This window comes from Artibeus jamaicensis, unplaced genomic scaffold (genome assembly GCF_021234435.1).
Source record: "Artibeus jamaicensis isolate MK-2021 breed Jamaican fruit bat unplaced genomic scaffold, CSHL_Jam_final scaffold_847, whole genome shotgun sequence".
Taxonomy (NCBI): Eukaryota; Metazoa; Chordata; class Mammalia; order Chiroptera; family Phyllostomidae; genus Artibeus; species Artibeus jamaicensis.
The window spans coordinates 18,448,990-18,593,168 of NW_026522057.1; the positions used below are offsets into that span (position 1 = coordinate 18,448,990).

Here is a 144,179-nt window from a genome sequence, read left to right on the forward strand (position 1 = left end):
AGACTGACTCCCCTTATAATCCCAAGACACCTTCCAGCAGTTCCAAAGACAAACATCACCTCATCTGTGCTCAGTGGAGTATCAGAACCATCTGTGTCCCAAAGTTCCTAAAACTCCCGAGGTTCGCTCTGGTGTGACAGGTCTGGGTCACATGCCCAACCCTAAAACTATCACTGAGCCAGGGTGTTGCAGTGTATTTACTGATTGAGCTCCACTCCTGCCTAACACCAGAGGTAGAGTAAGTCCCTGGAATTATATGGCTCCCCAAACCAAAGTCAAGGTTATCTGGGAGGGCAGGGGGTACCGAGAAAGCACCCGCATAGGCCCACTGCACTAGGCAGTCACATACATGGGAGTTAATTGATTAATTATAATTGCAGCTTCCATTTTGAAACGCATTAAGCATTTCACATGCACGAGTTAATGTGATTTAACAAACCATCACAAAACCCAGGGAAGAGGCCTCTTAACCCTGTTCCAAGGGGTAAGTGAAGTGACAAAGAATCAAAACTGTTATGAGTCAGAGGCAGGATGAGAACCCAAAATCTACCTGGTTCCAAAATCCATTCTCCTAACCTCTACCTTACCCTGCCTCTCAACCGTGCGCAAGGCGCTGCTGGCAACACCAGGAGAGAGAGCCCATTGATTCAACAGGGCTTAAATGAGCACCTACTATGTGCTAGGCATCCTATCACACTGAGTATTCAGAGGTCATTAAGGTATAATTTCTACCTTCTGTGGGGCTCGTGGCCCAGAAAGAAGACAGGCATAAACCCATAATGACAATCCAAGGGGAAGTACTATTTATTCCTGTACAGGGGGCACTTCACATGCATTATATCACTGAATTCTTAAACATGCTCCGGGAAAAATGGTCTTATCTCTTCTGACTGAGTTAGCAGACAGACAGTGAGGGTGTCACTCCAGGCCATCAGCTAGCTGTTTGGGCAACTCCACCCGGTCTCACTTCCTGGGAGTCGTGAAGGTCAGAAGAGCAAGAAGACAGCCATGAAAGGTCTGGTCCGCTAAGAATTCAAAGGCCTGGAGGAGGGCAGGTGCACTGTGGGTGGCGTGGGTCGAGAGGCCCCCTGGAGAAGAGTGGGTGTTGCTGAGCCATGGAGAGTAAGGGTGTGAATTCAAGGCGTCTGCCGGCTCCGGTGCCAGCCACTTCCCCCACGGGCTCTGAGGATTTGCTTGACTCTTTCAGTATTACTCAAAATCCCAGGTTAGCATAAGAGAATTTTAATAGCTACAATTTAGAGGCGCCTTCTCGGTGCCAAAGTTTCATCACCCTGCAAGTCAGAAATCGTAGACATTTTATAAGCAAGGTAACCGAGTCTTAGAGACAGAGTTCAGAGGTCATGGAGCCAGGATTCAACCTCTAGGCCAGACTCCAGAGACCTTGCTTGTCCCCAGACACTGAACTTCCCCAGGATACACACACAGCTTTACCTGTCCTGGCTGTCAGGGGTAGAAGAGGCTGGTGTCCTTCCCGAGTCGCTCTCCCTGAGGCTGCTCTCTAACCAGCCCTCTGACCTGGGCTCCTGGCTGTGGACTTTCTGGGGCCCGCACCCAAACTATGGGTGTTTCCTCAGCAGGAAGCTGGGTTTCCAAAGCCTCTCTCAATCTGCCACTCACTTCTCAAAGCCCTAATGGAGGAGATAAAAGCAGAAAGAGAACCATGGGAAAGCTCTGACTGGTGTGGCTCAGTTAAGCATCGTCCCACAAAGTGCAAGGTCATAGGTTGGATTCTCAGTCAGAGTACACACCTGGAGCTCAAGTTCAGTGCCTGATCAGACCACATAAGAGAGACAACCAGCCAATGTTTCTCTCTCGCATTGATGTCTCTCTTCCTCTCTTTCTCCCTCTCTTCCCCTCTCTCTATAAATAAATAATAAATAACCAGAGAGGAAATGGGCGTGGGTTTCAAAGACACATGAACCTGAGTTTGAATCCAGGCTTGGCCACTCGCATGCTAGGTGATCTCGGTCGGGCAAGTCCTGTCTCTGAGCCTCAGTTTCCAGAGCTGTTAAATGAGAGCCACTGATCCCCACAAGGTGGGTTGCAGTTCGCCAGGAACCAAAACGCCATCCTTCAAGTGTTTATTTCTTCCCACCCCTCCCCCATCCAATCAGGTCCCAAATCATTCATTTTATCTCCCAAATATATTTCAAATGTATCCATCTCTCTCTGTCTGCTATGTCACCTCCCTCATCCAAACCACCATCAGCTCCTGCCTGGACCACTGCTGCAGCCAGCTCACAGACCTCCTGGTCCCTCCTAGTCCCTCCGATCCATTCTCCGCAGCGCAGCCAGAAAGAACATATACTATAGAACATTTACCCAATGCTGCCCCCTCTACCCCCGGTCACAGGTCTCCAATGGCCTCCTTGGCTCTCAGGAAAACTCCCAAACTCCTTTCTGTTACCTCCACAGAGAGGCTCACGTGGGCTGACCCTGGCACCCTATCTACCAATCTCTCGCCCTCTGCCTGGGGCTCCCCACACCCAACCTCATGGCTACTCTGCTCCCTCTGCCATCAACACCCTTTCCCACCCTAGGCCTGTTAACTCCTGCTTATGCCTCGCATCTCTATTCAATGGCCGCTTCTTCAGGGAAGCCTGTCTTGATTTCTCAGACTAGATCAGATTCCTCCACTAACTGACCTCGCCTTGCATTTCTCTGTAGTGCCAGTCACGGTGACAACTACATAAGGGTTGGTGGAACTGGTCCTTGGATATCCGTCTTCTCAGTCATGAACACATTGATTTTACCTTTTCTTCGGGAGAACAGCCACCCCTGCCCCAACACACACACCTAATGGACTCAGAGGTGGGGACATCTGGGTGTTGAGAGAGCAGGAGAAGAGCTGTAGGGACATCGGCTGGGGCAGGCAGGCACCCTCAGTGTCCCCTGGGGGTTAGAATGAAGCCCTCAGACAGAGAACGTGAAACCAAGAGACAGAGCGAGGGCAGCGGAGGCTGAGAATGCGCCTCCACCTGGAGTCAGCAGCACCTGAGCATCTTCCCCACTGTGTGATGCGCTCCTGCCATGTTCTGCTTTGTTTTGCTTTGCTTAAGCTGGTTCGCCTCGCAAACTACCCGTGAGAGGCCAGTACCACCTTTCTGGACTGAGACTCCCCAGAGATGGCCATGAGTTTGTCTTCATTGGTGTGGCACCCCCAGACCCTGCGCAGAGCCTGCTCAGGGACCTCCTGCTAGAGAAACAGATGAATGGCCAGCGGACAGCCCAGTGTGGGATAACAAAGGAGTCCTGAGTCTTAAGAAACATGACCCTCCCTCTCTCTCCTCACACAGGAGCTGCCAACCTGACCAGAGCAGAAGCTTCCCTGATGTCCCAACTCCAGGACCCCTCCCTGGAGGGGGACAATCCCGGCTGCCCAGCTGGGACCGGCCTCTGTAGCAGCAGGCTCCTCTTGGGCCCTCCAGCTTGTACCCCCAACCTCACACTCAGAGCCTGAGGTCTCTTCCTTCACTTCCTGGAATATTCCAGAGCTGACCCATCACCCCAGGTAGATACCCAAGTAGCCAAGGCAACTGTTTACTCTCTACCCTTAGAAACCATCTCCGGTTTGTGGCAGTGGGCACCCAAAACCGCTGTCCCCTGCCACAGCCTGGCCAAATAAGCAAAGGTGTTTCCTGCTAGGGGTTGGCATTGCCCAGGCTGGGTTTCCTACCCCTCCACGCCATCACCCCCACACACTCTGCTCCCTGTCCACCCCAGCTCCCCACAGGCCCCAGCATGCCACACACTCACCTTCCAGCCTGCCTGGGGGCCCAAGGGAGTGGGAATGAAAACTCACCTCCTTTTGCTCCCCTGGCCCCACTGCCCAGGGCTTCAGCAAACACCAGGCAGATGGTGGAGGTTGAGCCCTTGGGCTCTGGAGTCAGAGAGACCTGGGTCCACCTGTCTTTCTGCTCGCAGCTCTGTGACCTCAATACACTTCACCTCTCTGAGCCTCAGTTTCTCCCTGTGCAACATGAGGATAATAACTGTCCCCACCTCATGGGCGGTTATGACCACGGAAGCAGCATAGTACCTGGCACGTGATTCAACACGGGCTGACTTGAGGAGCTCTGGCCGAGGGCCGGGCTTTTGCAAGGGGACACTGAGGGCTTTCACTCCTTACCTGAGGGGGCAAGAGGGACTCGGCCTGTCCCCGAGGGAACGCTGGCCTGGCAGAGCTCAGCCTCACCCAGAGGAGAACCCGCCTTTGGGGACACCTTCTCTTAGTGACCCAGTTGGAAGGGAAACCCAGGGTTTGAGCTGACACTGCATTTGTGTAGCCAAAGCCCTGCATTAATCTGACCAGCGGTTATTTCGGGAGGCTCTGGGAGGTCCCCTGGTGGCTTTGGGGCCTGGAGAGCTCCCGAGTTGTCCCTCAACACTGACTCCCTGGTGGCCCCAGGCCTTTTGTGTGACTAAAAAGTGCCCTTGACCTCTTCAGGACATACTCTGGAGTATGAACACCCTGGAGTATGACTTTGGAGTCATACCCGACCCTGTCCCCCGGCCCCCCCCCCTCCAGAGCCAGGCCTTCCCGCACGCAGGCACCCACCCGACTCCCACGCAGGCACCCACCCGACTCCCACGCAGGCACCCACCCGACCCCCAGAGTGCTGCTGCTTCCTCTCAACGCGTCCCCCGCCTGTGAGCACGGGTCTTGAAGTAGGGGGTTGAGGGTGTCCTACCAGCTGTGTGGCCCCGGATGAGTCGCCTCACCTCTCTGAGTGTCATAGGATGGGGAAAACATGACCTAACCCCCTGGACACTCTGAGGATTAAGCATGGAAACTTAAGAAAATTCTGGACATGCCAGCAGGCCCTAAATAAATGATGAACATACGTGGCAAGGAAATGACACATTTACATTCTTCTTCCCACCCCTTCCCGTGCTTGCTTTCTACGGAGAGTGCAGGCTGGAAACTGGGGGAGAGGCAAGGAGAGGTCCCGAGAGGCCCTGGGAATGTGGGAACAAGACAAAGCTTTGCAGCCCCCAGCAAGAGGGGGTCTGAAGGCTCCAGCCACAGCCTGTCCCCTTCCCTTCCCACCCTGGGCACAGCGTGTGGGTACCCCAGCCCACACGTCCAAACCCGGTCCACACCGGCCCGGCAGTGCTCACACCTGCCGTGCAGCCACCCTCGGGAGAATGGCCCAGAAGAGCCTCACACACACCCCAGACTCGGGCTCAGGCCCCTGGGGCAGGTGCTCCAGCATCTGCAGGGCGGTCCACGAGGGGGTGTGTTATGGGCTGTGGGTGGGCACATCTCCCAGCCTCTCACCCTATGAGATGGAGTGCAGGCAAAATGGGGCCAGAGCAGGGTCCAGGGTCAAGGTCAGGGCCTAAGTGCAGTTAGGAAATGACTGAACCCATGCTCTGGGGTCAGTGAGAACAGATGTTAAACACAGAATTCTAAGAAAGTAGAACCTGTGATACAAATGCCTGCGTGGGGACACTCTGGCTTCACTTTCAGGTACCGTCAACTGAGGCCCCTAAGGCCCCTCCTGCTGCATGGCCCCCACCCAAGCCCTTCAAGGAAGGGTGTTCAGAGAGCCGCACCCATAGCTAAGCCGGAAGCTGCGGGCCCTGCTGAGGCCCAGCGTCCTGGGCTGTTTCCCCAGAGTTGCTTCCCCGCGTTTCCCACTGTTTCCTGACCTGCTGAGGTTCCTGCCCACCCCACCTCCACTGGGGGAGGGGCCAAATCAGCATAGTTAATAAACACCTGGGGCTCTGACTACCTTGAAGTTTGAGTACCACTGCTGGAGGGAACACACCCGACTTGGCCATTGATTCAGCAAGCTTTTGTTGAGCACCTACTACATGCCTGACACTGTTCTAGGCACTGAGGATACATCTGTGAACAGATACATCCCCTGACCTGAGAGCGGACATCCTAGCAGGAGAGAAAGTAGACAAATCTATGACAACATAGCTCAGACAGTGGTAAATACTGCTAAGAGAATGAAACAGAGAAAGAGTAGTCAAGGAAGGCCTCTTGGAGGAGGTGACCTGTAAGCTGAGACCCAAAGGCTTCAAAGGCAGGTCCGTCTGCATCCACACCCTTACCACCGCGGCACCGCCTCTCTTCATCCAGTCAGTCTCCTGATTCTGTGGAACCCGGAAAAGTGAAAGTGATGGTGGAAAGAAGGTCCTGCTCACTCCCTCTGGAGAAAAACCTTTCCAAACTAAGCGTGGAGGGAAGTGGTGATATAATGCCCACCACATATAAATAGGTCCGGCCGCTCTAGAGTCGCCCTGGAAACCTGCGGTCAATTTGGACTTTGCTTAAGGCCGAGTTCCCTGCCACCGGGAGCCCAAAACGGCTGAACAAACTTCGAGCTTCACATGGGGCCAGCCCTCGATGAGTTCAAGGCCGGAGCATTTCTCCAAAGTCAAAACCGCAACAGGAAGGCACAGAAAGAGTCTTCTGAGGAGGCCCAGTCTGGTGTGAGGGTTCTGGTCAGCCTTCCCAAAGGCCGGCATGGAGTGGGAAAAATGGAAGCCAGGAATGTCCCCTGTCTCCAAAATCTCCACCCTGCCCAGGGACCACCATGCCTGAAACTCCACTGTGAGAGTTGGGGGGTTGGGTTATGCACTGCTCAGAGGGCTCACTCCCGGCAGGAATGACCCTGACATGGGCAGTGAGGAGGAGGGACGCTGTGTGGTTTAGCTGTGCTGACTCCGTCCCAAATGTTCCTTGAGAATTCAGATCATCTGCTCCCACTTCCCATGGAACCAGCCAGTGTCTTGTTGAGAAACAGGATCAGCCTAGTGGTTATTCAGAGGAAGTGGCCCCGGGCAGGGAATCTGGAACCCGGGTCTTGGTTCAGGCTCTGCCACTGGGCAAGTCTCTCTTCCTGTCCCTGGGCCTTTTTTTTACAGGGGGACTGTGGCCTTAACCAAGTGCAGGTGCCCTGGGGCTGATTTTCTCTCTGACCAGAGGGAGGGAGATGGGCCCCAGAATGAAAGTGGTGGCCACGGCGGGGGGGGGGGGGGGGGGGCAGGGAAGGGCCCTGGGAGGAAAAACGAGGTGTTGGGAAGTGACCTACTGACTCCTCAGTGCCGCTGCCACCTGCGCCCACTGGTCCACTTCCCACCACCTTCCTTTGGCCCTCAGACCCCCAGGAAGCTTGACCCATTTGCCCCAGAGCAGACCTGAGCCCACACTCCAGCAGAGTGTCGGCCAAAGCCAGACCCCGGGGCAAGGCAAGTCTCCTGTGGGACTGAGGAGAGACTTTGCCAAAGCTGCTCACACAGGACCTTGGCTGGAGAGAGTGAGCAGCACAGAGGCCTGAGCGCTGTCTGTGCAAGAAGGCGCTCTGGCATCGGGGCAGACAGGGACCTGGGCTGGACCCTGGGCTGATTCGCTGTCTGACTTTTGACCAGATCCTTGGCCTCTCTGAGCCTCAGTGGCACCATCTGCGGCATGGAGCTAACAGTCCCTCTGAGAACCCATGTGAGGCTCCCAAGAAATCATGGACCTACTCTGCCCACCTTAGGGCCTGGTACACAGTAGGAGTTTTAGAAGAGAATACTTCCCTTCTTCTAGTAAATGTGCACTGAGTTGTGCTCTCGATCCCGGTCCCAGCATTTACCCAGGGTCTCAGCTTCCCCCACAGGACGAAGTGGACTTAACTCAGCTCAAAACTACGACCGCCACATCACCCCACTCTGCCACCGAATCTCTGCCCGTCTGTTACTGAGCGAGGTCCTGTCCCGTGCACGGCACTACCACCATCAGTAGTAACTACAATCTACTGCACACCTAACTACGTGCATGGTACGTTACACACTTTTACTATCCTATCACTCTCACAACCAGCCTACAAGCTGAGGAAACCCCCATTTTACAGATGTGAAAACTGAGGCTCAGGGACCTCACAAAGGTGAAAAGAAATTCAAGCCCAGGATTCACCACCAGGCCACCCCGACTCCCAAGACTGAGGGAAGCACCTGCTCTCATAGCACTTCAGCGCCCGCTGCCGGGGAGACCCTCGAGGAGACGGCAGAGGCTTGTTAAGGGGCTCCCCTAACCAACCAACATTTGACAATTTCACTCAAACTCAATTGTCCTACCTTAAGGCCCGGCCTCCCCTTTTAAAAATAAGATCTGGGCTTCACGGTCAACCTACAGCTGCTCTGAACTCTGGAAGGGCCGAGAGTGGGGTTGGGATGCTAGGGGCACATTTCTGGGGTGATCGCATCTGCCAAGCCCAAAACGGACAGATGAGGCCTGCCAAGGGCAAGGGTCCCCAGATAGGTGAACTTGGGGCCATTTGGGGAAATCAAGGTCTTGGGACCACTGCTGGCAAATCTCCATGATGCTCCGGCTCTGTCTTTAAAGCCCAGTTGCGCCTCCAGGCCGGGACTCGGCTGACACGTTTCAGGGCCAGCTGTGGTGGCTGGGGCTCAGTGGTGGCTGGGGCTCCATGGGCCTCTGGCCCCCTGACACCCTGGCTGGGGCTGGGGCTGGTCAGGAAAGAGGGAGGGTTGGGAGGGCGCCATGGACAGAGAGGATTCGGGCAGGCAGGGAGGAGGGTGTGTCTTTGCCAAAGAGGCATCCTGGCACGACAGAGGAGGTTGGTCTTCATGGTCGGGGTGACCTGAGTTTGAATCCTTGGATGGACAGATGAATGGGCAGACAGATAGATGGGTAGATAGGTGGACAGATAGACGAACAGATGGAAGGATGAATGAATGGATGGATAAGTGTATAAAAAAATAAAAGAAGAAAGGAAGAATGATCAGTTAATCCCGAGGCTGTAGCCTCTTGCTGTCCCATCTGGCCACCACCACACCCCAAACCTATCGATCAGGATACTCAGGGTGACATCAGAGTAACGAACAGCCCCAAAGCCTCAGGGGCTCTAAACCTGAAAGGTTTGGTTCTCGTTCTCGTCCACACCACCTGCTTGTGAGTTGACAGGGGCTCTGCTCCATGGTGTCCTCACTCAGGACCCAAGCCACCCCCATCTTGCTGGTGGCAGGCTGCTGTCACATTTCATTGGCCGAAGACAGTCACATGGCCACTCCTAAGTTTAAGGAGTGGGGAGTGCATTTCCCGCCACGCATCTGGAACAGGGAGAACCTGGATATTTGTAAACAGCCCTAATGTTGCCACATGTCCTTCTCCAGCTATGAGGGAACACTGTCCCCTGACTCACTGGGATGGGGACTGGGTGGGAAGGTGAAACAGAGAATGAAAGGCCCTGGCCCATCTCCTCAGCCCAGGGACCCCAGGAGCCTAAGGGAACATGTTCGCTCTCTGTGCCGTGGGCGCAGACATCAGGGCCAGCCGTGAGCACAAGCCTCCCCGGGGCCGGGAGCATGAACCCCGTCCGGTCCTGTCTGACGAACCCTTGCTTCCAGCTCTGCCTTCACGGCCCTGAGGGCAGGCCACACTGGAAGAGAGATGCGGGCATGCAAGCTGAAATGTTCACTGGAGGCTATCATTTACAGAGGGAAACTGAGGCTCAGAGACTGAGGGTTCCTATGCCCCGAGCTGAGTCTGCAGAAACTCCGTACCGAGTCCTTTCCACTCATAAACTTCAGGCACCCCCTTCATGACGGGCAGTGGGGGGAAGGACACAGTGCCTTCCTTTCCCCTGGCCAGAGCTTGACTGCCAAGCTTGACATGCACACATGGGCCTCGGGGGCTGCTGGGGCTTTTGGGGCCTGTCCCACCAGGCCAGGGCCCCTTCCCCTAGGCAGGGAAGCACTGGGTTTGAAGTCTGGCAGGTTCCAGGCCCCGCCACATAGGCCCCAACTCAGTCCTTGGGCAAGTCACTTCACCTCACTGCACCTCAGTTTTCTAATCTAGAAAATGGGGGCAATGATCGCTGCCCCGCCTGATTCGCTGGGCTCTGGGAAGGTTGGGGCTGTTCCTTCCATCATGACACACAGACGTGGACAAGGAGGATGATTTCACCCCCTTCTCCCCAGCCCTCTCCATCAGCCCTGGCTCCCCAGACACCAGCACAAGCCCTGCCCAGAGAAGTGTGCAGGTGACGTTTTGATGAACTGAACTGACTGGCTCTTGGTTCATTTCAGCAGGAACCTGTCAGCCAGGAGCCAGCCCTGGGGATGTCTGGATGATAAAATCCCTTGGACAGGGAGGAGCCCAAATACATCCACTGAAGATGCAGAGGAACGGGAGGCCCCGGCTGTGCTGCGTGCTGGATGCCTGTCTGTGTTTCGCTCCTGCACAGACCAGAAGCCCACCTCCCGCAGGGGGTTGGAAGCTCCATGGACAAAGGGACCGACTGGCCAAATCTCTAACAACTGGCTCAGGACCCGGCACGTGGCTGATCTTCACTGACTATTCACCACCCAGATGAAGGATCTTCTGGAGCCCAGCTCTGTCCCTTCCAGCAGTTCCTTCTCTCTGAGCCTCAGGTTCTCTGGTCTGGAGATGGGATGGCTGGGAAAATTAACTGAGATCACAACGAACTCGGATAACTTCATTTGCAAAGTGCCTGGATGATCACGGGCCTGCTGTGGGCAGGGCTGTTACCATCCCTGTTAATCCTATTGCCAAACGCTATGGTAGTGCGGAGACTAAGCAAATCCTCAGGGACCGCTCCAGCATCCAGACTTTCCCCTATATTTTTGATGAGGAAATTGAGACGCAGAGAAATGACAGCACTCACCCAGCTCACACGGAACCTAAGACGTCAGACCACGGAAGAGAGCACTTCCCCAGTGTCCACTGCCTGAGTGCCTCCAGTGTCCGGCTGCTACACTGTGCCAGTAATACTTCCCATGCCCTGGTCGATCATCTCCATCACACAGGTGAGGAAACCGAGGCTCACAGAGGTAATGAGACTTGCCTGGGACCCACAGTCAGCTGGTAGTGAAGCAGCACCTCCCACCCCTGCTCAGGGCCTCAGCCTCAGACCTCAGTGCCCACTCCACCCCTGTCCTCCCGCCCGGGGGAGGGTGGGATCTGAGCAATGCCCTGGCCACCCCTGGCTGCTCCCGGAAGTGCCTCATGTCTGCACCTTGATCTCCACACCCACGATGCCAGGAAACCCCAGCAAGGCCAGCCGAGCCCCAGGGTATTTATAGCGGACATGCAGAAAAACTGCCACCCCCATCTGTTTACTCAACAACGCTCTCCTAGCTGGACACATTCAGCCCCGCCAGCCACAGACAGACCCTCACTGCCGCCTCATCTATTTTTTCCTCCCCACTTAATTTTGCATCATTCCAGCTTCCAAAATAAACTTCTCCAAACCAGCCGGACTCGTTCCGGCCCAGAATCGCTAACGGAGAGCCCCCTTTGGCCCCAGCCCCCACATCAGCCTATACGGCAGAGCCACCAAACCCAACCCGGCCCCTCGGCTGCCCTTGGCCTTGATTTAGAAGCAGCTGCTCCTGCCCCGGCGGGCTTCTGACACGCCAGTGCCGGGGTGTCTGCATCTGTGGGGGTGCCTCCCTGGCTGGAGGCCGAAAGCGCTGCCCCCCCAGCTGCCCCTGACACATACATGTACATGCATGTGCACACACACAAACACACACACACAAATGGCATCCCACAAGCCCAGTCTCCTTCTGGCTATTCCCGACATGTTAGGTTGCCTCCCCCTCTCTGCTCTTACCCTGGCCCCTGCCCTCTTCTTCTGGCTTCATCACAGGACCCACCCACTCCCCCATCTCTGCCCACCCACCACTGTGAACTTCTTCCCTTCTGTAGACATGCCATGCATCCCACCCGCAGGTCTTTGCACGTGCTAGGCACTTAGCCTAGAACACACACTTTGTCCCTCACCGTTAGCCAAGCAGACCTTACTAACCCTTCAGGCCTGAACTTAGACATCGCCTTCGCCAGGAAGTCTCCCCCGACTCGCCAAGAAGTTTTGTCCACCTTTTCCACCTCCAAGGCCACTCCCAAGGCAGAACGGGGTCCCCACAATTCTCCATGGATTCCCCTGTCCAGCCCTGGGCCCTGCACACACAGGCAAACCGGTTCTCTGGTCCCCATGAGAAAGCACTCCCTCACCACAGGATCTGAGAGAGCCCTTAGTTCACCTTCCTGGGGCGGAGACCGGGTCGCCTTAACCTCTCCTGCATCCCAGTTCCAACTGTGCATTTGCCCCTTGAGCTGCAGGTTTTTCAGGCTGACAATTCAAAAGACCATTGATTCTTTTCGAGCTTTTTGCAAGAAGTGAGAATAGGAAAGAAACTAATGTTTCTCAGGTATATCTGTTCCCTTTTTCTTAATAGATTTTATTTATTTATTTTTAGAGAGAGGGGAAATAAAAGAGAGAGGGAGAGAAACGTCAATGTGCAAGAGAAACATCAATCAGCTGCCTCCCACATACCCCCAACTTGGGAACCGGCCCACACATGTGCCCAGGCATGTGCCCTGGCTGGCAATCGAATCGGTGACCCTCCATTTCACAGGCCAGCACTCAATCCTCTGAGCCACACCAGGCAGAGATGTTCCCATTTTTTTTAAAAAAGATACTCCTGGGCCTATTTCTGGATGAAAAAACTGGGGTGAACTGCAAGTCACCTCTTCACCAAGCACCACGCATGTGCCAGGCACACCGTAGTGCCAGGGACACAGCGATGAGCAAAATGAGCGTGAGCCCTGCCCTCTTGGAGATCAGAATCCACAGGAAGACACACATTTCACAGACGGTTTTACAAATAACTACTTAGCAATCATTTAGAAGAGGCTGATGACAGTGCTTCAAAGAAAAAGTCCAGGGGGCTGAGGGAGAGCATGTAACCAGGAGCCCAAGGAAGCCTTCTGGAACACGACATGTAAGCTGATACCTGAACAAGAACTAGTCCAATAAAGGGCGGGTTGAGGGGCACTCCTGGCAGGTAAGCAGCACCTGCAAAGGTCTGGAAGGGAGATAGAAGGGAGATGGAATGAGAGAAGGGAAACAAATAGAGGGGAGAGAGTAGGGAGACGGGAGGAAGATGGAAAAGAGATGGAGGGACTAGAGGCAATTTTCTGAAAGCCACACAAGCCAGTGAAAGGCAATGCCTGGATCAGATCCCAAGGCGAGCTGACCACAGGGCCTTTGCTTGTGCCTATCCAAATAGGACACAGGTTGCTGCTGAAGGAAAACAACTCAGGGAGCTGTCTCCACTATTATCTCTTGTCCAGAAAGTTGGTTTTCAGATATAAGCATACAAACAAATTAACATCGCTCATTCTACTTGGGAATGTTTAAGAAAATTAAGTCTCCTACTAAAACATCTTAGCAATCTGCTTTTTTAAAGGTTGTAATAAAAACAAGTCAAGAAAATAAACACTCAGGAACTATTTAGCACCTTATGCAGTAACTCCTGGCTGTTGATTAAATTCCCTGTTACCATGAAGTTAACAGAATGCCTTTTCTAACTTACCTTGAATATTTCTTTTCAAGTCAGACTTTTTCTCTGAGACTCCAGGATTACAGGTGTCTGAGGCCTTGGAGGTAAGGTGATTTACCTTTGAGAAAAAGTCAAGTTCACAATGCCCACCCCCAAGACCCCTTCAGGCCAACGAGCTGCTTTAGAGCGCTGCCAGGTGCAGGGGACAGGTCTCACAGCACCTCCCCGCACCCGAAGAGTTTGTTGCCTAGGCTGGGACCTAAGAGCAGCCTCAACACAGGTTCAGACTCAAATGTCTGGCCCAAGGCATGGCGCTAAGGAAGCTGACGTGTTCCCCAGGTGCCTCTCTGCTTCCCGAAGGAATGAGCCACTCTCTGGATCTCTGGATCAAGCCACTTTCCAAAGCTCAAGCAGAATGCTCAGCCGCGAGAAGCGTTTTCACCACAGCTCCCTGTTTTGGGGAGGAAAAAGCAAGCTCCCGGCTGACTCAGGGAGGCCGGGTAGGGCCCAAAGGAGGAATCGGATTCCGGGATTTGATCCAGATGGGAAGACTAGGCAAGGACAGGAGTCCTGTTGGAGATGAGGACCAAGACATGACATTGGGTAGAGGACAAGACCACCGACCTGCCAGCCAGGGTGCACAGGGGGATTCCAGGACAGTGGGCAAAGGTGAACGTTCTCTTCCCTGACCCACAAGGACCCCCATCCTTCAGGGGCGTGGAGAAGGGATGCACAGTTCCTTCTGGGGCTGGGGGCGTGAGATCAGAACCATGTCTGGGTGAAATGACCACCACTCCAAGCACAGGATTTAGAGTCCTGAAAACACAGATACTCGTGCTTGCTTTTCTCCTCGGTGCTGGAAGAGACTTGAAAGACCGCACGTTAAGAAGTTCTAGGAAGAGAAAGTGAGCTGCACCTGAAGCAGGAAAGACTGCAGTTAGACCTGAGGCAGGAATACCTGACCATCCACCGGACGGCATCTGGGAATGAACTCCCACAGGCAGTTCCTCATCCCTGAAACCGGAATGCAGAAAGACCTGCCCGGACTGGTGAGGCCCAATCGGAAGGACCCAGCTTTCCGGGCTCTGAAGCCCCTCCTTCAGAGCAAGAGAACCCATGGTGCGTGTACTTGCACTGTCCATGAATGATAAAGTCAAAGCCACCATAAACTTTAAAATGCTTTTCAGTAACTGCATTTTATTCATCACAAATCATCCATAAGCACTGGAAAACCAATCGTACAACCCAGCTCCGCCTGTAAAGTCTTCTGGCTCCCTCCAAAACAACAACAGCAAAAAGTTGAGCTGAATCTATTCAACTTTAAAGACAGGAAATATGGGCAGAGAGGAACACCTCAGCTAGGAGCATGCACGGCCAATGCAGAATGGGGACCCTCTGCAGATCAGCCACCCCACTGTCTGCAATGACCAAGGGCAGGAAAATGCCACGGGTGAGAGTCAGAGGGGCACATCCTGGATTAAGAAAATTTAAGAGACCTAACGACCAAATGGCATGGCGGGACCTTGTTTGATCCCTGATTAGACAAGCAACCTGGGAACACATTCTTTCTAAACTGCCGGAGAAGTTCAACTCGAATGTTAGCATTCATTTCGTTAGAAGAGATAATAGCATGGTGATTATGTAAGAGCATTCTTGGGTCTTTTAGACGGTGGTGCGAATGTTTAACTACCACTTCTCTAGGGTGGGGTTTGGAGAGGAGCCCTGGTTGCATCTGCTGATTTCCGTGGTGTAAATACTCCCACTGTGGCTGATTTCAAGCTACCACTGTGGCATCACTGCAATCAGAATAAAAAAGAAATGAGCGCTACCAGCTCCTAGCAGCCAGAACCAGCTGGCTCCGCACCCCACTGGTTTCAGATATCTTCCCTAAAGTACATGCAGGTGACATGAGAAGCCAGAATGGTTTTGAAATAAACCCGTAAAGAAAAGAGAAACAAACAAACAAACAAAAAAGAGTAAATGAAGCAAATGGCCCAAAATACTGATAATTGCTGAGTCTGGGTGATGTATTCATGAGGGTTTATTACACTACAGTTTTCTTCTATTGTTACATTTGAACACTTTTACCATGAAAAATTTAACACTGTGATCCTCTTATATGTATGTAGGTGGGAGAGTTTTATTCCAAGAATTCTAGGTGTGCACACAGGTCCCCACCCTAACTCCACAGCACCCCACCCCCGGGGGTCTGCAGGAAAAGGATGGGAACTCCAGGCATTGACGTCACATGCCGAAATCCATCTATCAGCCCATCCACAGGCCAGAGCCAGGGTTGCTGCATGGACCCTGCGCTCGGCTCAGGGCAGAAGAGAGAAAAGTGACATGGGTCCTGATTAGAAGTGCCGGCTATGCCACCTGTGACCCTGTGAGCTTGGGCAACCCATCACAAATCTCTGAGCCTCTGTTTCTTCATTGGCGCAATAAGGTGTTGATGATTTACAATTGAGTACTGAATGCCACGTGCGGGCACAGCAGTTGATGCAGTCCCTGGCACACAGTAGGATGCTCAGGAAATATTGGCTTCCTTCTGCCCAGAGCCCCTGTCGGGGCGTGGGGACAGGAGTGAGCTGTTGAAATGTGTGGACGTCACGCCTCCTCCTCCTCCGAGAATGTGGATGCCCTGATGCCAAGTCTCCCCATTTTTTCAAGAGGAACTGGGGATCCAGCTTCTTATGTGAATCTTTCAATCTTGAAGTGTTGTCAACAAATTTATATACGGAAAAACATTGGGCGGGCCGAGCAAAATCCACTTGCAGACCACCGGAGTATAGCTCTGGTTAAACCCTAGAACAAGAGGAAGCACTCACATCCATTGAAGCTGGACCCTGCTCTGAGCAGGCTTTACACACATCACCACATCGATCCCTCACAGCATCTCTTATAATCCCCATTGCACAGATGAGGAAACTGAGGCTCAGAGAGGTGAAGGGATCTGGCAGGGCTGGGAACAAACAGATGTCTTTCTGAGAACTTGACATTCTACTTTATCCCTGCTCTAAATTCCCCAAAAGTTCTTGAGAGAGCAAACGCCAGGCCCAGAGAGTGCAGGGAGCTGCCCAGGACCCTCCAAACCACATGCCTGGCTGAGGTTGATTGGGTACTTACCCCGTCTTGGTCAGGGCCCCAAGAAGGTGTGGCCTTGTCTGGACAGGCAAGAAAATGTGTGAATACTCCCACGGGAGAGGAACTCTCTCCTTTTAGTTCTATGAACAAAACATATACAGGCTTAAGAATGTTCTAGACCCAAGCCCTCATTTGTTCACCTAAAAACTGGTGACACTGGACTACACAGCCCAGTCACCAGCGACCCAGATGCTCCACGACTCGGTACTCCCCAGATGGGGCTGGAGACACAGCCCCACGCTGCTGTGGACCCACCCACAGAGAGCTGGCGATAATTTAGACCCACTGCATACGATCCTGTCTGATTGAAAACTTGGCCCGGTTTCCCTTCCTTGATGAATTTTCCCCAAAGTTTTACGAATAAGAAAGGAGAACTCGCTTCAAATGCAAGCCACTCAGAAAGTTAAGGAATTGTTTCTTGCAACCAAGGATAGGAACTGACCGAGATATGTTCAGGTTCCATTATGGGTGAGGGGTACGGTTCTCAGTGCTCTGGGAACAGAAAGGGGTGCAGAAAGGAGGGTCCCCACCTCAGGCCTTGGGCACTCCCACGAGCCTAAAGAAGCCCCGTGACCTGCCCCTTCTGGACCCAGACACTAGTCCTTGCAGGTGGAAGACTCTCGTCCATTGAACAGTAGAGTGGGTGACTCACCACCCGGAACTCCTACATCCCCACCCTGGCTGTGCCACTGGCCGTGTGCCTGTGGGCAATCCATTTTATGGCTCTGTGCCTTGGTTTCTCCATCTGTAAAAGGGGGGACCTGGTCAATCTGTGCCTATGTTACAGGGTTGGTGATGGATCTTACAGCAGTTTGGAGCAGACACCGGTAACTGGGAACAGTGACAGAATCTGCCTCCCAGGCCGTGGCCAGGATTAAATGAGTTAACATCAGCAACGTGTCTGGAACAGTGGCTGGCACTTGGAAGCACTAGATACGCATTTGTCATTACGGTATGTGGTTGCCTATGAAAGAGCTTTCAATTGACAACTGAACTTTTTAATTAAGTTGCATTGATAGCCTCACAGTCGAACTGTTCTTGGAAGTTGGAAGAGCATTTCCTCAAAGAGACTTTCCCATTAAGACTTTCCACTGACTCAGACCGAAGGACTCCTCCTGGTCCTTATCACGATCAGGGCGGGCCTTTCTGGCCTCGGGCCCTCAGTTCCCTCCCTCCCTCCCCTGCTCAGCTCATTCCAGCTCCCAGGACTCACACCCACTGCTTCTTGCCTGTCTCCCAGCAGCCCCTAAAGAAGCCGAGCCAGGTAGCATTGTCTCCACCAGACGGACAGAGACGCCCGAGGTCCGGCAGCTCCCCAGAGGTCAGGGCCGTGCGCTGCGAGACAGAGGCTCCGGCCCCAACACCTGAGCCCCAGGCACGGGGCAGCGTGGGGGTCAAGGACGTGGCACGGGAGTGCTGGGTCCACCACTCACTTTCCTTGGGCGAGTCGCTCATGTCATTTTCTCCCCTGTAAATGGGAAAAAATAACAGTGCCTACTCCCGGGATTTGTTGCGAGGGGTGAACAAGTGACAGCGTGGAAACCAGTCAGAATGACCCCCAACCTAAGAGGGCTGAATGTTTTAGCAGAACAAAGCATCCTACTCTGCCTGGGGCAGTCCCTCTTCAGTTCCCGATCGCCCAGCAGGTCTTCCCGTTAAAGTCCCCAGTCACTCTTAGCAATGCCCTGGTTTGGAAGAAAATTACATGGCCGCCCTAAAATAATCGCCTGTTACCATTTAAATTATTGTTATTATTATTACTTTCTACCACACCACACTGAGATTCCAGGAAGCAAATACATTGGCTCAAAATAGTTCAATAACTCAGTGCCACCCTTCAGTGAGAGTGGCCCCTGCCCTGGGACCCCACACTCTGGTCCTCCTCCAGCTAAGCTCTCAGCACAAAGGACACCAAGAAGCCAAAGGGAGGTGCCCACCTGGAGCCCATGCCCCTTCCTACAGATTACACTCTGGGTGCCCAAGACCCCGGGATACCTTGCCCAGATGGCCAGGACCTGAACGGGTCTCTTCCACAGATCCGTCCCCACAAGGGCAGACCACACCCCTGAATACCCAGTCCCGAGCAGTCGTCTGAGAGGAGGGGTTGTGTACACCAGGCCAGCACGGGCAGGCTGAGATGTTCACATGTGTGCACACAGGCCACTTGCGGAGCAAGAAAGACAGAGGTGGGGCAGGAGGGGGCCTCCCCCCGCCCCCAACTGTGCTCCAGTTCAGGGTCCGAGGAGCCAGAATTCTACACTCGAAGCTGGCGTTCCAGGCTGTTATGAAAGTGTGCTTGTCAAGGGGGGAGAATAGAACATATTTTATTTCACATTTTGTTAGCTTGATTTATAACTTGCAAATATTTAGACATATGGTATGTGAGCCTCCATCTGTACTCTTGCGCGGCCCCACAAATCCCTGCCACCTTCTGCCGACTCTTAACACCAAATGTTTACCAAGCCCCTCCCCTGTGCTGAGCTCAGGCACCCGGTGGAGTGGAGGGCACCTTCCCGGCACCCAGACGCAACCGCCTCCACTGGCTCCAACCTTGGGCTCCTAAAACAGCCAACAGCGCCTGGGTAGGGGGGGGCATAGGCCAGTTCTATGGCTCTCTCCCTGTGCCCTAGGGAGGCAGGGCACCTCTATGCCCCTCTCCAGGCCTTAGTTTCTCCATTAGACAAGAGGTCCCGCCAGCTCAGAGTAGTTGTGGGCTGATCCGGGACCTGATGAATGGGTTACCTGGGGGTGGGCAAGTAACTCTCGCCAGTTAATCATGGTGTGGGACGGAGCACTCGACACCAACGAGGCACAGCCCATTCCATCTCATTCATGCCTTCCACAAACATAGCCAAGCACTGAGCTAGGGGCTCAATCTGCCAGATTCTGGAGAGTAAATAAAACAAGGGCCCCGAACGCCAAAATTCAACGCGAGACTTGGTGAGTGTGCTAAAAAGGACTTTCCTGAGTTCCTTCCATCTTCACCAGGTCTTCTGTCCGTTCCTTCGATGAGAACACGGAGGCAGAGAGAGGTAAGGGACTCAGTTACCCTGTTGCTTAGGTCTCGCCCAGATCTTAGGGCTAGCCAGAATCGAGGTTTCAGATTCCCACAGTCTCAGGCCACTGTCCCAAGCTGCCCAAAGCTCGGGAGGCCCGGTCCAGCTCCCGGAAGGCTGAGGGAGGTGAGCGCCAGGGAAGGGCTGGGCCAGAGGACGCGCTGGCCGGGAGGCAGGGAGGGGCCTGGCGGGGTGGAGGTGGGGGCGGGTTGGGGGTTCGGGCTGCTGTGAGGCAGCCCGAACTCCTGGGCGTGCAGCCCCTGGCGCCTGGAGCGCAAGTAACCATCGCGCTTGGGTCGGTCCGGGCCAGGGTCGCGCTCCACGGCACCGGCGGGAGCAAGGCGGGCCGCCAGGGCAGCCCTGCAGTGCCCGCAGCGGCGGGCTGGGGGAGCTGTGCCCGCCTGTCCCCAAGGCCCGGGCGGGGACCCGGCAGCTGGGTCGCCGCGCCTCTAGCCGGGCTGGACTAGGCGGCGCGCAGCCAGGCGTGCCTGGAGAGGGCTCCGGCCCCAAATCTTCCCGGGCGCCGGGCCGGGGAGGCCCGCAAGAAGCCCAGTCCCGTGGGCAAGGGCGGCAGCTACTACTGCCTCTCTGGCCCGCCCCCGGGGGGGTGTCCCGGGCCGCTGGGCCCGCCCAGGTAACCCCATCCTTGGCCCGCCCCCGGCCCGCCCCCCCGGCCGCCCGCCCGCCTCCACCGCCGCCGCCGCATCCCGGCTCTTGGGCGGCGCTGACAGTCTGGTCCGCGCCGGGCAGCGGGCGCAGAAGCGGGCAGGGCTGCCGGCAGGCACGGAGGCAGAGCCCCGCCGCGCGCGCCCCGGCCCGCGCCCGGCGCCGCGCCCCAGCTCACTAGTGGGGTGCCCACCTGCCGCCCCGACGGGAGGCCCCCCGTGGCCGCAGCCGCTGCCCAGGGCCGGGCGCCCGCGGCAGCACCATGAGTCCCCGCTCCTGCCTTCGTTCGCTGCGCCTCCTCGTCTTCGCCGTCTTTTCGGCCGCTGCGAGCAACTGGCTGTAAGTCGGGCTTGGACCTGGCTGAACCAGGCAGGGTCCGGGCGGGGCGGGGCGGGGCAGCGGGCACGGGGGCGCTCCGCAGGTGTCTCGGCCTCGGGACGCGAGGCTCGCTCGTGCTCTCCACTGCCCGGGCCTCCCTTTGGACACCCCTCCTGCCTGGTCCGGCTCACAGCCCAGAGGCAGCAGGGGTGGCGGCGGCGTCCGCACCCATAGGCGGTCTGGGGCGCCCGAGAGCGCAAGGGGGTGAGAGTGCGGAGTGGCTGCCCGGGTGGGGTGTCGGGCGCGGGGCCCAGCCCAGGCTGGGCTGACAGGTCAAGGAGGAAGCCCATTTTGGGGCAGGACTCCCGGCGATAGCAGCAGGTTAATCCTGAGACGTCCAGGAGCGAGCTCCCCGCGCCGAAGCTGCGCCGCGCTGCGGGCTGGGCTGGAGGCGTGCAGGGACCTGTTTCTGCTTGGGGGGCGGGAGCTAGGGATAGAAGGAGAACAGGGACCAGGACGCAGGGCCTCCGAGAGCCCTTGACTGGCGCTGGCCGGCCTTGGTTCTCCCTGGGGCAAGAAGGAACTCCGTCCAGCCGTTAAAGAGGACAACAGCCCCCCACCTCTCCGCGTCTCGCCTGAGGAGGAAGGGGTGGTGACTGCTGGTGACCTGTCTGTTTCTCTTTGAGGAGGGCCTGACTCAGGGGACTCCCTGTGAAGGGACAGAAGGTTGGCTGGGAAGTGTGGGGACATTCTAAAGGGGTGAGCTTGGGCCCCTGAGTCCACAGGGAAGCAAGAGGACCCTGAACTCCTCCAGCCCCCTCAGTAACTATTCCCCAGGCTCCGGGCTTAACCCTGCCCAAAGTGCTGCCCTCATCCTCTGTGGGCAGCCAGTGGGGAGCCAAGCTCCAATATTGATCTGAAAAGCATGAGGTGGGAAGGGGGTTAGCCCACAGTGTAGCTGGGGTTTCCATGGAGACAGCGGGAGAGGAAAAAATTCCCTCTGCATCAAGACCAAAGAACAAATATCTCCCATGAAATTGCCCCGAGTGTCCAATAGCTGTTGCTATGAGGTCATTGCGGCCAGTCGGGGCCCTGCAGGCGGGAAGGAGAGTGTTCTCTGGGGTCCGAGCCACCCAGGGCTTGTGGGACGAAGGTGATGCGGAATTCTCCCAGCTGTTGGGAGTGAGGACTCTGAGGCCGCCTGAAGTGGCTGCAGAGCTTTTGTTTTTCTTGGAGGTTTAATTTGATTAACACTTCAGGGGCAGTGGCACAGTGCACAGAAACCAGGGCATCCCGCCTCCTCCCACTGCCCGCCCAGCACTCCAGCCCCCTGAGCTGGGTTTGAATCGCAGGGCCGAGGAAGGGACCTGACTTGGACTTGAGGGAATCTGGGGTCCCTGGAGCTGACTCTTGAAAGCATGGGTTGAAAGCTGGGTCCCCACAGAGAATGTGAGCATCAGGAAGAGTGAGGGCTGGTCTGACCGCTCAGCAGAGGGCCCCAGAAGGGCTGACGGGGAAGTGGCAGTCCCAGGGTCTGACCCAGGCCTTCAGGGGAGAGGATGTCATCCAAGGTGGAACGGCCTTCAAGAGCATTTAGTGTTTGGCTCCATTTACAGATGAGGAAACTTAGGCCCCAGGAGGGGAAACTACTTGCCCAAACTCAGAGCCAAGAACTGAGCCCAGGTGCTTTGACTCCCAGGCAGTGACATGCTCCCCTCTCTGGAGCCATCCCAAAGTTGAGCCAGTGTGGTCCAGGTGGTGTGACATCCCAGCCCCAGCTTTGGGTCACGCAAACCATGGGGTATTCCAACAGCTCAGTTCTCATTCTGGCGCCACAGGGGGGTGGGGTGAGGGAAAAGCAAGGTTGGCAAACCTGTTCTCTGCAACGGAGATGGTTCAGGTTGCCACGGAGCAGTCTGTGGATGACCCTGCTCACTCCCGCTCTGCCCTGGGCCTCGGGCTTTGAGCCAAGGGTCTCTGCTCAGCCCACTGCAGAAGAGGCAGGGCCTCCCCAGGACCCTACCCAACCAGAGAGGCTGTGATGGAGCAGAGATCCGTGGGCACATCCAAGACTAGGTCATGTACCTCAAATCTATCACCTTCCATCCATCCCCAGACCAGGGACTGAGTCGGCCCTGCAGGAAATCTGTGTCACAGCCTGGACTTCAAGGAGCTCGGGGTCTAGGGAGACAGACGAGATAAGAGCAAACCCATGAATGGGTGGGGCAGCGCACATGCTGTCACTGACAGAGCAAACAGGGAAGTGTGAGCCAGAGCAGTCACAAAGGGGGGGCTTGGCCTGGAGGTCAGCATCATGACAATAAGGATAATAGTTATGACAGCTCCCACCACACTCACTACACCCAACACCATCTGAACCCTATTTCACAGAGGAGAAAATTGGGGATCACAGAGGTAATTGCACTAAGTCACCTACGGAGTAAATGGCAGAAGGATCTGATCCAAAATCTGCCTCTAGAAGGAAAAGCTTCAGGCAGGCAGGGATGGTGGCTAGCACTGGGTCTTTTCCAGTGTGAGCCACGCGGAAGGTCTGGTCCCAAGAGGGTGCCTGGCAGCAGCTCTCAGAGGGGCAAGGCCTGGCTGACCACGCCCCTGCTAGTACCTGGAGTCGGGCTGCAGTCCAGGGGCGGTTGGCTGGCTGGGTGCAAGCACCGGTGCTGTCTGTTGTCTCAGAAGAGCGGGCGGCCTGGCAGGGAGGCCAGGTGTCCCGCTGCCTGCAGCTGTTGGACAGGACGAAGCCGGGAGCTGGGAGGGCTCTGCAGCCTGAGGCCTGGGCAAGCCCAGAGAGGCTGGAAGCTGTTGATTAGACTTGTGTCTGGCAGGCGGGGTGAGTTGACAGCTTGTGGTAGCTCCCGCCACTGAGGGAGGGATGGATGGGTGGATGAAAACCGCCCGTCAGTGGACGGCCTGGGCTCCACCAGACTCGGGCTCAGAGATGTCGGTGACTGTTCCCCCAGGCGCTGGGGCTGTGCTGGGGGTCCGGGGATGGTGCTCCAGCCCCAGCTCTGCCCCGTACATGCCGTGACCTTTGGTGGGCCTCTTCCATCCTCTGGGTGGCAGTCCCTCAGCAGATGGCTCTGAACCCCAGATGAAGTCCTGGGGAGAGTCACAGAATGAACGAGCTAAGGGCTCATTGTTTGGGATTTCCTGGAGGAAGGCCATGCATGCTGGGTGGGGGTCCCAGTGCAGGCCGGTGAGGCGTGGGCAGGCAGCCCATGCGGCACTCAAAGACAGTCCAGCAGAGTGGCTAAGAACTGGGTGTCCGGGACGACACACAGCCACAGTTCCATCCCAGTCCTGCCACTGACCAGCTCAGTGACCTAGGACAGGTGACTCGACCTCTCTGAGCCTCAGGTGCCTCATCTGTAAAATGGCTTCACATTTGGGGGGTGGTGAGGCAAGAGAGAGACCATGCACGGCGCCTCTGAGCACAGAGCCAGGCACACCAAAGGAAATGGCAGCCATGGCTGCTGCTGGAAGCCGAGGGCTGCTGTCTGTGAGCCAGGGCAGCCGGGGCCCTGTCTACAGGGGCGCTGGAGAGAACAGGCTTTCGGACTGCTGCTCCCAAACCCCATTTACCCCAGACTGTTCTGTGCAGATCCCGTGACCTGACACAGCCCACACATGTAGAATTCCAGGCTGCCGCCACCCTGTTCTTCAACCCGTGTCTCTACAAGAGCCTCGCTGAGTGAGGGAGGCCCAGCCTGGCTCATAGGCAAAGCCCACTGACCTAAGGAGGGGTTGCTGGGAGGACCCTTTGATGCCACGGTGGGGGTCGGGGGAATCAGGTTCCTCCCTGGGTCTGGCTTCCCTGCATGTGCATCTCCCAGCCCAGTTCCCGGGCATCTGCTCACCCAGCGGGCCACGGAACTCCCTTGGCCTGGCACTCTGGGCACAGCTTGCTACCAGGTGTGTACGGAGCCAGCCCAGGTGTCAGTGCCAGCCCCATGAGCAAAATTGTAGCCTGCCTCCCCCAGGAAGTGTCCCCCTAGTCCCCCGCTAAAAAGGATTACCCCCCCCCAAGTGTGAAAGCCCAAGCTCTCGGAGCTCCTCTGATGGCTCTGGGCACAGAGCGCCATCACGAGCGAACCCGCATCCCTCCACAGCTCACACCAGGCTTGCTCGGATCGCCCTTCACTAGCTGGAGCCTGCCCGTGCACGGTAGGGTGTTCAGCAGCATCCCCGGCCTCTACCCACTCGATGCCAGTAGGAACCCCCGCAGATGACAACCAAAAATGTCTCGAGACATTGCCAAATGTCCCCGGTGCAAACCATCCCCGTTGAGAATCGGTGGTTTACACACACCGCCTTGTCAGAACCACATAACTTCCCCCCCACCCTCCTCAGAGGAAGGAGACTGCATTCTTTTCAGCCCCACTACAGAGACTCAGAGGTACAGTGACTTCCCCAAGCACATTCTGAACATCGGAAGCAGGACTGACTCCCCCATTTCCTGATCACCGGGTTTTCAGTCCCCTGCCCACAGGACTGTTCTGTATTATGCATGGCTGTCAGCCAGCACTGCGGCTTCTTCTCTTGCAAGGTCCTACACCGCTGGGGGCTGAGGCTGTGGAATGAGCTCTGCTCGGCACCCTGGGAGAGCCTGACATGTGCCCACCGTGCGGTCAGCGCTCGGTCAGTACCTGATGGATAAAGGAAGGGCCGGTCCCCTCCGGAGGGTTTTGAGTTGTGGTCAGCTGGCGCCCTATCTTCAGAGACCTTGAGTAGGAGGGAGTTCTGCTCCATTTCCCTGAGCCTCAGGTGATGCTAAGATGTGCCAAAGTGGGTGTCAGGAAGTGTCAGGAAGTGTGGCTGTCTGTCACTCAGCTGATCTGCTGCTCTGGCCTCGGCTCCCCAGCTGGGGCACACCCCTCGGAGCCAGGTTAAGCTCTGTCTACCCCTCACCCTCCACTGTGGGGCCCCGGACGGCTCTGCCCGAGGGGTTTGCTCAGGCGGCAGTCCCGACCCAGCTGTCTGCTGTGGCTTGACTTCCTTCCCCCAGCCCTGGATTAGCCAAGGAGCAACTCAGCAAGCATCTGCCAAGGCAGTGCTCCCCAAACCTGTTGAAACTCGCCCACCTCGGGCCCTGTGGGTACGTTTGGAAAGCTGAGCATCTGCACCAAGTCTCCGCTTCTTGTTCCTCCCTCTGGGAAGAAGGGCTTGGCCTGAGCCAACCTGGCACAGAGTTGGCCAGGGAACCACTAATGGGAGCGACAGCCGCACGCCATTGGCCCCGCAGTCACCCCCACTCCAAACAAGCGCCCCCGCCGGTTTGCTCAGCACACTCAGCTGGAAGGCCAAGCTGCAACCCCGCGGTTGCTGTCCAGATTTCCACAGGAGTTGCCAGGTTTTATCTCTGAGTCCTGAACTGCTTCTTCTGTGATCCAGCCAGACTCCGAGAAGGCTCGCTCCCTGCCGTGACCCCAGCAGCTCCTCTTCCCCATCGGAACCCCTCCCACTCCCCCGTGTCCTGGCAAACTTGAAACCAAACTTGAAGAGATCCCTGGCCAAGTCAGAACCCCCGCAGTGGAGGGGACCTGGTCTGAGAAGAGAAGGAGAGGGAGGTGGGTAGAAAGGGGGATCGATGCATCGATGCATCCGGGGAGGGAAGGAACCTCCCCACAGCTCACAGCTCAGCAGGGAACCCCGAGAGGCCCACTCGAAGCTGCAGGAAATCGCCAATGAGACTGCAGGGGCCTCTTTTCTGCTGTGACTCTGAATGGTCCTTTCGGACCCTGTTTCTCACCCCGCTCACACACAAGTCCTATTGTACAGGGTCGGGTCCCAGGAACTCTTCCCCGCGAGCTGGAGACCTCAGAGTTTTCCTCTCGAGTGAAGGATGCCCAGCCGTGCTGGCACCTTGGGCAGCGAGGACTGAATCGCGGCCGCCAGAGTGAGAGGGGCTCTTAACCCCCCCCTCCCAGGACGCTGAGCCCCCAAGCAGCAGGGAGGCCGGTGGGGTGCCTGCCGTGCCCCATTCAGTCACAGCAAACACTCATCTGTTAAGACCTGCTCAGTCAGGCTCTGTGCAGGGCGCTTGGGGTCCCAGAGCATCTTAGTGGTAGAGCTGGAACTCCATCCCAGGTCTCCTGTCTTCCCAGGACTGTCCCTGCAGTGGATGAGAGCAGACCGGCAGCCCCTCCCCCCTAGCCAGGCATTCTCTGCTCCAGGTGGTGAGCAAGTGGAGCAAGGAAAGAACCAACATTTTCCCATCTGCCCTGTTGGGGTGGGGGTATGGGTTTGGCCACAGGGTCTCCTAGGATTGGGCCTTTAGGAGGGATCCAACATGGCCAAGGAGCTCACTAGAAACCTGGAATCACCAGAGCATGGGCCTCACTCTGGGCAGCTGGCGCTGGACGGCTCAGCTGGGGTCTCACCTGTCCCTCCTCGCTGTCCCCCCCACCTCCAGGGTCACCTCAGTGGAACTGGGAAGGACAGTTCAGTCGTTCTGTGGCTACGAGGGCGAGAAAGGCACTTGGAACAAGGGTGGGTGGGCCTTTGTGAGGGAGAAGCTGTCTGCTGGCAAATTAGAGGGCAAGGCAAGGTCAGAAAGTACCCTAAATTTGACACCCACTCACCTCCCCCAAACACACCTGCCCCAGGTAGAGAAGGAAATTTCTTACCTTCTGGCATAGCTCTGGGGTCATCCCGGCTCAGGTCTGAGTGCCCACTTTCTAGCCCTGAATCAGCCACCAGCCCCCCAGGAACAAACACTGCGAGATGGGATGGGAAATGGGGGCGGGGCCTCCCAGACAGGAAGTGGGGGATACAGAGTCCTCAGGAATGAAGTGTGGGCAGCTGGGACACCAGGGTGATAAAAGGAATGGGGACTGAGAAACCAAGAGACAGAAAACAGGGGTGCTGAGTCTCCCGGGGATGGGAGTAAAAGGAGCTGGGGACCCAGGAGACAGGAAGAAGGAAGGGGACAGTGCCCTGAGGTGCAGAAGTGGGGACTTGAGCTCCAGAGGAGGCCACCTGCCACCCCACCCCTGCCCAACTGAGGAAATGCCCTTGGAGCAAAGAAAACTGCGCCTGGCATGAAGAACTCTGGAGTTACCCCCAAACTGGGCAGCACCTGCTACCCCAGAGCCACTGTGAGCATCTCCAAGGCCGGCCCCTCCTCACTGGCCACCCTTCCAGGGGTTTCACGCCAGTGGCAGCAACTCCTTTTGTGTCCCTAGAAGCTGCAGGGACCACAGACCCAGACGCTGTCCAGGCAGCCACACAGCTCCGGAGACACGTCCCTCTGCAGGACCCCCACTCCTGAAAGCAGCCTGGACGCCTTCACTGTGGTGCGGAAAAGACACAGGGCTCTGGAGAGACTCATCTGGGAAAGGGCGAAGCCGCCTTCCTCTGGTCACTGTCCGCTGGTGCCAAACCACCGTGTCTTCGGTGCCCTGGGCCACCTTTGGAGCCTGATCAGCCAGCCCAGGCTCAGGAGCCAGAACGCCCTGTTTTCAAATCCTGACCACCCCTGACCTGAATATGTGTCTCTGAGCCTCAGTTTCCTCATCTGTAAAATGGAGGGGTAACACCCACCTGGCCAGCCCTGAATGGATGCGATAAGGATATAGCAAAGCATGTGACTCTTATTTGAAGAGCACAAGCGACAGATGACAGGTGCCTCTCTTCCAGTCATCTAGTTCCACAAATGGTTTGGGCCCACCTGAGCTTGTCATGGACACCCACTGTCCCTGCCCTCCTCACCCCAGTGTCCTTGGCTCCCGAACATCTGACAACACTATCCCCCACCCCCGTCCCGTCTCTCACACACCTGGTCCCTGAAGCATCCACCCAACGGACCAGAAGCGCCAGAAAACACCTGCCCTAGCTCTGTGTACTCTGGGGATTCTGTCAAAAGGCTGCTGCTGGGATCGAGGCTGAAGTGGCCCGCTATTCCGGAAGGAAGTGTGTCCTCCCCCAAGTGTGCTCAGCTGAAAAGAAAGTGTTAGGGACCCAGGGCTAAGAGAGCTCACAGAGTCAAGTAAAGCAGACAAATGGGCAGAACTGGCCGGAGGTCCAGCCGGGGTCCAGCTCAAGGGGCTATGACGAGGCTCGGGAAGAGTGGTGGCGACGATCAGGATGATGGTACACACCCTAATAGTGACGGTGATACAACAATGTGGCCAACAGCGGCAGAGGGCCTGCTCTGTGAACATTTCGTTCATTTAAGAGTCCTGAAATAAAAACGACTGTTCTCCCCATCCTGTAGATGAAGACGCCAAGGCCTGGCGGTGCTCACTCACTCGCCTCGGTCTCCCGGAGATGGGACCCTGACTCTGGCTGTCGTCCCCTTGGATCATGTGCCATGCTCAGGGTCTTGGGGACAGGAGCACCCTGGGGCAGAGGACAGCAGGATACTAAGACCATGGGTACAGAAGTGTTTATAAATCTGAATCATTGGGGGGTGTGGTAGGGACCTTGGGGAATCAGGCACGCCCCGCCTCCCACGACAACACAGTTCTGGACGGGCTCCGTGTCACTTTTACTGTCACCCGGACCTGAGTCCCCCCAAAGTGGCTCGCTGTTCAGCAGGCACTCCGGTTCCCTCCGGCTCCTCCTCCCTCTCACTGGGCCTTCCTCCTCGCTGGTGCCACAGGCAGGACCGCTCCTGACCAGGCTCTAAATGTGGCCTGAGCAGGCAGAGAGGCCAGAGGGAGGGGGAGAGAGGCCTGGGCCGGCGTCCCAGCCCCCACCTGGACACCCGCAGGGCCAGGACCCATGACACTGATCTGCTTGGCCTCCCAAACGCGCTAGCTATTTCCCCGTCCTCTCCTCTGGACGGGCAGAGGGAGAGCCGGGGAGGAGTCCCAGAGGTGAGGGTTTTCCTCTAGGAATTTGTATATATTTTTTTAAAAAGCAAGCAAACCTGGAAAAGCTTGGGACAAGCCCAGCTAATTTTAGTTTCTAATGAAAACAGCAGGTGGCCGAGAGGATCTGATCTCCCTGGCAGGGCCAGGGCCCTCCAGCCTTGCAGGCTACAGGCACGGGCCGAGGCGTGGGGAGGGCCTCCTGGGAGGAGCCTGAAGGACCTGCAGCCCCCGCAGCCCCCGTTGGAGGAGATGGGGCACGAGCTGGCTGGCAGCCGCAGCCGGGGCGGCCCGGGCTGGTGGGGTAACCTGATCGAAGGCACGGCTGTGGCTACAGTCCTGGGTGGCCAGAGCAGCAGGTGGCAAATTGCTAAGCCTGTACTCAGCAGTGGCAGGAAGAAGCCTAAACTGGGGCAGTGCAACTAGGACGGGAGAAGCAGGGATGGTCGAGGCCCTCCCCGGGCCGGACAAGCCCAGCGACTGCAGAGACCGATCGTGCCCAGGGTCCGTCTCCCCCAGAAATGGCTTGGGCAGTTGACATTTCAGTCCAGCCCAGCTCCACGGTCAGCAGGTGGCATGCATGTCTCTAGGGGGAAGGTTGAGCTACCTTAGGGTGCAGAGAGGGGGTTCCTGAGGCTCCCAGGACCAGGTGGGCCTAGGCTCTAAGGGTCTCCACACCCCTAGCAGACCGAAAGGCTGTCCCTCACCCCCCACACACACCACCCTTACCTACCCTGAGTACTCTGCCACGAGGTGAGCAGAGGGGACCTGGTCAGGACAGAGCCCTCTGTGCACACTGAGAGTTCTACTAAACACTTTCTATGTACGGCAGACGGTTCCAGGCATGAGCAGAGCCCAGACTGATATGACACATAGCACAGACCCACAAGCAGGGTACAGGGTACAGGGAAAGAGTCCCCTGGCAGAGCCGGATTTGCATTCCAAGCTTTGCCACTCACTAGCTGGGTGACTTTGGGCAAGTCACTCGACTTCTTCAGGCCTCAGTTTGCTCATCTATAAAATGAGGGCAGACACCCTAAGGATACCAGACAAGCAAGCAATGCAGGCGTAGCCTACGATGCCCATGGTCCTCACTTTCTCCACCGAATTTCCAGCTCCATTTCCAGCTCTGGCACCCAGCCCTTCCCAGGCAAGACCGTGGGCCCTGGGAGAACCAGGGTGGGGGTGGAGCTGTGCCTCCTGTGGCATGGAAGAGGACAGCTGCTGGGCCAGATAAAGGCAGGGGCTGGGGGTGGTGGGCATTGGTGCCAGCCGTGGGGGCAGGGACGCTCCTTGGTGGAAGAAGTTTCTCGCTTCTTCCTGGAAGCTGTCCCAGTGACTCACAGCCATGGCAGCCCAGCAGCTCACCCCTAAATCCCTCCTACTGTTATTTCAGCCCATCTCCCCTTGTTGAGCTCTGAGCCTCAGGAAGGCGTGCAGGAGGCCCCTCTGGCCCATCTTATTCCTCGTCAATGGCAGGAGCTCCATCTATCAGCCCGGCATGGATCCAGGAAGCCTCGGAGGCCTGGAACCCCCATCCCCACCTGTACAAGCAGGGCTGCCAACTCTGACAGTGGCAATGGCCACTAGTTTATGGTACCCATGAGGAGACGGGCTCCCAGAGGGGCAGGGACTTCCCTAAGGTCACATGGTGGGTTGGTGGCCCAGGCAGGCCTCCCTCACCTATTCCACCTGCCCACAGAACCCCTGTGCCTGAACATCTCCCTTCCCCGGCAGCCAGGACCCAGCACAGCCCAACCTGGCCCCTTGGCTACATACAGAGGGAGCATAGATGGAGACGGGACAGGCCAACTCTGTGCCCCCATGTCACAGAGGGCATAGGTGCCCCTGCCCTTCTCCAAGAAGCCAACTCTGTGTCTGAGTAGGAAAGGATCCAACTTGAGGCCCAACTTCTTGGCCCCTCACCGGTGGCCTCCCAAACGTGGACCTGGCCCGCAGCCAGTAGCTGGGCTCTTGGCGCCCCCTGCAGGCCAAGAGCACCAGGTGGCCTGCTCCCTAGGGAGCCCCTTCCCTCGGGGGGCAGAGACCCAGGAGCACCCAGGCAGCACTGAGGAGTCAGGTGTCCTCCTTGCTCTGCAGATGCACCCTCTCCCTGCCCCTCAACCACCTTCCTGCCCTGGGTCCCTCTAAGAGGCTCAGGCTTCTGCCAGGGCACTATACATCTGTGCATCCACCAGGCAGGACCTGGTAGAAAAGATGGGGGGGCGTGGCCAGGAAGGCAAGAGAAGACAGGCTGGACCACCTCGGCCCAAGACCACCCACCTCTCACTCCTCCACCTGAGCTGCAGGGAAGGGAGAGATCCTCACAGCCACAGCACACCCACCATGTGCCCAGCTCAGAGCCAAATGCAGCAGCCACATTAAATCACATTAACTTCTCAGTTAATGTCCCCTTCCCAGCCCATTGGGACCAGAACCATTCTCTCTCCAGAAAGCCGGGCTCAGACAGGCCACACAGCCAGGGGGCTGCCACTGCCTCAAGGAGGAGCGTGTGTCCCAGAGTCAAGTCTCCCTCGGGCTGAGAAGGGAACACCCCCAGTAGTTACCCAAGAGCGTCCCCTGAAGGATCCTCCAGGCCGGTGTCAGCCTGGCGTCACAGCTGCTCCTGGGAACGTGTTAAAAGCCTAGAACCCACCTGGAGTGGGGCCCAGGCACCTGGGCTTTTAACAAACCCACAAATGTTTCGATGCTCAGCCAGGTTGGAGAGCCATCATCCTGGCCCAACCCACATGCCTAGCAAATAGAATGCAGCTGCTGCTTGCACACCTCCAGGGACAGAGGGCTCAGCGACAGCAGGCAGCCCCCCAGCGGTACCTTGCCTGTCCTCCTTGAGTTGGACGAGTCCAGCTCCCAGCAGCTTCTCCCACAGGTATCAGTTCTGGCTATTGAGCCACATAAAAGAGCAATGTCTCTACCAACGGCTCTGAAGTCAGGCAAAACTGAGTTCAAGTCCTGACTCCACTTGTTGCTACTGGTGTGATTTTGCACAGAAGTCAAGTTGCTTAACCTGTCTGTGCCTCAGTTTCCCTCTCTGTAAAGTGAGAGTTTACTGTATTTCTGAGAAGTCAAATGCAATAATGTGAGTAAAGTACTTAGCCCCCTAAGTTCCCTAAAAGCTTGCTATTTTTATGGTCATCACCATAAAAATTTCCCATACTTCAATGGCGTTTTCTGTGTACTTTCCGGTGAGGTCACCAGGCATTCATTCAGTCCTCCGTTCAGCAAACAATCGTGGAATTCCTGCCCCACTGCCTCAGACCCGCATCAGACCATCTTTCACACGCAAGATCCCTTTTGCCTTCCAGAGTCACCAGCAGCTCTCCTCCCACCATTAGCTGCCACTTGTACACCTACTACGTGCCAGGGACACTTGGGGTGGGGGACGACAGGCTGAGGGGCAGCAGTTACCACACAAGCCATGAAGACATCTAGACCTGGGTGGGCTCCAACCCAGGCCCACCCTTACAAACCAGGTGACCACAAGCCAGTTACTTTACCTCTCTGAAACATAACTGGCACTCAGTAGGTGCTCAGTTAATGCCCTCCCTCTTCCCTTGAGAGAGGGATCGCTTCTTCCTCACAGGGCCTTTCCTCATGCTGGTGAGCAATTTTGTGTCTTGCTCCCAGCCCCCTTGCCTCCTGGCCCAGATCACAAAGTGTCTGTCATTCAGTGAGGTGGTGCCTTCCTGGGCCCCTCAGCCCACTGTGGAGAAAGGCAGGCAAGAGGGAGGCCCTGGGGGTTTGGAGGAGTTTGAGGCTCGGCTCTGGCACTTACTAACTCTGTCACCTTGGGCACATCACTCTCCTAGCCTTCATTCTGGAACCCATGTAATAGGCATAATAATGATCACCTCGTGGATCTGGGGTAAGGAGGCCCCAGGATGGAGTGCCTGTCACTGTGCCTAGTGTATAGTAGGCATTCAATGAATACAGTGCTCTCTCCTGTCCTCGCTCAAGTGAACATATTAAAGTCCCTTCTCCCTGCATGCGCCTGACCCCAGAGCTTCTTGACAAAGAGCATCTTATCCAGATTGTGATCCTCGCCATAACCCTAAGAGGTGGAGCCCGCACTGTCAAGTGCGGAGGCGAGATCGTGGCAGACCTTGCCTGCCACCTGTGTACTGAGCGCCCCCAGCCCCCAGCCCTCATTAGTCGACCCCCAAGTGCTGCAGCTCTGATGCTAGTCTCCACTTGATGGCCCTGGGATATGGCTGGCAGTGAGGGTCTTGGCTTTGTAGCCAGAAGGTGGGCTTAGGTCACTGGGGTCACTGCCTGGGGCAGGAAAGAGAGACACCAGAGCAGTGACTCTCAGCTACAGGAAGGCATAGGAGCTCAGGGGCTGGGATAACATCAGGGCACAGACACTGGTGCCGGGGTCACCCAGGGCAGGGAAGGAGCTGTGGGGGCTCTGCCTGCTTTGGCCAAGTTGAGAGAGAGGTGTTCTCGTGCAAGATGGCACTTCCTGCCCCAGCCCTAAGAGCTGGGCAAGAGGGCCTGTCACTGGATCCAGACAGAAGCTGGCAGCCAGGACATGTGCTGGGACAAGTCGGTTCCCACAGATCTGCTGGGCATGGTCTTGTCCTGGGAGTGGACGGGGAGGGACAGGGCTCTGCATTGCATTCCACCCCCACCATCCTCTCCCCAGGTACCTGGCCAAGCTGTCCTCAGTGGGAAGCATCTCAGAGGAGGAGACATGTGAGAAGCTCAAGGGCCTGATCCAGAGGCAGGTGCAGATGTGCAAGCGGAACCTGGAGGTGATGGACTCGGTGCGCCGCGGCGCCCAGCTCGCCATCGAGGAGTGCCAGTACCAGTTCCGGAACCGGCGCTGGAACTGCTCCACGCTCGACTCCCTGCCTGTCTTCGGCAAGGTGGTGACGCAAGGTGAGGGAGGGGCTTGTGGGGGTGCTGGGGGGCCAGTAGTGCCAGGGTGTGGACCTTCTATCAGGGGACCCCAGAAGAGACAGCCATTTCCTTGGCTGGGGAATAATACGCTCATTAGAGGCCGGCCCATTCAGTCATTTATCAAGTGAAAATAACACACTGCTCCAGCGAGGGCTCAGGGTGCGGATGGGGGCGCCGTGAGAGGTGTGAGCCAAGAAAGGGCAGGAGATGGGGTGGGAGAGCCATCAGAGGTGGCAGCTGTTCTTTGTGCTGGGCAGCGCTCTGCAGGGTGCAGTGTCACCAGTCCTGGAGCGGCTGTCCAGGGTTACAAAGGAAACTGAGGCTCAGACCCGGGCTCCTCGGAGTGTGAAACACAGAAGCAGAAATTGAGACCGGGGCTCCAGATGCCCAGCCCTGTGCCGTTCTGCCTTAGCACTCAGACTCTGGTCCTCGACCTCATTCCCATTCGTCTGTACCTTTGATGCCCGTACTGAGACGCACACCATGCCCAGCCCCGAGACCCAGGGACAAACAGCACCAGCGTCTGTCCTCTTGGGCTCTCGGTCAAGTCAACAATGACAGCTTAGTAGGGGCAGAGGCTTGTACAGCAATAGCACTAACTAGGGACCAGACACTGTACAAAGTGTTTTAACTCACCTGGCCCTTTGGGATAGACCCCATGTTACGAAAGAAGAAACTGAGGCACACAGAGGGTGAAGTAACTTGCCCAAGGTCACAGAACTAGAAAGTGGCAGAGCCAGGTCTCAAACCCAGGCAACCCAGCTCCAGGGTGTTTCTCTTACCCACAATGAGAAAACACTGTGACGGAGGGGACACAGGAGTCTTGGGAGCACAGGGGGAGACCCCTCCCCTGGCCAAGGCTGGGGCTCACAGCAAGCATTCCCAAGAAGGTAAGCCCTCAGCTGAGACCAGAAATATGAGAAGGCATTAAGCCCAAGGAAGGTGGGCCAGGGCATAGAGAATGTTCCACGCAACCAACTGGAAGCCTCCTTGAGAGGTCACCGGGTCAAGCCTCTGCCCTCGAGGAAGTGCTCTAAACCAGCTGCCTCTTTTTCCACTTCCTGAGCGTGAAACTGACACTCCCCAGCCACCAGCAGTTGATGGGGCCCTATGACTTGCTCAGGCAGCGGGAAGGCGTTGCCTGGGCCAACCTTTGTCTTGGCACCTGTGGTCCTGGACAGCTAGGGCTGCTGGGCTTGTGGCAAACCATTTGGATGTTGTTAGAAACCAACTGTGATAGAAATTTGGAAGCCATTCTCCTGGGAGCTGGCGGAGGCCAAAAAGGCACGATCGTGCTTGGCATTACTGAGCCCTGCTGCTCCGGAGAAGAGGCTGAGACCCAGCGAGCTGTCTGGTAGCAGAGGATTTCCCTGGACGGTGCCACTGTTGAGAGCCGGGCTGCCTGTCTGGTGAAGCCCAAATACTAGGTCTGAATAACAGACTCTGAGCATGGGAAGCTCCTCTTACACAGCAGGCGTTTGGTGTTCAGCAGGTTTCCAGGCCCCTCCAGACCCCCAGCCTTTGCCCGTGCTGTGTCCTCTTCTCCAAACACCCAGCTCCCCTCCTCCGCCAACTCAGTGGGTCCCTCCTTCAGGCCACCCAGCTCCCATAAGCAGGGGGTTGCTTTTCTCCTCTGGGCTCTGAAGCTCTTTGTTCACGCCAGGGTTCTCCCCACCTTTTTTTTTTGGTTTATTTTTCAGTAATTTTTTGTTTTGAAATCATTTCAAACTTACAGAAAAGCTGCAAAAATAGTACAAGGACTTGCTATATATACTCTTTACCCAGGTTCACCAACTGTTCACATTTTACCCCATTTGTCCTATCAATTTGTCTCTCAAAACACACCTGCACACTTTTTTCTAAGCCCCTTGTATTCACCTGGCGTTAGTGCCCCTTTCAGAGTGAACTGGGGTGCCTGTCTGCCCACCCCTGCACCTCAAGCTCTTCCAAGGCAAGGATGATGTCTCACGTACCTGCTCCCCAGCGCCTGGCAGAGCCTGGCACGCGGGAAACAGTTGATGAGTGTTTTCCAATGACAGGAACAAGGCAAGGACTAGAGGGGCAAAGGCAGGCAGGCATGGGTCAGCCAGTGAGGGACCCCATTCCTCGTCTGTGCTTGCGACAGGAACTACGGAGGGCCTAGCCCTGGCTCAGCAAGCTTGGGAAGACTCAGAGAACCGTCCCAGGCTTGGCCGGGACCTGCTCCCGATGGCAGTTGGAATGGCTTGGTCAAATGCCCGGTCCCCTCCAAGATGAGTCAAGGTGCTCCGCCCCCAGACCCACCACCCCGCCAGTCCTCCCCTCCATCCATCTCCTCACTTTTGTATGTTTTCATTTTCTTCTTGAGTAAAATTCCTCTTGGAAGAGCTTTAATTTGTTTCCACTGAACAAGAGGGAAAGGGACTTGTCCATTCCCAGGCCAGCGTGCTGCTCTCAGAAGGTGCAGGGGTTGACAAGGCAGCTGGAGGGAGCGCGTGGCAAGCATGACCTCGAGCGGTGACTTCACTCCTCGGAGCCCCGGCATCTTCACCTGTCAGTGAGACTGGCAGGTGCGCTGACCTCACGGGGCTGTCACGAAGACTCAGTGATGTAATGCATGGCAGCACTTAGTGTAGACCCTGACCCGAGAAGAGCCGTCCGTCATCACCAGCTGCTGTCGTTTTTGGCGGCGGTAGCAGCAGCCGCGGCAGGTCTGGCCAGGCCTCCTTCATAGCCCCCCACTCTGGGAATTAGGGGGCTTGGCCAGGACCGCATTCATGAGCTGGCTGCGGTCATGACCTCAGACATGGAAGAGGCTAACAGACCACCCCCAGAGCCAGGCATCCCGTTTGTTGAGCAGCTCATGTGCTGTCCACATGAAAGCCCCTGACTCCTGCTTCACAGCTGAGAGGGGGCTCAGCAAGCAGAAGGCAGCCACACACCCAGGCCCAGGCCCTGCCAACTCTTGGCTGTAACATCTCGGGGAATGTCCTCCCATTCCCTCACCATCCTGCTCCCTACAAAGTGGAGACACTCCCAGAACCAACCCCCTGGGACGCCCGTCAGAGTTCAGAGATGATGTCTCTGGGGGCTGACTCTCCCACAGAGCCCGCCACCCCCACACACCACCCAGCAGGCTCTCTTACTGCCTGAGGCCTCCCAGCCTCCAACTCTGCACCCCCGCCCCCATGCCAGGCAGCAGAAGCCACCCCCTGCTCCTGTCCTACTGTGGTTAAGACGGACAGTAAGATAACAGTGACTGGTGAGGGTAGTGTGTGCTCTAGGGGAAAGTCTACCAGAAACTGGTGAAATTGGCATCTGGGAAGCCAGGAATGGGCGCCGGAGGCGGCAGTTCTTGGCTGAGCAGGCACTAAGGGCCAGATGTGGCATGACCTCTGGGCCATTTAGTCACTGCTTCCTCCCAGGGCCCAGGGCAGCACCTGCCCGTGGCAGGTGTGTGTTGAATGAATGAAAAGGCTTTGAGGATGGGAGGCAGAGGCCAGAGTCTGATGAAGGTTGGGGGCGGGTTTTCAAGAGTAGAACAGGAAGGGGGGGTCTCAGAGCAGCTGGCCTGAGCAGGATGGGACGTGCAGGGAAGGCCGCATAGGCTCCTCTCCTGCTTCTGTCTGCAAACAGCACAGGGCCTCCCCCTGCCTCTGCATCTCGCTCTGTGACTTTGACCACGTTCCTGTCCTGAGCAAGGGGACCCCGTGCACCCTGGGGCCCCTTCAGGTTCTGGCTGCCATGGTCAGGAGGAGGTGGGGGGCACTGGCCATAGCAAAACGAAGACTCCAAACCAGGCCCATCTCTCCACCCCCACATGGCTAACATCAGTGAGGACACCCCTTGGACAGCGGCATCAGGCTGGATTTAAGAAGTAAATGCTCTTCAGTCCTGGGCAGTCACTCACTAACACCTGTGTTCTCATCTTTGTCATCAACAATACTGGTGCCATGTGTTGACCTAATGAGGGTGAACACATGCCTTTCTCTGGATGACCTCTCAGGCCAGCCTTTCGGTGACATCAGACCATTTAACAGACAGCAGGAGCACCCCCAGAGACATTCTGCCACTGAGGGTTCCTTGAGGACAAATTCACCTGGGTGCTCCTGCGGCCTAGCTCACAGCAGGCAATCAACAAACATTTGGGGTAGCGACAAGATCGAGTCTCTGCCCTAAGGAAGGGGTCAGCCCAATGGCAAAGACAAGATCAACTGACTGACCTCCAGAGTGTGCGCACCCCATCAAACTGATTAGCAAATGAATAAAGTGGTATTAATCACCCAACACAGTCTCACAAGAGCTACTGTGTCTTGAGTGCCTACTATGTGCCAGGGACTAGACCAAGCACGTTGCTTACTTTACCTCATCAATTTCCAGAAGGACCTAATGAAGTCAGTAGTACTATCAGCCCCATGCTATGGACAAGAAAGGTGCGGTCCAGGACTCCACCCCAGGCCTACCCAGTGAGCATCCTTGCGCTTCCCCAACCCCACCCGTCTCCAAGCAGCTGTGAGGGTCCCACTCTGTACCCAGCCCTGTGCTGGGTGCTAAGGAACTAGAAGAGAAGAATAAGGGACAGCCTGGTCCCAGGAGCTTCTAATGTGGCTGCAGAGGCCAAACACGAGATACTCAAGGTCTGCAACCCGATTCTGAGGGCCAGGCGGGCCAGCGAGACCGAACGCATGATGGTGGGAGGGAAATGTGAAGAAGTGCGTGGGTCTGGCCTGCGGGCAGCAGGACTTTCCCGTGTTCCAATTGGGAGAAGGAGGCAGAGAGGGAGGAGTCTTGACACGGCTTTGTCCAGCTCCAAATCCATTTCTCTTCACCCTGTCCCTACATCGTCTCTTAAATCCAAAGAGGTTTCCTGGAGGTGACAGAACCAGAACTCAGACACAGATGGATTTCAAGGATAGGTGACCTTTTGCGGAGAAGAGCAAAAGAAGCTAGAAAGGCAGGCTGGGGCAGGCACGGGGAATGGTATCTTTCTCAGAGGCCCGAGCCCATTCTTCCCACCTCCCTGGGGACTACCACTGAAATCTGCTCTGGAAACACCCGAGTTACAGTGGGGCTGACACGTCTATCAGGACACCGGCCAGGTGCCCATGCCTTCTCTCCAGCCCAACTCAGCCTCATCTGGCTCTCCTCCAAATACGCCCTCTAGCTAGGAGATGGCGCACATGATGTGCTCGGAATTGTTCCATTTCCCTCTTGGCCACGGACTGGCTGAAGGATCCTAGACAAGCCACTGAGCCTCACTGTCTCCTCCACAGAGCAGAGCTGGAGAGAGCTGGTTGCTTCGGCTTCTGTGAGCCATAGACGATATATGCAAAGGCCCCAGCATGCTCAGAAAAGGGAGCTGTTACTGGAGCCACAGGACAGTGCTGAATTCCCAGCCCCAGACAGCCTTACCACGTCAGCAAAGACGGCCCTGAGAAAAGACCTTGAGGACACGTGACTTAGCCCAGTGGAGCTAGCTAAGAAGGTGCCCTGGGAAGGAGAAAAAAGCAGGAAGGAGTGAAGCGTAGGTCAGGCAGATGGCTCTCAGAAAGGCAGAAAGCTGTAAGGTGGCTGCTGGTACACTCCAGAGTCCTGCCTGACCCTGGGCCAGATCTGCTGTCCCAGGAGGACAAAGCTAGGACTGTCCTTCTCCTGCAGCTGGAACAGACAAACCCTGACCAGGGAGCAGTTATCTACCACGTGGCTGGGACCTCCCTTCTGCTTCCCTTGCAGGCGCACCACGATCCTTTTTCTCCCTCAGCAGCCTCTGCCAGGTGCCCTAGTGAGCAAGGCCCCAGCCTGGGCACCTTGGCAGAGGGGCGGAGGGGGAAGGGGCCGCTCCTTTAATAGAGTTAAAGGGCTGGGGCCAAGGGCCAGTTAGAGCTGGAGGAGCCGCTGTCATCGGCTTTAGGGGCATGGAGGCCAACTGCTCACCATCCCCCAGTAAAGAACCCGCAAAAGTAACTGGGCCTGTCCCCCAGCACGTGAGATTTAGAGCAGACCTAAGGAAGTCCTTTGCTTCACACACAGGCAGTGGGAAGAGAGTGGCTGCATGTCTATTCCTGGGGCTCCAGCCATGGGGCAGGGTAGTGTCAAGGCTGAAAGGTCTGGAGCCAGGATACCCAAGTTCAAATTTCAATTCCACCACTTCCCAGCTGTTTTATTGCACAAGTGGCTTCACCACTCAGTGCCTCAGTTACCTCATCTGTAAAATGAGGCTTAAAAATCACTTCACTACTTCACAGGATTATTGTGAAGAGTACATAACCCACGTGAAGTGCTTAGCACCCAGCACAGAGTAAGCACTCTATAAGCTTTAGCTCTTTTTATCTTTCTTCCAGAAAGCCTTCCTTCAGGCCCACTCCCAAGCTGAGAAAACCGTTAGTGTCTTGTCCCCAAGGCCAGGAGGAGGGGACATGGAGTCCTGGCAGAAGATGGGTGCTGGTTTGGGGAATGAGGCAGAGGTCTCCCTGGGCAACCTCACAGGGCGCCCTGCACCCCAGGGCCATGAGCACTCAAGACAGGAGGTGAAGCCAGAGCTTGGGTGGCCCAGGACCGCCGGAAAGCTCGGAGAAGCAAAAGAGAAAGGGCTGTGCCAGGCCAAGATCTGGGGCCCACAGCCCTATCTCCCGCTTTCCCTCCCGCCTTGGTCTTTGGGGCAAAGAATTGTGCTGGTTCAGGCCTGGAAATACCAGAAATACCAGAAACTAAAGTCGTCTCTCTTTGGGCGGCCACAGCACAAAACCAACCAACATGATCCTGCTATTAACCTCGATTAACTTGGAGAGGATTCCATCTCAGGCTGTCAAGGCCCCCGTGGCCCCAGCCAAGGCCCCTGATGCCGGCCCAAAGTGACCAGGCCGGGGCAGAGGGTGGGCAGTAGAAAGTGGGTGGTGGGCAGTATCCCCAGTCTAGGGCCAAACCAAGAACAGGGCATCCCAAGCCACCAGGGCCTGAGCTGCCCCCACCCCAGCTCAGCTTTTTCTGCTGCCTGTCCGCAGACACGGGCACAGAGGAGGTGATTGTTTCTCTCTGACCACGGTGACTGCTCCCCAGGGCAGCCGAGAGCACAGCCCTGGGTGTCGCAGAGGTAATTGCCAACCACGGGGCCAAAACCTGCCCCCTCCACTCTTGCGGACACAGACACTCCAGCAAGAGACAGAAGGACAGTCACGGGCACACAGAGGCCCTCAGAGGGCCCAGGAGAGGAGCAGGGCCTGTCTGGTCACACTCCCAGCCAGCCATGCACACACGCACCACACTTGCACTGGGAGCACACACACACATATTCCCTCCCACCACCCACACCCCCAGAAAGAGGCTCCACAGAAGCTACACCCCCAAGGCACAGTTCCTAGGAGGATAAAAACACCCATTCAGGCAGGGGGCGAGGGCAGGCACCAAAATAGAACCACTGAGAAGTCATGGGCGGAAGGGAAAGAACAGGCACAGAGGCGGACAGACCTGTGCCTGAGTCCTGGTTCTATCACTTCCCCTCCCCAGCCTACACTGTGCCATCTGTAAAATGGGAACAGAAAGCTCCTGATGGCAGTGGTAAGGTACACAGTAGGGACTCATTGTCTCTTATTTAGAGATGAGGAAGCAAGAGGGTATCAGGAACAAGCTCAGCCTGAGCAAGAAGGGCTGGGGCAGGAACCGAAGGTGGGGGCACCCCTCAGAGCCTGGGGGGCCGGCTGGGAAGCAGGCACAAAAAGAACACAGGTTTTAGAGGAAGCCAGACCTGGGATAGCAGCCCAGCCTGCTACCTCACAGTTCTGTAGTCCAGTCACTGTCCAATCACCTCTCTGAGCCTGTCTTCTCTCTCAAATGTCGTGAACATCACTAGCCTTCTGGATGGGGCTGTGAGAACAGCAACCCCACAGAAGCTAAGAGCAATGAGGCTGGACTGCCTGCTCCCCACACACCGCTGACTGGTCTCTGTATAACGGGGACGATGAGAGCACTGACCTCACAGCACCTGTGAGGATAAAATGCACGCTCAGCACACGTGAAGACAGAGGGCAGTGCCTTGCACATAGTAGGTGTACTTAGCACCCGTGTGGTGAGAACAATTGCCAGCACAGTGCCACTCCTGGCTTCGGGGAGTCAGCCTGCCCTGATCTCTCCCTGGGCCTCGACTGTTCAGGTCCCACGTGCCCCCGCCTCTGAAAAGGAGGGTGCGGGAGCAGCACCAGGACCCAGCCCTGCCCCCCTCTGCCTCCCACAGGGACTCGGGAGGCGGCCTTCGTGTACGCCATCTCTTCAGCAGGTGTGGCCTTCGCAGTGACACGAGCATGCAGCAGTGGGGAGCTGGAAAAGTGCGGCTGTGACCGGACAGTGCATGGGGTCAGCCCCCAAGGTAAGTGCGGGACAGGGGGAGGAGTGAGTGGGAGAGCAGGGGCCTGGCTGCCACTCACGCGTGGCCCCTTCTGCCCACTGCGCCCCAGGCTTCCAGTGGTCAGGATGCTCGGACAACATCGCCTACGGTGTGGCCTTCTCACAGTCATTCGTGGACGTGCGGGAGCGAAGCAAAGGGGCCTCGTCCAGCCGGGCCCTCATGAACCTCCACAACAATGAGGCCGGCAGGAAGGTAGTGTGTCATTTCTTCTGCCACCATCACCACTGGGGCAGAGGTGGGCTCAGCAAGGTCCCTGAAACACTCTCCCAACCCATACGCCATTCAGAAAACATTCGCTCAGGCTCTCTCCAGCACCAGGCACCTCCTGGCAGGGTGGGGAACAGACGGGGGCACAGGTGTCACTGAGCAATGTGAGTGGCCCTCCCACACAACACACTTGCTCCCCAACATGCCTTACCCATGTGTACTTATGTAAATAGGTATGTCTCCATCCGTGTCACTCACCCCCCTAATAAATAGCACAGCTAGTATTTGAATCCTATGTCACTGCAAAGATCATGAACCTAAATCTGATAGATAGCATCTGCCCTCTCCATACCTACTGGTCAAGGTTTCCGTGCAGGTTCAGTGAGGCCATGTTCTTCCCCATTATGTCACTTGTCACTCGCTGTTCCATGACACTGCCTTTTAAAATGTCCCTCCCGTCAACTGCAAGTGCCCCAAGTGCAGTGACAGTATCTTCAACTGTCCCCAACACAACTTACCAGCCTTCCATGTATTGAGTAGGTACTCAATACAGAGGAAGCATGAAGCCCACCTGTCTCCAATTCTGCGGCATGCCCCCCAGCCATGACCCCGAGGTCTGCCCCAGAGCAGCCCCTCCCCATCCTCCCCTGCCACATCTCCTGATGGCTCTCTCCCCTCCCTGTCCCCTGCAGGCCATCCTGACACACATGCGGGTAGAGTGCAAGTGCCACGGGGTGTCAGGCTCCTGCGAAGTAAAGACGTGCTGGCGAGCCGTGCCGCCCTTCCGCCAGGTGGGCCACGCACTGAAGGAGAAGTTCGATGGCGCCACCGAGGTGGAGCCACGTCGTGTGGGCTCCTCCAGGGCACTGGTGCCTCGCAATGCGCAGTTCAAGCCGCACACGGATGAGGACCTGGTGTACTTGGAGCCCAGCCCAGACTTCTGTGAGCAGGACATGCGCAGTGGTGTGCTGGGCACAAGGGGCCGCACGTGCAACAAGACATCCAAGGCCATCGACGGCTGTGAGCTGCTGTGCTGTGGCCGTGGCTTCCACACGGCACAGGTGGAGCTGGCTGAGCGCTGCAGCTGCAAATTCCACTGGTGCTGCTTCGTCAAGTGCCGGCAGTGCCAGCGGCTGGTGGAGCTGCACACGTGCCGGTGACTGCCGCCTAGCGCATGCCCAGCAACCACCTAGTGGCCCGGGGAAGGCCGATAATTTAAACAGTCCCCTACCACCCACCCCAAAAGATACTGGTTATATTTTTTGTTTTGGTTTGGTTTTTGGGTCCTCTGTTATTTATTACTGAAACCAGGCAGGTGACCCAAGGACACCAACTGGGGTCTCCCTGAAGCCTGGGTCTTTGTGGCTGCCACTGACCAAAGGGACCTTGCTCATGCTCCCAGCTGTGGCTGCTGCTGACCACTCAGTTGTTACTGGTATCCGTTTTTCTACTTGTAGACTTAAGGTGGGTAACAAGAGTGTTACAGCCACAAGCCTGCTGACCCTGCCACCTAGGGAAAGAGGTGGCCCTATGGCAGGGGGATATTGGTGCCATTTCACCGGAAGCTGCACCCCTGCACATACACACGGACCCCTGGCAACTTCAGCCTGGTGGCCTTGTCTTCTCAAGCACCCTGGAAAGGGAATGGGCAGATACCAGGTCAAGAGCAAAGGTTTAATTTCAGACCTCCATAAACAGCTGGAGGTTCAATTTCTGTGGGACCTTTCAGGCAGGAACAAGTGAGATGAGGGTGAGAAGGCCACAGTCCCACCCTGGAGCCCAGCCTGCCTGGCCTCCCCCTCAGAGAGGGAACCCCCCCCACTCCCTAGTCCCTCCCAGGCAGGAGTATAGTCTGCCATCCTGGACCAGAGATCCCAGGGGGGCCTTTGCAGTGACACCCCCACGTGAGCCTTCCTCACAGTGCTGCTCCTCCGTGAAACTAAGAATGGAAATGCTCACGCACACGGAGAGAGGGAAGGGTCATGTAAGAAAGCCCTCTCCCAACCATTATTTCACTCAATCCAGTTTACTGAGCAAAAGCTATGGTCGAGGCACCGTGCGGGACCACCTCACTGGATGGTGGAGAAGACAGGCGTGCCTGTGCCCATTTTACAGCAGAGACAGCAGTGCCCAGCTGGGTCCCAGAGCAAGCAAGATATAGAGGCAAAGACGTAAGATCCCTCCATGCAAGGCTCCTTCTGAGCTCCTGTACCCAAAGGCCCGGAAACTGTCAGTCTTCTTGGTCTGAGACTTGGGGCAGGGACTCAGGCTGGAGGAGAGGAGCCGCGAGGCAGATGGAGGCACAGACGCAGACTGAGCCAGAGCCTACCCTGTTCCCGAGGGCAGACTCTGAGGAACAAGGTAGACAGCTGGAAGGCACCCCTGTCTCTGGGTACCCTGGGTACTGAAGTGTCCCCCAGAGACAGCCCTAGCCACCCAGGCCTGGCCCTGCACAACAGCCAAACCATCAGGAGGCCAGTCCAAACTTTTGTGAGCAAGACAAGCACACAGCAAGACCTGGCCTGACCCAAGTGCTTCCAGGGTGGGCTCCCAACCACCAGAAAAGCTCACCGCCAGCCCAGTCTCCAGGCCTCCCCCTCACTGCGGTTCTAGGCTCCTGGTTTCAGGTCTTGAGCTCTGGGATCCCCACTGGGGGTTCTCGGACCCCAACCTCTCAGCTCCAGGGTTCAATGTCTGGATTCAAAGTCCCAGATTCAGAATATGAGCTCCGGCCTGTAGAAGCTCTCCAGGCCTGTGGTTTGTGTCTCCTGGTGTTGGCTCCCTCACAAAGAGGTCAACACTCTTGGCCTCCAACCAAGCTCTCTGCTCAATGTCCACCCAAGAAGGCCAAAACCAAGTGAGATGTTGGAGCTACATTCGAATGTGGGGATAATCGTGGGGCAAGCAAGCTCTGATGTGGATGAAAACTGAGCCGACTAAGTGTCCCCACAGCTGCCCATCTGGGCTCACTGCTCCTCTGGCGGGCTCTGTTCAGCTGTCTGCTCAGTGCCAGGGAAAATACCATCCCTCAATGGCACAGGCCAGACCCAGACAAAGGAAGCAGTAGGAACCCCTCCCCCTCCAGAGATAGGGCTGAGCCACTCTCCCTCCTCCCCAAGTCCTATCCCCACAGCCAGGGGAATAGCAGGACCAGGATGAATGCTGGTTTGCTGGGCACTGCCTCCAGGTAGGAGTGTGAGGGTCTGTGCCCATTCACATGCTTTACCTTTCTGCCTGCCAGGGGGCTCCCCAAAGCTGATACTCCTGGGGTTCTGAAGGGTATAACCTCCATAAAATAGACTAGATTCTAGGAACCTCTGCCAGCCCTACCACTACCATCACCAGCACCCCAAAGGCCAAGGGGATCCACAGCCACAGAAAAATGGAGCTTCCCTGGACACACCCTCCTCTAAACTGTCCCAAATAGAAGGAGAAACTAGCATAGGCCAGACGTAGCCCACCCACTCTGCAAGCTGGCCAGAAGCCCAACTCCCAACCCAAACCTTCTCCACTAAACTTGCCACAGGCAAAAGCGTTGTCGTCTGAGGCCTCAGGCTGGATAAGCCCCAGCTCTGGATGCTGCTGCCCCCTCTGCTGCCCCATCCCATCTTCCAATTTTTATACTAGGCTCCTTGCCATTGTGACATCCCCATGAAATAGTCTGATGCACGATAAAATGATTATTTCTTTATCTTGCAATTGTGGCAGTGACTTTTTTTGTAGAAGAGAGACTGGGGAAAGGATGTGTAAAAGGCAGATAAACAGTAGTAATCTCTGGCTAGGGGCGCGGTTTGCCCTCTTTCCCTGTGAGGCACTGCACTGACAGCCATGAGTAAAGGACCCACCAGTATGCTGTCTAGAATCCACCAACACACGGCCACAGCGGCACTTCACTGAGCCACGAGCAGCTATGTGAACACTGGCCTAAGCCAGGGCCTCAGCACCCTTCTTGACTGCTGATGTGAGGAGGAGACCAAACAGTGACAGGGGAGGGTATGGTGAAGAGGGTGCCGCTTGAGAAGATAGGGGACAAATGAAATAGAACCTAGTTCCTCTCAAGGACACAGGTGTTCAAAGCCCTAGCTAGAAGTAAACTCCTGGATTGGAGCCAAGTCAGAATGAGGTATCTGGATGGAAAATGCCACATAACTCAAGTCACAGCTGTTGGGGAGACCCAAGGTGGCTTCTGAGGAACCTCACTCTGGTGCAGTCCTCATCTTCACCAAATGCGGCATGGCCTGTCTCCCCACTCACCACCACTACTGCAGCAAATTCACACGAGTCTGGAAACAGCTTGGCTTTCCCAGGGTTTAGTAGGAAATAAAGAGGCCAATGCGGAGTGCTTTCAGGACAGCAGGAGTACACACAGGCTTTTGTGAAGAACCGGGGAAAGAGAATAATAGAAGGAGGGAAGGCATGGGGTCTAGACTACAGGTAGAGAGCAAAGGACACCTCATCTTCAAAGCAGGGTCAAGGCAGAGAAAAGGGGGAGAGGTAATAATCAAGTCCAAGGTGGCAGAATGAAGAAATGATGTCTATTCCCAACCATTTCTTAGAACTGTGTAAAGGACCCAAGCTTTGCACTCAGATCTGGGATGGAATCCCTCAGACAACTCCTTGTTCCTCTCTGGGACTCGTTTCCTCATTCACAACACAGTGCTGCCCTCCTTGCCCCAATTTCAAATGGGGCTAAATAATAAGAGAACCTATTTATTGCAGATGTGAAACAAAACGTGTTAAGCTCAACAAATGGCAGCTATTATTATAAACATCAGTATTATTCCCTTTTCAGGAGTATAGGAAGCAATTAAAGCAGCTCTAAGATTGAGGCGCCAGAAAGGGGGGTGGAATAAGGAGGGAAGCTGAGACAGTGGGGTATTGGTTAAGAGCTAAAGGCGCTCCCCAAGGACTGTGGTCCTCCTTTGTCCTCATCCCAGAGATCAGAAGCAGAAAGATGTCTCAGGGCAGAGATCCGCAGGCTGGAGACAGAGACAGAGAACCCCTGGGGGTTGGGATACCCAGGCAGCAGCAAGCAAGGAAATGGCAAAGCTACCTGTAGGCACCAGCAGGACAGGCTGAACCAAGGTCCCAATGTGAGCAAGACACAGAGTTAGGACAGGGAGCAAGGGCCAAGGAGGGCAGAGTCCCAAGTGCAGGTGGGAGAGTAAAGCTGTAGGACGCAGGTGCATGTAGTGGGGCCCGGAGGCTCTGCCTGTACAGGTGGAAGGAGTTCAGGACTCCCAGGCTGGGGCGGGGGTGGTCAGCTCACAGAGGGGCTGTTTCCAGATCCATCCTTGACAGGTGCCCTCAGAGTTCAGGCCTGAGGTCTGGGTGGGCTGTGAAACCACGTGATAAAGTAGACCGTTACAGCCCCTTCTTGCCAGCCAGTGGTCCAAGGGAAGTCTAGGGAGACCAGACATAGGGTTCAAGGTGGATCTGGGGCCAAAGTAGAGCCAGAGAACACTGACGGATGTAAAAGGAAGTATAGGATCTGAGTAACCGAGAGGTGCTAAGGCGGGCTGAGGAACAGAGGAAAAAGCAGAGAGTGGGAGGACAGACAAAGGAACAGAGAAGAGAGAGGAAGGCGCTGAGGAACCAGAGGGCATCTGGGCAGAGGAGCCCAGCAGCTTCCTAGTAAGAGGAGAAAGTGCTGAGCTTCGGGAGAAGGCGTCTGACTCAAGAAGCTGGTGTGAGGGGATGTCTAAGGGATGTGGGGGAAGGGATGAAGTGTGGCCTGGCCTGGCCCAGGCGATGACTTCATAGGCATCTCCCCCCACTCCTTCCTGAGCAGCCAGCCCTAGTGACCCCCTGCCCGCATCTCAAGGGTCTAGGCCAAGCAGGCGCTGACAGGGGAGAGAAGGGGCCCTTCTGGGCCAGGCCCCCTAGCCTGGCATAGTGCCTGCTGGGAAGGAGGGGCCTAGAGGCCCAGCCCTTGTCAGCATCCCGGCCGGCACTTCGGAGGCAATTAGCAGCCCAGCTGAGCTAATCCCCCGCCTGGCGAGGCCAACACAAACAGGCCCAGGCCGGGTGCACACTCGCCTGCCTGTTTGCTGAGGGGCCCGGTGGTCCGCCAAGAACAACACCAATAACCCGGGGCCTTCTCTAGGTTAAGAGGAGGACCGAGGCTTGCTGAAGAGCTGACCATGCCTGACAGGCATACTCTGGCCAGGCGCCCTGACTGCCCCAGAAAGGCAGCCACTGTTCCCAAACCCTCGGCCAGCCAGGAAGAGGAAGCTGGACACAAGGAACCATATACTCCGATTCAGCACCCACCCCCACCCTCCACCCATGCCACCTGTGAGGGAGAAGGGCCAATTCAGACTTGTGCTGTCTTGACTAGCCCAATAATGGAGGCAAAAGGAACTGAGCCCTCTCTGGTCAGGGGTCAAAGATGGCAGGTTCCATACTGAACACAGGAGCCCAGAGGCAATTCAGGCCTGGACCCTGCCCTGGAAGGGCTCACAGTCCACCAAGGGAGCAGACCATGTATAATCTTTGACCAGGGCCACACTCTAGTCCCATTATCAACCACCTGCACCTCCAGATGGAGAGGCTACAGTAGAACCCTGTGCCATACAGCTGAGAAGGCAAAAGGGGGCCCAAGAGAAGAAACAGAGGCCCAGAGATTGACAAATGGTAGAGATGGTGCCAAGAGAGGCAGGAGAGAATCAGAACAAACATTGGCACAGACTGGTCCAAGACCAGGAAGGAAGTAACTCCTCTGTGCAACCCAACAACCACTGGGAGAGCCCAGACCCCAGAAAAGGCTCTGATGTCTTCATTCTAGCCCAATTCTACCTCCTCAGCCCTTGACCTGGTAGGATCTCCTTTCTTAGCCAAACTCTCTATCTTCAATGTGATTCCTCACCTATCTAGGTACCTATGCACCTGGTAGCAATATTAGTTAACTGCAGCCTCCTTGGAGCTTCTACTTGGAAAAGTGACAGTCCCCCTGAATAGGCCAGGCCCCTCAGGAAACTGTGCTGATCGTTGATACGCAACCACCATTTATTGAGCACCTACCAACAGTGGGGTCAGGGCCACACTAAATACCACCACTAGCATTATCCCGTGTTATGGGCACAAGCAAATGGAACGTAAATATTTCCTGTTGGATAAACCAACTGAGAGGCAGGTGAATGATTTATCTCCACTATGCACATAACTCACAGCAGAGAAGAGATCGGTCTACAGTGGCAAGCGTGTGTATGTCACTGGGCCCCTCCTCCAGTCCCACGCACCTCCCCATTTCTCTTCACCCACTACTAGCCTAGACTCAACTTTGATTCTTCCTGGGCCTACGGACCTTCATGCCTGAAGCTCTTCCCCTCTCCACAAAACAGCATTATCTGTCTGTGGCTGGGCTAAGTTCAACTCTGTCACTCTGCTGGGGGCCTGCACATTATTCTATAGACAGCTTTCTCTAGGGCAGAGGGGGTGAAGGCTGGAATCACAGTTAGGGCTGACAAAGCCACAGGTGGGAACAGTAGCCCTGCCCACCACCCACTATCCTGGCTGGTGCAGCATTAGACTCCAGGTCCAGTCCCAAGACTGCCAGATAGGCTGTCGGGCTCCTGCCCACAGCAGGGAGGGGCTCACAATCCACAGTCCGAACTCTCTTTGGGCTGCTCCCACACCTGGCTCTGGAATATCTACTGTGAACCAAGGTATGGATTAGATGAGTCTTTTCCCCCTTAGTTCAGCCAAAAGGGGAGGCATTTTTAAAAAAAAAGTCTTTTTCTAAGAAACTGAAGAAAAACAAACATCATTAAGTACACAGAAACAAGCAAATTCCTAAGCAGGACTTTAACCAGCACCTAACCAGAACCCTGTAGATGCTACTTTTCCCTTACCTCCTTCTAGACATCAGGAGACCTGGGGTCTCATTTTAAGATTTTATTTTGAGAGAGGGAGGGAAGGAGAAAGAGAGGGAGAGAAACATTGATCGGTTGCCTCTTATACACACCATGACCCAGGACTGAGCCTGCAACCCAGGCCTGTGCCCTGACCAGGAATCGAACCAGCGACCTTTCCCTTTGCAGGATGATGCCCGAACAACTGAGCCACACCAGTCAGGGCTGGGGTCTTATTCTAGCTCCACTGCTGGCAGCCTGTGAATTCTGAAGCAAGTCAGTACCCTCTAAATCTCACCTGTGAAAGAGATGTATTATAGATAATGGCAGAGCCAGAACCAGACCCAGTTCCAGCTTCAAAGCCTTTATTCTATATAGCTCCCCACCCATGACATTATGGCTATTGGAGGACCAAGTGAAACACTGAATGGGGAAGTGCTTTTGTGGACTGCAATGGGCTACAAGGGACGGTCGTCACCAGCCAGTACCCTGGCTGTTTCTTTAAGCGTGAGGGGAAGTGTGTGTCAGAGGAGTAGGGATGGCATTGTAGGCTCCTGCTCCCATCAGATTTAGATGACACTAGAATTTGCTGGGTCTCTCTTCTCCTGGAAGTCTTCCCAACCCTCCTCCTCCCTCCCAGCACCTCCTTGCAGCCTCCTCACCCCCTTCTTGGACAACGGCTGGAGCCACCTGGGAAGCTTCAGGAATGGCTGATGGTTATCGCAGCCAAGACAGGGCGAGTTGCTGCCCCCCTGATTCATCACAGAGCTGGAGTAGATCCAGAGAAGTGACCATGAGGATGCAAGGCCGCTGCTTTGAATTCAGGCTGTTTCAGTCGGGAAAGAGGCTGAGAGAGAGCAGCTCAATCGTTCAGATTACAAAGGGATGAGGAGGGGGGACTATAGACTCCTCAAAAGAGCAGATACAGTGTGGTGCAAGATGTCTGAGAGCAGAAGTGGCACAGGTGTGGCAATGATCCTCTGTTCTAGGCTTTTCTCTCATTGGGTGACCTCAAATAAGTCAACCTCTCTGAGTCTCTGCTTCCCCATATCAAAGGCTACTGTGGGAACTGAATCAAAATATAGATAGGTATCCGGCAAATAGTTCCCTGTCCCATTCCCTTCACTTGTGGCCTAAGATATGCATTCTCTTCTTCTAACCTGGCCAGTTACTATTGCCATGTTTGATGATGGCACCCCACACACTCTACCCAATCATCTCCTCTCGGAACCTAGGGTGTTTAAAATGGCGTGATTCCTGGTCTCCAAGCTGCTCAGACACCCCTTCACAAACACAGCAAGCTTTAGTTTGATAGGAGGACCCCAGCATGGTGAGGGAAAAGGCAGAATATACCCCTCCAACTTGCCCTCAAGGGTCAGAGCTCTGTCCAGTTCACTCAACAAAGACAACTCATTAGCCAAAGAAAGGTTGGCTAATGAGTTGGAGACGAACCTTTAACCTATGCCCCCTGACTCTGAGACAAAAACCCTTGCTTTGTTAGTTGACATTTAAAAATAAATGTTGTGACTAAAAATAAGCATTTCGAATTACATGCACTGTTTGTCCACTGGCTATTCTAATACTTTCTCCCAAGGGGAGTCTAGTAGTTAAATGTCCTGGAGCCCAGTAACGCCAGCTTCACTGCATCCCAGCTGTGTATGTACCTTGGACAAGTCATTTAACTCATTTCCTCAGTTATAAATTGAGTTATTGTGAAGGTGGAGAACATAAAGCACTTAGCATACTGCCTGTCACACAGCTGCTGCTCAGCCATCAGCTATTACTACTACTGCTGTTACCACTGGAGAAGGTGCCTGCTGCCGCCCCTCACTCCTGATCCTGAGACTCACTGAGCCACATGTTTCACAGTGGGCTCCCCAGACTTCAGCTGGGCAGGGGTGCTTCATATTGTGCCATACACACTATTGCTTACACATTCCTACATGCCCCCTGGAAACATGAGCTCTTTCAGAATGGGTTCTGGATCTACTGTTTTAGAAGGAGGAAAAGGGATCAGGAAGCCGTGAATAAGGTCAAATGAACTGAAGTGTGCACTCTGGAAGGAAATGCAACTCATCTACCTGCTGAGCACCACAGGCCCAGGTGGACTGGCAGCCTGATGGGGGCAGCATAGGAGGGGGCTCGAATCCTTGAAAACTCTAAAACGCAACAGCTCTAGGGCTGGTACTCTGAACTCCTTCAGAATAAAGGACTCAGGAGAACAGATTAAACCACCTAACGTACTACTGTCCCTGGATTGCAGGACCTCACTCCCCTTTCAAGGCCCCAGAGAAAATCCTCAGCCTGAGTCCACAACCCCTGCTCCCTATGCAAGGCCTCCCTGGAGGGCCAGCCCACATGGCTTTGTTATAAATGATGCCCTGGACAGCCATCTGACCCACTGTCTCCTGGTCTCATCTCCAAATTCCTGGAGCCTCAGCCAAAGACAACAGTGTGGACTCATTTCTTCAGGGCCTAGAGTGGAAGGCTCCCCAGCACCTGGGAGCAGCTGGAAGTTGGAACTCAAGGACTCATCGCTGCTGGTCTCCCCATCCTGTGCCAAGTGCATCTGTAAACAAGCCTTCTCAGTGGCTCCCTGCAGCTACTCCCAAGGGGTCAAAAGAGAGAGAAACAAGCTAGAATCAGGGCAGCCCATGGGCTTACAAGAGAGAACTGAGCCAGGCAAGACCTGGTCTGAAAGATGGTCCCTGGGTGTGGCCAGGCCTACACTGCTGGCCCTGTGCCCAGAGCCTTAAATAGGTTTGCCATTGCCCAGGATTCCTGCCCTATGCCAGCTGCTGGGACCCCCAAGAGGCATGGGGCCTGTGTCACACTGCTGTAGGTCCCACTGTTTTACAAGTTGGCAGAAAGGGCTTACTGGGGTGGAGATGCCTGGATATTGGGCTGTTGTGCATGATTCTGTTTGCTATAAAACAGCCAGACATTCCTAGGACCTGGAATCCCGCCGAGGCCATGGAGCTAGCCTTCCCGGCCATATATCTCCAGGCGGGGGACAGGCCTGAGACATCTGAGATAATAAAGACATGATTGTCTCAGCCCTGGGGCTTGTCTCCCCTTTGTCCCAGGGCCCAGCAGCCAGCAAGAAGTTTAAAGACATCCTCCCCCTTCTCCTGGGAAAGTACAAATGCATCAGATTCTACAGCCCCCAGGGTGAGCTTCCCAAGAACCAGGCCTGGGATTCCTGCTCTTGGCTCACCAAAGCAGAAGGCAATCATGGGTCCATCCCATGGCAGCACACAGGAGGCACTGTGAGTGACCAGGATAGGGAACACTCACTCGAGGGACATGCCCTTCTCTGGACACACATCTTTAATCCTCACCAACCCTCCAACATAGGAACGATCCAATTTTAGGGATGAGGAAACTGAAGCTGAGAGAGGTTTTAGCTTAATGAACTTGTCCAAAGTCACAACTATTCAATGGCAGAGATGGTTTGAAACCTAGATCTGCTTAACTCCAAAGCCTGCAACCTCCACAGTAACTCAAACAAACTTCACCCCTGTCCCACCTTTTAATGTACTTCTTCCCTAGTGTCCAGCTTCTTAACCCCAAAGTGGGTGGTTTACCTTTTAATATCTTATGGGAAAAATTCACAGGGGAAACAAAACCCAAACTCCTTAAACTGGAAGTCAGCCTGGTCTTCCACGACTCGTTCCTATTTCAATGAGACCAAGTGTTAGCAACAATCTGTCCCAAGGGAGTGTGGCTTCGTGGAGGGAAAATGGACATGAGAGATGTTAAGGATGAACTATATCCACTTGGTGATTTAGTGAAATGCCAGTTCTAGCCTTCCTACCTACAGAACTACGGAGTGGAAAAAAGGCACTATCTACATGAAAGTATGGTGCTTGAGTAGAGGGAACCTGAACTCAGAACCAAAAGACCCTGGTTCAATCTGTGAAATCTTACAGAAGCTCAATCCTCAATTAGTTTTCTAATTGAACAATAACCTGATCTACTTGCCTCTCAGGCTTACCTGAGGATGAACATGAAAGCATTTACCAGCAGCTCCACACAGTTCTCCCCTGTTGGTTTCTTCTGCATTCTGACTCCCACTCTGCTCCCTTGTCTTTTTTTTGTTCAAACATCTGAACTTACTATGTGCTCAAGACCATGCTGGATACAAGAGAGAGGCTTACATACAGGTTAAGAGAAGATGACAGAGACCTAAGAACATCAGATTGTGTGTGACCACAGCCAAGTGGTACAAATGAACTGAAGGGCCAGGTCTGCCCCAGGCTCTCTCGGCGTGGCTCTGGGACCTCAGGACTTAGTTTTCTCCTAATTCGGACATTTATCTGCCCAGAGGCAAGGATATGGACCACATGATTTCAAGGCTACTTCCAGCCCAAGGAGTCTACTGAGCTGCCCCTAACTCCCTGCTTTTTCCATGTGTGGGCCTTGGCAAATTAAGGAGCTTCAACTCTGGTAGACATACAGCTTCCATCCTTGGGAGCAAAAGGAGGCTGGGAGAAACCAAGCAGTAGGAAATCTTTCTGAATGACCCAGGAAAAAGCTGATGACCCCCCTTACTTACCCATTCTGGCCATCTAGGCTCAGAACTCTAAGACAGTGTGGAAGTCACCTGGTCTAACAGTCCCAGCATACACCCTTAAGAAGAGTTCTCTGCTTGCACACATTCCAAATGGCCCAAACCTACAGTCCTGAAACAAACCAACTCCCTGCAGTGCCATCCCAAATGGACACTTCACTTTTCCCTGGCATCCCAAATTTGATGCCACTGCTTACAGAGACAGACTGCATCTGTCTGCAACAGAATGTCTTGGTCTGCAAGCTCCCCAAAGCCAGAGTCTGCACCAAGCCTTGATTCATAATCCAGTTATTTTTTTCTTTTAATTATCCTCACCCAAGGACATGTTTATTGAATTTAGAGAGAAAGGGAGAGAAAAACACCAACTGGCTTTCTTCCACACATACCCTAACTGGGGATTTAACCCACAACCTAGGTATGTGCCCTGACTGGGAATCAAACCCACAACCTTTTGGTACATAAGATGATACTTCAACCAACTGAGCCACCTAGACTGAGACTGAAGGTTAACTAAAAAACATTCAGTTACTTGAGAAATGGCAAGCAAGATCATTGGCTCTGGAGGGTAGCAATGGTTCTCAGAATTAGAAGTACAGGCTGCAAATACGGTAATAAGACACTGTGGACAGTAGGCTCTTTTCCCATAAATTTCAGAGTTTGCACTCTTCCCAGGGTCAATGAGAAAGGCAGAAACTCAATAAACCTTGCTAAGTCCCACAACCAACCAGACTTTTCTTGCTGTTTTTCTGCCATCTAGTGGCTCTTCCAGAGCATTACAGGTCCACCTTATGGTCCTTTTCCTTGGTCCCTCCATCATCTTCCTAAATAATGGTACCACTTAGACAGCCAAGCTTGATGTTAGGTGCTTTACCTGTATTACTGCTAATCTTCATAACATTGCAAGGCAAGAATTCCATTTTTCAAACAGGAAAACCAAGGGTTACAGAGGAACATCAATTTCAGCAGGATTACACTCAGGGTGAGTGGAAAATATGATACCTAAGTCTATCCTCATGCTATTATATCATTCCTCCTGGAGGAAAAAAAGTCCCCAAAACAAAAGATGATCTCAATTTTCCCATAAATCCCTACATGTTCCAAGCTCCTCACAGTTAGTTAGTATCCTGGTCAAGTAGATGGTACCATTACTGGCCTCAGGATACACCAGGCACAGCACTGGGAATTGGGCAGATCACCCCACTCAATTTCTCCAGCTAAAAATTGAGAGTCCACACAAAATGTGTACACAAATTGCTCATAGGAATGTTATGCATACTAGCCTCAAGAGTCCATCAACTGATGAATGAACTGTACAAATTTTGGTATTTCCATAAAATAAAATACTTAGCCATAAAAAGGAATGAAGTACTGATATATGCTAAAATATGGATGAACCTTGAAAACATTAAGTGAAAAATCTTATCACGAAAGCTCACATATGCCCTGGCCAGGAGGCTCAGTTGATTAGAGCTTCATCCCAACACACCAAGGTTGCATGTCCAATCCCCAGTCAGGGCACATACAAGACGATAAATGCGTCAATAAGTGGAACAGCCCTAATTGGTGTGGCTCAGTTGATCAGGCATCGTCCTGCAAAGCAGAAGGTCGCCAGTTCAATTCCCAGTCAGGGTACGTGCCTGGGTTGCAGGTTTGGTCCCTGGCTGGTGTGTGGAGAGGCAACCAATCAGTGTTTCTCTCTGATATCAGTGTTTCTATCCCTCTCGTCTTCCCTCCTTTCCTTTCTCAATAAATAAGATCTTTTTGAAAAGTGGAAAATTTTAATTTTCCCTCTTTTACTTAAAAAATGTTTTTTAAAGATCATGCATTAAATTATTACATTTATATGAAATGTACAAAATAAACAAATCTACCACAACAGGAAGATCAGTGTTTGCTTAGGGATGGAGGGACTGGAGGCAGGAGAAGGCGGCTTTAGGAAGTGGTAACTAAAGGGGACCAGATTTCTTCCTAGGTAGAAGAAATGTTCTAAAATATCACGGTCATAATTACACAACTCAGTGAATATAATAAAAGCCACTAAATTGTATACTCTTAAGTGAATTCTATCGCACGTGAATTATCTCAATAAAATTTGCATGCACACACCCCTCCCAAAAAAGTGAGAGGATTGCTCTAAATAACCTCTAAAGACCCTTCCTTCCGGTTGTTTTTAGCAAACGAAGCAATCTAAGTAATCTACCATTGTTAGCGTCAGCAGTAATAACTTAGCCCTAACTAGTTCATACTGGTACTAAAACTAATCACACTATAAGGTACCTGAGTAATGTACCATTCCCTCTCTCCAAGACCTCAACAGCCTCTATCTCCAAGAGGCAGATACCCTCCCTGCCTTAAGGAACCCAAACTGCAGACATTTACACCCAGTGACTCTAGGAAAGAAAAAAAAGGCAGATACAGCCTGTCTCCATCTCTGACCCATTTTTTTCAAAGAACCTCCTAATGTGTGATTTCAGCCTCAGCTCAGCCCTTCTGGGAATGTTCATTCACACTTTGGGGGGCAGCCCATATTGTGGGAAACACACTGGCTTTGGATTAAGACAGATCTAGTTTCATCATTTCGAAGCTCTTCTCAGGCAAGTTAGCTACTCGGATCCTAAACTTCCTGTAAAATGGTCATGAATAAGCTTTCACTATTATGGAACTAGCCTGGGTATTATTTGAAAATGGCATTCCAAGCCAGGCCTACTATATAAGACTTCAGACCCTCTACTATGAGCCCTGGCTCAAGAACTCTGCTCTCTAATTAGTCCCACCTGACAGCCTCCCTTCACTGATTATTCTCACTTTCAGGCTTCCAGGCACTTAAGTCTGACAGCCCACACACCTCTGAAAAACTCCCGTCTACAGATTCCTGTTTTTCCTATAATTTATTAAACACTAAGTTTTGCTACTCTTCACTAGCAAGAATTGCTCATCCAGCCTTTTTAAAAAGTAAATATCCTGTGTGGTGTAACAAGCAAAAGTCCGGGACTGTGTATAGGATCAAGCTGGTTCTGCCATGTAAATGTGCTGTATAGGACTTCAAGCAAGCACCCCTCCTCCTCCATGTGTAAAACAAGGGACTAATGGTAACCTTAGATCTCTTCCAGGTGCATCAAACCCTCCTCGGAAACCTGTGATCACTAATACTGAATTGTTTAAACAATTGAACAAACACCATACTTAAATGAGGCAGAAAAGATTTCTATCAGCAGGAAAAATATGCTGTCGGGGTTGGACTAGCCACTGGCTAAATTTTTAGCTACATCACTGGTACCATACTAGACCCTCTCTCCAACTGTGTGCTTTTTTTCTCTTTCTACAGGACTGAATAGGGATCTGTCTCTAGTTTTAAAATGACTGCTGAGAAGGTATTATTACCCCCCAAAACCATCAAAGTTAAATAACCTGTCCAAGATCATTCAGGAGGTAAACAGCAGAGCCAAGATTCAAACCCAGGCAGTCTAGCTCTGTGCTCTTAATTATTACTCTATATTGCCTCTTGCAAAATGGACGATATAAACAAGTGTTCCCTGAAATGCACAAACACCTAAGCAAGAGTAAATTACACTGGGTAACACACCATTCTGAGCCTTTTAACGTAAAATTGGATGCCTTTCTATGAAAAGTCCCTAACAGACCAATCTTTGTCCTTTTGTCTGACTGAATGTTCACTGGGGACTCAAGATCCATTATCCCTAATCCTTATGAAAATTCTGCAAAGGGTTATCAAGTTTTATTGGCTCACTTTACAGATGTGTAAATCAAGACTGAAAACTACAATAGTTTGCTCAAACACAGCTAGTTATTGAGTCTAATTTAAGCGTGAGTCCCTCCAAAATATGTGTGCTTCTTCTATTATTCAATATTGTTTCTCTCCAAAATTAAAAAGTTCTATTTGGAACTGGTACCAGATGCCCAAAACACAAAAGACCACAGCAAATGCTCTATCTGATATAAGTTATAATAGATGATGCCAGGTTACTTACAAGAAGAACTCTGTAAGGGGACAGATAGTTTCATTACTAAATTCCATTAATGCTTGAGTCCTACTGGTATTACAAGGGGGGGGGGGGAGTCCATCCCTTTAGGTAAGGAAATACAGTGTCTGCCATTGTTAAGAAATAGTATTTATCCTACCAGCAAAAACCAAGTCAGTTTTTACTAGATGCTGCAATATACAAAACACTATGGATTGAACCAAACTTTAGAACTTCTCTAATCTATCGATAAAAACCCAACTCTTCTCGAAGACTCAATAGTCAACTTGTATAAATATTAATACATAGGTTTTACAGATTTTCACTAATTACCTGTCAATAGCAAAAAAATCCCTAGAGTTGTCAAGATAATCCTGCAGCAGTGGTGTTCAAATCTCCTGGCAAAGCCCTAGAGGTCCGGCAGGGCGCACAAAGTGTGTGTCCATGTTCAGGACCTGGAAGCAGTCAGGGGAGTAAAACTGCTGGGCTTGTCTCAATCACAGCGGCTGATTCACGATACCTTTTCTGTTTCTATGAGGTTCTACAGAAAACTTTACTGGGGGAAAAAAGAGGTCTACTACTAAAAGACACAAACCAAAAAGCAACAGAAAACTATTTTATCCACGCATGGGGAAACTGAGGCCCAAAGAGGTATAAAAACTTTCCAAGGAAATTCTGGAGCCCCGACTAGAACCTGAGTCTCCAAATCCCAATCCAGAGCTTTTACCAATAATGACATTGCCACTCTGGAAGAAATGAAGTGATAACATCAAACACCATAATGCACCTCCCCCCCAAAAAAGGCCTCATTTAGTCACACTACATTTACCAAATTTCAAGATCCCTGTGGGCTAAGAAAAGGCTGATCTTAGAATAAAGTGGCATCGAAAACGGGAATTTTATACAGTAGCCCCCCTTCTTTATCTTTGGTTTCACTTTTTGCAGTTTCTGTTACCTATGGTCAACTGCGGTTCAAAAACATTAAATAAATTCCAGAAATGAACAGTTTGTAAGTCCTAAATTGCATGTCTTTCTGAGGAATGTGATGAAATCTCACACTCCCATTCTGTCCTGCCCTAAAGGTACATCATCCCTTTGTCCAGCAAATCTGTGCTCATACCCTACCAGCCAATTTGTCAGTTAGTAGCCATCTCAGTTATCAGATCAACTGTAGAGGTACTGCAGTGCTTATATGTTCAATTCACCCTATTTTACTTAATGGTCCCAAAGCACAAACATAGACCTGCTGGCAACTCAGATATGACAGAGAGAAGCCATGAAGTGCTTCCTTTAAATGAAAGGATTAAAAGAAAAGAAAAAAATCCTATGTTGAAGTTTCTCAGATCTACAGCAGAAAATCTCTCTGTGAAATTGTGAAGCAAAAAGAAATTTGTGCTAGTTTTTTGCTGTCGCACCTCAAGCTGCAGAAGTTACAGCCACAGTGCATGGTATATGCTTAGTCAAGATGGCAAAGGCATTAAATTTGTGGGTCAATGACATGAACAGAAAATGTGTTCTGATTGACAGTAATGTGTTGCACCAGAAAGCACTGAGCTTGTATGAAGACTTTAGCAAGGGATCCCCTGACACCAAAGTGCTTATTGCTTTAGGTTGAAAAATATAAAAATTACTGGAAATGCTGCATCTGCCAAAGAAAAGGCTGCTGCCACATCTCTGGCAGAACTGAAAGAAGGTGATTAGGTTTGACACTATCCACAGTTTCAGGGGACCACTGGGCGGGGGCACATTTCTCAGAACACAGCCCCCACAGACAAACGAGGACTCGTGCAGTAGCGGATGAGGTAACTGCAAACTCAACATCCTGGGGCACAGTCATCGTCAGGAGGCAAGTGAAGAATTCACAGGTGCCTGCCCACCCTTCAGAGCTGCCAGGAGATGCAGCAAACTCCTGACACCAATACACCTGAAGTCCTCAAGTTAATGGAGAATGGGGACACTTCTTCAGGGAATAAAAGACTCAGAATCAAGCCAAAAATTCCTCTCCCATCAGACCAGTGCAGATTTTATAAAGCTTTTCAAAGGAGGTCCAGAAAGCTGGTACGAAGGCTCCACTGTGGGTCTGGAGCTCCAGACAAATGCCTATTCCTGTCAGAGTTGTCAGAGATGAGACATAAGGAGGGTATGATACGCTCTGAAGCTCTCTGAAAGTCTTACCCTCTTCCTGGCAATGGGAGTGAGGACCCCTCGTTCATATAGGAGCCTACGACCCAAAAGCCAACAGGGCTGTCTGGCACTGGTTTGAACTAAGCCAAAAGACAGAGTGACAACAGTTTCAGTCCACCCCATTTACTGCCAAGTACCTACTACTCGCCAGGCACTATGCTAAGTGCTTTCCGTGAAGCATTTCATTTAACCCTCATGACTCTCAAGTAAAGTAAATAGAGCTATTTCCATTTCACAAGGAAGAAAGCAAGGCCCAGAAGGTTTAAGTTATTTGCTTAAGATCAAAGATCAAGTGACAGGGCCCAAACTCCAATCCAAAGCCTTTCCATCACAATGGCAAGTTGTTTAACCTCAGTCTTGCCACCTGACAAATGATACCATCTATCCTGCCTTCCCTACAGGGCTGAATTGAGGATAAGTGAAATCAGGAACACAAACATCATTTGAGGTTTATGAGTTTACTACCTAAACTCAAAACAGTGTGAGAGCGCCTGAGTTTTGGGAAGATGTAGCTCCAGAATCCCAGTCACCTCCCTTTATTTGGGCCCAGCTAGTGAGATTTTCTTCCCTAATAATAAGGTCCCTTTCCCTGGATCAGGCCTATATTAGATATATGAAAAATAATGCTGCTATTCTAAATGCCTTTATGTGGGATGGTAAAGAAAAAAGAGAGATGGGTGCCAGGTTTCAGAACTGGCACTACCATCATCCCCCAGGCCTTGAGTACTCAACTCACTAAGGTCCAGCTTTCTCATCAACAAACCCTGCTCTGCCAACTTACAGGGCTACTATAATGAAATAAGGAGCAGTAAGGCAGAGACTCTAGGGGCAGACTCCCCAAATTCAAAGGTATTTCATGCACAAAGACAAAGGTTATCATTTTCACATGCTACAATGAAGTCCCCTTCCCCAAAACCTCCTGCCCATTAGTCTGCCTCTATAGATGAAGCCTTTTATGCTCTATGCTTGCCCTGGCTTTACATGATGCTCGAACTACAACTTTCAGTTTTATAATCAGTCACGTGTATTTTATTTTCACAAGATACATTAATGGTTAAACACAAAGGCTCCAGAATCAGACAGACCTGAGTCCCAACTCTGGCTGAAGGTGTGGACCAATTATAGTCTCAGAGTCCTTATCTATAAAATGGAGGCATCTGCAGTATCAGGGTCACACAGCTGTGAGAACTAAATGTGCTAACGCTGTGGGTTTAACACAGAGCAAAGCACTGTGAGTGCTTAATAAACAGCTATTCTCACCAGAGCACCTTCCAATTCTTTTACAATCCTAGGTAGTTAGAACAGAGCCCTCCCTCAGTATGATTAATGTTCCCTCTTCAATTCTTATTTATTTATGGCAGCCCTTGAGAGTTAGCATTCCACCCACTACACCTATCCCTAAGTAAGGCTCCTGACTAGTTCCCCAAATGTGCCAGGTGTTTCCCATCTTTGTTCACATTCCTCTCACCCAGAAATCTATACTCATCCACCTGACCCCACCCTCACCTCATTTATTTCTCCATTTGCAAATCAGACCCATCTCTTAAGATACAACTAAAATGTCACCTTTTCCAAGAAGCCTGATTTCTTTTCAGCACTCCCCACTATCCTCCCCCAACAATACACACACAACTGTGTTTTCTCGTTTCCAGTATATTCAGCTACCTCCCCGCCTCCTCTCATGATTACTAGAACCATCCTCATCCACCAAGCTATCTAAGAGAGGGCCTCTCAATACTAAATAAATACCAGTTAAGTTCACTTCACACAAACAAAAGCTTTGGAGATATTTGTAGTTCTTAATATAATAATGTCCTCTGCCCAGGTTGGTATGACTGAGTGGACTGAGTGCCAGGCTGCGAACCAAAGGGCAGCCAGCTCGAATCCCGGTCAGGAAACAGGTCTGGGTTGTAGGCCAGCTCCCCAGTAAGAGTTGTGTGAAAGGCAACCATACATTGATGTTTCCCTCTTTTTCTCCCACCTCTTTTTAGAAATAAATAAATAAAATCTTTAAAATATATATATAATGTCTTCTGAAGATTTCATATCCTTTGATATTCGTAAACTGGATCCTCTGGCTAGCCACAGACATTTGGCCAATTGAAGACCAATGCTGGTAACTCTGGGACACCGGGGAAACTGCACAACTGACCTGATATGCAGAAGTTTTTTGTTTTCCTGCCTCCCAGGGGTCCTAAAAACAAAGCAATTCCGGAGGTAAAGTATCCAGAGCTCTGTGGATACAATTTACTGTGTATATGAAGTACTTCCACAAAATTACAAAGCTAGGGGGGGAACCTCATCTCTAGTCTTAGGTTCTTCTTAGAGAAAGCTCTAAACTACCTTAAGCTCTAACATCCTAGTTCTATCAATACTCTATAATAACTAAAATACAAAATCTCCCATACACACCAAGTAGCATTTGGCAATGATATCAGTAAATAATTTCTCACACATAACCTAAATGCTCCCATTGTAATGCAAATCTGATAGCTGTTAATATTTGCATAGTACTTATGTTTACAGAACACATTCACATATATGACCTCATTCAATCCTCACAACTCAATCCTGAGACGGAGATATTATTATTCCTGATTTACAGACAGGGCAAATAAAGCTTAGGGTCATTCACTGTTTATCCAAGGTCATGCAGCTAATAAGGTCAGTAAAGAAACTCAAGACAACTATTTCCCTACAGCAAACACCATCTTGGATTTTACATTCTCACTGAATTCTCAGACTCACTCTTCATTGCTCCTAAATAATCCAAAAATCACCCCAGTCTACCAGTATATATCTACTCAGCCTCAATTCCTTTCTTCATCATCACCTTCTCCCTCCCTTCTGCTATCTATCAAGATCCCATAAAAAGCCCTGACAAGAGTGGCTCAGTTGGTTGGGCATCATTCTGCAAAGTGAAAGGTCACTAGTTCAATCCCTGGTCAGGGCACATGCCTGAGTTGTGGGTTTGTTCCCCAGTCAGGAAAAATAGGAGAGGCAACTGATCAATGGTTCTCTCCCAAACTAAGTTTCTCTCCCTCTCTTTTTCCCTTCTTCCTCTCTAAAAATATATAAAATCTTAAAAGATAAAAAAAAAAAGACCCCATAGGAAATTAGAAACCTGTCCTGGCTGGTGTGGGTCAGTGGACTGAGTGCCAGCTTGTGAACCCAAAGGTCACCAGTTTGATTCCCAGTCAGAGCACATGCTGGGGTTGTGGGCCAGGTCCCCCAATTGCAGGTGTGCAAGAAGCAACCAACTGATTGATGTATCTCTTGCACATGGATGTTTCTCTCCCTTTCTCCCTCCCTTCCCCTCTGTCTAAAAAATAAGTAAATAAGTGGAATCTTTAAAAATAAATTAAATTAAATTTAAAAAATTAGGAACCCTAAATTCAACCACCAGAATTTTAACAAACTCATCACTAGGTGGAGCTAATCTCAACAATCCAAGAAGTCAATGTTTCAGCAGTTCATAGGAAAACAAAACACAGAAAAGCCAGAGTTCAAAGTAGCTCAATTCATTCTTTAAAAGAAACAAGAAATACATAGCATGGTCTGGCACAAGTTTTCCCACCTTTGTCCCAATAGCCCATAATCAGGAAGTTAAGAAAAAACAACTTCCAGTTCAAGGCTTATGGCTGAAAAACAAATGTTTACAAACCCACACAGGTACCCCTATCCAGTTTCTGCCTCTGAGAAGTCTGGCTACTTGACTTTGCATTAAATCACAGCTAAATCACAGACCAAGCCACAGAAATTAAGACCATATCTAATCAAATATCAATTCATCAGTATCAAGCTAACATGGAAGAAGCTGTTACCTGTTTAAATCACTCAGACTTTAAAAAAAAAAGTTCACCTGGAACAATATTTACTGACAAGAAGGGGAAATAAAGCCACATAACACTGGCCCACACCCTGCCCAAAGTTCTGGCTAATAATAAGGGGGATATGGGCGGGGGACAGGAGGTATCTGCCACAGAGGAATAAAATGAGTGTGTGTAAGTTAGCAAGAGACTTCACATCCTAGAAGTCCAATTTTGTCTGTTGGAATAACTTCAATTTAATATACATTTCTAGCGGTAACAACACTTTGGAATTTAGTCCTCTGTAGTTTCTGCAAATGAATTAGAATAGTCCTGAGAAAAAAAGAAAAGCTACCCCACCTTCATCCAGTGAAACTTACAGAGCACACTTGTCTTGAAGTTATCAAGGAAATATAGCCTTCCTCTACATTCCAGCTTTGACTTAGAAAACCTTAGACCATCTCTATAACTCAAATACCTGCCCTCTTTCAAACTGCTGCATAAGTAATTTAACTACACAGGAGTCTACCCAAACTATCTCAGTGCCAGTCTACCAGTAATATTATTGTAACTCTGAACTTTGTAAACCGTCTTTCTAATTAAGGAGTCAAAAACCAAGTGTTAGTTTGAGACCGTAAGTTTGGAAAACTTCTTTCCTCAAAGAACAAATAAAGCTGAGAAGACTTGTGGCCCAGACTTATTCTAAAACTCATCAGATATAAATAAAACCTTTAGAGGTCATCTAGTGCCATGTTCCTCAAACATGGATGACATATTAAAATAATCTGGTGAGCTTTAAAAAAGTGATGCTCCTCAAACAATAATTTGAAAAATGAGGCTCCATTTATAGGGATTGATTAAAATGGCCCCAGGCATTGTTTTCCTCTTTTTATAATGAGTTCTCAAGGTGATATTCACACAGCCAAAGTTAAGAGCTACTGAGGTGTGCACGAATCCCCAAACATAGCTGATCTTAAATTCTACCTGGAGAGCTTTTATATCCTAGATTGATTCACAGGTCCCACTCTAAGAAAAAAAAGTTTAAGCTTCCCATTAACTGTTGACCAACCAGACACCTGAACTGCATCTGAGACCTCAACAACATCAAAGTACATAATTATTTTACAGATAAACAGGCCAGGAGAGTAAAAACCACCTGTTAAAGTGCATGCTAAATTAGGGCTGTCCTTCCCCAGGTCTGCAGTGCCCGGTTTGGAACAAGTGCTCCGACGACAAATGTGTAACATGCACATGCACCCAGGTTAAGATTTCTATTCTCTTTTTCCCTGATTTTTACTCTCTTGAGAGAACTCAGCCCTTCCTGAAAAGACTGGAATTGCTACTTCCTAGTGAAACGCCGTTCCTTTCCCACACTGTTAAATTTCCAGTGTTTGTGAGCTGTACCCAGCAGGGACTAAGTCCGGTCCTTCTCCAGAGGCGGCATCCTTGTATACCAGTTTCTTGGCACTCAGCACCTAAATAATCACTAACGTCATCGAAATAGGAGAAAAATGAAAATAGTAAAACCTAACAATGAAGTAAAAGCAATACATTTATCCATTTATAAAGATAACAATTATAAAGACACTACTGATTTAAGGGCAGCTTTTCAGAACAACAACAAAAAATGTACCACTACATTAAATGTACACACAAATTTTAAGCGGTATTCTGATTATAATAGAAAAATGTGAAGAAAAATAAAGGAATACTGCAACTGTCTCTTTCATAGCACAATCCTTTCTTCCCTTTAGAATCTACTTCCTACTGGCATAAAATCCAGCTCTAAATACACAACTTTAATAAACTACAGAACCTATTTCTTTTTTTTTTTTTTTTTGAAAAGTGGGTTTTCACATAATTTTGAGGGTAGATTGCTTCAGCTGTTGGTTAATTTCATCCAAATTATGTTTAATCTTTTATAGCTCCTAATGTATATAAAAACATGTTCACTTTTACAAGTCCAAGTGTTAACATATTGGTTATTGTGTGGAGCATGTGAATTTCAATCATAGTAGAGTTGCACTGTACCAGGTTAGATTCGGAAGACAGCCTATTTGGAAAAAAAACATTGATGATCCCCCAAAAGAAGGCAGAGATTCCTTCTCTCCCAAGTTCAATGCAGCCGAATCTCTCCTCTCATTACCACACATCGCTGTTTCATCGGCCCCACACCAAGTGAAGTTAGTGGCTTGCATTTAAGGGCCATTTTGTGTGAATAACACATATCTCTAAAGCAAGAATTATTTTTTAGTGGTGTGAGAGGATCAGGCAAGCAGAGGCCCCAAGGATCAACATGCGATTTCATCCTCACCTAAGAGTACATACTTTTTGGTGGAGTGAGTAGCAGGCAGAATCGCCACACTTTCTGTTCTCTCTCCCTCTCTCTCAGTGATAAGTCATAGAAGTTAAATGTGCATGTTCTGTGTCCACACTGGAAGTTTTAAAAACTGTTCACAATAGCTTATTACAACTCCAACCAAACCAACAGTTTGTCTGCTCAGTGTACTCCAACAATTTTCCATTTCTAATCATCATACCTCTGATTGCTGGAGCTCTGAACTTCCCTAGATATGTCTATTTCTAACATATTTCAGTGAACATGGGAGGGAGTTACAGAACCTATTTCTAAGACCTTCAGTAAAACATTGATATTTTAGAAAACCAGGGATATATTAGCCTAAATAATGAAAATTTTGTCACTCACTAAGACCGCTAAGGATTGTTTTAAATTAACCCCTTTTCAACCTTGGCAGTATCACTCACTAAGCCAAGATAACAGACACTTTTCATTAAGTCAAAGAGAAAATACTATATAAGTAGAAAATGATGTTGCCTTTATTCATTTGCCACCAATATTCTTCTGATATATGGAAAGTAAAACACCAGGAGCAGTGGTTCTCAAACTTGGCTGCCTTTTGGAAATACCTGGAAAACCTTTAAATACCCCACTGTTCAAGCTGCGCTCCAGTAAGCAACAAAGTTTGAAAACCAAAGAAACACAAAACTTGGAGAAACTGGCTCCTTCCCAACTAACTGATAAATTAGAGGTGTGCTTCCTGAACACCTCTCTACTAGGAACTACTAAGACCTCATCTGGTATTTAAAGAGGAGGGTTGTAGGCTACCTGCCAAACTTAGGGAGAAGGCACAAACCTGAATACGTGGAGGAAAAAAAAAAACAACAGTATCTCAAACTGAATGCTGGAAAAATAAAAGCACATAAAAATAATAGAGCTTTAAAAATCTTATCCCAAAATCTGTTAGAAACTGATGTTAATAAGAGTCAAGTTCCCACACCTAATTATCTAAAACAGAGGCGGAGGGAAAATAACAACCCCCAGGCTGGCTTGTGAAGGGTATTTTTTGTTTGTTTAATACATCTGAAAAGAATGCATATACAAAGACTTGAGACATGAGAAAGCATCGGTTCAACACTAATGAATCTACAAGAATTAGGATTTGGGGAAGATGGAGAAGATTACCTAAACATTTTTAAAAATTGGAGACTGCAACCAAAAGAAGCTGATAAAATCCCTATTAACACTTATGAAGAGTCTTCATACGACTCTCTCCGTGATTTTTATTAAACTAGAGAGCCTCAACTGGCTGCTCTAGGGTTCCTCATGCAAAACAGAAATAAGGGGAGTCCCCTGACTGGTCCCCATGTTGTTAAATGTTCTCCCCACCCCCACCCCACCCCTAGCTTCTTCATGAAGCAGGTCTCCATCCTCATAACTTGAAAGAGGATGTGAATCATTCCACAGACATCTGTCTTCTAGCACCACCCCTCATATATACCAGGTCTTCGGCTGTGTTCTAGAACACCGTATCATACACTATTAAGCTGCAAATCTATGCTAAGCATGTAAGACAATGACTGACAAGGAAAAAATGGTTTTTTAAAATTATGTACTCAACCCATTTGGTATTACTTCAAAAAGTGCAATACTTTTCTTATCAATGAAAAAAGTGAGAAACTAACTTCAAAAAAAATCAACGAAGAAACAAAATCGGCAAATGGCTAATAAATTTCCTTGAAAGTCAGTCACATCTATAGTGCATCCTAGAAAAGAGGAGGGGCAAGACAGGTTCCACCCACTTTCATGAGTTTCATCAAATACTGAACCTACTCAAGGGTGGAGAGAAAAGGCAACTTTCAAAAAGGAGTATGTTATTAAATGAGGCATTTACTATACTCCTTCCTAAGAGCACCAGGTGGGGAACATGTTTCCTAAACTAGATTCAGGAAGTGGAATGTGGAATCACTCCATCCTCCTCCCCTAAAGGGCTGTCCAATGGTTAATGAATTTTTAAAAAAATTACTAAATAAAAACAAACCCCACACACGCTCCCCCCGCAAAAAAAAAAAAAAAAAAGAATATAACTAGATGTCCCAGATCACTCTCCAGAGTGGAACCCGGGAGCAGCTTCAACAACCCGAATTAGTCTGTTACAGAGTCATCACAAGCATGCCTTGCTTTTAAACAAACTAACAAAAAAATTTTTTCAAAACAACAGAACAAAAAACTAGTACTGATCACTTTTCTGACAATACACAATTACTCAAAATTAACTAGCACTGAGAGGGGGAAAGGGACCATACCTATGGGCCTTGTTTCATACGAGTGCATATGGGTAGGTGCAGGGCATTTGTCATTATTGCAAAAACGAATTTTAATTTTTAATCTTTAGTTTGATTTAAACATTGCTTTTAGTATGATGCCGACACCAGCTGTGCAGAAAGGACTCTGGAGAGATGTTCATAGCAGCACACACCTGCGGCTCTTCTTCGGTTCTGGAGGCTCCAGGGCAGCCAATATTGCTTCGTCAAATACATTCTTTAGGCCTTTCTGAAAAGGGGTAGAAAGAAAAAAAATGGGCCATCTGATTTTCAGAATAAAAAAGTTGAAGCTCAAAAACATTCAAACCCCCAAGAATTGGTAAAAAAAACAAAGCATTAAAAACAATTCTGAATCTCAACACAATCATCTCACTTCACCAAGTTTTGTCCAGGCAGGGGGCCCTAGAAGGGCCCAGCAATTCAAAAGTGGATATTCATGAGTGAGACAGGGGTCCTTTGAGAAAGCTTTGTGCAGACCAATGTATGTCACAAGAAGCAAACAAGCACATGTGTCATTTGCTCATTCAATATGAGTTTTGTAATGTGCTGCTGAAATATTTTACAAACAAGTGAAGCAACTCTGCATTCAAGTGAAACAGCTGGATATGGAACGGGATGGGGAGGATGGGCACCAGGCAGTGGCATCCTTATTACGTGAAGGCGCAGGCAAAGATGGAAAGAGCGATTACAGTGGCTGCATCAAAGATATTCACCCTGAAATCCTTTTATCCCACCAATTAGAGCCAAGGAGATTCAAGGAAGCAAAAATGTGGGTATCTGATACATATGTAAAACTAGAGCCCAGTCAGTACAAGAGGAATAAAGCTTCATCAGGCATTTATACAAACAATTGTATGTTTTTAATTTTAAAATTCGAAGGTAACCACAATTGTATGTTTCCCTCACAACAATAAAATCAGAAGCAGGAAAATATAAAGATAGTGGCTTTACATCTCAACATTAACAAACCTTAAGTTGACTGTTAAAATGGATGTTATTCTTAAAAGATAATGTAACAAATAATCTCATAAAGCAGTAGCAGATACATCAATATCTTTCCCACCCCAGACTGACAAATACTCCACTACAGCACAGACAGCCAAAGCAACAGCAACACAGTTTCACTGCACAAAGGAAAACCAGGGAAAAAATCGTCCCTTCCCCATTACACTCTACTAGCAAAGTCACCCTTTTTCCATTGTTTGTCATGCAATTACAATTAACAATTGATCGTAAGAGTAAAATGATGTGTGTGTTAGTTTTCTCCATCTAGAACTAAGATCTAGAAGTGTTAAAACTCTTATTTTCTCCAAGAGGACATTCTTAATGCCAGACCAACTTCCCTTTTGCAATAGTAATCCAAACCAAAAAGCTCTGAGCATCAGGCAACTCAAGCAGCAGAAAGTAAACAAGTCCAACTTGACTACTGATCGTAAAAAATATTCTAGAAGATATTGCATTCTTGGTCAAAAACTAATACAGAGGTTGCTCTAAGGTGGTGAGTAAAAAGACGCAGAGGCTTTCAAACAGGATGGTTTTATTCCTTGGTTTTTAAGTGATCTTTCTACAGTAGTGGGACAGGAAGCAGCAGCAAAGAGGGAAAGGAGAAAACAGTTTAGAATATACAGCACTTCCTTTTGGGTTGAGTTTCCGGAGGCTCGAGGGCAGCTAGGATAGCCTCATCAAACACATTCTTCAGACCTCTCTACAAGACAGAGGGAAGGAGAGAGAACAGCAGCCAGGTTAGAGGATTAGAAAGACTAGCAGATACAATAGCAGTCTGGATTAAATGGGTTGAATTCACAGAAGCAATGAGCCTTAAGAAAAATAACTGCCAGAATGTAGACCTTAAGCCCATTACTAGGACAGCACATAACTGAACAGAAACTTCTTACTTCAAAAGATTAACTGAGCAAGAAAGCATTTTTTGTAAAAATACCACATGTTGACTTCTAAAACAATCACACTTTGAAGTCTAGTATTACAACATTTCAATAAAAATAATGCCAGGAGAGAAAAATGGATATTGTATATTTAAGTCCTGTAAGTTCCCAGGATGCCTAATGATAATAAGAATGGCACAAACAGCTGGGGGGGCAGGGGGCAACAGGGGAAAAATTGGGACAAGTGTAGCAGCATAAATAACAGAAAAAGTTTTAAAAAAAAAAACGGCACACACATTTTGAAATCTATTAAACTTCAGGCTTCTGTTCAGGCTTCTGTGAATTCAGCCCCTGAATAACTGAAGGACACAAATAGCAGACTAACAGGCATGCTACGTGTTTCTAGATTCAATGACACACCGGATGGGATTAATCAGGGTGTCAGAGTTATAACCAGTTTCCCAGAACAAAAAGGTTCAGACATTTGGAAAAAGTGTTAATTGTTCAAGAGCACCAACTGTGAAAAGTTTAAAGAACAGACTCTAGAAACAGCATATACTTCAGTTATTCAGTAATGTTATCAGAGCAAGTAACTACCACCCAAGATTATAGGAAAACAAAGATGGGGTCCTAGAATGAGTTTTAGCAAGCAGTCTGATGCTTTAAGGTGTCTGCATGGGTATCATAGCATAAAAGCATGGAATGAAAACAAAGAGTATTCTCAGATCTGCAGGGATTAAAATGCATAAATACACTTACACCACAGGCAGAATTCCAACATGACAGTGTGACTCAGTAGTACTGATACCTTGGGCCCAGGTCTATGGACTCCCCTAAACTCACCTAAATCTGAAGCCACAGGTTTACTACCCAAAGAAATTTCATATATTCTTTAGGTCGGTTTGATCCCAAATAAAAACTTTGCACAAGTCCCAGAATACAGCTCGGATAACAAATGCTAGCTCCAAACTACCCCGGGTGTTCCCACCCCCACACTCTCCCCACCATGGCACCCCAGAGGACTGGCACCTACACATTCTATTAGGTACAAAATAAGTCAGAAATAACAATAAGTACGTAAAAAGAAGCAAAGAGGTTAAAAAGTTTTCTTCTTTCCCTATCTTTTACAGAGTAGAAATGGCTAAACAAAATGTAAAGTTCCTCTGAAATTCTTTCTGCACATATAGAAGCAAATTCTGGTAGTCAAATATAAAAGGAAGAAGGGAGAATGAAAAGGGAAACATTATTTCATAAGAAAAAAAAGTAGAGAGCTGCTATTAGAAACTAAGGCATCCCTTTAATAAACAAGTCCTTTCTTGCTTATTGACAAAGATCAACTGAACCCCTAAAAAACAAAACTCATCTTTGCTTTTACCCACACTACCTGATATATAGAGTTCCCTATTAGAGGAACCAACAAACAGAATTTGGAGTCCTAAAAGTTCTAGCTCCCAAACATAACCAGAAGCCCCGTTTTCCATCTTCTCCTCTTTTGACTTTTCCAACTTCAAAATCTGGTAAGAAAAATATAGTTGCTAAGATCTTTTCAAATTTGTATTCACTGCAAACTGACTTACTATATAAGTCTGTTCATATTGTACAAAAATCATATATGGAAGCATGCAATTTTCTAAAATAAGCCTTACCAGTGACCTAAAATTGGGTCCATGTGGCCTACTTACTTGCCTTCGTTTCCCCCAAAAGCAACCCATACTTAAGAGGAAAGAGGTAAGCAAAAGATGCACATAGTTATAATCTGACACCAATATTTCACAGACATCCCTCCCCAAAAGACACACAAACACTTCTGAGGATGATACAGAACCCCAGAAGCATCGGGAAATTTAAAAAATTTCAGTCAGTGCTGTGTGTGAGAACATGTAAAATCTATTTAGCCCCGGCTGGGTAGCTCAGCTGATTAGAGCGTCGTCCCGATTTGCCAAGGTTGATGGTTCAATTCCCAGTCAGGACACATACAAGAATCAACCAATGAATGCATGAATAAGTCAAACAGCAAATCGATGTTACTCTTTCTCTCTCTTTCTGTCTCTATCTCTCTCCCTCCTTCTCTCCGTCTCTCTAAAAATCAATAAATTAAAAATAAGTAAATAGCTCTGGCTGGTGTGGCTCAGTGGATTAAGTGCCAGAGGGTCACTGGCTCGATTCCCAGTCAGGGCACATGCTTGGGTTGTGGGCATGTGAGAGGCAACCACACATCAATTATTTCTCACCCTCCTATTCTCCCTCCCTTCCCCTGTCTAAAAATGAGTAAATAAAATCTTTAAAACACACACACACACACACACACACACAAGAACTAAATTGCCAAGGAAAACTGGGTTTGGGAGAATATTAGGCCTTGAAATCATTCTGTGGAATATCCAGGTAAGCACGAAAACTTTACCTTTAAATATCCAACCTATCATTAAACTGAAGGTGATTAAACTGTGTCTGGACCCCACATATCAAATACTTAATGCATGCATGATATGCAACTATATATTCCATTTATTTTAGCAGACATAATTAAGATGAATGTAACTTTAAAAAAACTTCTTCACTTCCACCCTACCCTACCTAATTTATTTAGGCATGTTTACTCATTGTTCAAAAGTCAAAGCACCAGTAACTAGTAAATAAGAGTTCTGTGCTAATTATTTCCATAAGCCTTTCTTTTGCCCCCAGTAGGAGAATCAAATGGGAGAATGAAGGCTGACACGACAGAAACACACAGGTCAGTTAACATTCTCAGTGTAAATGCACCAATTATCAGAACTGACAAGTTCTATTTAGATGAAAATTTAAGGAGGGGTGTGGCAGAGGGTATCATTGTAAATATGTGCTCATCTGAACCTTTCCTGTAATTTTTCTAACCATCCCTGACCACTACAAAGGACTCAGTACAACACGGAAGCTCACCAATACAAGAGCTTTACTTGGAGACTAATAATTTTCTCTATAAATAGAGACCTCCAGCAAAAGAATATACACTATGAAGCTGGTCATAAGTCTTCCTGGGCAGCTTTCTTGAGCACTGTGGACCACTGTTAGAAACAGCCTCTGAATCCTAATGCTCTGAGAAACTATCCAGCTGTAAATGAAAAGGGACTTCCACGCAGTCCTCACCTGTGTGAGTGCAGAGCACTCCACATACTTGACGGCCTTCAGGTCACGGGCCAGCTTTTCTGCAGTCTCTGGAGTGATAGGCTTCTGTTTGTTCTTGGCAAGTTTCTCAATAGTTGAGGGGTCATCTCTTAGATCAATTTGGGTCCCAACAAGCAAGAAAGGAGTCTTTGGACAGTGGTGAGTTATTTCAGGCACCCACTAGAGAAAAAAGTATTTAAAAATATATACCTTCATTAACCCACAATCCTCTAAACCATTTACAACAAGTCAATAAAAGTTCTGTGACAACCTTTTTCAGGATGAGAACACCTGACCAACTCACCTTTTCTTTCACATTTTCAAATGAGGATGGAGAAACCACTGAAAAACAGACTAGAAATACATCTGTTTGTGGATAACTCAGCGGTCGTAATCTGTCATAATCCTCTTGCCCTGGGGGGGGAATTAGAAAAATCAACTGAATCTTGACGTCCTCATAGTATTAAAATTGAAAGTCAATTAACAAATTAAGGATGCAGCTAACAGCACAGTGATTATAGTGAGAAAACAATTATCTAATAAAATGTATGGCTTTATAATACTTGAGAAAATTCTCACTGAGCTTATTCTACGTAAAATTTCTAACCATTTGAATAGCGGTGAAGACTATGTATTATCTGCTTTATTACCAGTTTGTAGTTTTTAATCTTTATGTCCATTAGCAATCTAACAATAATGTAATAAATGCAATAAACTCTTGCTACAGAAATAGTTAAAAAATTAATCCTATTCAGATCTGATTAAGAAATAATCACACCAAATGATCTAAGGAAACAAAAATCTCGGTGAAACCCAGCTAACAAAATCCACTGCCCATTCATCACTACGAAAGCAGGTTCACATGTTTAGTTAACATGTGTGTATAAGACCAGTATCTGGAATCGAGAATGCCTAGAAAAAAATAATTTAGCAAGACTTGGTGGGGGGGAAAGGCAGAAAACTGTACTTGAAAAACAATAAAAGAAAAAAGACTGAATGGATAGTAAATCCATGTGGAGAAATTCTGGTGAAAAAAATGTATGGTCTAAAAAGTTCTTTATAAACGGGGGGGGGGGGGGGGGAGAATGTAACTACAATGTGAAGAAACCAGACATCACCTTGACTGAGTGACAAAAATAACCATCAGGGAGTGGGCGATCAATATCATGTGCCTCCAAATTTATATCCTAAAAAAGATACATGACTACTGGCATAGTCCAAACAAACCCCACAATCCAAATCTAATCACGAGGAAACAGAACAAACTCAAGATGAGGAACATTTTATAACAGGAGGACAAAGAGAGGATGGATCTGTATTATGTAAAAATAATGTCATGGCCCTGGCTAGTGTGGCTTAGTTAGTTGAAGCGAAATTCCATAGACCAAAAGGCTATAGGTTCGATTCCCGGTCATATCACATACCCAGGTTGTGGGTTCGATCCCGGGTTGGGGTACGTATGAGAGGCAGGCAATCTCAATCTCTCTCTCTCTCTCTCTCTCTCTCTCTCTCTCTCTCTCTATCTATCTATCTATGCCCCCTACAAAAACAATGAAAAAAGGTATTCTGGTAAGGATTTTTTAAAAATAAAAATAATGTCATGGGAAAAAATGTCACGAAAGACAAAGAAAGGCTGAAGAACTGATTCAATTAAAAGGGACTAAAAAGAAATGACAACTAGATGCAATATATGGTATTGTACCGAAAGCAGGAAAAATAGAATTGGAGCAATTGACGAAACTGGAATATAGACATTAAAGTAATATCAATGTTGAATTTCCTGACTCTAGTTACATAAGAATGTCCGTGTTCTTAGGAAATACCTACTTATTCAAGGCTAAAAAGCTATGATTTACACAACTTACTCTTAAATAATTCAGGGGGGAAATTAAGCCCTGGCTGGGTAGCTCAGATGGTCAGAGCATCATCCCTATATGTCAAGGTTGCTGGTTTGATCCTTAGTCAGGGCACCTACAAGAACCAACCAGTGAATGCCTAAGTAAGTGGAACAACAAATCACTGTCTGTCTGTCTCTCTTCCCTTCTTCCTCTAAAAATAAATAAATATTTTTAAAAATTAATGTGTATATATGTGTAAAGACAATAATAAAGCAAATAGGGCAAAATGTTAACAATTGGTAAATTTGGCTAAAGGGTGTATGGGGCTCCTGGTACTATTCTTGCAACTGCTCTGTAGGCTTGAAATTATTTTCAGATAAACAGATTTTTAAAATAGCCATCCACGCTTCCAAAACTGTGCAGGGAGGGGAGGAGTCATAGCGAAAGGGTTCAACACTCCAATTTCAAAACTAAGCTACAGCAATCCTATGTATTAAAGAGAAGTATTTAACGCCACTGACCTCTACACTTAACAATGGTTAAAAAAACCCAACTTTTTGTTATATGTATTTTATTTAAAAATTTTAAAGGGGAAAAGATACAAGATAAATATTTTATCTGCCAACAAATTTGCTTTCGGCCACCACTGAGAAAGAATACAAGAATTTAGAGTAGCTATCAAAGCATGATAATTAAAGATATTACTATTACTGCCACTTAAATCTTTAAGTAACACATCAAAGTAGACAATAAAGGTATCTTCAGGACAATAGAGAAATTTTTAAATAAAGGTTATATAAGTCAAAATAAAGGAGATCACAAAACAAAATCATCAACAGAACCTCTAACACTTACTGACTACTTACTGTAACAATATGCTAGGGTTAGAGTAACAGGAATTCAAAAGTATACCTTAGATATGTAACTTCCGCTTCTTAAATTATAACATATAATTACAGAAATAGAAGGGATTAAAAAGGAAAAAATGGGCCTAAAGAACACAAAATTGGCTAAAATCAGTAACAATTTTCTCAATATAAACTGCCTGAGCTCTAGCACTAGCTGGAGCTTTAAAACCTCACACGCCTAAGCTCCAGTAAAACAACAACAACAAAAAATAAATTTAAAAAAATAAGATGACAAACCAGTTAACAGAGCCTTGTAAAAAGAGATAAAGATGTTCATTTACCTTTGCTTAGTCTTTTCCCTATTCAAATGGAATATATTTCAATAAAATTAAGCTTGATTTAGTCTAGCAAAGACTTCATTTTTAGTTATTTGGCCCCTACAAGCAGGTATTAAAGTTAGCATCAAATACAGATCCAAGCATATATTCCTGAGCACCACTAAAAGCATCAAAACGAATGCCCAATGTTTTACATGCAACCAACCAAGTCAGACGGACTGGTGACAAAAAAACTAATAAAGCCATTCTTTGTGAATACTAGATCCAAAGCAGTATTGGTCAGTCCATTTATTTGTGATAAACAAACTCTCAAAGCTATAAATCTTTCTTTTCCTTTCACAAACAGGAGAAAAGAAAATTCAAAAGTAAAATTGTTCAATAAACAGAAAGAGGTTACCTTACCTCTACTTGTGCTACGAGTGCCACATTTAAGGAAATAGAATGCATACAGCCCCTATGGTGAGCAAGACTCTTCAATATCAAAGCATAATTTATCCAGCTAAAATTTAGCCTCTAAGTATGTCACAAATGGCCATTATTCACTCAAGATACAGGCAGCACTATCAATTGACATCCTTTAAGGTACATTAACATGATCAAAAAATTTTGATTCTGCCCTGGCTGGTGTGGCTTAGTGGTTTGAGAACCAAAGGGTGGCCAGTTTGATTCCCAGTCAGGGCACATGCCTGAGTTGCAGGTCAGGTCCCCAGCTGGGGCCTGCAAGGGTCAGCCAATAAATGTTTCTCTCTCACATGGATGTTTCTCTCCCTCCCTTCCCTCTAAAAATAAATAAAATCTTTTAAAAATTGTTTTATTCTACCATGTAAGACAGGTTTGGACACAAGTAAAATATACCAACTCTAATAGCACACCAGAACACCACCTTTACTTCAAGCACTTATCAAAAAGCAGGAGTACATTTCATAGATTACTGATCTTTTCCTTGCTTACAATCTCATATTTAAAATTCAAATTCAAGAGGAACTAAGTCGGTTTGAATTGAGGACTCAAGTCCACATGAATTCCAGTAGGACATTATAAACAAAGGCAGAAAGCAAATAAATATTTCATAGTATTTACTACTACAGATTAAAACCTAAACATTTTTTCTCAACCAATTATTCAACTTAATGGCACTTAGTGATCCTGCTTCATCTGTGTCATGGGGCATACTGCTAAATAATCTCCTAACATCATTTAGTTAATGAAAAAAAAAAAAAAGCAATAATAAAATCCAGCCCTGGCTGGTGTGGCTCAGTGAATTCAGCACTAGCCTGCAAACTGAAAGGCTGCCAGCTGGACTTCCTGCCAGGCATTGGCGGGTCAGGTCCCCAGTTGGGGGCATGCAAGAGGCAATCTCACACAAGGAGGTTTCCCTCCCTCTGTGTCTCCCTTCCTTCTCCTCTCTCTAAAAACAACTTAATAAAATTCAAAACTCAAGGAGTCACTCTGGCCTGAGATTCCTACCTTTTTTAACAGCCTTTAAACATAAATCTAGACTATTCCATGTTAACACAGAATTCACTGAAGATTCAAATTGTAGTCAAAACACCCTTCTGGAAGATTCTAGAATAGTGCTAAACTAGAGACCAAGGCTATAAATATCTCTATGGGTAGTACTTTAATTCCTGCTAATGTAACTGGCACAGCAAATGCAGAAATGGCCAGACATTAGAAAACACTTCAAAGAAGGAAAGAAGTTTATTTTTAAAAAACAAAACAAAAAACAGAATCGATTAAACCAGGTCAAATTGACTTGTTTTGAACATTATTCATCTGCTAAGGGGAAGAATAATATTATCTGTGCACCAAATACATCCCAGTCACTGCACTGGGTTGTTGTTTTTTTTTAATATTTTATTTATTTATTTTTCGAGAGAGGGGAAGGGAAGGAGAAAGAGTGGGAGAGAAATATCAATGTATGGTTGCCTCTCATGCGTCCCCTGCTGGGAACTGGCCTGCAACCCAGGCATGTGCCCTGACTGGGAATTGAACTGCGATACTCTGGTTCGCAGGCCTGCGCTCAATCCACTGAGCTACGCCAGCCAGGGCTGCACTGGGTTTTTTTTAATGTAAAGTGTATGAACCATAAACACATAGCTCCTGAGTTATTACATATGCACACACTTTTAAAAGTTGATCATCATTCAGTCTTCATAATATCCCTAAAAGAAAAGTATTTTAAACTTTTTACAGTTCAAAGTTTAATTAAGCTCTACACAGTTCAGTAACTTGGCAGCTACCTAGCTAACTGGTCTATCTAGCCTCAAAGTTCAAATTTTCTCTTTTCTATTACCATGGTAACACCAGAAATGACTGAGTGATTGCAATACAATGATTAAAATTCAAAAGCAAACATACCTTCTAAAATCTGAACCTAAGAGCATATATAAATAAAATTAATAAGGATAGGAAAAATCTAAAAGCTAATGTAAACATAAACAAATGAACCAACTATAGTCCAAACAACATAGCCGCCTTGGATTGGAGGATGGTGGTGGGGGTAAGTCCTGGTAAATTGGGAACAAACAACTTTGCATGCTATTAGATTAAAGAAAAAAGAACAGCAAACAAATCTTGAACTCTTATTTGTTTTTCATAGTAGTATGGTATAGCAATTCTAAAACTATTTGCTGTGTATGGTAGAACTGAAAATGAGTAAATAGCGATCTTTTGGGGGAACCAATCCTCTAACTATAGGAAAAAAAGATAAAAATATGAAATTGATGAAGGCAAAGAAGACTCTTAAGAGTAGGACTGCACTGGAGATATCAACAAAAATTTATTATCCAGATTAATATGCTAATGTTATTGTCCTTAGTGGAGAAACGATATTCAGGACAAGCCACTGTGACTCAGAAATTAAATCAAAATACAAAATGACAAGAAGAATGTGTGTCTCCCTGACTGGTGTGGCTCAGTGGGTTGAGCATTATTCTGCAAACCAAAAGGCCACTGGTTTGAATCCCAGCCAGGGCACATGCCTGGGTTGCAGGGCACATCCCTGCTTGGTGCCATGTGTGAGGCAACCGACTGATGTTTCTCTTGCACAAGGTTTCTCCCCCTCTCTTTTTCCCTCCCTTCCCTTCTAAAAGAAAATATATAAATTTAAAAAATTTCTTAAATGTGTCAAAATATAAAAATGTTTGTACATGGAAAGGTCATAACATAAAACTGAAAATGGAGCCCAAATGTTAACAAAATAAGTATAAACTATGATGTGATCTGTCACACAGATTACTATGTAACCATGAAGACCATGGCATCCAAATACAACACTGACAGAGGTCACCACAATTTTAAAGAGAAAAAGGCAGGTCCAGGGTGGGGAGAATAACATCCATTTTCTACTGTATATAAAAATAATAAATGTAAAGGAATAGCTCTGTTGAGGACACTAAGATGTGATTGTCTCTGGATATAAATGCCTTTCCATTTTCTCCTTTTGCTGATCTCTATTTTTTTTACACACAATAAGTAAAACCTGCATCTCTATAATAAAGAACAACACTTAAATTTTTTTATGTGAATTATTTTAGGCTTTCTTTCTTTTTTTTTTTTTTAAGATTTTATTTATTTATCTTTAGAGGGGAAGGGAAGGAGAAAGGGAGAAAAACATCAATGTATGGTTGCCTTTTGTGCGTCCCCTGCTGGGAACTGGCCTGCAACCCAGGCATGGGCCCTGACTGGCAATCGAACTGCGATTGTCTGGTTCGCAGGCCTGTGCTCAATCCACTGAGCTATACCAGCCGGGTTTAAATTTTGACAGAAAGAACTGGCAGTGGGGTGATGATTCTACAACATGAGAAAGAGCTTATGATAAACATGTTACATTAAAAAAAGCTAAATTTAAAACTATACACACAGTAGTAAAACATATGCAGGGAAAAAAGAAAACACATGCACAAAATAACTATGGGGAACTCACTAGCAAGAATTTACTGTTGTGACCAGAGAGGCAAGAATAAAGCCAAAGCACAGAGGGAGAAGCCTACCTCTGGGCTTAAATGATATTATTTAAATATGAGCTGCAGCCAGAGGTGAGATAGGAAGACTATTGAGAGAATTCAGCCCTGTCTGGTATGGCTCAATGAACTGAGTGCTGGTCTGCAAACCAAAGGGTCAGTCAGTTTGATTCCCAGTCAGGGCACATGCTTGAGTTGTGGGCCAGGTCCTCAGTGGGGGCTGGGGGGGGAGGGGTGGTGTGTGTGAGAGGCAGCCACACACTGCTGTTTCTCTCCTCTTTCTTTCTCCCTTCCCCTCTGTCTAAAAATAAATAAATAATTTCTTTTTTAGTTGTAAAATGAGGCTGATTGAGATTAAACTCTTGTCAACCTACATTAAATAAATCAGTATTAATCAAAGGACCTTTGGCCACCTTGAGAATGATTTGTTAAAACTATTTTAATAAAAAATTTAGTAACTTGTGCAACTAAACTTAAAGGCTTACCCACTCCATGCTATTTACTGAAGGGAAATAAAATATGACCATACGAAGACTTGTATTCAAATGTTCATAGCACTATTATTCGTAATAGCTTAAAAGTGAAACCCAAATATCAATCAACTTGTAAATGGATAAATAAATTTCGTGCCCTGGTGGGTGTGGCTCACTGGATTGAATGCCAGCCTGGAAATCAAAGGGTCACTACTTCAATTCCCAGGCAGGGCACATGCCTAGGTTGTGAGACCGGTCTCCAGTTGGGGGCACATGAGTGGCAACTGTGCACTGATGTTTCTCTCCTTTTCTTTCTCTCTCCCTTCCCCTCTCTCTAAAAATAAATAAATAAAATCTTTAAAAAAATTTTTTGCTCTATCTATAGAATGAAATACTATTCACCAATAAAAACAAACTACTGATACACACAGCACAGATAAAGCTCAAAAATATTATGCTAAGTGAAAGACTACATATTGTACGATTCCATTCATATGAAACTGTAGAAAAGCAAAACTATTGTGACAGAAAGCATATCTGTGTTTACCTGGGGCATGTCAAGGGAAGGAACACAAGGAAATTTTTAAGAAGATATATGTTGATTATGGTGGAGATTACAAAACTATAGAGTCAGCAAAATTATCAAATTGAACACTTAAAACAAGTAAATTCTATTGTAATATACTTTAGTAAAGCTAAAAATGCTGATTAAAACTTAAAGGCTTATAAAAATAAGCTTTAAAATTTGAAAGTAAAATTGAAAATTAATTTTAAATTATCTTTTTCTCTGCATATATACAGTGCCTCCAAGGGTACAGATAAAATGAAATCCTGACTGGAGGAGTGGACACTGGGATGGGTGGAGGAGGGCAAAGTGAAAAAAACTGGGAGAACTCTAATAGAATAACAATAAAAAGAAGTAAAACTGTCAAAAAAAAATCCCTCACCTATTGTGAGGTATATATAGAGTCATTATACATATTTTTTTCTATTTTCCAATTTTCCTCTAATATACCATTACTCTTATAAGTTTTAATTTATAAAAATGTTTAAGTCTAAGACACCATTAGAAAGCCACAGATCTCTAAATTTAACTGCTTACTACCATCTTTCCATTTCACCCTCCCAACTGAATCTAGACAGCTTCTCAAAGTGCACAGTGTAATGCACTCCATAAAAGCATTATGTGAACTGGCAGACAGTGAGAAGGTAGCTCAAAAAAGTGAAAAATTTAGAATTCCTGCCAGTACTAAAAGGACACCTCTCTGAAATTTTCCTATGACTAACTGAACTAAAAATTGAGAGAACTCAGAAATTAAGACATGCAGCCACTATTAAAAGGAATAACACTCAGAATCTGAGTATACTTAAGAAAAAAATTTGTTCCTTTAATTTGAAAAGATGACCACAAATGTCAATACTATAAAAGCTAGACGCTAGATCACCCTCAAAATACTTTCAAATGTAGTATACAGTAACAAGCTACCTGTATGTTATAGGAAGCTACCTGTACATATATTATACGAACACACATTAAACAAGCCTTCAAATTCCATGGAGTGACAACACCATTTATCTATGGACTCTGCTCTCGGCCTGCTTTATCTCTTTCCTCACCACCCATGCAGGGTACTCCTAACTCTTATTTGCTATTCCAGGTCTGGGACTACCTCTTGGTCAGGCAAAAACCATCATAATATTCAATCCTGCTAAATTATTTTTTTAAGGCAAGTGGTTTGCTAATATGCTAGTTTCCCAAAAAATATCAAAAAACCCCCAGCAACTGTAATAGTTACACACCAAAACATTATAAAAGACATCAAATTTTCACCTGCAGTATCAAAAAGTCCAAGAGTATATGGCTCTCCACCAATCATAACTGTGACTGCATAGTTGTCAAAAACCTAAAAACACAAAAATACACTGTTAGTGTGCAAGGGGATGGTCAGAATAACATAGGATACTTCTTACGCTAAGGCAATGTTTCCTTCTAAGATATATTCTTCTCTTAGCCCACATCTTCCTTACATAACCAACCTTGCCAACCAAGCTCTTCAATGAGCTACACAGTTTGCAGAAAAAGCGATAGGGGATGTGTTCTGGAATGCCTGCTCTGCCCAGCAGACTGGATAAAAGCCACAGAAGGGTTAGAGAGGTCACGGGAACAGAATCCCTAGCTATACAAAATAATGCTGTTCAAGTTTGAAAATTTCGAGACAGTAGTTTGATCTGTCTCGAAATCTGATGTTCAATCTGATTTCAGAAAAATTATTTCTTCATAGACCATTTCCTCTTAATCTAGAATTAAAAGCTCCTAGATCCATGAGAATCTTCTTCCTTCAGGGTTCAAGATAATTAGAGCCTTGTGCCAACAGGCCCGTTAGAGACAATAAGGGTTTCCTCAAGGTAATCTAGGAAAGTGCACAGTAAAAGCCCAGCAGGTTATTTGCTAAGATTTCATAAACAAAACTTACATTATTGGATACAAACCACATGACCTAAGATACTTTCTTTGACTACATGTTTTATTTGTAAATAGACCATAAAACCCATGACAAAATCTATACTAACATGGTTGTACTAAGTTATTTGTGAAAATGGGAGATAATCGTGCTACGTGGAAAAAGACTCAACACTAATTCAAGAACGCCTCTGAATTAATTCATAATTAAAAAACAATGCTTTCCAACTAAGAGGATACTACATTTTTAAATCAGCCCTGTTTAACCTTTTAGTTATCTAACACTAAATTTCTGATTCATGTTTTAATAAGTTAGGAGCTTGTTTAACTATAAACAAGAGAGGAAGCAAGGGCATGGAGGAATTGGTAGTTCAAGGCAAGTCAGTTCTTGATAACAAGAACACGGAAATGTAACTAATGTGGTTAAGTTCTCAAAGCATACAGGTTATTTTAAGTCATAACTAACCTCTTTCCAGAGATTCCACACACATACAAACACAAATATAAAGCACCCACAAGTCTGCCTTAAACAGAACACCTAACAAAGTCATAAAACAGACTCAAGTGTTTACAAGAAAATAATGTTTATGACGACAGAAACACAAAAATTCTGATAACTGCCCTCCCTCTGAAATAAGATCCATGTACCACTAAAAGTCCCCTAAAAGTCCCTTTCAACCTCAGAATTTCTTTCACTTACATTGTCCCCCAATGGACCAACGGAAAAATATGATTTTATATTTAATTATACGTTCAAATTCCCCCCTCTGAGAAACCTAATCTTCCACTATACAGCCTTGGCCTACATCATTCTCTTTACCTCCCTTGGGATATTATAGACTATCAATTCCAATTAAAAATAATTACCAAGCCTTAAATAATTTAACCTCTTAACAATGCTCACGTCTCTGAAGATTAACCTAAAGTACGCTTATATTTTCTTTCTTTTTACTTACAAACAATATTAATCCCACATTAATCTACACAGGGCTTCATAACCCCTAAAATAGCTCACTTAACAGAGATGGATATTGTCAGGCCAAGCCAACCCTACACCCATCTCACCACTGAATAAACATCTATGTTTAACTTAATTATTATATCCCAGGTTGGGACAAACACTGGATCCTCAAATACATTCTGTCTCACGGTCTTACTTCATTACCTTTGTTATTCCCATGTTCCCTCTACTCTTCCAAGGAGCTAATAAAAAGATCTGTGGGAGAGGACCCCCAAAGGCTTCTCTGGTGTTCTCATAACAAAAGCAGGTCTTCTCCACCCCTAAAAACCAGTCTGGAGCTCCATTAGTGCTAAGCTAATAGTTCCATAAGATTCTTTTCTACTCCCCCTCAGAAGAGTAAGTGTAGACACACTACTTTCTCTGAAGTTATAAGACCCCAAAAAACATCCCAGAAGTCCTCCAACACTGATTAATCATTGGCCAAGATAAAAAAAAAAAAGTCACCTCATTCCAAGATGTAGAGCATACTTCTCCAAACTGAGACCATCTATTGGAGTTTTGCCTCCCAGCACTTCTTGCAAACCCTTGTGTCACCCCTTCTGACTTTCCACTGATTTTTCAGCTGTTTAATTTTAAAGTGTATATAATTTACCCATGAGAAGTCAAGATCTTTAAAAACAGGAAACAAAGGCAGACAACAGAAATATTTCAGTACACACAGAGAGTTTTCAAAGGGATATCAAATTATATTATGTTTCACTAGCAGATGAAAGCCTTTATACTTACAGTTGGTACATACTCAGATGGAAATTTGTTTGTTGTGTAGGATATCAGGAGACATGTTTTACCAACGGCACCATCACCCACGACAACACACTTAATCGTCTGCATTGCTGAAACAGTTTTCTATCCACTTTAAATATTTCAAATCCGATGATGACCTACAAAACAATTTAAGAAGTTTGTTGTATTTATTTGTGAATATATATGTATTTTCTTTCTTCACCTAGTAACAGGTTCACTCATTCAGAGCAAAAACAGAACAAGTACCCCAACCACCAGACTTAAAGAACATCAAGAGAAACAGTGACTTGCTCAAAGTCACAATAATAAATAAGAGTCAAATTGATGGTGTTTAGATGTTTCCACCTAAACAGTTTTTTTTTTAAAGTTCAACCCTGACTGGTGTTGCTCAGTGGACTCAGCACCAGCCTGCAAACCGAAAAGTCATCATTTCAATTCCCAGTCAGGGCACATGCCTGGGTTGCTGGCCAGGTCCCCAGTTGGGGAGGTATTCGAGAGACAACTGATCAATCTCTCACACATCAATGTTTATCTCCCTCTCTTTCTCCTTCCCTTCCCCTCTCTCTAAAAGTAAATACATAAAATCTAAAAAAAAAAAAAATTCAAAATGGTTACCCTGACTGATAAGGCTCAGTTGACTGGACGTCACCCCAGAAAGCTAAAGGTTGCCAGTTCGATCCCCAGTCAGGGCATTCTCCTAAGTTGTGGATGCCTGGGTTACAGATTAGGTCCCCAGTCAGGGCGTGTACAAGAAGCAACAGATCCATGTTTCTCTCTCATACTGATGTTTCTCTTCCTCTCCTCTGCTTCTACCTCCCCTCCCCTCTCTAAAAATAGATAAACGAAATTTTTTTTTTAAAGTTCAGAGTTCCGGCCAAGATGGAGGCATAGGTAGAAACCCTTCACTTCTTCCCACAACCAAAGAAAAGGATAACAACCAATCTAAAATCAATAAATAACCAGAAGTACAAGGAAATCAAACTGCATGGAACTCCGACAACCAAGAAATTAAACAGTCAACCAGCCCCGGTATGGCTCAGTAGATTGAGCATGGGCCTGAAGACCGAAGGGTTGCTGGTTCAATTCTCATTTGGGGCCGGTTGGGGCACATGCCCGGGTTGCAGGCCAGGTCCCCAGTTGGGGGCATGTAAGGGGCAACCACACATTGATGTTTCTCTCCCCCTCTCTCTCCTTCCCTTCCCTCTCTCTAAAATAAATAAATAAATAAAATCTTTAAAAAAGAAAAGAAACAGTCAACCAGACCAACCAGGCCAGTAAGACGGGCCGATGAAGAAAACCCACACAAGGAGGCAGGCAGCCCATGCAGGTAAGTAGGCGACCGTGGTGACAATGGAGCAGGCGGGGCTGACTGAACAGGGAAACTGAGACTCAGAGCTGACTGTGGACTACGGCCAGGGCATTGCCGCAGTCAGAGAAACTCCCAGTCCACTTGAGAATCCGTTGGAAAGTGGGGCTAGAGCCCAGCAGAGCTGCATTGTTCCCTCTGGCTCCTCCCCGACAGGCAACCTGGCAGCACTGCAAGGAGGGTTGCCCTGCCTGGGTGAATAAATACCTAAGGCCCCGCCCTCTTACAACTTAACAGGTATGCCGAGACAAAGAAATAAGGCCCAAATGAAAGAACAGAGCAAAACTCCAGAAAGAGAGCCAAGCGATGAGGAGATAGCCAACTTACCTGATGGAGAGTTTAAATCCCTAGTAATCAAAATGCTCACAGAACTCATTGAGCTTGGTTGGAAAATGAAAGATACCCAAAGTGAAATAAAGCAAAATATTCAGAGAACCAAACAGTGACAGAAAGGAAACCAGGGTTCAAATCAATGATTTGAAACAAAGGGAAGACATAAATATCCAACCAGAACAGAATGAAGAAACAAGAATTTTTAAAAAATGAAGAGAGGCTTAGGAACCTCTGGGACAACTTTAAATGTTTCAATATCTGAATTATTAAGAATGCCAGAAGGAGAAGAACAGCAAGAAATTGAAAACTTATTTGAACAAATAATGAAGAAAAACTTCCCCAATCTGGAGAAGGAAATAGACTTCCAGGTAGTCCAGGAACCTCTGAGAGTCCCAAAGAAGGTGGACCCAAGGAGGAACACACCAAGGCACATCATCAAGTTACCCAAGATTAAAGATAAAGAGAGAATCTTAAAAGCAGCAAGAAGAAAGGAAAGGAGTTACCTACAAAGGAGTGCCCATAAGGCTACCAGCTGATTTCTCAAAAGAAACCTTGTAGGCAAGAAAGGGCTGGAAAGAAGTATTCCAACTCATGAAAGGCCAGGATCTACATCCAAGATTATTCTACCCAACAAAGCTATCATTTAGAATGGAAGGGCAGATAAAGTGCTTCCCAGATAAAGTAAACTTAAAGGAGTTCATCATCACCAAGCCCTTATTATATGAAATGTTAAAGGGACTTATCTAACAAATTGAAGATCAAAAGCTATGAACAGTAAAATGACAACTCACAACTATCAACAAATGATCCTAAAAAAAAGAGAAACAATGAAAACAAAAACTAAGCAAACAATAGAAAAGGAATAGAATCAGAGAAATGAACATCACATGGAAGGTTTTCAGTGGGGAGGGGAGGAATAGGGGGAAAAGGTACAGGGAAGAAGTATAATTGGTAGGCATAATATAGATGGGGAGAGGTCAAAAGTGGTATAGGAAACAGAGAATTCAAAGAACTTATATGTACGACACATGGACATGAACTATAAGGGTTGGGGGAATGCTGGAGCGTTAGGGGGTACAGGGTGGAGGGGGGATAAAGGAGGTAAAATTGGGAAAATTGTAATAGCATAATCAATAAAATATACTTTGAACTTTTTAAAAGTTCAAAGTGGTATAAAAAGCAGCATATTTCTTATAATGAAAGAGAAGAGGCTATTTCTAGTTCAGAATGAACCCCATTTAGTGTGTGAAGCATTTAGTGAAACTTTTCTTTCAGTTGTATGTGCACACATGTTGTATGTATACATGTTATATGTACTAGACTGCAATAAATATAAGGCCACCGCTTTAAAGAACTGTCCATATATCCAACCTTAGAGATACTGTTACTCAGACTATAAACAACAAGCAGCAGAGCACCACCACCCCCCGAAATAGTTAAGCAACATGAGAACACTGGACAAAGATCAGGGCACTCCCTCCTCTCAGCAGCTGTTTTAGCTCCAGGTTGCCTAATTTCTAATATTCATGGCATAAAGAGGCCAAAACCTACATTCTTCCAATGAAAAAGTTAAACCACTCCATACTGACTTATTAACAGATATAATCACTTTAACTTCTCTTACAGTAGTCCTCCATTCGAAGAAGCTATTGACTACAAATGCACCAAAGATTTATTATGTTTTATCAATCCTGACATGCTTGTTTTCACTTTAAGACATCTCCAAAATCAGCCCTGCTTGGTGTGGCTCAGTGGACTGAGTGCCAGCCTGTGAACAGAAAGGTCTCTGGTTCCCAGTAAGAGCACAAGGCTTTGGCCAGGTCCCCAGCTGCGTGCCAGTTCCCCAGTTGCGGGTGGTGCAAGAAGCAACTGATGCATATTTCACACATCAGTTTCTCTCCCTCTCTTTCTCCCTTTCTTCCCCCCTAAAAATAAATAAATAAATCGTGTTTTTTTTAATCTCTAAAATCGGAACATGTCTTTACTCAAGGTTCCTTATGATCATTACCAGCTATATTTCCCCCCACATTTTGGCATCTATAAAATTAGGATAAATGGCATCTTAGAGTTACTTTAACAGTTTTTCTGAAAGAATAAAAAAGAAACACTATCCTCTGTATACCTATATTTTAAGATAAAGTCCTATTTCACTTCTGCAGGGGCTATAATTTCTTATCAGCTACAGCTGCCATTTCATTAAACGTAAAATGTCATAGAACCATCTAACTCTGGGTTGGATGTCATGCCTATCTATATGCTTCTAGGGTACCCTTCATAACCCTTAATCAAAATAATTCATAAATGTTGTAAATTTATCTGCTAACATCTGTATATATATATATATTAGGAGTAAGTAACTACAGAAAATACTTTCCCATTCCTCATCAAAACCATCTTGATTACATTTTTCTTTATTTAACCTCCTTTTATCCTTTGCCTTCTCATTCCCCTATAATGTACTAAAGAAGCACGCATACTGGTACAGCATTAAAGGTTAAGGCTCTTGATCCCTAAGCTAAATAATCAAGCACACTCAGTACTAAATTAGTTCTAGAGAATTATTCTAGAATGTTTTTTACTTAATAACAAAGACAAGAAGAGAAAATATGAATAGTTGTCTTTTCATGGTTCCTCACTCCACCTCTGAAAAACAAGATAATGTTCTCCTAAAAAAAAAAGTCTTCTATAGATTTTTCCCAGATGTCTTCAAATCTATTTCAGTTCACTTTCTTGTCCTAAGCCATCACCGAGGTAATTTGTTTATTCAGAGTTTAATCATAAACACTGGACAGACAGTAATGTTTGATCACTGTGGCAGACTGCTAGCTGCCTGCCAATTCTTTCTCTTCTTTAGTAAAAGAATTATTTATTTACCTAAGCATATGGCACTTAGTAAATACCGTATTTCCCAAATCCTTTGCAGCTAGAGGTGACCACAGTGACTAAATTTTGTATGGGAGTGGAAGTGATGCAACTTTCAACACTAGCCTTGAAAGCAAGCAGTATAGTCTCCCCTGTCCCTGTCCCAGACATGATGTTGGGAGCTGAAACACTCATACTAAACCACAGATAGAAATTACATGTTAAGAATGAGCAGTGGCTGGTGTGGCTCAGTGGAAAGAGTACCAGCCTGGGAACTGAAAGGTCACCGATTCCATTCCCAGTCAGGGCACATGCGTGCCAGGTTGCAGGCCAGGGTTGCAGGCCAGGTCCCCAGCTGGGGGCATGCCAGAGGCAACCACACACTGATGCTTCTTTCCCTCTCTTTCTCCCTCCCTTCCCCTCACTTAAAAAATAAATAAATAAAACCTTAAAAAAAAAGGATAACACAATAGCAGGATTGCCAACCCTGGATTGCCTTCTAGGACTTTTTAACAGGAAAGAAAGAAACTTCTCTCTCATTAGGTCCCTAGCATTTTGGACAGTCACAGAAGCAGAACTAAAATCCTGATTACTATCTTTCACAGACTCTAAGACAATGATTTTAAAAAACATCCTAATTCAGAGGTGTTAAGTGTGAGAGAAAATGTCTTAGAATCCATAAAATTATATTAATATTTGGTAGTAAACGTGACCACTTTTGAGGTTTAGTCTCCTAAGTACCTAAGATAAATGCCATTTTTAAGTTGCCATGGTGGTTGAAGTCAAATTAATTGCCATCCCTAAATATAAAGTTCCTTGTCTTCATTTTGTACCTGGTATTCACTTTTAAGACTTATAACCCATACTAATAAGCAAATACAAAATCAACAAGCTTCTTATAAACTTGACTTCTAGTGAAGGAAAAACTATCATTTTTGTTATTGTTGTTAAGCTACTGTTTCTTGAAGTTTTCATTAAAATTTCCTAGGAAATAAAAAGAAGAATTTGAGACAAAGAGTTTCCCTGATTAAAGAAATGACTATGACTGTCACATGACTAAATCACAAAATTTTACAAGCTATGATGGAGAAAGTTAGAGCTTTTCTAAAATATTCCAAAGAAAGCTGCCATTAATAACTATTAAAGAATAATTTAAATAGATGTATCTGGAAATTCCATCAAAGTAAATTGTTTTCAGGAGACCATTCACAAAAAATAATCTTAAAATACTGTAGTGGTTCTTTATGGAGCAGAAATCTTAAATACAGTACCTCTCTCCCTCTCTGATACCAGTAAATAAGAAAATGTTAAAAATGAGATCATTCTGGCCACCAGGAAACTTCTAACTATTGAGTAAAGCGTACAGATATAACAGTTTGTATTAGAAGAAATCTACGACATAAGTTTAAGCACAGTGGTAACAATATTTCAAACTGGCTCATCAGTTTTATTCTATGACAATAATTTTTAAAAATATTTCTACACTCTTGAGAGATCCATCCAAGATGGCAGCAAAGTAGGCAGAAGTTACACTAACCTCCTCACAGTTCTAAACTGAAATTACAACAATTACAGGACAATCAATCTGAATAACCAACAAACTGAAAAACATCTTATAACCAGGGAAAAATATTTCTGCATTGTTAGGCACAAATTCATTAAAACTAGATAGCAAATTTACTGAGAGAGCTCTTTAAGATTTCCCAATGGAAGGTTACGGGTAAATAAAATTCATATAAGAGAAATGTGCCCTGCATACAGTTTGGCTAGATCATTAGACAAGCATTATTACTTTGAAAACTTAGAAATCTGTCATCTTTTTTCTTCAGAGCAGGAAAAACAACCCCCAAGCCAACTGGGCCCATCTTGGGTGTCATCCTGCCTAATAAATTGGAAAGATGTTCCAAAATACATAAACATAATACATAAAATAATAACTCCTACCTTTGAGGTAAGGAAAACTCTGGTTTTAATTGCTACATAGCCTTACTAGGGACCTGGGCAAGTTTCCTAATCTACTTTTGCCTCAATTTTCTCATCTGTAACACAGAACTAATTATATCAAAACCTCACACAGCTGCTATGAAGATTAAATAATACTATCCAAAAAAGACCTGACTTGTAGCACATAATATACATGAACTCCTCTACCTACCACATCAACTACATCAATCCTACCACATTCTGTTTTGGTACAGTGGACCAAAACTTATACTGTACTTCTTTCTCTCTTTGGTGAACTATATAGTCAAACTGTTCAGCTTTGCACACAGCAAGCACAACAAAAACATGTTAAAATGAACTGAATATATTTACTGCTACTTAATGATGCAAAAAACAAGAAATCCACCCATATATTTCTTCTTCACCTTAAGACCCCTATTTCTTTCTGTATTTCCTTTTTTAATATATTTTATTCATTATGCTATTACAGTTGTCCCATTCCCCTCCTTCATTCCTCTCCACCCTGCACACCCTCTCCCACCCACATTCCTCCCCTTTAGTTCACGTCCATGTATCTTCAGTTCTTTAGCATTTACATTTCCCAAACTATTCTTGCCCTCCCCGTCTATTTTCTACCTACCATCTGTGCTACTTATTTTCTGTACTTTCCCCCTCTTCTCCTCCCACTCCCCCGTTGCTAATCCTCCATTTGGTTGTTTGCTTAGTTTGTTTTTGTTTTAGGTGTGGTTGTTAATAACTGAGTTTGCTGTCCTTTCACTGTTCATCTTTTTAATCTTCTTTTTCTTAGATAAGTCCCTTTAACATTTCATATAATAAGGGCTTGGTGATGATGAACTCCTTGAACTTGACCTTATCTGAGAAGCACTTTATCTCTCCTTCCACTCTAAATGAAAGCTTTGCTGGGTAGATCAATCTTGGATGTAGGTCTTTGGTTTTCATAACTGGGAATACTTCTTTCCAGCCCCCTCTTGCCTATAAGGTCTCTTTTGAGAAATCCGCTGACAGTCTGATGGGAACTCCTTTGTAGGTGACTGTCCCCTTCTCTCTTGCTGCTTCTAGCATTCTCTCCTTCATTTTAATCTTGGCTAATGTAATTGTGATGTGCCTTGCTGTGTTCCTTCTTGGGTCCACCTTCTTTAGCACTCTCTAAGTTTCCTGGACTTCCTGGAAGTTTATTTCCTTTACCAGATTGGGGAAATTCTCCCTATTTGTTTGAATAAGTTTTCCACTTGTTGCTCCTCCTCTTCCCCTTCTGGTACCCCTATAATTTGGATATGGAACATTTATAAAGATGTCCTGGAGGTTCCTAAATCTCTCCTCATTTTTTTTGAATTCTTAGAATTCTTCATTCTTTGTTTCTTCATTCTTTTCTGTTTGGTTGTTTCTTTCTTCCTTCTGGTCCACTACATTGATTTAAGTCCTAGTTTTCTTCCCATCACTGTTGGTTCCCTGTGCATTTCCCTTCATTGCACTTAGTTTAGCCTTCATTCTTTCATCTAATTCAAGACCAAATTCAACCAGTTCTGTGAGCATCCTGATCACCAGTGCTTTGAACTATGCATCTGATAGGTTGGCTATCTCTCGGTCACTTAGTTGTATTATTTCTGGACCTCTGATCTGTTCTTCCGTTTTGGCCTTTTTTTTTTTTTTTTTTTTTTGGTCTTGTCTCGCCTGTCACGCACTGAAGGGCAGAGCCTTAGGTGGTCACCAGGGTGGGGCAACCCAGTTGCTGGGTTGTGACGCCTATATGTGGGGGTGGAGTGTGAGAGGAAACAATGGCACTTACTATGCTCTCTGTGGGACCTCAGTCCTTTCCACCACTTCCCCCAAGCAAACTGGGCCCTTCTGGTGCTGATTCCTGAGTGGATGGGCTTCTGTGCATTCTAGGACCCTGTGGGTCTCTCCAATGAACTCTCCTGTGAGACTGGGAGTCTCTCTCTGAGCCTCAACCCCCACAGGTGTTTTCAATCAGTGTTTTGAGGCTTCATTTCCCAGTGCTGGGACCCTGGGTTGTGCGGTCTGTCTCACTCCCCAGTTATATGCATGCAAATGTGGGACCACCCAGTCAGCCAACCACCTTGCACACAGTGCCTGCCACGCTTCACACTCACCCCCTCACTGGATCTGCCCATGCCACCCGGTACTCAGGATCTTCCAACTGCTGCCTGGGCACCCAGGGTCTGCCCACTGCCGTCTTGCGCACCCGGTGTCATGGATTCTTGTGCCATGATCCCTCTCCACTTGGCTGCCTGACTCCGCCCCACCTACCAGTCTGGATGAATGTGTCTATTTCAGCTCCTTGGCTGTCCAACTTCCATACAGTTCAATTTTCTGTCAGTTCTGGCTGTTATTTTGTTTCTAAATTTTTGGTGTCCTTATTTTGATAGTGTGAGGAGGCACAGTGTGTCTACCTACACCTCCATCTTGGCCGGAAGTCCTCTTTCTGTATTTCCCGTATCACTTTTGTCATCTATAGGGTAGTCCCTAAAACCAAGTTAACTAACTGATATTAACAATAATTTAGGTAGGAGAACAGACTCTATCACTATCTTTATATCGCAAATTAAATGCTTTTTTAGTTTACAAATCATCACTGCCTACATACAAACTAACAAAAATCTGACAGTTATTGTCTTTTATAATTCCTTCCCAGTTATACTTTTCCAGCCAGCAATTTCAGAATTATCACTTCAGACCACCAGCACCAAAATCAGAATCACCTTGAACTGGGTTTATTAACCATTCAGATTCCTGGGCCTCATCCCAAATCTAATAAATCAGAATTCACCAATCCCTATGTAATTCTAATGCACAATGAAGTTTGAGAACCACTTTCCTATATAACAGCAAGAGAAGAAATACCAATAACATAAGATCAAAACCAAGATAAACATTACTGGTATTTTAAGTAACCTAGAAGTTTCTCTAGGTCAAGGGTGTCAAACTCATTTTCACCAGGGGCCACAGCAGCCTTGCAGTTGCCTTCAAAGGACCAAAATAATTTTAGGACTGTATAAATGTAATTACTCCTTAACTGTTAAGGAGTTGAAATTATATTCGGCCCTTTGAAGGAAACCATGAGGCTGACTGTGGTCCCCACTGAAAATGAGTTTGACATCCCTGCTCTAGGTAGAATTCAAATTATTGATATTAATTAGCTGTATCACCCAGGGATTTTACTTATTCAGTAATGAAAAACTCACACTGAATATTGAAAGATTATGAACTAGTATATCTCAGAGGTGTTTCAACCCAAAAGTGTTTTCAAATAACAGTAGAGTAGCAAACACTTACTTAGCATTATGTGCCACATACTGTTCTAAACATATGACACATATTCATACATTTCATCCTCCCAACAACCCTATGGGGTGTGTGCTATATTATCTCCATTTTACAGGTAAGAAAATGAGGCTCAGTGAAGTTAAGAAACTAGGCCAAGATTAATGAGCCAGTAAACGGCAGGACCAAAATTTAAACTGAAGCAGTCTGTCAAACTCCTGCTCTAAAACACTAAACCATATTACCTCACCTGAGAAGTGACATTAATAAAAACAAACACGATCCACTGCAAATGGAGTGGCAAGTATATACCCATGACAGCTGCCTGTACTGGAAAAGAGGAAGGCAGAAGAGGAAGTAAGAAACAGAAGTTCAGTTCCGCCAAGATGGAGGCATAGGTGGAAGCACTTTGCCTTCTCACAAAACCAAGTTTAGAGACAACAAAATTTTAGCAACAGAAAACACAGCCAAAACACAAAAAATTGAACTTTTCAGAAGTCTGATAACAACGAATTCTTCAGCCGGACCAGTAAGAGGGGCGAAGCCAGCAGCTGGCAGAGCAGGGTTGCATAGGAAAACTCGGTCAGACGGACTCAGGCGAGCAGACAGGCAGCAGTTGGAGGATCCCAGGTATGGGGTTGCAATGGGCAGACCCAGTGAGCAACAGGCAGACCCAGTGAGGGCACAAGGTGGCAGACTGACTGCGGTCTCACATTCGCGTGCAGATAAACCGGTGAAGGAGTGAGCAGTGAGACAGACTGGGAAGGTCCCAGCAGCGGGAAGCAGTAGAGGGGACCGCCCTTGCCCCGCTCCAACCCTGCTCCCACATACAGAATCACAACCCAGCGACCTGGGCCGCCCCACCCTGGTGAACACCATGCAGTCCCCAGTGGCGGGAAGCAGCAGAGGGGACCGTCATTGTCCCTCTCTGACCCCACCCCCACATACAGCGTCGCAAACCAGCGACCTGGGTGGCCCCGCACTGGTGAACACCTAAGGCTCCCTCCTCATACCTAACAGGTGCGAACAGACCAAAAATGGCTTAAGAAGATCTCAAAGCCCCAGAGCCAATAAATCTAAGCAACCAAGAAATTGCCAACCTATCAGATGCACAGTTCAAAACACTGGTGGATCAGGATGCTCACAGAACTGGTTGATTTTAGTCACAAATTAGAGGAACATATATGAAGGCTAAACTAATTGAAATGAATGGAAATGCAGAGGAAACCGATAGTGATGGAAAGGAAACTGGGACTCAAATCAAAGGAGTAGACCAGAAGGAAGAAAAAAAATGACCAAACAGAAAAGGATGAAGAAACCAAAACTCAAAAAAATGAGAAGCTTAGGAACCTTCAGGACATTTTCAAACATTCCAACATCGGAATTATAGGGGTACCAGAAGGGGAAGAGGAATAGCCACGAGTGGAAAACTTATTTGAATAAATAATAAAGGAGAACTTCCCCAATCTAGCAAAGGAAATAAGACTTCCAGGAAGCTCAGAGAGTGCCAAAGAAGGTGGACCCAAGAAGGAACACAGCAAGGCACATCACAATTACATTAGCCAAGATTAAAATGAAGGAGAGGCCCTGGCTGGTGTAGCTCAGTGGAGTGAGCGTGGGCCTGCAAACCAGACAATCGCGGTTCAACTCCCAGTCAGGGCACATGCCTGGGTTGCAGGCTGGTTCCCTGCAGGCCAGTTCCCAGCAGGGGACACATGAAAGGCAACCATACATTGATGTTTCCCTCCCTCTCTCCTTCCCTTCCCCTCTAAAGATAAATAAATAAAATCTTAAAAAAAAAAAAAATGAAGGAGAGAATGCTAGAAGCAGCAAGAGAGAAGGGGACAGTCACCTACAAAGGAGTTCCCATCAAACTGTCAGCGATTTCTCAAAAGAGACCTTACAGGCAAGAATGGGCTGGAAAGAAGTATTCCAAGTCATGAAAACCAAATACCTACAACCAAGATTGATCTATCTAGCAAAGCTTTCATTTAGAATGGAAGGAGAGATAAAGTGCTTCTCAGATAAGGTCAAGTTCAAGGAGTTCATCATCACCAAGCCCTCATTATATGAAATGTTAAAGGGACTTATCTAAGAAAAAGAAGATTAAAAAGATGAACAGTGAAAGGACAGCAAACTCAGTTATTAACAACCACACCTAAAAAAGCAAACTAAGAGGACAGCTAGATCAAGAACAGAACCATAGAAATGAAGATCACATGGAGGGTTAGCAACAGGGGTGTGGGAGAAGGAAAAGGGGAGAGAAGGTACAGAAAATAAGTAGCATAGATGGTAGATAGAAAATAGATAGGGGGAGGGCAAGAATAGTAGGGGAAATATAGAATCTAAAGAACTTGAGACACATGGTCATAAACTAAAGGGAATGGTGGGGGCAGGGGGTGTGGAGGGGAATGAAGGGGGGAATATAACAATTATAATGGCATAATCAATAAAATCAAATAAAAATTTTAAAATAAAGAAAGAAACAGAATTTCGGTTCCTGTTTCTTCAGGGGACCTTGCAGACAAACTACTCAATTTTATTCGGGAAAGGGGACATACAATTAGTAAGAAAGAGTTTGCTCTTCCCCTTTCTATGTACCCACAAATCTTCCATTTCTTAGGCTTCCTGACTTCACAGCTCAGCAATCTGTTGGAAACAGGTTGTGAGTCCCCTGTTACAAAGAGCATTGATTCAGAAGTGATTCTACCACTCTATGTGACCTTTGACAAGTTATTTAACATTCTCTGTGGCTCATTATCCTTATCTAAAAATTGAACATAGTACTACCTTCCTAATAGGATAAGCTGACTAAGATAATACATGTCAAGAATTTACTCTGGACCTGGCTGGTGTGGCTCAGTGGACTGAGTGCCAGCCTGCAAACCAAAGGGTCGCAGGTCCGATTCCCAGTCTAGGGCGCATGCCTGGTTGTAGGCCAGGTCCCAAGTAGGGGGCATGTGAGAGGCAACCACACATTTATGTTTCTCTCCTTCTCTTTCTTCCTCCCTTTCCCTCTCTAAAAATAAACAAAATAAAATTTAAAAAAAAGAAAAGTCACACCCTGACTGGTGTGACTCGGTTGGGAGCTGTCCTACAAAGCAAAAGCCTGCTGGTTTGATTCCTGGTTAGGGCACATGCCTGGGTTGCAGGTTCAGTCCTCAATCAGGTGGGAACAAGAGGCCACAGATTAATGTTTCTCTCTCACATAGCTATTTCTCTCCCTCTCTTTCTCCCTCCTTGTCCCTCTCTCTAAAAATAAGTAAAATCTTATTTTTAAAGCAATTTTAAACAGTGCCTGGCAAACAGTAAATGATTAGTAAAAAATATTAGCTATTAATCTTGCTTAGATGATTAAAGACACTTTTGTTCTTTGTTGTTGTTGTTGTTTTTAAGGTTTTTAGTCTTCAATTTTATTTCTGTTTTTAACAGCATCTAAAGGTTTGGAAATGTCCCTAACAGCAAGGGCCCCACCCCATGCACTCCCCCAGCCAGGGCTGGGGTCCAGGCTCCAGTTAACTTCCCCTCACCCACACCAGCCATAAGGCCTGTTTTCCCTGCATCTCCAGAGACCTGGGACAGAAGAGGCTGTCCAGTTAGGGAACATCAGGACTAAGAGATGCTGCATGGAAGGACTGGGCTCAGACACAGCTGCCTTTGTTAGTCTTAGGATATCTTGGGATTTGGTAGCATGCTTAGACACACTATAAGAGGGCGCAAAGAGGGGGTCCTGGTCTCCTCTCTTGCCTCACTCACTGCCAGACAAGCCCTACAGCACCCCTTCTTGCCAGGCTCAGGGCACTGCCCTTATAAGCTGGGCAAGTGGTAGCCTGTGGTAATCCAACATGCCTCACTGTGACCTGGGCAGCTGCACTTTACTCCTGGCCTAGGCAGGGTTAGTAATCAGGAAGGTAACAACGATTCGGACCTGAGAATGTCCCACTGCCTATCACAGGGCTTAGGTCCTGACTATACCAACTCACCTAAAGGGGAACAATACAAGGGCATCTCTTTATAAGGAGGGGCAAACCTGGGCATTTAAACCCTAAGCATGGGCACAGACCTGGGGTTTACAGAAACATAAAGGCATTTTTGAGTCCGTATAAGTCTTACAACATCAACAATTTCAACCCACTTAGAAAGAAGCATATAATTTTATTTCCAAAATAATTACAGTACTTATTGCTCTTACTAAAACTGCAGTCAAATATAGGGCTATCACTACAAAAGAATAAAGTTTCAATTTCATTAACTATTCTGCAAAGCATTTGACATGTATTATTAATGAATAACTTCATGTATTAAAATATCACCAGATGAGGAGGAAGCAGATGACCAGGGAAGAGACTTTGGTTTTGCAATATATACAATGCCAGCCTCAACGACACAGAAGTAACTACACCAGATATGTTTCTCTATCGTATGTCAAATCACTATGGCAGCTAAGAGGCTATTACTACCATTTTGCTATCCAAAGTGGCTAGAAAAGTTATTTTGCACCAATAACTAAACACTATTCCTTGTTAATAATGAAGTTCATTTGTACCAAAACATAGAATTGGGGCTGAGCAAATTAAAGCGTAAAATATGATTCAACCAATCATAAGGAAAATAAATTGTTAAATAAGGTGTACCTTCTAGACTCCTTACCAATACTTATCACTCCACCACACACCACCACCAAAACCCCTACTTCCTAGGTTCTTAAATGTTTTAGGGATCCAAATACCCTTCAAGATCTCAGAACTCATCTCTTTATTTTTATGGGGTCCTTGAATGTAGATTTAAGGAACTTATGAAACTCTTCATCATCATTATTATTGGCTGGCTGCCAGCTAAACATCACAAATCCTACTACAACCCCACCACAGTTACCTTTCTCCCCAAGACAAATGATATAATGTAAAAGGAATGCTTTCAATCCTTGAAATTAAATGTGACAAAATTCAAAAGAGCTAATGGTTATTAGCTGACCTAACATTACTTTAAAAAAAAAAGAAAGAATGAGAATCTTTTTAGGACTTGAAATATCCCTTAATTGTCCCAAAGCCAGAATGTTAACACCCACATATCCTGACATTCTTCTCCTACTCCAGACTTCAGTCAGGCAAACATGGAACAAGCCACATGAAGACAGTTCTTTTTAAACTTTATTATTTGTTTCCAGAATCCTCAATAAACAGGAAATAATCTTATAAACACTAGCATTCACTCAGAAAATCAAAGTAATACAGACACCAGTTTCCTTGTGTCTTACTCTGCCCATCTAATCAATTGTTGATTGTCAACTGCCTGATACTATTTAAATTATCCAATACGAGCTTATTTCCAAGTCTACGACTTTATTCACATCATCTCTCCACACCACAGATATCTAGCTTTACAACTCATCCTATCTGTAACCTAACCCCCATCTCAAAATCCCACCTTATCTGAGATTCCTTCCCTAACTATTCCAGCTACCAAACACTGCCCAACGACCTGGCTGGTGTAGCTCAGTGGACTGAGCACAGGCCTGTGAAGCAAAGGGTCACAGTTCCATTCCCAGTCAGGGCACATGCCTGGGTTGCAGGCCAGGTCCTCAGTAGGGGACACATGAGAGGCAACCATACACTGATGTTTCTCTCCCACTCTTTCTCATTCCCATCCCCTGTCTCTAAAAATAAATAAATAAAATATTTTAAATAACTAAATAAAATTAAAAACTGCCCAAATTCTGAACTCCCATGACAAGATCCTTATCTCTTTGATCTTGTATTTCCTGCTTCTCTCTCCTTTACTCTCCATGCTCTGGCTACACAGACCTCTTTATATTCCTCAGCCATTCCAGGTCCTGTCCTCTTACCCCTACTCTTAAGGCTGTATGCTTCTCATCCTTCAGACTCCAGCTCAAATTGTCCTCAGAAAATCCTCCCTATAAGGGGACTAAATAGTAATGTGGAAGATGGGGGGTACAATAAAATTTTTAAAAAAGAAAAACAGTTTAAAAAATCCTCCCTAACCATACTACTCAGAATATCCAACACCCTCCTTCCTCCTTACTTCTATCATATTACCCTGTTTATTTCTTCTAAAGTATGGTCATTATCTATAATTATCTTGTGTATTTGTTACTACACCAAAGGAAACAGACAAAAAAATAAGAAAACCTCTATAAAGGCAGGGACTCTGCTGGAAGTGCTTAATAGCTAAATAGTGGACACAGTAAGTGCTCACTGAATAAATGAATCAATGAAAGTGACCACTAGCCCTGGCTGGTGTGGCTTAGTAGATTGAGTGCCAGTCTGCAAGCCAAAGGGTCGCTGGTTCGATTCCCAGTTAGGGCACATGCCTGGGTTTTGGGCCAAGTTCCCAGTAGGGAGTGTGTGAGAGCAACCACACATCAATGTCTCTCTCCCTCTCTTTCTCCCTCCCTTCCCCTCTCTAAAAATAAATAAATAAAATCTTTAAAAAAGTGACTATTTAATCATGCTCTTTTTATTTATATGTGTTTGTTCTTAGTTAATAATAGATTATAGGCCCACAGAGAGAAAAACTAGGCTTGTATTTCTTTATCTCCCTCCCGAGGCACCTAATACTGAACATTAAGTGCAAGAAAACGTAAAATTTTATATTAAAAAAATAACTTTGTAGATGAAAGTAGTAACATGATAAAAGCATTGGACTTGTAAAGCATGTACGGGCTCCAAGCTTAGCTCCACTGCAGTGTGTGGGCCCTGGCACTGCACTTCCATACATTAATTCTGTCACCTACACAGTAACATCTAACTCAAAAAACTGCAAGAGAAATAAGGTAATGTAGAAAAAGCAATTAATACATCACTCTGCACAGAGTAAAAACCTAATACAGCACCTTATTCTTACCCCAATTAAAACCCTCGGAAACAGAAATGGCCCTATGATTAAAGATTAGCACTGCCACAGTTAAATGAAAGCATCTGAACACCATAATTAAGAGGAAACTCAGAAAAAAATCCTGTGCTTCTACTTGACAGATTTATTTGCTATCTTGAACAATCCCTTTTGAAATCCCTGCTCTCTGATCTCAAAGAACAGTTTTTAAAAAACTTATCTGTAACCAGAAGATTTGGAACGTTATAAAAAGAGTTGTAAAACAGCCTTTATTTTAAGACACACAAAAATATTACTTAATCATACAACAAATATTCATCAAGTCTCTAATATGCCCAAGAAAGAAAATAAGTAGCAACTAAGCACAGAAGCTTTCAAGTCAAGCAGCCCTCAGCTCATATCTGCCCCACTCCTGTGTGGTTTTGGGCAAGCTACATAACCTCTTTAAGACTTTCTCACCCTGGCTAGTATGGCTCAGTGAACTGAGCACTAGCCTGAGATCTGAAGGGTTACTGGTTCAATTCCTGGTCAGGCCACATGCCTGGGTTGGGGGGTGTATAAGATGTGTCTCTCACACTAATGTTCCTGTCTTCCTCCCCTCCCTTCTTTCTAAAAATAAAGAAATAAAAAATTTTCAAAGGACTGTTTCTCCATTTGTAAAACAAACATAGAATTAACATCACAGGTTTTAAGAATCACTGAGTTATTCCTCTGTACAACATTTATTACTCAAATCTGAGCTCTTTTTATCATTGCGAAGTCACCCAGATAAGCAGTCGATTTAGAATCATGTCTAGGCAATACTCCATATCAAAGGGCTAAGTAAAAGCCATTCATGTACCCCTGAAAACAATGGGGTTTTTAAGATCAGAAAATAACACACAAGATAAATTTTTACTTTCAAAAAATATCAGGAACAGCCCTGGCTGGTGTAGCACAGTGGATTGAGCACGGGCCTGCGAACCACAGGATCATGGTTCGATTCCCAGTCAGGGCACATGCCTGGGTTGCAGGCTGGTTCCCTGCAGGCCAGTTCCCAGCAGGGGATGCACAAAAGGCAACCATACATTGATGTTTCTCTCCCTCTCTCCTTCCCACCTTCCCCTCTAAAGATAAATAAATAAAATCTTAAAATATATATATATATATATATATATATATATATCAGAAACAATTATAAACGAGACCTCCGCGTCTAGGCCAATACCTACCAAAATTTACCATGTACATTCTTCAACCTGGCAATTCCACTTCTAAGACTTTCTCCATGTACACAACAAGGTCAGCACAAGGATATTTACCACAGCTCTTGTAGGAGCAAGACAGACTACCTACATGTGCACCAACAGGGGACTGGTAGCCTAGGTTATAATACAAAGGAACATTATGCAACTATTAGAAAGAATGAGCTAGAGTGCCTATTATAGACTAAACTGTGATCCCCCAATATTGATGAGTTGAAGTCCTAACCCCTAGTATCTCACTCAGAATATGACTGACTGTAGTTGGAGATAGGGCCCTTAAGAAGTAATTAAGGTGCTGGGTTGGCCAAAAAGTTGTTCGTTTTCTTCCATACGATGGCTCTAGTAGGGCTTAGCTGTCTTTAACTTCATTTAAAACAACTTTGTCAGATTATATTATCAGTAGACCGTCATACCAGTGTGCATTTAAAAAAAACATCAGAATTGGTGGATTTTTGTACAGCTACTTTAATACTGAAGATTGGAAGAAAAATATGCAACATTTTTGGCATATTATACTTCACAGTCCAAGAAAGGCAAAAATGCAACTAAAACATACATAAGATTTGTGCAGTGAATGGAGAAGGTCCTGTGATCAAACGTGTCAAAGTGGTTTGCAAAGCTTCTTGGCACTACTGACATTTTGGCCAAATAATTCTTTGCTGTGGGGCTGTCCTATGTATGCATTGGAAGATGTAGCATCACCCCTGGCCTCTACCCACTAGATGCCTATAGCAGGAGACAGCCAACATACTCGAAATATCCAAATCAATAAAGTTATTGGTGAAAATTTCAAACGGTGGGGCAAAAGCAGTTTTACAACTGTGAGCATGTGGGACAGTTTATTCTTATAGTATTATTTATTCATTATTGTATTATTTTCCATACAAACTGAAAACCTATTTTTGCCCCACCCTGTATACGAGGTTTTTAAAAAGCAAGGTGCAGAACAATGTGTATAACATGATGATTTGTTTGTGTGAGTTTTCTTTAATGGAGAGGAGATACATACATATTGCCAGGTGCAGAGACTATCTGCAAAGATGTATCTGCTAGATAACAGTGGCTGCTTCTGGGAAAGTGGATGGATACACTAATTTTTCATCATATTCTCTTTTGTATTGGAAAACTTATCAAAATTGGTGAATTTTTGTGCAGCCATTCTCCGAAAACAGAAGAAAATATGCAACATTTTTGGCAAATGATGTTTTACTATTCCAAGAAAGGTGAAAACACAAGTGAAACACACATGGAAAAAAAAAGATTTATGGAGAAGGTCCTGTGATCAAATGTGGCAAAAGTGGTTTGTAATGTTTCTTGGTACTACTGACATTTTGGCCACATAATTCTTTGCTGTGGGGCTGGCTGTCTTGTGCATCAGAAGATGTTCTGCAGCACCCCTGGCATCTACCCACTAGAAACCAACAGTGGGAGATAGCTGACATACTCAAAATATCCAAATCAATAGTTATTAGTGAAAATTTAAAATGCCTTTTTAAATTTTATTTACTTATTTTTTGAGAGGGGAAGGGAGGGAAAAAGAGAGGGAGAAAAACATCAGTGTGTGGTTGCCTCTCACATGGCCCCCACTGGAGACCTGGCCCGCAACTCAGGCATGTGCCCTGACTGGGAACTGAACTGGCAACCCTTTGGTTTGCAGGGTGAAATATGCCTTTTACTTTATGGAAAAAACTAAATGGACTTTTTGTTTAACCTAATACTTTACCAAGAAACAATGAAATTCTGTAACATTAACAGAGTAATGCAACAACAACAAAAAATGATTCAGTACCAATATATCACAGGATGAAATGCTGTGTAGTGTAAAAAGATTGTGAAGACTACCCATATAGTAACACAATGTTATTAAAAGCATTCTACCACTAAACTGTTAAGATTTTGTGTTCTAATGTGTAAAAAACAAATGCAAAGAGTTAATAGCAGCTGTCCTGGCACGCGTGTGCATGGTGTTTGTTAAAGAATAAGTTCAAGCCCCTAACAGGTCTTATCCAACTTTGCTGTATCAGGACATAGGTTAAGACCTAAAGCATGTTACAATAGGCTTCTGTTCTTCCAAGAAATAACTCTATTAACTATAAAGTCAGTAAGATATTTCAACGTTTCTTGTAACACTAAATTGAGAAAGACAGAAACTCTGCCTTCAAAGGTCTTGAAAACATTTCAATAATTTATTGAACACCTACTCTGCCAACACTACGCCAGAAAGCTTGACATACGTCAGCTTGCATAATTTACTGGTTAGAAGCAGAAAAGGCTAACACAACTGTAGTGGTCTAATCGCCATAAAATTACACTCCAAGTGCCACAAATTTTAAAAAGAGTAATAAACATTAGATTGGTCTAGAAAAATGTGAAAATACATCTCTAGTTAGTCTGTGGTTAGACATGGTATCACAAGAAAGGTGTAAGTATTGTGAACCTGCAAAGTGGAACCAACAAACAAAACAAGACAAAAACGGGTAAGTCCAAGTCAATAAAGACTCTGAAAACTAGGCAGAAAAGTTTTAATTTAATCTGCGTGGTGAGCAGGAGGCTATCATTTCTTTCTTACCCATAATAAACAGGTTTTTGTTTCATTTTGTTTTTTTGAGGACTATCAATCTTGTAACCATATTCCAAGGTGCACTGTCAAAGGTAACCAGATAAAATAAAGAAACTCAGCTATGAAACTACTTTAATAATCTAAGAATTAACCGAAAGACCTGCACTAGGAGTAGTAGCATGAAAGAGAAAAGAAATAGTTGACCGGTTTGGAGGTGGAGAGTGGGTTTAAGAAGGTGGCAAATTATGAGGAAGTATTTTAGTCTACAACACTAGAGAGTAAGTTTGTACCACAGAAAAATAGAGAAGTTAGAAGAAATCTGTTATGTTCTCAAGGTATTCTTGTAAGGAAATAGCCGTTCCAAATCAGTAAACAAATTCTGTCCTAATTTAATCAGTTATGAAATCATGTGCCAGCCTATATCAGAAATCCTACATACAAGCATACATTTGCAGCAAAAAAAAAAAAGTCAGTCATACTACCTAGGCAACACACACACAGCCATACTACCTAGGCAACACTAACCATGATCTTTTAGAATTTCTTTGTTGTATCTAATGAGGCCAAGCAAGGTCCCTATATTCAGATTCTCACAGTCTATTCTGTAAACCACAAATCCTTTCTTATAAAACAAGTCTACCAAAATTCTGAATCAAAGCAGTCTACCAATTTTGATGTAAAATCTATTGTTAATGGGGTAAACATATACAAAAGGATTCAACTGTGTACTTGAACAAATAATTGGACCAAGTATAATAGGAGATGCCATAACAGTTGCAGCAAGTCTGCGTCCACAGAGTACAGCTGGCATGGATGCAGATGTTTCAGCATAATTGTACAGTTCTATCTCTGACAAGAGACTGAGAGAAACAAAACAACAGAGATAGAGTTGCTAAGACTAAAAAATAACCAATACATGTTGGTAACAAATCTGCCTTTTTTTTTTTTTTACAAATCTGCCTTTTCAAGCACACTTAAAAACCAAGGACAACACCAGCAAAGCACAAATTTCTGCCATAACTATCAACTGTTTGATATGGAAATTATTCACATACACCGTATTTTAGGAAACTAAGCTCCTATTATGGTATTCCAGATGTATTACGAAATACATTTGCTTAATGCCTATTTTTAAAGATTTCATATAAAAGTAAGTGTAACAACTCTGGCTGGTGTAGCTCAGTGGATTGAGCATGGGCCTACGAACCAAACCACCACAATTCTATACCCAGCCGGGGCACATACCTGGGTTGCAGGCCAGTTCCCAGCAGGGAACACATGAGAGGTAACCATACATTGATATTTCTCTCTCTCTCCTTCCCCTCTAAAGATAAATAAATAAAATCTTTTTAAAAAAGTAAGCTGTAGCCCTGGCTGGTGTAGCTCAGTGGATTGAGCACAGGCCTGCGAACCAGAGAATCATGGTTCGATTCCCAGTTGGGGCATATTCCTGGGTTGCAGACTGGTTCCCTGCAGGCCAGTTCCCAGCAGGGGATGCATGAAAGGCAACCATACATTGATGTTTCTCTCCCTCTCTCCTTCTCCTCTAAAGATAAATAAATAAATAAAATCTTTTTTTAAAAAAAAAGTAAGCTGTAACTAACAGCTCTGGCCAGGTGTCTCAGTTGGTTGGAGTGTCACCCCATACACCAAGAGGCTGTGGGCTCAATCCCTCTCAAGACAGGGTACCTACCTGAGTTGGAGGCTCAATCCTTAGCTAGAGCACATAAGGGAGCTACAGGAGGCAACGAATTGATGCTTCTCTCCCATATCAATGTCTGTCTCTCTCCACCCCCCCCAAAAAATCAATAAAACATACCCTCGGGGGAAGATTTAAAAAGAAAAAGTGCCCTGGCTGGTTCTCAGGGGATTGAGTACTGGCCTATGAACTGAAAGGCCACCAATTTGATTCCCAGTCACAGCATTACGCGTGGTTTGCAGGCCAAATGCCCAGTTGGGGGCATGTTAGAGGCAACCAACAGATGTGTCTCTCATACACTGATGTTCCTCTCCCGCCTTCCCCTCTCTCTAACAATAAATCAAATCTTGAAAGAAAAAGTAAGCATAACAGTACTTGTCACTGATAAAAAGTTATTACAGCCGTACCTCCTACCTAAAATTCTCTTGCCACAGCAGCTCAAGTACATCCCCTATACATCTTAGTTCAAATGTCATTTTGGAACTAGAACAACTCTACCTTTATTTTTCAAGATTTTATTTATTTTTAGGAAGGAGGAGGGGAGGGAGAAAGGGAGAACATAAATGTAAGAAACAGCAGATCAGTTGCCTCTCTCATGTCCCCAGCCAGGGACCTGGCCTGCAACCCAGGCATCTGCCCTGACGGGGAATCAAACCAGCAACCCACTGAGCCACACCAGTCAGAGCTGACTACCTTATTTTTTAAATGCAACCCAAGTTCTACCAACCCCTAAAGAACACCACTATACTCCACCCCTCCCTCATTTTCCTCCCCTTCCATTTTTTCCCACTTATCTCCAACTCACAAACTAGTATATAAATTTCATGGGGACAGAGATTTGTTTTGGTCTGTTTTATTCACTGATACATCCCCAACATCTAGAACAGTGATCTTCACATAGCACACACTGAAAAGATTTGTTGAATTCATAAATTAATAACATAGCATGGATTAGAGATGCAAGTCAAAAACATGTTCTTTGGACTTAGAATACCCTTTAATGGGTCCTTTACACTCCTCAACCCTCTTATTACTACCCTTTAGGGTCCTGAATCCTCTCCTATTACTATCTGGGTATTTGTGAAAGAGAAAAATCCTATCTCTAAGACAAGTCCAATCCACAGTCTGAACTAGCTAAAGTAGTTAACAACCAAGTGTTTGAAGCCACTCAGCATCATTTGGATAATACTCTGTTATCATGAGCAACTCTATTCTGTTCTGGGAATGCACAATTCTGTCGACTTTTAAACTAGCAAAAAAGGAGAACACTCTCCTAGATAAAGCAGGATCCCCCAAAAGTTTATGTAGTATCACATTGTTTGCAACAATACCAGAGTAAACGGTTAATGTAAGCAATCTTACACTCAATGGTTTTATAATTAAATATGCCTCCAGGGCTGGCCAGTGTACCTCACTGGGATGGAGTATTGTCCTGTAAACCTAAGGGTCCCAGGTTCAAATCCTGATCAGGGCACATGCCTGGGTTGCAGGTTCAGTCCCTAGTCAGGCACAACCAAAAGGTATCTGATCAATGTTTCTCTCCGTCTCTTTCTCTCCCTCTCTTCCCCTCTTTCTAAAATCAGTAAGTATGTCCTTGGGTGAGGATTTAAAAAAAAAAAAAAAAAAAAAGCCTGCCCTGGCTTTTTTGCCCTGGTGTAGCTCAGTGGACTGAGCACAGGCCTGTGAAGCAAAGGGTCACAGTTCCATTCCCAGTCAGGGCACATGCCTGGGTTGCAGGCCAGGTCCCCAGTAAAGGACACATGAGAGGCAACCACACACTGATGTTTTTCTCTCCCTCTGTCACTCACTTCTCTTCTCCCTAAAAATAAATAAAGTCTTTTTTGAAAAGCCTCAATTTTGAAACAATTCACTCAAATTTAAATCTATTAAAATAGTGTACAATGAATTTAAGCATCACACAGTTGCCAGAGAATTATATCCAGAATCTAGGTTCTTCACAAAAACATTTGCCACTGATTAGTTCTATTTTAACAGCTGCCTGTCTTAGGTTTCTTTCCTTAGATTTCTGAAGGATTTTTTTTTTTAATGTTGGTAAGGAATCATCTTACCATACTATTTTAAAAAGAGAGACTATGCCCTGGGTGGTGTGGTTCAGCAGTTTGAGCACCAGCCTGCAAACCAAAAAAAGTCACTAGCTTGGTTCCAGCCAGGGCACATGCCTGGACTGAGGGCGTGTGACAGGCAACACATCGATGTTTCTCTCCCTCTTTCTCCCTTCTCCTCTCTCTGAAAAGTAGTAAATAAATCTTTAAAAAAATTTTGGGGACCACAGATAAAACAGTTGAGAATTATATGACTTTCAGAGCATTAAAATACTGACTCTGAAATCACTGTAAGCTTTTCAGAATACTGGAAAACAATAAAATATGCAAACTAGAACCACTGATCCAAGAACAGAGGAAATTGGAGAGGGTGCCTCCATTTCAGGAGCTTCCCTTTCCTAGTCCCTAATATTTCCCTTCCAATACTTTGTCCCAGGTTTAATTGAAATACCTCAAATATGTATCATATACGTAAGTGCTCAGTTCCATCCCAAGAAATTGCAAATTAGCAATTTCTATACAACTTCTGAATGGAGCTCAGACAATCCTGGAGCAAGAGTAGACAATCCACAGCTGTTGCTGAAGTTTCTACCATTCACCTACCACAGGGACATGAGAAAATGTTTCCCACTTTTCTGCCCATAGCAAACATTGTTTGGCCACACCAACAGCCTTTAAACCTAAGAGAGACTAATAAATCACCAGACAACAGTGTCTCCCAGTACATTTTCTCAAAACTTTAAAGAATCCTCCATGGGGAGAAGGGAGAGCTCCATCAAACAAGTTTAAAAACCACTGAATTAAACAGATTCTCTGGGGATTAATAAGTACAAACTGGTAGCCACAAAACAGTCATAGGGATGTAAAATACAGCACAGGGAATACAGCCAGTAATACTGTAATAACTATGTATGGTGCCAGGTGGGTATTGAAATTTGGGGGGATCACTTTGTATCAATAAACTATGATTGTCTAACCACTATACTGTACACCTGAAACTAATATAAAATGCTGAGTATCTACTGTAATTGAAAAATAAAAAATTTTTTTAAATTCTAACAAATCTAATTCCTCAGAGCCTTTAATAAACATATATAATACATATGAACTCCAAGATGGGGATATAATAAGTAGAGTTCCTAATTAATCTGACACCCTCCCACATGAAAACATCTTTCAGGTATTCTGAAACACTAGAGAAACAACACAGGCATTACTCTTGAAATTAAAAAGTGTCCCTACCCCCATCTCTATGGTTTATAAACTCTTAGAATGATCTAATATTTCCTTGGCCCCTATGATGAACAAAATAAATAATATGACCTAAAATAACTCAAACATTTCCATAGCTTATATTTTGTACTATTTATATTATTTGTACACTTTTTAAAACAAATGAGGCTATCAGATGGTAACTTAAACCTTAGCACTCTAATATTCACAGTAACTATCCATTTTCCTTGTTACCAGATAACTGAAATTTTACATTTTAAAATCTTACTGTTACTCTTAAGCTCCACAATAAAATATGATTTTCTGGGAAAGTAATAATCAATATAGATAATTTAATTTTACTTTGTAAGATTCCAAATTTGAGCTCTCAAATACCACTCAGCTGGTGAAACAAATACTAGTAGCTCTAGAGAAGACATATTATAATGGAAAACCCTAAAACCACAGATATTAATTTAATCCTTAAGAATCTTTATTTCCCACTCTTCTCTATCTGCTTTTAAACAGTTAAAAACAAGCCAAAAAATGTACAAAATATTCAAGTGCCAATCAACAAAGCCAATGGATTTTATCTGAAGTCTTGCTTATGCTTTCTATAAAATGTATCCTCTTCTCACACTCCTTACTACTAATTAACACAGTATTCTTCTGTTCCACCTCCATCTCACCCTCATTTCATCTACTCATTTGATCTACTCATTTGATCTGTCCCCAATTTCTTCTGTATTGACAAGGAGTAGCAAACAGTGATAATCTCTTTAGCTGAAAAAGATGGATTCAGTCTAACTTCCAATAGTAGATGGCTTCATATTGCCACTTGGGACACAGATAATGGACAAAGGTGTGTCTAGACACTGATCCCCCAGGGGTCTGCAGCACCTCCAGTCAGTCAAAAGCAGCCTCATCCATTCACTACTGTGTGGCATTTTCTATGTCTGCCTTGATTTCAAAAGGGTGAAGAAACACTCCTCTAGAGCACACACTGCAAAGCGATAGCACTGGTGAACTTCCCCCACTCCAAATAGTTTAAGAAAAAGAAAAAAGTTATTAGAGGAAAAAATCAATCCAGTCCTTTAAAAATATCACTAATTTTTCAATATGGCACCTAAGACAGACTAGATTTTGCTTCTAACATCTTCCCTTGAGATTGGAGATATGATTTGTTTATTTACTGATTTTAAAGAGAGAGAGTAAATGGGAGAGAGAAACATCGATTTCTTGTTCCATTTATTTATACATTCATTGGTTGATTCTTGTATGTACCCTGACTGGGAGTTGAACCCACAACCTTGGTGTACCAGGACAATGCTCTAACCAACTTAACTACCCATCCAGGGCTATGGTTTCTTTTAAAGAAGGCATAAAACTTTTTACATTTGACCAGCAAAACATCAATTTTATGTTGCCCCTGTTTTCATGACCAACAGCTACTTAAATGATTAACTTCATAATAAGTTTCCAATAAAATGTTATTTGAGTTCAAATGTGTAATTGATGCACTAGAGTTTAAGATTTATCTACTTATTCATTACTAACTGGGCAACTGCATTTTAATAACTAAACACATTTGTTCCTGATAATGTGTAGACATAAGGTGGTTCTATACAATAAACAAGAAACTATAATTCCTTCAAAAACCAAATGGGTTCCCCATTCACTTTAAGATATGATCTTTGCAATAAAGTCTGGTACACTGCCTAAAAGGAACCTGGCTATACCTAATTAAGCAGGGGAGAAATTAAGAATAAAACACTCAACATTGTTTCTGAAATTTCTTTAGCAGACATCACTTTAGCAGTCCCCAAGAGGTGCTCCAAATTTCACTGTGCCTAAAAATCACGTGGGGATCTTGTTAAAATGCAGATTCAGATTCAGTAGGAATGGGATAGAGCCTGAGATTTCTAATGAGCTCCAAAGTGATGCTTATGCTGCTTGGTCCACAGACCATACAAGGCATCCCTGGAACCTTACATCTTTGCTTCTAAGATGCTCATTAAAATAAAGGACAAAAAATTAAAGCAGGCAACAATTTCCACTTCATTTAATAATTGTAATGGTTTCATGAGATTAACCTGAGAGAGAGAGGGTTATTAAAATGTTGATGACTGGGGAAAATGCAAGTAACTTCACAAAAGTTGGGGCCTAAGAGACGCTGCAATGATAACAAGAGCCAACACCTACCAAGTATGTACCATGTACCTGATTTAATTCCCATAATACTGCAAGGTAGGCACTATCACTAGCCCTATTTTACAGAAGATAAACCTGAGTCACAAAGACATTACTTACTAGTAGTATTTTTCTCAAGAACACACAGCAGCAGAATAAAAATGGCAAATCTTAATGGCTTACTCTGGGGAAAACTGTATGTGTTAAAGAGCAGTGTTAAAGCAGAGAGAGCAACAAGGTTCTTTTCAAGTGACAAACCGCTGATGCTTTGTGAATACCATGACTTAACAATACGTAGTTTTTTGCTATATTAGAAACTGTGCGGAACTTCAGAATAGCTAAATATTGGAGAAAAAATATTTTTCTAAAAAAACTGTTTTACGGTACACCATTTTGGTGGTAAAACACCTGATTTCATTTCATGAACTAAGCAGTTGGAGACCAATGTCCCAGGAGCAGCTAGGACATCCAGGAGTTAAAACAGCAGCAGTGGCAGACATAGCTAAAATGGCAAGTAACGAAAACTGCTTTAGCAAAAATATTTTGAACTGAAGGGATGAGTAACTAAAAGTAGAAACTGGTAAGGGACAAAGCATAACATGACCAGGAATCTGATACTGTTGAGTAAAGGAGAAGTGGCAAAAATAAGCTGCTACTGCTAACAAAGAAATAGAGGAATAAAACATTAAAGTCTGAATAATTTTTAGGAGTATAAGAACTGATCATCAGAAGAGATTTTCTAAAAAATAAAAAAAAGATTTTCTAAGCAATAGTAAACTGTCCAGATAAAAAAAAAGCTGCAAAGATACTGAAATAAACAGATGGACACAGTCAAACAAAAATAGATTAGAAATCATCATTTCAATGAGCCCAAATATGGATATGGCTAAGCAAGCACAAAGTCAGTCTCAGGAAACACGGTAGTACACAGGCCTACACAATATGCAGGAAGAGAAAGTTAACCCTCAAACATCATCAAATTCATTCATTTGACAAACATTTCTAGGGATACAGGAGTGACCATGCAAAGTCAAAGCCCTGCCTTCATAGAACCTATATTCTAATGAGGGAAGCTAATAAATTTGGAAGAAAATATTAAATACTGAAAGCCTAGAATGAAGCCCTTCAATATAGCATGATATATAGATTTATGGGAAATAAGTTAACAAAATATTAAGCCCTCCTCCTGCTAGCCCGTATCCTGAAATGCTCCTCATTGTTTCTTATCCTCTCAAAAGACCCTAAAACAATGAAGAAATGCATTTAAAATTTATCTACAAATAAAAGTACATATTTTTACTCCCCAAAATACCTATAAATAGTACTCCCAAATGGGCATAATAAATTGTACTTAAAATGTGAAAGGTCTTGGATTAATATGTTTTATTAGTGCAACCATTTCAAAAATAACTAGAGCCCAGGCTGGTGTAGCTCAGTGGACTGAGCACCCGCTTGCAGACCAAAAGATTGACAGTTCAATTCCCCAGCAGGGCACCTGCCTGGGTTACAGGCCAGCCCCACAGTTGAGGGTTTGTGAAAGGCAGCCAACCAATCCATGTTTCCCTCACACATCAATGTTTCTCTCCTTCTCTCCCTCTTTTCCCCTCTCTCTAAAAATAAATTAAAACCTTTAAAAAAATAATTAGAAATGGGGGGGAGGGTGGGGACAAAATACAGACAACTGTAATTGAACAAAATAATTTTAAAAAATAACTAGAAATGTTTTTATAATATAAAGTTATAAGTAGAAAAATTATCCAAATGAGAGAAAACAAATCTCGATGTTACAAAATAGTCAAGACTTGGTCTCAGTGGGCTTTAAGAATCTCACTGATATTTGATTTAAACCCCCAGAATACCCTAAGCTGTAACACCTATCTTAGATTCCAAAAAAATGAGGTTTAACTGAATACAAGTATTCATTATTATGTGAAAACATTTTAAGAGGATATGATACCTTTTTGGTCTTGAAGAAATTACTGGAAGATCTCATTTCTTATTACTCAGTTAATTACCAATCTTTTATCTCACTGCCTCAGTCTAAACCCTGTAAACTAAAAACTATTCTGGTGTATTTTAAGACAAGTGATACAAACTGATATATATTTAAACTTCTTAAAAATGGAAAACTCAAGAAATAAGGAAGCAGATAAGTGTTCCATTTTTATATTAAAACAAGATAAATTATGGCAAACATTATTTCAGAAGATCCAAATTCCACACCTATCCAATTACTCTACAACACCTACACTCTACAGAAAGCCAGTTTAGCCCTGGCTGGTGTAGCTCTGCCTGCGAACCACACGATCGCGGTTCAATTCCCAGTCAGGGCACATGCCCGGGTTGCAGGCCAGTTCCCAGCAGGGGACTCATGAGAGGCAACCACACACTGATATTTCTCTACTTCCCTTCCCCTCTAAAGATAAACAAATAAAATCCTTAAAAAAAAAAAAAGAAAAGAAAGCCAGTTTAAACCTACCACTTCTTCCAGTGTTTCTTTTTTTAATTTTTTTAAAAGATTTTTATTTATTTTTAGAGAGAGGAAGGAAAAAAAGGAGAGAAACATCAATGCGTGGTTGCCCCTACTAGGAACCTGGCCCACAACCCAGGCATATGCCCCTACTAGGAACTGAACCAGCCTTTTGGTTCGCAGGCCAGCCTGCACTCAATCCACTGAGCCACACCAGCCAGGGTAAAGTGTTTCTTAACAAGCAATTTATTCTCTCTATACAAATGAGAAATAATAGGAAAGAACTTGTTCCAACAAGAACTAATCTTACAATGCATTACAGAATTGGGTCTCATTTGCTTTAAAATTTCATTTATTTTTAGAGGGGAAGGGAGAAATGGAGGGTGAGAAACATCGATGGGTTGCTTCTCTTGCATGCCCCACAACCCAGGCATGTGCCCCAACAGGGGATGAACCGGGGAACCCTTGCTTTGCGGAAAGACACCCAACCAACTGAGCTACACGGGTCAGGGCTGATTTCATTTGCTTTACAATGCTAACATTTTTCTGTGCTACCATACCCTGTACTCCATGAAGGATGTACCTAACATTCTGGGGAACAAATACCGTGATTCCAAAGGTCTGAAAACGTTACTTAGGCTTTTTTAGTAAAAAATCCAAAACTGGTGTTTAATTACAAAAGTAAAAGTGTCTAGCAAGCAAAGATTAGGGGGAAAATAAACTGATTCTCTTTTCCCTTGTCACAAAAAGCACACGTGGGTCAACTAAGGTTTGCACTCTGCACCATTAAGTCATACGGGAGACATTAAACAGTCTGGGAAAGTCACTCTGGGTCAGAGATGCTTCCACAAATAAATTCACTTCGTTCGACTACAAAGGGATCTTTAAAGGCACTGCCTCCATAAGTGGCTGTAGAAGGTGTTGTCTTACGCTTTATTGCCTGGCACCAACTCATCTTGAGATTTTAAATCTTCCTGGCTTTTAGGTGCATTTGAAAAGATCTCTGAATACGATGCGTTGGGAAACAGGCAGGATATTCAACTAAGGACTGCAAAATGCTGTCTTAATTTGGTGAGTCCCTGACTTGCAGGAGTTAAACTCTCACCCCTTATACTGCGATGACGTAATCTTCCACACTGCATTTCTCTTGGACTTAAAGGGGAGGAAAAAAACATACGAACAAAGAAAATTTCCCCCTAATATGAGGAATTAAGAAAGCGTCAGACGGCAGTTTCGAGAGGTGGTTAGGTAACTTCCAGAAAGGGAAGCTTCAGCTGCATAGGCAATGAGATAAAGAGTTGGAGAAGCAAACGGAAATGGTATTAGAAACTCAACCTAAAGCAGGGATAGAGAGACTGGAGAAACGGCAATCAGACCCACCCAACCCGGACCCAGCGTCGAGAGGCGAGGCTACCGAGGGAAGCCGGTCGCAGGCACAGCCCAGAACAGCCCGCAAGCCGCCCCCTCCCAGACCGCCACTTCGCCGCCGGGCTAGCAATTCCGCTCCCCTCCCCCCGCCCGCCGCAAAATGTCCGCTGCGGCGCCCGGCGAAGCAGGAAGTTGAATCCCTTGCACAGGGGGCTGACCCACCCGGGCGACCAAACCACAGACACTCCCGTTCAGCCCGAGCGTCTGCGAGCGGCTCCGCGTCTGAGACCCACGGCGCCCCAGCCTGCCGCCTGCCCTCGAGGCCAGCAGGGCCGGCCAGGGGGGAGGGGAGCCCAAGCGGCCGGGATGGGTGTGACCCCTTCCTTCCGCCGCTGTCCGGTGACAGCCCGGCCCAGCCAGCGCCCTCAAGCCAGGACCCCTGGCCCCGGCAGCACTCCCCTCTGCGGGACGTGCGCTCCTCGCCTTCCCAGCCGGGACCGCCTGCCCTCTGTTCCTCCACAGAACCCGGACCCGCGCTCGCCCGGACAGCGCCGCGCGAGCCAGGCACCGCCCCAACCCTGAGACCCGCGCTCCCAGGCTTCCCGGGAACCCAAAAGCGGGGTGTTGCCACGGACCGGAAAAGGCCAGGGGTGGCGGACAGGACAGTGCGGCTGAGATGCCGATGCCGCTCCCGCGGGGAGCCTCGGGCCCCGCACTCACCTCAGCTTCTCCGCCGGGGCGTTGGCAGCACTGCGCGGGGTCTACTCGGCTGCCGGACAGGGGCACGCGCCTGACGTCAGCACGCAGGCGACGTTCGGTTGGGTACCCGCGGAAGTGGGAGGGACCGGGAATCCAGCAGAGGCGGTTCCGCAGGCTGATTTCCACTTCCCTCCTCGCTCCGGCGCCCACCGCGCACGCGCCCGCCAACGCGGCTCCGCCGTTCCCGGCTGAACTCCTGACAACTTTCTCAGATGGTTGTGTTTATGATACTGCTGCAAACGGTCGTTTGCAAAGCGCTTCCACTAACATTTCTTTTGACCCTGCAACCTTGTTCAGTACAATATTATCAGAGAAGACGGAGACTACTCGAAGAAGGGAGTGACTTGCAGGTGGATGACCCGGTATTCTGTGGGTCCGCCATGGCGTGAAAGATGAGCCGCTGTTCTCAGCTCTGCCTGCACCGCAGTCTCCTTCGCTCCAGTCACAGCTGTTTCTTTAGGTTTAGAGACTTCCTCTCCATTGCAAGACCTTGCACTCACTGTTTTCCTCTACCTGTTCCTCTTCGCCAGGACTTTGGTTGGCTCTCTGCCCTTCCCGATCATCCTATCATCACAGCATTTGTTTATCATCTATGTTTGCTGCTATCGTAGAATCTTCAGGGGAATAGGAACCTTCTCTGTCGTTTTCTCAGATGTTTTCCAGCGTTACAGGAAAACAGCTTATCTTAATAATAGCTCATTTATTGATGACTACTACACCTACTTGGCTAAGAAAGACACCTATTTTCAATATAGTTGATTCAATAGATTTTTCTTTTGGACTTCTTAACCACATAACAAGGATAACTACATTTTTTAGTGTTTACTAAAGGAATGGCGCTAATAACTTTGTGTGTAATAGTAGCTAATTTAATACTCAGCAACCATTTTATAAATTAAGAGCTAGTACCCCCATTTATTGATACATGAACTGAAGGCTCAGAGGTGTTAAGGGAGTTGTCCAAGGTCGCCAAGACAGTCAGTGGCAGAGCTGGGACTTGACCCAGGAGGCTGGCTCTAGTTGACCACCATACTATCATGCTGCCTCTCAGATTTACTATGAAGAAATCAAAAGATAAGTTTGCCCTGACAATGCTCAATGGGTTGGGCATTGTCCCTCACACCAAAATGTCACTGATTCCATCCGGGTCAGAGCACATGTCTGGGTTACAGACCAGGTACCCCTGACGGACATGTTGGATGTCTCTCTCCCTCTTTCTCCCTCCCTTTCTCTCCCTCCTTTCCTCTCTCCCTGTCTTTCTCCCTCCTTTCCTCTCTCTCTAAAAATTAGTAAATAAAATATTTTCTTTTTTAAAAAAGATAAGCTTGAGCTGTGGTCCTGACTCATAATTCAAACTATTAATATTTTGGTGTATACTTTCTCTCCATGTATGTGTATACACACACACACACACACACACACACACACTATTGCACAAAAAAAGTGCAATCTGCTTTTCTTTCTCACAACTACATTGTGAGCCCTGCCTGGTGTGGCTCAGTGGATGGAGTACCAGCCTGTGAACCTAAACATCGCCGGTTTTATTCCCAGTCAGGGCACATGCCTGGGTTGCAGGGAGCATGTGAGAGGAAACCAGTAGATATAATCTTACACAACGATGTTTTTCTCCCACTCTTTCTCCCCCCACTTTTTCTCTAAATAAATAAACTCTTTAAATTTTTTTAAATCTTTTAAAAAATAACTACATTGCGAACACCTTTTTGTCTCAACACATAATTTGCCAAGGCTGTATTCTAATTAATGAATATCACGATACTTATCCAATCTCCCACTGGAATCTAAGTTGATTTTGGCTATTATAATTTTTTACCATCGTAAAGATGCATAAGTTTAAACCTGAGGGAAAACCAATTATTGTTTCTCCCTCTGCAAGGCCAGTTGGCAGTGACCTTCTCTCCAGCCCTTCTCACAATTCCATGAATGTCCCCAGACACTGTCTGCCCTTTCCATCAGCAGCAATATCTTGATGGGGTGTCACCCAACTACTTAGCTTTTCCTGCCTTTATTCTGACGACAAGGGCTCATCTAGCACTTTGTCTATTGTGTTGTCAGGTTTTTTCCAAAAGGGCCCTCTCCCAGCTTTTGACAGCCCCAAAAGGCAATAACATTACTACTTGACCCCAGGCTAACCCTTCCCTTGCTGCTGGCCCAGCCAATCACCAGCCTCCCAGTGCCCTCTCCTCACTGCTCCACTGGCTGTAGCTGCCTCATATTAACATAACAGGAGGAGTTACCTGTGGGTCTCTAGCTCCACTTCCCCAGTGGTTACAAGCTCAGTCTCTCCATTCCTCCTTCTTCTGGTAACAGCACTTCCATTTCTCCTGGAGCCACCCCACCTGCAACCCCATTCTCACTCCAAGTGGCTCTAAAGAAGACTCTACCCCCAGTCGCAGGGGTAGACTGGTGACCCAGGCTTAGCCAATCAGACCAATTTAGAGAGCACTCTCGCTGCTGGCAAGTCAGCAATGGGCATATGATCCAATGAGAACCAATGAGAGTCTATTCTGGGACTTCGGTCAGAACTACCCAGCTGAATGAATCTATCCTCTGAGGGGAACGTGCCATCATGCCACTGCTGGAGTCATCTCCCTGCTGCAAGGAGAGAGACTGCCTGGGAAGGAGACCACTACAGATGGGAAAAACAGAGCTAAGAGATGGAGACAGTGAAACCAACTCCCAATGGCATTGTTTGAGCCCTTGAACTCTGTCTTGCTTCAACTTTCCGTCGCATTAGTTAGTAAATCCCCTCTAAAGCCTGAGCCAGGTTGAGTAGGTCTCTGTCACAACTGCCGACTCTTGGTGAATCACTCTGCACCCCCTGCCTCCTATGCCTGCCCTGTGTGATACTTGCCACCACCCTCTACGTAGACGATTCCCAAATCTCTACATCCTCTAGCTTCTATTTCCACCCCGTTTCCAAATTTCAGCTACTCAGAAACCCCATCAGCACCATTGAAATCATCTTCGAGTTCCCGCCTGCTCCAGGTTCTGTGGTGCCTAGATCTGCTTTGGGTCCCCGCACCCCTACACGTCCAGGGCTCCCGACCTTTCTTGCATCATAGATCCTGCACCCACCTAATTAATACCCAATTCTAGAGGTTCCTTGGAGAATCTCTGTTTTAATTCATTTTATACAGCACGACCTTCATCTACCCAGATCTCAGCTCTCGTCAAGTCACTTCCAGGCTCAGGAAACCCTAGTGTTTCCTCCTTTGTCTTCCAGATAAAATTTGAAGTCCTCCAGCCAGTCATTCTGTATCCTCTGTGATCTGGCACCAGCTCACCTTTCCAAAGTTTCTCACTTTTCCCGTCTGTACTAGTCAGGGTTCCCTAGAGGAACCAATAGGAAAGATCTATATCTACATCTATCTACCTTTCCATCTGTCTATATCGCCTAGTTTATATCTATATAATATAAATTAAATAATTAATAATAAATAATATATAATAATTTGTGTATAGTTATATTGTATATTATATAAATAATTAAATAATATATAGTGATGGTTCTATATAACATATAAATAAATAATGTGTAATATTATATATTATATACATGGGGACTTATCAGCCTCCCTAGTTGTGTGAGTTAATTTGTTTATATATTATAATTAATAGCATAGTGATATAATGTATAGTCCTGGCTGGTGTGCGGCTCAGTGTAATGAGTGCCGGCCTGCAAACCATAGGGTCACTGGTTTGATTCCCAGTCAGGGCTCGTGCCTGGGTTGTGGGCCAGGTCCCCAGTAGGCAATGCAAAAGACACAACCACACATTGATAGTTCTCTCTCTGTTTCTCCCTCCCCTCTCTCTCAAAATAAATAAAATCTTTAACAAAAAATAATAATAATATAATTTATAATAACGTAATATTAAATAGTTATGTAATAGATGGTATAGGTTATGTAATAATATATATTAATATTTAATAGTATGAGGATGAGTTGGCAAGCCAGGGACCCAGGTGAGTTGACAGTGTAGTTCCAGTCCAAGTCCTCGGGCCTGAGAACCAGAAGAGTCGCCATCCCATTTGCAGTCCAATGGCCAGCAGGCTCAAGACCCAGGAAAGACCAAACTTTCAGAATCCAAAGCCAGGAAAATTTTTCCCTAACTAGCAGGCTAGTCAGCCTTTTGTTCTATTCAGGCCTTCAACTGATGGGATGAGTCCCACCATATCAGGGAGAGAGCGGTCTGCAGTATTGGGTCCACCAATCCAAATGTTAACCTTATCCCAAAACACCCTCACAGACACACCCCAAATAATGTTTAACCAAATATCGGCATCTCATGGCCCAGGTGAGGTTGACACATGATTAAACGTTGCACCTTCCATCATAAGCCTTATGTATGCAGGTACCATAATTTCTTGCCTCTATACCCCTGCTGTTCCCTTTGCCTAGAACACCTTTCCAGCTTATCCATCCTACCTGTCAAGTCCCACCATGAACCCTGCTTTTGCCAACACTGACCTGTGTTCTTTCCCACCCACCTCAGTGCCTCTGAAGATTCAATGGTTCCCTTCTATGTCTGACAAACTCCTGGTCCTCTCTCATTCATGTACTAGCCCACACCTTAGCTCTGAAGCCCTCCCCGACAAACCCTGGCCACAGTCATTCCTACTACACTTTGAATTTTGAGCATACCATATTAGAATCATTTATGTCTGTGCTAACACAACCATTAGTCCGCGAGCAGGCAGGGATCTTGTTCATTTTGGTAGCCTTTGACCTAATTCCCTGGCACACCACAGGCCCTCAAAAATATTTGATGAATAATGCGTGAATGAACATACTGCCACCTCTTCCACAAAGCCTGCTCTGCTTCCAGCTGCCAAAAGTGATCTCTGCTTCTTCGAAACACCCGTAGCACTTACCTGGGGACTTTAGGCCCTCACCCTATTCTGCCATGCATTTGCCAGGGACAGGCGTGATTTTAAACGCATCTCTGTGCCCCTCACCACACTCCCAGGTGCCTCAAATATAGTGAGCATTTAAACACGGAATGAACAAGAGAAGCCTCAAAACTGCCTTCTCAGTCAAATGCCAAAGACCACAGATTCACCACCGTCTCCCCAGGGCCTAATAAGATTTATGGAAGAAGAGGAGACTCCGCATGCATGGCCCTCAGTCTTAGGATTTACATGAGAAAATCCTAACTTAAGACTTTTTGTGTGATTCATGGGTGATGAAACTATAAAGAAAATCCACAAAGTGATTATTATTAAAAATCTACCTCTAAATGAGTGTGTAATCTGGGAGGGATGGGGTCCGCAGGTGGGGACGGTGTTGGCACCATCCTGCTTCATGGTGTGGGTGATGATTATATGAAAGTTTGCTTTGTAATTATTCACTGTATTGTACATTGGCATTATGCGCTTTTTCTCATTGGGTAATATTTCGTAAAAGTAAAAGTTAAAAATATTAAGTCAGTAAGTTAAACACAAAAATAAAGTATGTTGTTACTAAAAAGCTGATGCTGTTGTGCAAATCCCTATCACTTAAGAATCAAGCCTACCCTCCCCTTTTGATTTACTGGCTTGTCTTTCCCTCCCCTGACTGATAATGGCCCAGACCTTGTGGACAGCCCAGCTCTGCTGCTGGGACTCCAGATGTTTGGCCTGCCACACCACAAGAGGCTAGAGCTGCTACAGCTGCAGTCTGCCTACTCCATGGCTCTGACCCCACCCCCACCTCTTCTGCAGCTCCTCAGCCTCCCTCCTTCCCTTGTGCCACAGCAGTACACTCGTTCAGGGACCGTGACCCTCTTAAAAGTCAGAGAAAGGAGAGGAACTGACCAAACCTGTTTCCTACTTGCCTTTTCTCCAACTGGTCCAGGCTTGCCAGGCTTTCATCTCTGTTACACATCTCTGGTGGAGATAATCTGGGTCACTAAAGAAGGGTGGATGAGATGGGGTAGGGGAGAGGAAAGCCCAGAAGTAACTGAGCAAATCCATCCCCATCTGGTAAGAACCCAGGGCCACATGGCACAATGATGAAGTTTTAACTCAAAAATGATCTAAGAATCGCTCATCAGCTGGTCATTGGCGGTTGTGACCAGCATTCAACAATTAGTGTCTATTATGTACCTCAGATGCAAAGGTGACCGATATTCCCCTGCTTAAGCCCTTCCATGGCTCCTCCCAGTTCTTGTCCAACTCTCTAACTTCCTCTGGACCCTGCATTCACTCCCTGGGCTCCAGCCGTGCTGCCCTCTTTGTGTTTCTCAGACGTTTTTGGGCTCACTCTGCCTCCTCTGAGACTCACACTTGCTGTTCTCTCTCCTGCTCTACGTATGCCTGCTCCTCCTCACCCTGAAGGTCTTCGTTTAAATAGCACTTTTCAAGAAGACCTCCTCCCCACCCAGCTTCACTGGCACCCCCAATCCACTGTCGCACCACACTGCTTTATTCCCTTCATAGTGTTTATCACTATCTCAAATAATTGCAACTCTTTATTTTTCTTATTAGCTGTCTCCTCCCTTAAAAAAAAAAATTCCAGGGCCTCCTTTACCACGGTACACTCAGTGCTAGAATATAGTGCATGCTCAATAAATCTGTTAAAGAAATACAATGAATGCAGGCATAATCCCTAATCAAGGAATTAAGGTCTCAAAGTAGGACAAACAATAATCAAACTAAGTGCTCGGATGAGAGTTTGTATAAGGACCTAGGGGAATAAGAAGAGTATTCACAATAGTTATGCCTAACATTGGTTAAGTACTTGGTAAGTCTCAGGTATTGTTCTAAATATTTACTACATATCATCTCACCTGAAATTCTCAAAGACTCTGGAATATAGAAACCATTACCTTCAACCAAAACGAGGCATGAAGAGGTCCTCAGGGATGCTACCCAAAGTCATACAGCTGATAGGTGGAGGGGCTGGGATTCAAACCCAAAGCTGATCAGGATGGGTTCCCAAAGGAATGGGTTTTGACCTGAGTCTAGAGGACTTGCACAGACTGGCCAGGCCAGGGTGGGGCGTGCTGGAAGAACGGAAAACTTCCCAGCAGAAAAAACAGGCATGTCCGGGTACAGGGGCACGGAAAAACAGGGATGGATGAATCTCACCAGCATAACACTGAACACAGGAAACCAGATACAAAAGAGTATATGCTGTATAATTTGTTCAGTGCAAAAACAGACGACGCTACTCCAGGGCAACAGAAATCCTATCAGTGGTACCCTCAGGGGATTAATGACTAGGAGAGGGCATGAGACTTCTGAGGTACTGATTTTAGTCCACATCTTGATCTGGAAGATGGTTATAAGTATGCCCACTTTGTACAATTAAAATTTGGGTACTTTACAGGATGCATGTTATATTTAAAGTTTTTAGCCGTGGGTTGGGTGGCTCAGTGGATTGAGTGCCAGCCTGCAAACTGAAGGGTCACAGGTTCGATTCCCAGGTGGGGCACATGCCTGGGTTGCAGGCTAGGTCCCCAGTAATGAGTGTACGAGGGGCAACCACACATTGACGTTTCTCTTCCTCTCTTTCTTCCCCTCTCTAAAAATAAATAAAGTATTTTTTAAAAATTTAATTGAAGGCCCTGGCTGGCATGGTTCAATTGGTTGAGCACTGTCCCACAAAGCCAAAGGTTGCCGGTCCAATTCCCAATCAGCACATGCTTGAGTTGCAGGCTTGGTCCGCGGTTGGAGTATGTGTGAGAGGTAACCGATCAATGTTTCTCTTGCACGTCGATGTTTCTCTCCCTCTCATTCTTCCTACCTTTCCCTTTCTCTAAAATAAATAAATAAAATCTTTAAAACAATATGAGTCGACTATAGCAGCAGTACTGGCCTAAAAACCAAAACACTTGGGATTTTTTACGTGTAAAATTTTTTCAATGATGGGGTTTAACACTTGTGAATAAGCTAAGCCACAAGGAGAGGAATGGGGAGGAGTGGGACAATAAAAACAGGATTTTATGTATAAGAATTAGGAAATAGGAGATGGAGCTCTTCGAAAGGCTCAGAAGGAAACAATAGCCAAGGAAGAATCACTTACTGAGCCTTCCCCTAACCAAGCAGATTCAGATGCAATTGCGTTTATCGAATGTCCCTGTGCCTCTAATGCTGAGCTAGGGTGACCCTAGCTAGGAAGAAAACAGGAAGAGTAAGACAGGTGTGGAAACTGAGGCTCAGAGAGGTGACGTGACTTGTCTGAGATCACGCACCTTGTAGATACTAGAGCTATTCTGCTAGAAACATCCCATTTGTGCTCTAAGGCAGGGCTCCGAAACACTGAGTGTACTGGCCCCAATTGAAGGTGGAGTTTGGGCTCAGAGGAAGTGAAGGGGAGGCCCTGGCTGCTTTGGCGGTGTAGGTGGCTTCCTGCCTGGGAGACACACCCAGCTTCAAAATCATCTTCTGGGCAGTCAGGTTGTTGCTAGGCACCAAGGGGGCCCTAGAGCTTTCAAGCAGAGCCAGTGCACGGTTTTTAACCTCGCCTAATTGCAAACTCAGGGGCAGAATGGAGAGGGAAGCCAATCACCTAGGGGAAGCTGCCCCCTCCTGCTTTTGGTTTAACTTTTACTGCTATCCACAACCCTTACACAGGAATGAATAATCTCACGCTCTGCCCCCTTCTTTTTTTTTTTTTCTAAAGATTTTATTTATTTATCTTTAGAGGGGAAGGAAAGGAGAGAGGGAGAGAGAGAAACATCAATGTATGGTTGCCTTTCGTGCATCCCCTGCTGGGAACTGGCCTGCAGGGAACCTGCCTACAACCCAGGAATGTGCCCTGACTGGGAATCGAACCATGATTGTCTGGTTCGCAGGCCCGCGCTCAATCCACGGAGCTACACCAGCCAGGCCCCCTTCTTAATATAGCACTTAATGGTCTCCCATGAACTCTAGTTATCTGTGTTCACTAGAAGGAAACATCGTAAATCAGGGAGCAACCGTACGTCTCCTACAAAAATCAAACAGTTCCTTGAGGATAAGCCCCGTGCAAGACCTGTGTTGGAGGCCTACCATGTAGAGATTCCGCCTTCATGGAGCTCACAACCTGCCTAGGGACACAAACTAGAAGCTGCACTATGGGGACACTTAGAACAGGGCATGGCACACTGGGCACATGTGTACTATATGCTGAATGAACAGGGATAAGAGAACTAAAGCTGACATGTTATCACAGCTCACAGGAGGACTTCAGATGACTATGGAAGGCAGACGTTAAAAAAAAAAAGCCTTCGGAGCCCTGACTAGGTAGTTCAGTTGGTTTAAACATCATCCTGATACACCAAGGTTATGGGTCAGTCAGGACACATACCAGAATCGACCAATGAATGCATAAATAAGTGAAACGGATCCATGTTTCTCTCAATCCCTTCTAAATCAATTTAAAACAAACAAAAGCTTTGGGAAGGTGGCCATGCCCACTGCATAATGAAGAATGAATAGGAGTAGGCTGGCAAGAATGGGGGATGGGCATTCCAGGCCAAGGAAAAATGTCCAATAAATGCATGACAGTGGGTAGGAAGAGTTCAGCAAAACAGTCGTCATTGTCAAGTGCATTGTACTGAGTGGCTTATGGAAACTGACCACACATGACGCTCCTGGGAAGGCCAGTTACACTTGACTTCTCCAGCTGCCACTACCATGGCCTCCTCACAGCCCCCACCCCTCCTGGAGTTGGCCTGTCACCCACTCACTGCTCAGGGAGTGGCTGCCCGACAAATGACATTTTTCCATGGCACCGGCCAGTTGCTGGCAATCTCATGTTCCTTTGTGGTCCCATCTGATTTTCACCAGTAGCCATCTGGCAGGAGTAGTTCTCAAGAACTAGATGAAATTATTCTTTCGTAGAATTTGGAGTCAAAATAATCACAAAGGGAAAATTAAACATGACACATTTTAGAAACACTTTCCTCTGGCTCCTCCACTGTTTTCTTCCTTCCCCATCCCTCGCAGGACAAAAGTTGTCCGAGTTTTAGAATTGGGATTTGCATGAACTCAAGAAATGACGATGACAATGGTGGTAACAGGGTAGTGTCCACTGAGTAGAGAAAGCATAGGAATAGGAATCATCTCAGGGAGTGTCGGGACAGCTAGGAAATTACTGTACTCCAAATCCCCAGAGCCTTCAGACAATGGAATTGGTTCTCAATGCAGACAGTGTGACCTTGGGGCAGGGGTGTGTGGCTAAAGCCAAGTGAAATGGAGAACTCCAGCTTCTCATCTTCCTGGGTTTAGGGCAAGCAATCGCATCTGTAAATTCACTTCCTTAGGAAAGAGCTGGTACCACACCAGTTGCTGGGAGACAGTGCTGAACAACTGTGCGTTGTAGCAGTTCTGGTTTTAGAACATGGGCATTGAGTCTTGGCTCGGTCACTTCCGTCTCTGAAACTTCACTTACGCTTGGGAGGTTGACTCCATACCTAAATATTCTACTTTGCATCTAAGGTATTGATATTAGCCATACAAGGAACTATTCTGCAGCTGCTAAAAAAACTCTTTAAGTGAATCTCTTTATATTGATAGAAGACCCCCCAAGGCTTATTGGGCAGGGAAAAAATATATATATATATACACTAAATATGCATAATATATATTTTATATGAATAAGGGATGTGTATACACACATCTATGTATCAGCTTACGTATGTGTAATTCACATTTTCTGGAACATTAGAAATTGTAAATGGGAAGCCAGCCTTCAAATTTTCCTTTTATGCCCTTCTATACTGTTGGACTTTTCTATCCACATACAAGTATCTTTATCTTAAAAAAGATCAAAGCCCTGGCTAGTGTAGCTCAGTGGATTGAGCGCGGGCCTGTGAAGCAAAGGATCAGTTAGATTCCCAGTCAGGGCACACGCCTAGATTGCAGGCCAGTTCCCAGTGGGGGACACATGAGAGGCAACCACACATTGATGTTTCTCTCCCTCTCTTTCTCTTTCCCTTCCCCTCTTCTCTGAAAATAAATAAATTATTTTTTAAAAAAAAGATCAGTAGCACCCTGGCTGATGTAGCTCAGTGGATTGAGTGCTGGCCTGCAAACCAGAAAAGGCTGCCAGTTAGTCCCAGCCAGGGCACATGCCTGCATGGGTTTTGGGCCAGGCCCCGTTCTGGGCGTGCAGGAGACACCAATCAATGTATCTCTCACACACTGATGTTTCTCTAAAAGTAAATTAAAGAAAATCTTTTTAAACAGCTCCAGCTGGCATAGCTGAATGGATTGAGCACAGGCCTGCGAATAAGAGGGTCACTGGTTCGATTCCCAGTCTAGGGCACATGCCTAGGTTGCAAGCCAGGTCCCCAGTGTGGGGCACATGAGAGGCAACCACACATTGATGTCTCTGTCCCTCTCTTTCTCTTTCCCCTCCCCTCTCTCTAATAAATAAAATCTTTTTAAAAAATGCTCATAAAAATCTTTTTTAAAAATGTCAATTGCAGGTACCTAGGAATTGAGTTTATGTACCATTTTTGGTTTTACTTTCATACTTTTTCTGTACCAAATAAATCTAAGACATGTTACTTTCAGTTTGGTGAAAATAAACGAAACATTTTGCACACAGGAGGTTCTCAAGAAACACTTGTTAACACTGCCAAACCTGATGAAAAAAGCCCAAGACCAGAGATCCAAGGCTCAGGTTTTAGCTCCACTAACTTACTGGCCAAGTTGCTTACGTTCATCAGTCTCTGATGAACTCTATTTAATAATCAGTGGTTCTTAACCAGGAGCAAATTTGCCTTATGGGGACACTTAGCATTGTCTAGAGACATTTTTGGTTGTCACATTTAGGGAGGCTGCTACTACCTATCATCTAGTGGGCAGAGGCTAGGGATGCTGAAATTCCTCTATGGTATACGGTAGATAGGACGACCTCCACAGATATTTACCTGGCCCCAAAGTGCGACCAAAGTTGAACAAAATGTGTGCTAGTTAATTCAGGAAACCTCAGCTGTCTTGCCATGAAACCCATTTACTTGCATGCAAAATTCTAGGTCACTGAAAACAGCTAAGAAACTGGTGTAGGACAGGAAATTCCTTAACATCAGGAGTTCCTGATTCCTGCAGACCAAAGGAAATACCTAGGACCCTTTCAGCATTACCAACTCCTTTCCCAGTGTTAAACCTCCCCCTAGAATTAAGAGAAGCTTTATCTAGTTAATAAGAGGCATTGTTTACTTGTCTTTATGTTCAAACATTATATAGGCTTTTATATTCCCATGCTTCTCTCTAGTGATCTACTCAAGTTCAACTCTCACTTACCCAATGTGGCTATTTGCTCTTCTTTGACTTTTACGTATTTTATATTTGTATTCTCACATCTAGAATGGTACTAAAGGTACAAGAAGTACTAAACAAATACCAGCGGCAATACTTGGTTGGTTAGACCAGAGCTAAATGTCACAGGTTTAGGGCACATGCCTGGATTGCAAGCAGGTTCAGTCCCCAGTCCAGGCACATGCAAGAGGCAACCGATTAATGTCTCTCACATCAATGTTTCTCTTCCTTTCTCCCTCCCCTCCCCGCTCTCTAAATAAGATCTTTAAAAACAAAAACAGCAGCATGGAGCTAATCACCCCTAACCCAAAATTAGTTGTAAATTGGCACACAGTTTGTTACCAGAGCTATACATCCAAGAGCCAGGCTGCGGAGGCAAAAAGGCTCCTCAGACTGGGTCATGCTGGGAAAGAGTTGCTGTTTACTCTGCCACAACCACAGCTACTGCTCTGTCTCGGCTGGCAGCCTAAATACAGGTCTCCGCACACAAAAAGCCAGAACTGTCACACGACTTTAGGAAGCCGAGCTGTAGAGCAAAGGTGATGGAATCGGAGAAAGCAAATTCAACAGCTCTGCGTTAAGAGTTACTTAGCTCTTATGACCCCATTTTGCCCAGTTTAAATTCTGACTTTGAAAACAAAGGCCAGGCCTGTTTTTATTTCCCAGCTCAGTAAATGCTACAGTCTTAGTTCTTATCTCTAGCTCTGCTATTCCTGATAATTATCTATCTCAAATGCTGACGACTAAAAGCTATATTGGTAAATTACCACAGAACATTTTTATTAAGAACCAAACTTTTAATATTTCAAGGACATCCCAAATGAGTTACCGGTGGGGTTACAGAAGCTCCCACTCATATGCCACAACAGCAAGAATCAAGAATTCTGAAAGTTAAAGCAATGACTTCTTTGGATACATATAAACAATATATTAAAGGATGTCACAAAGTGCAAAAAAGGAGACATTCAGCGGAACAAAAACAAGCAGCAGGCTGATTGTCCTAACAAGAGGGCAGAGAAACTCCTTCTGGAGTTCAGAGTCCCAGGAAATAGAACGGCCTCAGGCAAAAAGAGGTCCAGACATGGGTTTTGATTCTTATTACAACTAGTCAAAGGCAAACTCAAACAAAAAACGGAGGTTCAAATTTCCCATGACTGTAGTAGGAATTTGCAACAAAGAGAACCTTTAACCAAACCAGCCTCATTTGTAGGCTGAGTGAGAAGTCAGCAGCGAAACTTAGCCAGTGAATCTGGCCCCAGGCTGACATTTCTGCACCTGAGCTTTGAGCTCTTCAGGGAGGACGGCCTGAAACTGCTCCTGCACCAGCATCTCCACAATCTGCTCCTTTGTGTGAATATCAGGTCTCAGCCACAGCCTCGCAAGCACCAGGAGATGTCTGAGGACATCCCTGGGCCCGCGTGCATCCTCGTAGCGGAACCTTCTGAACATCTGCCTGAAGACTGCAGGGTTGAGAGGACTTGCTCTTGGCGGGGTCTCAACATCTTCGACACGACCTTCATCAAGGCTCTCTGGTGGATGCCCAGAAGGCTCCTGCGGAAGCTGGGCCTGGGGAGCTGCAGGAAGGACATCTTCTGGCTCCTTAGCCACCATCTCATCTGATGGTGACATCATTTCAGCATTCTGGACTTCTCTATTTCTTTGTGTGTCTGGGTCTCCTTCAGTCTCCATTCTGGAACTCTAGAAAAGGATGACTCAGGCTCCTAGGGAGAAAGAGAAGTCACCGTCATTAAAAAAACCCACAAAGGCTACGAAAACCACCTTAATCTCCTGGATTTGGTATAGTCTCAGGTTCTATCAGCTCTTCAATTGTAAAAGGTTTTCTTTTTTTCTTTTCAGAGATGCAGATTGTTTTAATTTTATTATTCAATTACAGTAGACATACAGTATTATTTTATATTACTTTCAGATGTACAGTATAGTGGTTAGACAATTATATAATTTACAAAGTGATCTCCCCAAATAATTCAAGTACCTACCAGGCACCAAAGTTATTACAATATTATTGACTATAGCGCCTACAATGAACTTTACATCCCCACGTAACTACCAATTTCCATTTCTTAAACCCTTTGCCTTTTATATACATCCTCCTAATTCTCCTCCCTTCTGGCAACAGTTTGTTCTCTATCTATGAGTGTGTTTCTGTTCTAATAGGTTTTCTTTATGCAGTTACTAGAAATTCTATTTTGGTTTCCCCTTGCTGGATCAATCGATAGAATGGAGAAGTGTGTTAATAATTTACCAAAATGAAAAATATATTCTCAAAGCAGAAAGAATGAACACTGCCCTTGTTAGCCAGAGAATCTTTCCTCCATTACAAAGTATTTTACATTATGCTAAAAACTATACATATATAATTTGTATATACAAATGATTTGTAGAGGGGAATAAACCTTAAAAATAATGGTTATTAGTTTCCTCCATCTATTTTTATGAAGCTACTGTGATGTCCAAAAGCGAATTACAAAGGGGTGCTATGATGGAAGAGAAAAAGGTTTGTTTGTTTACATGTTCACGGTCTTTCCCACCTACCCCTACCTCTTTCTTGACATAGCAAGTGTCACTTTAGGAACTACCATCAGGGTAAGGCAAAAGGAAGGAAGAAAGAAAGAGAGAGGAAAGAAAGAAAAGCCAAAAGGCTCTGTTAAAATCAGAATCCTAAGCTTCTCCAGTCAGCGTCTGGGAAATTGAACTTCTCAGAATGTCTTTTGCACAGCTGATGGCTCTAGGACTTACCAACCAACTATGAGAAGAAAAGAGTAGGCAAATCAAATACTGGTAAAATGCCAGAAAAAAGGGGGCTTTGCATCATTTGGGTTAGGGCGCCAGTCCAGAAGAGGACATTTACCGGAAAACCACACCGTTTGTTAATTTTTTTTTTTTTTTTTGCCAAGGAGCAGAGGAAAAACTCAAATGACAGTAAGGACTACATTAACTTCCACATCAGGGTAGGTCCAATCGGAGTATAACCCTATGAGGTAGTTGGTTTTCAGAGATCATCTTTTTCCATCAACTACCCTTCCGCAAGATCTAATTCCTCCATATCGACACAGAAGCGTTGACATTTAAAATCACTCCCACTTCAGGGCATCCACTCTTGTTTCCTGGGGAACAAATGACCAGCTACCCCACGTGAACTAGTTGTCAGCTCCTCCTCACCTGCTCTCTAAAGCTGACCCATTTTCTAGGAGTCTTGATTCAATCCTAGACCCTACAGCATGATTATTCTTGGGAGTACAGCAATTCTACGCATATCATCAAATAAGAAGTATGCCCACCCCCAAAAATAAGATGTCACTAACTAGAGTGATGAAGACAAAAGCAAAATACTGTCATAATGCAGGGCTGCTTTGAAAAAAAAGGAAATATTTAGTCAAGGAAAAGTGGATGAAACACTGTGTGGGAAAACAAAATTTGGGAACAGGTTGACCATGAATGGGAGAATCAAATGAAGTACTGTCAGCCACTGTGTGGGACACTGTGCAGCCTTGGAAGGAATGAAGCAGGCTCTTGAGTGCTGACGTATGTGAAGATGTCCGTAACTCCAAGGTACATATCCATCCATACCCACAGTATCGAGGAAATTAAAAATACATGTACATAAGCTTATACAACCTGATCTTTCCACAAACAATACCTGGACAGTTATCAAAGAAATTAAATTGCATTTACTTCCAAGAGGCAGGAACAGTAGAGGGAAACACTTTTCATTGTGTCTTTTGGTATAGTTTTCATAAGCCAAGAGGAAGAAAACTTTTCTGAGCGAAAAACCCCTAACCCACTTAGGAAAACACCGTTTCAGTAATTTTAGTTTCCAGCACCTAGGGCTTTACAATCCCGGCTTCTAAAGTCTCCACTGTCAGTGGGTCCATTCTCAAGGTTGGTTTTGAAAGATGAACACCGCTAACAAATCTTAGCATTTTCAGAAGACCAGCAGACACAGTGCATGCGCTCTCCACGTACTAACTTGTTCCCTGGGCACCATTTCCCATCTGGCACGGGGCTGCGCATTTCACAGTATCTTCTCTGCGCTCCTCTTAGCCTCTCAGGTTAAACTTTAGATACGACTCTCTACTGCCCCAGTTGTCTCGAATAATAGCTGCTAACAGCTGCCGCTGCTACTGTTTGAATTTTACACACCAAACGGCCCGCGGCACCTTCCGCTTATCCAATCCTCCCGATAACCCATTAAGGCTGTTACGGTTACTTCCAGGCACAAACAAGCAAACTGAAGCTCGGAGAGAGGAGAAGTGCCTAAGGTCACAAAGATAGAAAGCGGTGGGACAACTCAGCAGAGTAAAAAATTCTCGGCGTCTAGGGCGGGGAGCCAGCCCGACTCCTCCCACCAACATGGGCGCGGCTCAGAGGAATGAGGCCCGGCCGGAAAACGCGCTTCTTGGCTGCCGCACCACTACCCGCTGCTCCTCCTCCGCCGATGTGAGGCCCAACGTCCCGCCACGCGGAGCAGTTGGCCGACCCCCCCCCCCCCAAGGCCAAGGCCAAGGCCTCCCGACTTCCAAGGCCGGCGCCCCGGCCGACACGAGGGTCCCCAGCTCCCAACAGACGGCGCCCGGGGGGAAGGAGGCGGACGAGACATTCACCGAGACATTCACCTGCGCATCCACCACTTCAGGGGGCGGAGGAACGGGACAGGGGCAGCTCACCAACACAGGCAGATCCCACAACCAGCTCCGAGAAAGAGAGACCACCGCCCGAGAGCAGAGATTTGTAGCCCATCGCCGGAACCGGAAGTCTGTCCCTGTCCGGAAATTGGGAGTAGAGGGGAGCTAGGTTAGAGGGGCAGGGTCTCTCTAGGCTTGGGGGGGGGGTGCTCCCCAACTTTATGGTTTTAACCCATGACGGGCTTTGGTCTTCCTCGATTCTGTAGTCTGGTGGGCCTTTGGGTATAGCCTAGGCGGCTTTTCCGCTCCGCGGAAGTTCTTTGTCGTTTTGAGGCACAGTTTGCCCGGCTGCAGAACGAAAAGAGGGTGAAGCGGGGAATTGAGACACCCTAGAAGCCCGCCTGCAGCTGAGTCAGCACCCCACCCAAAAGTTACACCCTTGAGTCCTTGCACTACCCAGAGGAAAGAAACGGAAAGAGAAGGCTGGGTGGCTGCTCTTCGGAGACAGTGGTCCTGTATGGCACCCCATGGAATCACTTCACATGAGGAAATGGGCACAGTCTATTAAGTACCCCTGCCTCAGTCTACCTGGACAGAAGAGGGCATATGCCCTGCGGGTTTAACAGTTTGTCCAGGGGGTGAGCCCATGCATCTGGGAGGGTCAATCTTAGTCCTGTGGGCCTCTTCCCGAGGCTTTCCAATTACTGATGGTTAACTGAAATTTTTTAAGTTGTAGAGTGTCAGGATGGGCAGTGTAGATGGGCAGGATGAGACAAAATGGCGGCTGGACTACAACCGGAAAAGATGGCTAACGTCAAATCAGCGAGCCGAAAGGGCGGGCTTTGCCAAAACAGATATCCACATAACAACCTTAGCCCAAGGAAAGTCATCAATGATATATTGCCACTTTGTTCAAAGGAGACCAATCCCCAGCTCCCAGGAAAGAGCCAACCAAAATAAAACCACGCCATATTACCTGCTTGAGTGTGACTTCCCCCAGCCCCACTCTGCGGACCGGAGAACCTCGCCCAGGGGGAAAAAACCTCTACACTGCCTAACTTTGTGGCTGGTTGGCATTTCTTCCTCGTCAGAGCCTAAGAAAACCTTTCACTAACCTGGTTTGATTCTGGGTTTAGGTTGCATTTGATTGTGGGCACACAAGTTATGTAAATGGCACAGGCTGTAAGAAGCAGCGCAAAGATGGTAAACAAGGAAGCCCTTCCACCTTGCTCCTTGAAAGACAAAGGACTTGGCCGTTAGGAAGAGGCACTCTGAATGGCTCATCCCACTCTCCTTTTACTGGCCTGTCCAAATGAAGCAGGCAAGGGACACCTCAAATGCCCTTACTGGGTTATCACCCCAAGAGCCATTGTCCTTGGAGAGGGGAAGATGTGCATTTTGTTTACACGGCCACTGCTGATCCGTAAGCTCCTTCCCAGATGGACAGGTGGAGAACCAGGGCTCCTTGCTTGTGGTCCCACCACTACCTCCCATAGCTACTGTGGGCCCTTTTCTCACTCCTGCAATGCCACTGCCATTTCCTCCCAGTGTTGGTTTTCCTATCCATAAAATGAGAGGGTTGAACTAGATCAAAGTCTTCCAGCTGTCATCCTGTCACTGTGTCTCCAGCACCTAAAACTGAGCATAGCCTGGACAGATATTTGTTGAATGAATAAACGAGCAAATGAATGAACAGAGAAGGCTTGGATTTTATAAAGTCAAGCTGATAAAGACCACCGGGGATACCAGTGTAGTTTAACAAAGTTGGGTTTATTAACTTGATTCAGCAAGCACCCAGAGGAGCCATGGGGTGTCTCACTAATTAAAGGAAAAGGACAGGGTTGTTATAGGATTTAGAGAAAGAATGGAATTTAGATGAAGTTGAAGTGAAGCAGTGTTGATAGGCTCAGAGCAAACCTGGCTCTGAGGAAGGCTGTTAACATCTGGCTTGGGCTGAGACATGGACTCACGGGTCTCGTTCTCTTTGATACCACAAAGTTAAGATAAATAGACTGCTGTGTCCAAAAATCCCTTACCCGAGGCTCTGCACCTGGGTGGGTAATCCAGGCTGCTTCTCTATGTCAAATCTGGTTCTGACCCACTAGGTGAGAGGGGAATGTTTCAGTTTCACTGACCTGTTTTCAAACACCGAAGTTTCTCAGCACTCTGCCTGTGGTATTCATTGACGAAAGCAGGTGTGACAGATTCACATTGAAAGGAGTCCCTTGACACTGCAATCATCTGGATATGAGCTCCCATCAAGAGCTCCCATCTTCCCATCCAATGTGACCCCAGCTCCTGGGGCCCCCTATCACTCTGGGCCCACATTAGAATGCTGAATCAAGCCTTCATGTCTGCTTGGGTGTACATGTCACCTCTTCAGCCAGACTGTGGGCTCACTGAGGGCCTGGCCAAAGTTTGGGTCATTTAAAAAAAACATCCTCACTGGAGGATACCATGTTTTTTGGACTATAAGACACACTCCCCTGCAAATTTTGGAGGAAATGGGGTGCATCTTATAGTCTGAAAAATATGGGTATGTTTGATTTTAATTTATTTTATTTTTAAGACTTTATTTAATTTTAAAGAGAGGGAAGGAGAAAGAGAGGGAGAGAAACATCATGTTCCAGAGAAACGTCAATCGATTGCCCCCCACATGTGCCCCAACTGGGGCCAAACCCAAAATCTAGGTACGTTCCCCAACTGGAAATCGAACCCACAACCTTTTGGTGCATGGAATGACACTCTGACCAACTGCCATCTAGCCAAAGCAAGTTGGGGTCATTTTTCCTCTGCCCACTCCTGGTGTGGAATACCAGTGGGTGAACAGTCCGTGTTCATTGAATCTGTTATGGGTTTTCTAAATGCAAAGAAAAAGAAGCAGAAGGAAGCATATCAAAATGATAGCAGCAGCCGCTTAAGAGAGGTGGGAATGTGAGTGATTAAAAAAAAAATCTTTCCCGAGAGACTTCCAGCCAAGATGGAGGCGTAAGTGGAAATACTGTACCTCCTCACACAACCAAATTTGAGGACAACAAAGCTTTAGAAACAAACACAGACAAAAAATTGAACTGTACCAAAGCCTGACAACAACAAACCATTCATCCAGACCAGTAAGAGGGGCAAAGTCAGCGGCTGGTGGAGCAGGGTCGTGGCAGGAAAAAGCATCAGGACTGACCCAGGCGTGCAGGCAGTGGTTGGCAGATCCCAGGTGTGGGGTGGCAACGGGCAGACCCAGTAGGGGCGCAGGGCAGCTGGCTGACCAAGGTCACACATTCGCACGCAGATAAACCAGGCAAAAAACCAGCAGTGAGACAGACTGCGCAAACCAGGGCCCCAGTGCCAGGATATAAAGCCTAAAAGCACCAATTGAAAACACTTGTGGGGATTGAGGTGCCGGGAGAGGCTCCCAGCCTCACAGGAGAGTTCATTGGAGAGACCCACAGGGTCCTAGAACGTACACAAGTGGGAAGCGACAGAGGGGACCAAAATCTGAAGGAGAGCGAAACAAACACCATTGCTCCCTGTCTGACCCCACCCCCACATACAGCATCACAGTCAAGCACGTGGGTTGACCCACCCTGTTGAACAGCCAAGGCTCAACCCCGTCATACGTGACTGGCGTGAACAGACCAAAACATTGTGGCTCAAGCAGAAGAACAGCTCAAGGCCCCAGAGCCAATACCTTTAAGCGACCAAGAGATAGCCAACCTATCAGATGCACAGTTCAAAACACTGGTGATCAGGACGCTCACAGAACTGGTTGATTTTAGTTGCAAGTTAGATGAAAAAATGAGGGTTACACTAAGTGAAATGAGGCAAAATGCACAGGGAACCAATAGTGATGGAAAGAAAACTCAAATCAACGGAGTGTATCGGAAGAAAGAAACAACCAAACAGAAAAGAATGAAGAAATAAGAATTCAAAAAAATGAGGAGAGGCTCAGGAACCTCCAGGACATCTCTAAATGTTCCAACATCCAAATTATAGGGGTACCAGAAGGGGAAGAGGAAGAGCAACAAGTGGAAAACTTATTTGAACTAACAATAAAGAAGAATTTCCTCAATCTGGCAAAGGAAATAGACTTCCAGGAAGTCCAGGAAGCTCAGAGTCCTAAAAGAAGGTGGACCAGAAGAGGAGCACACCAAGGCACATCATAATTGCATTACCCAAGATTAAAATGAAGGAGAGAATCCTAGAAGCAACAAGAGATAAGGAAACAGTCACCTACAAAGGAGTTCCCATCAGACTGTCAGCGGATTTCTCAAAAGAGACCTTACAGGCAAGAAGGGGCTGGAAAGAAAGATTCCAAGTCATGAACTCCAAAGACCTACATCCAAGATTGCTCTATCCAGCAAAGCTTTCATTTAGAATGGAAGGGCAATAAAGTGCTTCTCAGATAAGGTCAAATTCAAGGAGTTCATCATCACCAAGCCCCTATTATATGAAACGTTAAAGGGACTTATCTAAGAAAAAGGAGTTTAAAAATATGAACAGTGAAAGGACAGCAAACTCACAGTTATTAAGAACCACACTTAAAACAAAAGCAAACTAAGAGGAGAGCTAGATCAGGAGCAGACCCATAGAAATGGAGATCACATGGAGAGTTAGCAACAGAGGAGTGGGAGGAGGAGAAGGGAGGAGAAGGTACAGAGAATAAGTAGCATAGATGGTAGGTAGAAGATTGACGGGGAGGGCAAGAATAGTATGGGAAACGTACAAGCTAAAGAACTTGTGACACGTGGACATAAACTAAAGGGGGGTAATGTGGGGAGGGGGTGTGCAGGCTGGAGGGGAATGAAAAGGGGGAAATGGGATAACTCTAGTGGCATAATCAATAAAATATATTTTTTAAAAAAGGAAAAAATTTTTTCTAAAATGAGAATTTCTAAAATGTAGCCAATATTAATGTGCTGAAGAAGAAAAAGAATGCAATTGTTGACTCTTTTAGAATTAAAAAAAAATTGTTGACATTTTGATGTTTTAAAAATTGCTAAATTTTTAAATTCTTGAGATCGTATGATTAAATCATATGATTAGATCGTATGAGAACTAAATTGTTGACATCGTATGATTAAAAAGAGAACATTGCAACACTGATCCTTTCTCGTTTTTAAAAAGAAATTGAAGTATCCCTGCTGTGCTTCTCCAAGTGGATTGTTCTTCACACTTTAGAAAACAAAAACAGAAAATTGCTGGCGTTGACATTCTAATTACTCAAAAACTAAATTATTGACTAAGTGATTTAAAAAAATTTTTTATTGTATTTATTGGGGTGACATTGGTTAACAAAATTATATAGGTTTCAAGACTCTCTGATTTTTTTAAGTCACCCTACATTTGGCATCTATATGTAGAGATAAAACAGTCTTTTTAATGAGTCTTGATTCTGGAGATTCCAGCAGAGCCCTGTTTATGGGTACAGGCCTCAGACATTTCCTTGCTCCAGTCTGTGTTGCAAGGGGCACTGAATTCAGCAAAAGCTGCTTCATCTGTCTCATAGTAATCACAGACTTGCACAATAGCAGGTTTAGGGGTGTCTTCTAGAAGGATGAAAGCAAAAGCTCCGTGTCTGGTTGGTAACTTGTTCCACACACGTCAAGACATCGTTTTTGCGCTCTTCTGTCCTGCTCACGTGGCTAGATAGTTCAAGCATTTCCACTGTTTGTTTCGCTGGAGTGAAACCGAATATCAACTTCACGTCAGCAATTACCATGTTGGAGACTGGAGGGCTCCCTGCGTAGCAGTCTCCATGTGGCTTCCTCCTTTATCCTTTGTTATAGGACTTCTGTTCAGCTAGAATTCAGGCAATTCTGAAGGATGGTTGTTCTGCACTTTAGTTGTAATTTTGATGTGCTTGTGAGTGCACATTTACCCAGCCAACGTCTTGACCAGAAGCTTTGACTCTGTGGTTTTTAAAGGATCTAAAAAGATTAAACAAGAGGAAACTGAATAATTGATAAAATTGTTGGCCCTTTTAGGCAAGATTTCCTAACTCTCTATTGCTTGTATATGAGAAGTGTGTCCTAGCAGTTCTCAGCCTCCCCCTAAGGCTGGGCAGAGGGCCCCTGAGGGACCATGGCCCAGCCACAGGGTGGAATTTTACACATTTCACTGCGCTTTATCCTAACACTATTTTGGAAAATTGTCTAAGGGTCCTTCCCTGACCCATTAGGAAGCAGATGCTCAGCGTTTGCAGCCCTGCTGTGCTTTGGGAAAACCTGACAGTTACACATATCACCTGGCCCTCTGTCTGTCTGACCCAGTACAAGTGATTAACACATGCTGGCTCCAGAATTCCTTCCATCCTCTCCCACAGTCCCATGACAAAGGTCTCTGCCCTGCTTGACGCAGTTTCTTCCTAGCCCTCACTCGATCTTGCCAAACCAGTTCTTGGGCTTTTGTAGGAGATGGAGGAGAGTTTTGTGGGAGAGACCTGAGATTCCAAGAGTGGTTTTAGGAGAAAAATGTGGGACAGTTGTAATAGGTGGTGACAGTGGATGGGAAAAGGAAAAAAAATGGGAATTTTGCGAAGTGTCGTTGATACAATCACTTTGGAGAGCAGTTTGGCAATGGGTAAGGTTGCAAATGAGCCTGCCCTCCCACTCAGCAGTTCTGTTTCTCGGAATATACCCTAGAGAAACTTACACACGTGCACCTGGAGGTAAGACCAAGGACATTCATTGAGGCACTCTTTGTAATCACAAAAAAAATTGGCCCTGCTGTGAATGTCCATCAGTGGGGAGAGAAGGTTAAAGAACTAGTGTTGCGTCATGGGAGACACTTCAAACCCAGCAGCAATGAGCTGCAGGTGTAGAAACCAGCCAGGATAGACCTCAGAAACATAACACTGGGTAAAGTAAGCAAAATCATCCACATGCCATGATGCCATGCATGTGTTATTTATTTATTTTTTATTTTTAAACACTTTAGGTTACAGTTTACATTCAATAGTATTTTGTATGAGTTTCAGGCATAGAGCATAGTGGTTAGACAATCATATAATTTATGAAGTGAGTCCTCTGTTATTTCCAGTGCCCACCTGGCATCACACATAGTTATTACAATATTATTGACTGTCTTCCCCATGCTGTACTCTACAGTCCCCTGACTGTTTCGCCACTACCAATTTGTACTTCTCAATCCCTTCACTTTTTCCACGCAGCCTCCCAACCCTTCTCCCCGCTGGCCACTCTCAGTCTTTTTTCTGTGACTATGAGTCTGTTTTCATGAATGTATTCTTAAGAACTAACACAATGCAATATATTGTTTATGGATATTTATATACACAATAAAAATATAACAGCATGGAGAGTAGAAGGATAAACACCCAACTCATTTTATCAGTCAGGATCGGTTAGGGTCATGCTTCTATAACAAACACCCCAAAATCACAGTGGCTTGTAACAAGAGTTTATTTCTTATTTGTGCTACATGTCCAGCAGGGGTCAGCAGAGGCCCTGTATCATGTCACCTCATTCTGGGACCAGGCCGACCTGTAGCCACCAGTTGCCAGAGGAGAAAGAAAGAGAGCTTGGCCAACCGTCAAATCATCCCCTTGGCCAGGGCAAACCACATGGCCAAACCAAATTTCGGGGGGCAGGCAAGATCTATCCTGCAGTGTGCCCTAAAGGAAAAGCAGTAATAGGGTGATGACCCCACACCCATGATGATGGTGACGCCTGGGGAGATTACAAAGGGGCCTCTACCTTCATTGTAGCCATTATTTTAGAAAACATGAAGCAAAAATGTGAAATTTGTTCATTCTGGAGGAGAGCTACCTGGGTGTGTCTTGCATTATTTGCTATGTTGTGCCTTTTAAACTTTCAGAAGTAGAAATATAATTTTTAAAGGGAGGGGGCAATGGGACAGCATTAATATTAAAAATTATATATGTGTGTCCTCACAGGAACCATATTTCCTATCACAGTTTTCAGGAAGAGCGTGAGTAAAGGAATCAGTCGTTTTTAACATTGTTTTTGGCTGCGTGGCAGCCTTCTCGGACCTTAACAGCGGCTCTGGGTGCTCTGACCTCATTTCCAGCATCGTGTGCGCATCTGTGTGTGCGTCGGTCCCCCCACAGCAAGGGCTCTTGCCAGGTTGTCCTACTCACCTCTGTACTCCCAGCCCTGAACTTTCCACAAAGAAGCTGCTAGTAAATGTTATAATGGATGATACTGATATGCTTATTTCTATCTAAATAATGAGCTATTTTGGGGTGGGAACCATGTCATCTTCCCCCTCTGAACCCTTTTCTGGAACAAGGAACGAGTGCTTGTTGAATAAGTGAATGACTGTAGTCCTCCTTCTCCAGCCCATCAGTGGGAGCAGAAAACACATGGCCCTTCCCACTCCACCATGAGCCTCCCAAGGAGCTGGAAAAGTTCGTTTTTCTGCAGATTCTACCATGGTTTTCTGCCTACATTGAAAAGCCAATGACTGTGCT

At 46.5% G+C, this 144,179-nt stretch overlaps 2 protein-coding genes and 1 long non-coding RNA gene across 5 annotated transcripts; 1 reads left to right on the forward strand and 2 right to left on the reverse strand.

The window, feature by feature from the left end:
* The first annotated feature begins 20,276 nt into the window (after positions 1 to 20,276).
* Positions 20,277 to 46,540, forward strand: WNT4 (Wnt family member 4). The gene is made up of 5 exons (XM_037135948.2): positions 20,277 to 20,558; positions 34,035 to 34,270; positions 42,498 to 42,629; positions 42,718 to 42,860; positions 43,568 to 46,540. The coding sequence occupies exons 1-5, from the start codon at positions 20,482 to 20,484 to the stop codon at positions 44,033 to 44,035; spliced, it is 1,056 nt and encodes a 351-aa protein (XP_036991843.1). The 5' UTR covers positions 20,277 to 20,481; the 3' UTR covers positions 44,036 to 46,540.
* Positions 46,541 to 68,623: 22,083 nt separating this feature from the next.
* On the reverse strand, positions 68,624 to 118,905 carry CDC42 (cell division cycle 42). 3 transcript variants are annotated; one of them, XM_037135839.2, is made up of 6 exons: positions 118,799 to 118,904; positions 86,595 to 86,749; positions 84,218 to 84,290; positions 75,229 to 75,338; positions 74,907 to 75,104; positions 68,624 to 70,126 (listed from the first exon to the last, which is right to left on the reverse strand). In XM_037135839.2, exons 2-6 carry the CDS (start codon positions 86,697 to 86,699, stop codon positions 70,037 to 70,039), a joined length of 576 nt encoding a protein of 191 aa, XP_036991734.1. In that variant the 5' UTR covers positions 86,700 to 86,749; positions 118,799 to 118,904; the 3' UTR covers positions 68,624 to 70,036. The 3 variants fall into 3 exon arrangements, with proteins under 3 accessions (XP_036991734.1, XP_036991735.1, XP_053516259.1); XM_037135840.2 differs by lacking the exon at positions 118,799 to 118,904 and adding an exon at positions 118,714 to 118,758; XM_053660284.1 differs by lacking the exon at positions 68,624 to 70,126 and adding an exon at positions 71,418 to 71,602 and having other exon boundaries at positions 118,799 to 118,905.
* A 12,961-nt stretch (positions 118,906 to 131,866) lies between these two features.
* On the reverse strand, positions 131,867 to 136,092 carry LOC119042263 (uncharacterized). The gene is made up of 2 exons (XR_005081190.2): positions 135,725 to 136,092; positions 131,867 to 132,811 (listed from the first exon to the last, which is right to left on the reverse strand). It is a non-coding gene; the product is annotated as an uncharacterized LOC119042263 (long non-coding RNA).
* Positions 136,093 to 144,179: the final 8,087 nt, after the last annotated feature.

Coding starts and splice junctions, on each gene's coding strand:
- WNT4 (XM_037135948.2), top strand. CDS start 20,482: ATGAGTCCCCGCTCCTGCCTTCGTTCGCTGCGCCTCCTCGTCTTCGCC. Junction 20,559..34,034: donor GCCGCTGCGAGCAACTGGCT/GTAAGTCGGGCT, acceptor TCCTCTCCCCAG/GTACCTGGCCAAGCTGTCCT. Junction 34,271..42,497: donor CGGCAAGGTGGTGACGCAAG/GTGAGGGAGGGG, acceptor TGCCTCCCACAG/GGACTCGGGAGGCGGCCTTC.
- CDC42 (XM_037135839.2), bottom strand. CDS start 86,699: ATGCAGACGATTAAGTGTGTTGTCGTGGGTGATGGTGCCGTTGGTAAA. Junction 84,291..86,594: donor CATCTGAGTATGTACCAACT/GTAAGTATAAAG, acceptor TTGTGTTTTTAG/GTTTTTGACAACTATGCAGT. Junction 75,339..84,217: donor TGGACTTTTTGATACTGCAG/GTGAAAATTTGA, acceptor TTCCCCCCCCAG/GGCAAGAGGATTATGACAGA.